Here is a 144179-nt window from a genome sequence, read left to right on the forward strand (position 1 = left end):
ATCTACATGAGGTAGTGGGTAACAGCAACAACCGCTTTGTTTGGTTCGCGGAGCTCTGCGCACATTCTTATTCCACCAGTTTTGCATCCTGTGACTACTATAGGTGAAACCCACGGTGATGCATCTATTCTCTTGATGACTTCAGCTTTCAGTGAGTGATCCAGTTCAGCTGAGACAGAAGCCCATACAGCAAAAGGCAGGCGTCTGAATTCTTGGCGTACTGGTTTCACAGTTGGGTCAGTTTTCACTTTATGCACAAGTAAGTGCACAACCAATGTCAGGAGTGGAGGTGAAGGAGGCAAGCACAGGAGTAGTCTGGTTTGGAACAGGTGAAGCAGTAGTCAACACAGGAGCAAGCAACTCAGTAGTTCTGGTGCTGCTGTCCAGATTACTGTTAATATTGAACACTAATGCAGTAATGAAAGAACAGGAGTCTCAAGTCTCTGGGCAGGAATTAACATATTTATTACACCGTAAAGAGAACAACAATACCAGAATTATACTGCAAAGTTTCACAGACTGACAGACCATAGTTTACAGCCCAAAAAAGAATTAAAAATAAGAAACAAAAAGGAAAAAAAAATCAACAAGAAACCACAGTTCTGACATAGTAGACTGGAAAGCTCTCTAGAGGACACTGACCCTAAGCGATGGAAAGACCACTTAGTGTCAGCCTACCACTAACCTGTGGTTTTCATGTCTCAATTAAGTATTGCACAACAACTTCAAATTATTTGAGCTCTTTTTTTCACAATAAATTTTTCTCAAGAGAACGGAAAAACCCTCCCACCCCTGAAGTTCAACTCATTCCCCCAGATTAATGCTACAGCCTTCGCTGTTCACTGTTGGCCCCCACATTTCCCCCCCAATGTTTCTTGATAAGTAGGAAATTTCAATAAGATTTCCCCCTATTGTGAAAAACAGGCATGCCTAAATTCATAGCCTTAATGTTTTTTTATTTTAGTGTTTCTTTTTTTTTTTTTTACAAGCTTTGCCTTTCTCTCCCAGCTGACAAGTCGACAAGCGCTTCGGCATGTCTTCACAACAGGAGAGAGGAGAAAAGGGCGAAGGGTGGAGGGGAAAGAGGGAGGAAAAAGAGCAAGAGAAACATGTCTTATCTGTGACCTTAGCTTGCATCATCGAAATAGGAAATCGACAACACTTTTCTTTAAAATTAGCACAATTTTTTAAATCTGTTCAAACAATTCAAACTCTTGATGTACTCTAGAAACGCCACAGGCATAAAGGAACATAACAAAAGTTTTTTTTTTCAGGTTTTTTTTCTCATTTCTATTCATTTATGTTTCATTTACTTATGAGGTCTGCATTGTTACCAAGTAGTGATATGGTTTTGCAGCTGTATGAGCTTCGACTTTGGGTTTTTTATTTTCCTGTTCTCTTGTGCCCATTTGGTTTCGACTAGACCAGTATCAGCGCCGCGACTGATGCTCTTATCGTGCTGTAAGAGGTAGAGTGAGACTTGTTTGCTACCGAGGAATTTGTAGCAAAACACACATAGAGGAGGGAAGAAAGAAAAAGAAAAAATAGAGCTTCTCAAAGAATCATTGAGTGATAATGTTTGTCTTCGTTTTTTTTCTAAACCCAGATTTCGCCCTGATAATAATGAACACATATGTCATTTGTTGTATACCTTTAAATACACTAGTGTTAAAACAGCTTGGCTGTTTCTTCACAGCTTCTGAGAAGTCGCTCGAAGGGTGTCAGACACCTTTTTGGATTGTTTAACCCTTTAAAGTCAAGAATGCAGGTGTGTGTTTTATTTAGACAAGAAGGGAGAGATGAGGAAGTACAGAGGGAGTGAACTGCCCCGAAACCTTTGCGGGCCTCCACTTGTTCCTTGAGGTCAGAATTTGTAACGCGCTTCTGTGTAGCACCAAGGTGTTTGGGGTGAAGAGCCTTTGTGTGTGTCAGGATAAGTGCTCTCTTACTGCGAATGAGAGGTTTGTTTGATTTGAAGGTTTACAAGAAAGCTGCGACTGATTATCCCAAATATGGCGTCATTTGATGAAAATAAATATGAAAGAAAAAAACAATAAACTGCAAATGGTGTTGGAGTGAAAGCCCAGTCTCACATTCATCTCTTGGAATCACAAACTTAACTGCTTAAAGCTGAAATGGGCACTTAATCTGACATTTGTGTAACGAGAAAATGCACAAACAAGATCAAAAGGTGTCTCAAAACCTCCGTCAAAAAAGTTGTCAGTGTTCATGTCACATTAGTTATTATTGCTCCAGTTAAAATGTAACACTGCTGTGAGTTCCATTATGTTCAGTTCACACCTTCTCATTTCACAATGCAAGATGAGTGCTGCTGATTTACAGAAAGGATTAAATAAAAAAACAACTTAATGTTCTGTCACACGTTGTGAACAAAAACCGGCAGAAATAAATAACCGAATGTTTGAGTGGACAAACCTCTTTTCAGAAATTGTTTAAAATCAGGATTTTGGTCCTTGGTGTCAGTCTTTGGCTGTTTTTGGTGTTTTTTATGTTTAACTCTTGTGTTAATACTGTGTGTTACCTGGTGCTTTGCAGTGTTAAAGCTGTCAATCGGAGTCTACACCTCTGCATTTGGAAAGTTAGTTTGTTAGAATATTTTTTTTTTCGTATTTTGTACTTTTTTTGTTTGCTTTTCATTTTTTTTCTAAAAAATAACAAATATTTAACAAACGTTCAGTAATGTGCATGCACTGTCTGTAACTATTCAAACAGAAAAAAAGACATTATGGCTGCTTTTCTTAGCATGTTGAGTAGAAAAAAAATAATAAATGAATTTGGTGATTTTACATTTTTCCATCTCCCCCCAAATCCAAAGAATGTAAAAACAGATAATGCTAATACTACATACAAAATGAATTGATGGATTATGGCTCTATATGGACAACACAAGTATGCTGAAAAGAAGCATGCCGAAATAACCTCTGTGACAGTGCAAATACATTTATGTATGTCCCTTGTACAAAACATTTAGGTTAGCATTCCGCGCAACATGCTAGTTCTCAGAAAAGATCTGGGTCGGACTCAAGTAGCAGCTCTGAGATATAGCTTGTGTCTTTTCTTGAGGACAAAGGGAAGTAAAACTTATAGAACTACAAAGAATCTACCACTTACACACAGAATAGAAAAGCAGCTTGGAAAAAGATAACACTTCTTTTTTTTTTATCTCTTTTTGCACCAGCTAGAGAGAGAGAGGGAGAGAGAGAGAGAGAGAGAGAGAGAGAGAGTTATGAAGGACTTTAGAGTTGTGACCGGTTGAAGTACTATGCATTGTCACAATTGTCCAACACATATACAATAAATAACCATCGGTGACACCACAGGACAGAAGTCTTAAACACCATGACATCTACAGAAAACGAATAAGAACATGAAGAAAGATGAAAATGTTTTTTTTTTTTTTTCAAAGTTGAGACACAGAGGGGAGTGTCTGGGGCGAGTCTCCACACTGTAGGTTTCCAGCTCTGGGCGGCTGCTGTCCGGGTGATCTGACAGTCTCGCCGGTGGGATGACGACTTTCGTGACCCACCAAGCATACATGTGCGAACCTTATTCAGTACAATCTCCACATGTGCAGCGGGCAAAGTTTTGCATCCTGTCCAAGAATTCCTTCTTTTACATCCTTCAGGGAGACGGATTTGTATTTCCCAGCCCACTGACCTGGATATTATTACAAGTGAGAGGGAAATAACATTGGTTGAACAGCTGGCTCCGCTTGCAATCTGCTGCACATCTGCCCGTTTCATGGCGGTCTGTGGGCCAGAGATCCAGTCCATCCCTCTCCCCTCTCCACGCAGGAAACTAGTTTATTCTTCCGTCTGTGTGTCTTTTCAGGGTATTTAGATCAATATCTTTCTTTACAATGAGTATTGATGACTTCAGTCGTTCTGCTAGCTAGTTATGTTCCCTTGGTATGTTGTTTGGTAAAATGTCTGAGGTCGACTAGTCTCGTGTCCCAGGTACAGGAAGGAAATAAGCAGTAATTCAAGGATGAAAAATTTAAAAAAAAAAAAAAACACTGAAAAAGGGGAGGTCAGATATACTTGTCTTGAATTCACGGCTATCTCTGATCAGTCTCTTCGTATTTACAGGAGAAAATAAGATAAGCTACAATGACAACAACATTAACAACAACAGGTACAACGACAAACAGACAACAAGAATAGCAAGTGTAACAATAAAAGGATGTCAATATTTAAATTCATTCATTCAAAACAAAGAATATCTTTGTGTTTCTTTAAAGTCATGGCAAGTCAATATGACCTGATTATGGACCTCCTCTTCCTCCTTCTATGACTACGCTGCAAGATAGACAGAAGCATTGCCATCTCTTCCTGCTAGCCACGTTATCTTAGCATCTTTGCAAGGCAATGTAGACAGTCGTGCTGTTTGTCGGGTTGAGGGCTTGCTGTTACACCCGGGAGGCTTTTTTTTTGGCCTCCGACCTCTGCGTGAGTCTCTTAGCGCTGTGTGCCATCCAGGGCGGAGGAGGACGGGGTGCTGGGGGTGGATGAGCGAGGGGTAGCAGCGGGCGGGGTAGCAGCCGGACTCCCGGTTCCGCTGCTCGGGGTGCAGGCGGAGGAGCTGATGGGGGCAGGGGTCTCTGAACCTGGGACGCTTCCCTGCTGCTGGCTGCTCTGCTGCTGCTGGGCCTGCAGGGTCTGACCGCAGACATGGTGGTGCTTCTCCCAGTCCTTATGCTGGCAGAAGGAGCCGCAGTAGCGCGCCGTGTTGCAGCCGCTGCACGTCTCGCTGGCTTTACGGCCACAGTTCCAGCAGCTCTGACACACAGATAGACACAAAGTCAGCTAATGCAAAGAAAAAAATCTCACTGCAGAGGAATTCACAATCAGATAGAAAATGATGCAACTGAGGTGATGAACTTCCGACTACTCAAACTTTAATTAGGAGCCTTGCTTATCTTATTTGACACAGAAAAATAATTACATGTCTGTGACCACAAGATGCCACATCAAACCCAGAACTTGCAAATACAATGTGAAGATAAGCAGCAGAAATCGGTGCAGCAGCCTGCACATCATGAAACAAGCCTCTGCTTTTACATTTAGCACTTAAGCTCAAAACAGACCACAGACAGATCAAAAACCCATCTCTTATTACACTTAGGGCCTCTTATATATCTTGGAAACCACAGGGAGAGCACGTCAGGGCGGCTGCATATCCACAGGAAACAGAAGAACAAAGTTATAAACAGCCTCTGAAAGTTCTCCTCTGGGGCGCTTGTGTCTCATAAACATCGCTGCTGCAATTAATGTCAGATGTGAGACATATTTCCCTCTCACTTAACTGATTAAATGACAAGGTCTCCGATGATGATTAGCAAATGAAAGCTCCTTTCCTTATTTCCTCATGGCTGAATTGGGAACACGCCTCTAAACATCCTAGCTATTCTGTTGGAAAAAAAAAAAGACGAAGGAGGAAAGCGGGTAATGACTGCTTGATTGTCCTTATTTTACTTTATTTTGCGCTCTCTCCCACTATCTCATGACGGGAAGATAGCTCAATTAAAGCTGCGAATAATCAGCAATATTTTTCTTTAAAGATAACGTACAATAATATGGTAATAAAATACAACAGAAGCTTCTTTGAAAAAGAGAATCCTATCATCTGTGTCATTTTTGAAGTCACTGGAACAGCTGGCATCAAAAGTATAGTCACAGTGGCAACAAAGAAAGATGCAATATCAAAACTACCAAATAAGAGACGACACAGACAGTTTGATTGCGTGTTTTGATAGATGGAGGACGTGTTGCTACCTCGCTGGAGTCCTCCTGCTGGTTGATGATGGACAGCGCATCCTCGGCCGCCTGACGCTTGGCCTCGGCTACCGTGCGCTCCATCTTGGCCCGCTCGCTGCTGATCATCTCGTGAGCCTTTCGCTCGGCCTCTGACACGGCTTTCTGCAGCTCTGACATGGCCTGCCGCTTCACCTCATTCACCGCCTCTTCTGGAAAGAGTGTGGACACAGAGGAAGTCAAGCCTCCCGCACCTGCAATGTAGGGCGCATTGTATCACCCTGCCGTTGACGCTTTGATTTCAATGAGAACAGTCATAAACAGTCATGCTTTTACTCTGGTTAGGACATCACATTTGTGTTCATAAAAATCTCTTACAACTGAGGCAAATTAGCAGTAAAAAACTGATTCACATTGTGATCATGTCTGACATAAAGTGGTGTTTCTCTATCGTGAAACCACGTTAGCTACAGTTTGTTAGGAACACATTTTGATATGCATTTGCAAAAGAACCCCACATTGTCTGAAAGTCTCATGTGACAATAATAGCATCCGAGATTGTGCAAATCAAAACAGTTTCATCTGCTAAATCATTAACACATCTAGAAGACATAAACTACAAATGTGACGCAACATCTGACAGAATTTAGAGTTCTGAAGATGGTGAGAATTATTTTGTACAGCTAAGAAAATGACTGTAGCTACTGAGCTGGTGTTTTATTCTGAAAAATGAACTAAACCTCAAATGTTGTTAATATAGAATATTTTCCCTCAAGACTCTACAGTTGTTTAGCTCATTAAACTATTCAGGCGTTCAGAAATTCATAATTAATCAGTTGTGTGTACATGCATCTATTACGAGAATCTTACATAAAGGACTGTGTCATGTTTAATCAGTTTTAATGCTCTAATAAGTCAGTATGTGAAGGTTTAACACAGAGAAATCCCATTTGAAGATGCACAAACAGAAAAAACTATATATTCTACTTTGAATCGGACAAAAATGTCCTCAAGACAGCAGCACGAGCCAATTAATCCCAGGTAATCACTCTCAAAATGTGCCTCTGAGCTGGAGCAACGTGTTATTTTATTCTTGTTTTGAGGAATGAATAACCTTTCTATGTGGGTGTTAAGCGGTGGAATTCCTACTGAACGTCAAAGCAAAAGGAGGGCTTTTTGTTTGCTCCCATCAAGCCTGTAACTTGACTAATTGTGTATGCAAATCAGGCAATTTATATTTAAATTATGCATTTCCATTGTGATCCCAGAGGCCCATGCAGTGCGGGGAAGTGGGAAACCGGTAGGACACCGTGCAAGGTGCTTGAATATTTATCACCAACTGTAAACATTTTGCCCATTTCAAACAGATGTATTCACGGCTGCACTCCATTGTGTTAATATCCTATTTTGCAATCCTCCTTGGGTCACATTTAAATCAGCCTCTCTTCAGCCAGAGCATAAGCGGCTGAAGTGAAAAGGATAACGGAAATACTGAGAAGAAGGCAGGTCGAATGGAAAATAGCAGGCCCCATTTATTCTACAGACAAAAGAAAAATACTGCTCTAGGCCCCATAAATATGCTTTACTTTACTTCATTTCCTTTGTACATATTACTCTTGTATTACAAATGTAAAATCTGTTTTCAATATCAGGACAGAATGCCTGCTTTTAAAAAGACAGCGAGACTTGCTTTCCATTGTGATTGAGCAAAATTTTTAAATCAGGGTGGTTTTGTCTTTAACCTACTGCGCTGCCCGAAGTCATGGAAATTGCCCCGGTGCCTTGTGATATATGCCTTGTGCATGGAATTGTGATTACACACCAAATGCCTTAGATGGAAGATCGATCAAAGCCGGTGAGGGGAAAGAGAGTACTGGAGAGCAGGCAGAGTCCCGATGGTGATACTCAATTCAATTTAAATGCATATTACTTGTTCTGAGTATCTCACACATCATGCTTGGTCAAGCAAGGGGACAATTTCTTTTCTCCGAGGGGTTTAAAAGACAGATATACTGTATCTCTGATGGTGAATACAAAGTGGATTCCTCTAGCACTGAACCCTCAGTGCAATTTTTTTTTTCAGGACAGTGATAATGGTGATTGCAGCTGCGCTCGCGAGTTTAAAGAATGCTGTTTGTGCATGCTAAAGTTGTTAAAACAATAAATTATTTTTAATACTTGGTCTTAACTGCAACTACAAATTTCCCACTACAATTTTGTTAAGTAGAATAGCTGCAATCGTCTGTCGTTATGGGGATAACAAGAGCGCCAAAAGCAAAAAGATCCCGAATCTTGCAGCTGACGTTTAACAGCAGAACCAGTGGACCAGCTGTAAAAGCTACTTATGCCCCTTATATGACTGCAGCAATAAAACCGTTGTAAGGCTGACATCACATTTGGAGAGTGGTGGTGAAACTCTTATTTTTTCACATCCCACTGTATCATGATTTGTAAGAGAGGCAGACTCAAACTACACTGGTGAATGAAGTTTAAAGGAGCACCTCTCATCCACTTCCAGCTGTGAGTTATCTTGGTGTAAAAGACCTCCCCCACTATGAAACCCACTACCTCATATTTCAGCTCATGATATTTTGACCACCTCTGAAATTTCAAGCCGTAGCTGATCTGAGTAGCTGTGACTTTTCATTCTAATTTACAAGGCCAACAGTACGTTTTTCCTTCCTGGTTCAATATTTCAGGAAACTAACTTTTACGTCCATTGCAAGTCGAAGCTGTTATTCATGCCATGAAAAGTCCTACAAACTGCAGAGAGATAAACACAAAGAGAGAGTGCTGCTCACCGGCTTTCTTCCAGATCTCTTCAGGAACGTAGCCGGACACTGGCCGGTGCAGCAGCTCTCTGTGGATTTCTGTGGGAGACACAAACACATAGCCATGGAAACCAAAGATCAACCAGCGTTTGGCAAGACATAGAGCAAAAGAAATGCTGAAGAAATCAGCACGAAGCTGAGCCTTTTTGGTTCCTACGATGTTTTCATCCAAAGAGTTGAGAAATAAAGATAAGCATCCATTTTTATCTTTTATTATTTTTGTCACATCTAGTAAACTAGAGAGATATAAAAGGGTTTAAGGAGACAGTACAGTCGAGCTATAGGTATAATTATGATAACTTAGAGTTACCATGTGATATAGAATAGTGTTATTATATACAAGCTAAGGGGTGTAGAAGCCCTTCAATAATAGCCCTAAAACTACCTTAAAAGAAATGGAGAAATAGCATCACTTTCATGTACTGTAGCATAAAAACCAACCAAGTAAGAAGATTTTATGTGCCTGAACCCCCAAACCTGTTGGCGGGTTTGAAGGTATGCTGTCCTTTAACAAAGTTACAGAAAGTATCACAGAGTATACAAATTGTGACATTTTCTCAAATTCACTTTATTCTACATGTCTCATTCAAAAATGAGCAAACTTCAGCAAAGAACAAAAAGTTCTGCTCTTCTTGGCACAACCGTGAAATCAGTCACATGGCATCAATTCAGAGAGTTTTCAGGTGAACTGCAGGCTGTGTTTACACGCCACATAGAGGAGACAAGTGTGAAAACAACTCAAAATTGTAAGTAGTAAAATATCTATAGGATGTAGAGTCACCATAGTTTTTAGTGTTGATAACAACTGTGGACATTTGGGAAAATGTTGTCCATGTTTATTCCATTATTTTTATTTTTTTGTAAAGTAAATAAAGAAATGTAATGTTTTCTTCTTCATGATTTGTGGCAGCATAACTGTTGAAGATTGCACAAAGATATTATTGAGTTCTCTCTACTGAAAAGTGAAAAATTGAATGTGAGAAAACAACAACAAACTGCTTGGAGTTCAAGGGGTTAAAGCTAATAGTTTTAGATCTGATTGCTTTATTAGTGATGTAAAAACTTCAGATTTAAAAGAGTTCAATAAGGGTCAGATTGCAAAGCAGTATACATCAGTTAAAACCCTAAACGTGTGGTAGGAGATAGACTGAGCAAACAGGTAGAGTAAATGTTTCAAACAATTAGATGCCACAGATGTTGTGTTGAATATATAAAGCCATTAAAAAAGAATAAAGTTAGCAGAAATTCCTCTGAGAACAGAAGACAAGTCGTCTTCAATTGTGAAAACCAGGTGTTACATACAAGCTAATAATACCTCTAATACATGTGTATGATTTCTCACCTGATGTTGCGTTCTCCTGTGCTGCGGGGCTCTGCTGCCTAGACTGCCCGCTAGCAGCTCCCTTCTTCAGCTCCTCAGCATCACTGTATCGTCGGATCCAGTAGTTGAGCTCCTCACGGTCGGCCTCCTGGCACCGCCGCAGTACCGTCAGCGAGCGCCTCGTTTTCTCCACCATGTCCATGATGCAGTTCAGCAGCTGGGAGCAACAAGGAGCAGACACAGCGCTGAGTTTACACATAGGCAGGACGGATGGGTTGATTTAAATTCAGCAAGGGTGTAGCTGTGACGGTGGGGATTCTAAATTAAAGCTAACATCTGCCGCGCTATTTTAGCAGGTCTTTATTGTATTCATCTGCGCGGTGGAGTGTGGGTGCGGAATAGAAGGTGTACAGCTCTGAAACACATTTGCACTGTTGAAATGTTGATTAGGTTGGTGAAGTTGCACCTCTCCCGGTGACGTGTTACTCTTAATAATATATTTGCATTCACATAATGTGACTGGTTGGATACATTTTCAGTGCATACTAACAAAAAGGAGGTGAAATAGCATCAGGAATGTGACACTAGATGTTTGGTGGTATCACTGGTTGGGGGCGGCTGTGCTCAGGTGGTAGAGTCGTCCAGTGATCCAAGGGTTGGCGGTTCAATTCCCGCTCTGTCCTAGCCATGTGCTGCTCTCACACTGGTATGTGAATGTTGGTGGATTGGCAGCCACGCTTCCGTCAGTCTACCCCAGGGCAGCTGTAGCTACAAATATAACTTACCACCACCAGAGTGAGAATGTGTGAGTGAATGAGTAAGTGCTATATAAATCTAATCCATTATTATTATTATTTCAAATAGTTTCAACCTGTGGGAAATTGCAGACAGCAGCTTTAAAGAGACTAAATTAACAAAATTAAGGGTAAACATGCAGTTGACAACTTGTATTTTCACTGTATGCTTGGAAACACATTTACATGCAAGCATGCACATACAAGTACAGAAAAACACTGACTGTTTCACTCGACATATTTGAAAACATTTTCTTGCAATATATCTTAGGAATATTTACAGCACAATGTGTTAGACAGCAATCTTAATATGAAATGATAACAATCTCTGTGACTTACAGAGACAGAAACTGTAGAGTAATAAAAAAATGTTATTACTTTTCTTACATGGTCAAGGTGCTTCCACTCCTCAGCCCATTCTCTGTCGGTCAGCCGGTGGTCGATCACTTCCTCCTGCCTGGTCCCCGTGTGCATACCTGTAAGACAGAAAGACAAACACACGGACGGACAGACAGATAGACAAATAAGTGGACAGATAGAGAGATAAACAAAGAGCAGGTCAGTATGACACCGCGGATCGATCGGTGTTCCATCACTCCGTTTTCATCTGTCTTTTATTTGGTCCCACTCACCCTCCATCCATTTTCTCTCTCCATATCTCTCTGCCACCCCGAGGGCAGGACTCAAATGACTGAGCTTCTAGTCCAGTAAACATCCATCACAGGGCGAGACATAGTAAATGTCTCTGCTATATTTAGAACAGAGCCAAAGTCGTCATTACGGCTTCATCAAGGCTCGGCCCGTGCAGAAAAATGTGTCTAATACACATTGTGCCTCTATGGAGCTCTCATACATCTCACAGCGCATAACTTATTTCAGACATCAGGCTCCAGCGGCCTCGGCTTCAGTCTCTGCTCTCTGAGGCAGCAGGATGGTTTTTGTGGTCAAAGAAACCTACCAGCAATGACTGATGATTCTTATTGTTCTAATTACTAATCTTGGTGGTATATAATGGATGTAACTGTATGAAAAATGTATTCAGTTTTCTCTTGGAGACACACACATGCTCGTGTACCCACAACATCCTCCCCACATCCTCACCGATGGGCCTGGCTCTCTCCCGGATCTCCCGATGGTTGGAGGCAGGGTGTCTGTAGGTGTCCCGGTAGTGATGGGCGATGGCCATGTCGTCTAGCCTGTAGTGCTGCGGGGGGAGAGGGCCCGGGTGAGGCAGGCCGTTGGGCTGGTAGGAGAGCCCATTGGACGGGCTGAAACGCTGGGCGGGGCTTATGGTGCAGGGCCGTTTGCTGGGGTGGACGTCGGGATGCAGGGAACCATCTCGCTCGAAGCCGTTCTCTTTGGTTCTGAGAGTGAGACGCAGACGTTTAGACAGTTTGTTCAGAAAAAAAAACCTTTACAAACCTTCAGCTGAATTTCTAATATTCACTTTGCTGCTTGAAAAGAAGAATAGTGAGTAATGAACACAATCTATTTTCTGTTAACCCTCGTGTTGTGCTCCAGGTCAAAATGTTTCTTAAGAACATTCACAAAAAAAATCAACCAAAATCCAGCGAAATTCGCTGGATTTTGGTTGATTTTTATGTGAATGCTCTTAAAGAAAATATTAGAAGTTTTACTGATATATATGTAAACATTTTAGATATTTTTAGGATTTTTTTTTGAAGATTTTCACTCATTTTTGGAAAATACAAGAATTTTCTTGCCACATTTGGGGGATTTTTTTAAATAAAAGTTTTAAAGGAAACTTTTAAGGAATTATTGGAATTTTCTTCCTGAAGGTCTTGCAAATTTTCAGAAATTTGGGGAACTTTTTTGCTGGATTCTTGGATTTTTTGAGACAAGGAAACGATATATTTTGGTGGCCGTAAATGAGGACAACAGGAGGGTTAAAGTTGATTAACAGTCTCATCTAGATAAATAAATAGAATCTATTTATCTCTATTTAACATAGAATTACTTTCTTTTTGCTCAAAATCGGAAACAAGTGACGTTGCACTAGTAGCATTTAGATAGTTGTTTGCTTCTTTGTTAAAATTTTTCAGTTTTTCCAAGTAAAACGAGATTTCAAGACAGTGAATGAAATTAAATAAAGTCTAGCTGCTGTTACCAGTCTATCTAGTACATATTGTACAACAAAAGACCTCTTGAGGCACAATGGATCAGAAGAAAAGGAAAGCAGAAGACAAAGGTACAAATCTCAGGTTGTTAATATCGCACCTAAAAATGAGTGACACAGAATTTGCTCGTTACAGTTTTGTCATATAAAAGTCAAAGTGGAATCATGAGCATAATGGCCACCTCATTGTGTTGTCCGACCTAATATAAAGACTGTTTTTCTTGGAATCATCTTGGAATTCCTTCTTTGAAATCATGTCCATTCATACACAACTGAAGCTCTCCCGACAAACATATCCATACTCACACTCTCACAAGTAGTTTCCAGGGGATCAGGTGGATTTTTGTTTCCCTGCTTCTGAAGATTAATGTGGCCAGGTGTGTTTTGTGTGCCTGTATGCTCATGTGCGTGTGTTCTCGGTTTTGTCAGTTCACAGTTAAAACTTGCCAACCTCCCCCACTATCCTCCGGTTTCCTCCCCCCCCCCTCTCTCTCTCCCTTCTTCTCTCCCATCTCTCTCTCCGATGAACAGATTGAACTTCTTAATGAGCTGTTTTTATGGGCTCCTAATGCTCATCCACAGCTCTCCATATGCTCTTTCCTTCCATCCGTCCATCTCCCCGTCTCCCTCGACTCATCCATCCACCTCCACCGCTCCCTCCACCCCACTCTTATCTCCCCAGCCTTGCTGCTGCAACAATGTTTATATCTACAGGCACTAGTGTATACAAATGCACACGCACGTTCACAGCCAGCCACGCGACGCGCTGATGTGGACACACAATTAAGCGATGCACGAACCAAAGCCCTGACATTTGTTTTGTCACACAAAAAATGAACATGTACTGAATGGCACAGCCTTCTGTTTGGACTTTGTCAAGATAAACACACACACATATACATGGTAACTATGCTAATGACACAGTGAATAAACACCATCTTATAATGAGAAATATTCGGATAGAAATTCCAGATAGATAATGAATGAGAAGTTTTTCTCTTCCACTGAGGAAGGACTCGTGTATTTCTGAAATTTCTGAAAAATATTTGATCAAATCTTAATAAAATGCATGTTTTGATTATTTATTCTTCGTTCTGCTCTACTTCAGTGTTCGACAAATTCAAAATTCATCCTAATTCATATGAAAAATGTAAAAAATCTTTAGTTTCTCAGGGGTTGCAATTTACATTTTAGTTTTTCAGAGTGGATGGATAAAAAGCAGTGAAACTGATGCAAATTGATCAATTATTAAGTGAATTTTGGTCAAAAGACAGACTCAGAGAAATAGTAACAGTGCGACTATGCTGTTTGCCACTGATAAAATTAATATTCCAAAAATACGCTGAATTATACAAAATTTACTGTGCAAGCCATTGTAGTATAGGTACCAGTAATTTTGCACTCTCAGCTGCTATATATGTAAATATTGGGTTTTGTTAGGGAACTTACAGTGTACACTACACACTACACAATATCTGTTCTTTCCCATGTATGATCTTTCTGCTGTGGTTTCTGCAGGCCGTGGTATTAATCAGATTGCACTGATAGGGCATCGCTGTCTGTAATTAAGGATTCCCATTCAAATTCCAATATTCTGACAGAGGCTCCAATAAGTGGGAATGCAGAGCAGAGGTAAGCAGAAAGCAGAGGTGCTTAGCCAGCCATATTGGTGCTGGAGCCTCATCTGTATGTGTTATCAGCCCATCTCCCCAGACACACACGCACACACACACACACACACACAGATGCACTCACATGAAGCACGCTCACACTTTCACACTGGATAGGGAATCATGCACACACACATTCACACAAAGAGACTGCATTTTCTCACTGAATACAGATGCCCACTTGCTTTTTTTTTTCTCTCTCCATATATTCCCTCTTACATTTACACACACACCTTTTCCCCCTAAGCTCGCTCCCTTATGCACCAGACGGCCTGCAAATATGCAGGTATTACAGAAAAAGTCTGCCTATCCCACTGTTGGGGGAAAAGAGAGGTGAGAATTATTAATGTCACATTCAGCATTTTTGTCCCTCAGCAAATATAAAATGTACATTTTCCTTTCCCCTGCCCGTATTAAAAAATTTCAGACCCCTGGGGACTTTATTTCAAAAGACAATGCATACATTGTGCTGGTAGCTCGGGCACAAACGCACAACAAAACACAGATGTTCACAAAGTTCTGCCCAGTGGAAGTTAGAAATGCTTAAGAATGTTTGTATTTCTGCATATCTACTAGTTGTTAGCCTCGGTTATTATTCCAATCACTAAAATCTCTCTGAAAAGGGACAGAAGTCTATGTTTTATTCATATTGCAGCTCTATCACCTGGATTTCTTTTAATTGGCCTGCAAACGAGCACGTACACACACCATTGGTCAGGATGGATTTTGTGCTTGTTTCTATTACTTCTGCTTTGTTAGGAGACTGTTGGAGAGCAGAATACAGGTTTGTACAGTGCTGTGTTTTCTTGAATGGAGCATCTCAGCGCTTGTCCATTTGAGCAAAGAACACTGAGTCATCATTGGACTGATGCTGAGAGACACACACACACAGACAAACACTCAATTAAGCACAAAATTCAGTGTAACTTCGGTATCCGACTCATGCGAAGTGGAAGGATTGACACACATTCACTGATCCATCCACAGTTTCTTTAAACTGTAATTTCTGTGTGTTTTTTGCTCACATTCTTACTCACTGTGAGCTCATTTTTCAAGTGCCAACCCAACTCTAACCCAAATTAAGATTCAGTAAACGCTAAAATTACAGGCTCCCACACCTCTATAGAAAAAGCACAGCATTGACTGGAAGTAGAGAGAACTCAAAATGCAGTATAACTAAAAAGCTGGATTCTTATAATATTTATTTTACTATAAAACTAACATATACACCAATTTTCCAAGTGTATCCAGATGCTACCAATACTGGAAATAAAAGGTGGCTCAAACATATAAATATAAATATTTTACCACCAACATTTTGATTTAGTTTCTATGATTGTTTCCTATCAGCTCTGTTCAAACACAGTTCAATCCAGTTATGTTGAAAAGTCCTTAAATTTAGTTAGATGCAGCTGAGACACCAAGGATTTCATTTTTGTGCCAAGAACTGTGGAATTATTTCATTTTTTTAGAATCTGGTTGCTGCAAATTGTTTATTTTGGGCTGATTTTTTTAAAAGGGACATGCGGATTTTGATGAAATATTACGATTTGAAGCTTAGATTTGATTAATTTCCCGAACAGAACTGGAAGTCCCACATGTTTGGTTCGATGACTGTCAGAAAGTTGAAGATCTGACAGTTTTCTCTGATTCTACAGTTACTGGTGTAATTTTGTTGATTTTTTTAAAATAACCATTTCCACCTCACCAACAGGTTTTGGGTTTCAGATTATTATGGCACATCTTCTATCTCTTTTCTATTTTTGCGATGTGTTTGTGAGTGTCTGGGTGTAGCCAGGTCTACTTTTCCATCCCTTCCTTTCCTCAGTTCTGGTCCATTAAGAGCAGGAGCCAGGAGCTGAGATGTCCAGCAGAGCACATCATCGGGCCCGGCGGCACACCGACAGACACTTCCCATACATACATTTACACATCACACTATTGCCTTGCATTGGCTCAGCTCTGTGGAATAACGTAAGGGCTCATGGGGATGCAGGCAGCCTCGAAGGGATTTATGCATGAGATCAAATAATATAGGAGGGGAAAAAAAGCCTCTTTAATGCGTGAAGACGGAAATTTAATCAATTCTGCATTGTGGCCGCCGTAAAGCTAAAATCACCAAGCACTGCTCTGATATTCTGATCCTCTCACCTGTCCGGCGTCCTTCTCTTGCCGTTCTCGTTGACGTCCAGCAGGAGCTCGGAGGAGTCCACCGGGGAGGTGGTGCTGGTGTCCAGGAGGAGCTGCTCGTGTTGGGCCAGGTACTGAGCCGGGTTCTGCTTGGCCAGTCTGGCACAGTGCAGCAGCTCCCTCTGAAGCAGCGGCAGGTTGGCCTAAAGGAAGAAACACAACTGAATGAAATCTGCACTGCAAGACTGAAAGTTGTCTGCTGGGTGCTGGCAAGAGAGATAAGAAGATGAATAATGCATTTGCCTTTCAAAAATGTTAAAAAATAGCAGTCAGTGCTCTTTCTAAGGGTTTCCGTTTTCAGTTGGTCAATAATCTGCCAGGTGTCTACACTGAAATGAAGTTTATCTTGAAGTGGAAACATCATATTTTTTACAAAAATGTACTCATGGCTTTGAGCAAACTATAAAAGGTTTTCAATGCTTTATGGTGTAACAAAAATGAATTCAGTCTAAAACTCACACAGAACACACACAGTCGTAATACATGAAACATTTCTATCCTCAAGAAGAACAGGGCCCACACATACAGATGTGACGTGATAATAAAAGACTTTCCATTCCAAAAACAGTGATTTGAGGTAACAAGAGACCCATCCCTTCCATGTCATCACACCCTTTTTTGCTCATTACTACTGAAGCACCGCTGCTTTCTGTGACCCAGACTGCATTAACACCCGTAAAGTTCCTCTATGACGCATACATTTTTAAGAAAAGAACAGCAGCTATTTTCAATCTCTTTGACATACTGTAACAAGGGGGTCTGCTTTCTTGTGTGGAGGTACAGGGCCATGCAGGTATGCGAGCGTCGACTTCAAAGACATCTGATGGGGTGTATTTTGAAGCAAGAAGATGAAAGTGTTGCGTCAGGCAGGCTCAGAATGAGAGTGGGGCCCATTTTGGCAACGTACATCACAGGAGCCTTTGGAGGGGCCATCTTTGTAAGTTTCAGGTCGGCTAATCTTTGTTTTGTCCTCAAAAACATAATCTCTCTCAAAGTCTCTTGTTGTTTTTTTCCCCCTTTTGTCCACTTTCATAATCGTCTCCGTGCTTATAGGCTTTTAGTCACTTCCTCAGTCTTTTTTCTCTCTTGTCCTACATTAGCGAACAAATTTGCTTCCACTTATTCTCATCGTTATAAATCGCAAACGAAAATAACACGGGATGCAGAACCCAACTAGGGCTTGTTTTGAGGTATTAATGTTATAATCATTTGAAAATCTCTCTCCAGTAATTGGCTGTACTAAAAGAAATGCCAAGCGCTGGCCTTCGCTTTACCTGCCCGAGTTAATGGTCCGTTAATAGTTTATGATCGTAATTACCCTCTGGAAAAAAAAAGAGAGAGAGAGCATAAAATAGATTGCTTTGACCTCGGTGAACTCATCTTATATTAATTAGAGGTCATCCTAATTGCCGGAGAGATGTGGGATGCATTAACAAAAAGTCTGAGTCAAGAAATGCCGACCACTGAAGAGACCGGATCATTTTTCATATGATAAAGTGTGGCGATCTGCTTTCGTGTAGTTACATTAACCAACATCTGCACTTGGGCAAAAAAAAAAAAGGGAAAATTTTTAAGTAGTGTTCAGCAGCCACAGCTAAAATCTGCCCGGGATGATTTATTGTTCAAATACTGGATTTGTCATTTTGTCAAACGGCGCCAAAAAACAATCCAGAATATGCCACGTTCAGGATATTCTGCACTTCATCAACGCTCTGTCTGTGTAATTCACTACTGGGGAGAACAGTGACTTAGTATTTGCATGTCTATATTGTCCTATTTTAATTATTTCCCATCACGACTCTCTCTCTGCCTGTCTCTCTTTCACAGCTAAATGTGTTTATTCCTCTGTCTCACAGTCGCACTCTCACTTAAGCATGACAAGTAAAACACTTGGCAGCAGAGACAAGAGCAAACTTTGAAAGAACAACTTCAACTTGAAAACAGAGAAAACATTGTTAGCATGTAAGTCTCATGTGGAGGGCGTCCTGCCAACACATCACGTCACAGGCATTGTGTGGTTTATGATTGCCTCCTTCCAGTAAAGAGTCCCAACCAATTTATGGTTTAGTATTAAGAAAAAGGGAAAATAAGTTGAGTGGGTTTGAAAAAAGGCGGGGTGGAGGGGTTGAACTCGGTATAACATTAGCGTAATGAAAAACCCCGAGCCCTGACGTGCATTGTTGCAGCTGTGCTTCGACGCACCTATAAAAGCTCCCCCGCACCTCCAACTGCTCTCTGCTACCATATGGTAGCTGGCATTAAAGGCCCCGCAGTGGGAAGACACTAAAATTAGACTGGGGAGAGAGAGAGGAGCAGAGAAGGAGCGATGGTGGGGGAGAAAAAAAAAAAGAGTTGCATCTTTGATTCCACAGCCATCCCAGTGATACACTAACCATCTGGCGAAGAGAGGAAAAGGGATTGGAGGATGGATGGATGGAGAACAGTAGATAAACAGAGAATTGAAAGGCAGGAGGACAGAGGGAGAACAAATGACAAGGTGAATGACGATAAAGAAGGAGGAAGAAAATGTAAGGATAAGGGAGCTGAGAGGGGAAGGAGAGGACACAGAGACTCTATTTGTACCATTAACAGCGACTAATGTTGATTCTAGTGGGACCAACTTCTGGTGCCCATAACCACGCCTAGACCTCGGTGGATAATATAGGCTTGTGAATGTCAGTTTACACATGCACACATCTGCAAATGCAGTCGTGCACAGTGTAAAGTGAGATGAATCTGACTGTGTGTGTGTGAGAGATACCAACAGACAGTCATAAAAGGGGAAAAGAAGAAGAGCTGAAAAGTGAGAACAAACAACAGCCTTTGCAGAGGTGTGTAATAGAAACAAATGAGCCCTGTGTTAAATGTTATGCCCGTCCCTGCTCTCCATCGTTCAGCACCGCACTGATATTGATCTCAGCTTCACCTCGACCCCATAACATGATCTGAACTGCTGCTGCACAGTTCATCCCTCAATATAAAGCCGAGCCTCATTCGTCATCTTTGACTGCCAAAGCATTTGCCATTTGCCACCCGTCTCACCTGCAGACATTCAGAATGCGCTCCTATCTGACACAAAAATGCACATAACTGGCTGCTGCTCCACTTGTAGCTACAAAACAATCCACCATCTTTCTTCATTTTTATCTGCCACACTGGAACAGAGACTGGAGGTTTGCTGTTGTGACTGAAACAAGGCGACCGGTGACAAATGGGCTGAGGCAAGGGCACGGCTAGATGCTGGCGAGAGAGACCCTTTTCTTTAGTAATACACCGTGCTAATGGCTGAAAATGTCAAAGACTTGCTTATAATGTAGCTTGTGGTGGGATGAAGAATCAATGACAAAACAAGCCGAAGAGAAAAATGGAGGAGGAGGCTGGAAAAGAGCACAAGAAAGGGGACGTTGTCCTCGGGGTAAAACCACACTCATTGTGTTCTGTTCCAGCACATGTTCAGCTTGTTTCTTTAAAAAAAATGTTTTCAGTTTAAATATTGCACAGAAAAAATAGAACTCAAAGTCTCTAGCTATGGGTGAGTAATATTAGATGGAAATGACTTATGCACTGTTTATTTTGGAGGGAAGAGAAGCAGACGGATTGAGCGCAAGCAGGAAAAAAGCTGATGATGTGACAGTATCTTGTTAACAGCAGAGAAACCAAGTGAGAACCAAGCGAGAGACAAGTTACGGAGAGATGCAGAAGAGCGATAAAGCTGCAGAGAGAGTCCAAAAATAGGGCAGAAAATGGGGATAAATATGAACATAAGCATGCACATCTGGATCCGGGTCGGCAAAATGCTTTCCAGATCAGACCAACAGGCAGCAGCAGCTCCTTTGTAGTAATCGTATATTCAAATATCTACCTTCAGAAAGGGGATGACAAAAGGTCGCAGAGGGAAGTTGGTGGCTTCTTGGAGCTTGGAGTGAAATTCTTCGATGGTTAGCGTGGAATTCTGGAGCGGAGAGAGGGAGACAGAAAGAAAACACATGAGTCCATGTGGAAGGCATTAAGTGATAATATTACTTATTGGAAGCTAAGCTATATCCTGGCCTGGAGTGAGTGTTTTGGGTTTTGTAATAGGAAGCATATGGGCAGGCCACAGTGAAAAGAGCCACAGAGAGGGAGAGAGAAAAAAAAACAGACACATCTACTTCAATTAACAAAACAAACGTGCACACAGGAGTCATCACAAAATACGCTGCATGAGGAAGAAATGCGCTATCTGAAAAGAAATGTTTTTGGAAAGTGACATTAGTGGCCTTTTTAAATTATCTGTTTATCTACGCACATTAGCACAGGTCTGCTTGTGAGTAAAAAACTGCAAAACAATGCCCCTTATCTACATTTTAGACATCTGTGACTTGAATAAAAATAGGTTAATTTATGAACAGCGCTGCCGAATTCATGCCAATCAAAACAATACGTATCTTGCAGTTTTGTTTTGGATGTTGTGAAGCCTCCTATACTGTCACAGGGGACGTATTTTTGCCTCTTAATTGGCTTTTCTTTGTTCCCATCACTTGGACATTCATTTGGATGTTCGCACCAAACCTCTCTTCTGTGTACGTGCGCATGCCATGCATCCTTATCAACACGGTACATAGGCCCATCACTGTGCTGCCATAATGCTCGGCTCCTGTGTTTCCTCTCCATCGGTGCCAACCCAGCAACTGTCTGCCTCTTTTCACACACCAGATAAGACCAAGGTGACCAGCGTGGGGTGGACAAGGCAAATATGGAGAGAATAAAAGAGAGGAGGGTTGTATATTTGTGTGTTTTCTGTAAGACTGCAAACCCAGATAAAGTCTATCTTTGGTTTTTCTGCAAGTAACATTAATGGCAGGCGAGGCAGCGGTGACGCTATTTTTAATTTTCAACATGAAATGCTCCCAAGATGCAGAGGAAGAGCGAAGAGATGCACATGGCAGAGGAATCTGCTATAGAACAGAAAAAAACAAACAAACAAGGAGGGGAAAAAAATCAAGCGAGACAGAGAACATAAAAAAAAAAAGGCAGCAGATATTATTTTTCCTCTCCACACTCTCAGTGTTATTTCCCAGACCTGAATTTTGTTACATTCAGTCTTACATCTGTTCGCCCAGATTGCGTAGGGGCTGTTCTTGACAGCTAGTGAAACCTCCCGAGTCTCCCTCTCTCCCTCTCCCCAGCACACAACTAGCTAATTAACGGTGTCACTCTTTTCAATAAGGCAGGGGAGGGACAGGGAGACAGCGAGCGAGAGAGGAAGACAGAGATATGGCGGGGAGGTGTGCGAGCCAAAAGGACACAGGAGAGGCATGTGCATATGCAGACGGTGAGAAAAATAAACATAGTGAAGCCAAAAGGAGGTTATGCTCTATGTGGCTAATTAAAAAAATTCCTCCCTCCATCTCCTCCGCCTCCTCCTCCTCCTCCTTTTCTGCACAACATTCAATCACTATTTCTGTATTCCCCTGCTCGTTAAGCTCAAATCTTCTCAGATCACGCAGACGTGTGGTAAATCTTCAGATTTGCACATGTATTTTAAAACCAAATGCTTCTCGGTGATGCAGCCTTGATATAACAGTGTCAGCTAAAATGGGAGAACACATCTGTCTTATCAAATCTCTGTTGGATAAATGAATTTTTATGCTTGCAGGCTTGATTTATATTTTGGAGCATCAGACATTTGGAGTGGAAGAAAACGCTTTTCCAAATGTTGCAACTTCACATTTCAAAAGCCTCAGCAGTGTCGATCTTTTCATCCACGCTGTTTATACATGGTATTAATAAATTCAGGAAAATTCTAAATTAGATGTTGAATATCATCCGCCGTTTTATTCCCCGTATTTGCCGGATCTTAATTTGGGTTAGAAGTGTGATTATGCTTCAATTTGTGCATCCTCTTAATGATGGAATCATCATTTGATTGCAATTACATCCACTTATTAGCTAAATAAATAAATATGGCTTTAATATGCGACTGGCTGAGTCATGGCAGGTTGTCAGACACCTGCACAACCTCAGTGATAACATCAGTTTGGTGTAAGGATAAAGACTCTGATCCTTATCACTGATTTTTATGCTATATTTTAGTTTAAATAAAAGTTGTCTGTATCTTTAATGTAACTGTTGGAAACTGATGATGGATGTGAATCTATACAGTTTGTATTATTGCACTTATTTCACATAAAAACTGAAAATATTCATTGTCATTATCAGCAATAAGTAATTTAAGCCCTCATGTCTAAAACAGCAGCACTGAAACTTTTCTGATTCGCTAAGTCTCTTCCATCTGCTCCTTCAGGAATTCTGAACAAATGCTAAGAATCATTCTCAAATATCCTCCTAACCGAGTTACTTTCGGGGCCCCTTGACCCCTGTACAGCTCATTTACACGGTAGCTACTCACCACCAGTCCCAGAACTAGTGTGCGGACTCGTTCGCCAATTTCAGGTGAGATGTCGTTCCCAAACTGCTGTAGGGTTGTGAGGAAGCGCTTGAGCTTGCTGAGCTGTCGGGCACCGCAGGCCGGCGGCAGCTGCTGGTTAGCCAGAGAGGATGAGGAGGATGAGCTGGGACCATTACTGTAGCCGTTTGGAGGAGATGGAGCTCCGTTAAGCGCTGTTGGGGAGTGGCTGCTGCCATTGGTTACTGTGTTAGACAAGGACATAGAGGATATGGTTCAGAGAAAGGAAAAATCTTTCAGAAATGCCGTTTTTAACATCATTTTCGTAAAGTAACATAACACAATGTGCTCTTGCTGTAAAGAAATCACCAAAAATAACCTACAATCCCTAAAAGTGTCTGTAACAAAACACCAAAAAAGCAACTAAGAGAGGTCAGCTTCATGGAGACCTGACCACTGATTAAAAATGATGTACATCCCCCCGAGAAACATTCACAATCCTCAACATTTGTTTCCAATCACCGCGGTTCGTTTGATCCTTTGCGGCATCCTCTCATAAAAAACATATTTCTAGATTCGGAGACATGCTGCCTCTCTCCACCTCCTTCCCTGCAGTCTAAACAAGCAGGGACAGTGTGACCCCCTGTCATGCCGGAGCACCGCAGCAGTGTGTGTCTATGTGCGTGTTGGGGGAGTCGGTGTACAAAGAGATACAAGGCGGCATAAAGCTCTCTCTCTAATGAGATTAGGTTTTGACTAGCGATCCACTCACTCCCCCTCTGGCCGCCGTCCAAAGCCGCCACTGTAAAGAGAGGAGAGAGACGAGATACTCAAACTGCATCTGGTAACAATTACGTCGGATGGAAATCAAAGCGTACTGCTTTGTTAAAACCTTCGGCATGCGTAATGAGAGAGCCGGGCCTTTCCTCCCTCGTTGCATGGAAGCCCTGACGTTAATTGTGGAGTGTGAGCGGCGTAGAGAGACAGACAGATACAAAGGGAGCAAGCAAATACCAGAAATGAAGAAGAAAGGGGAGAGTACGCGACTGAAAAAGAAGAAAATAATGCCTGTTCTGTTGTGGAGAACTCGCACCGCTAACACAGGCTTGAGTGCTCTGAGCATTCTGAACCGCGGGGCCTCTGATTCTTTGATTCTAGTGCTCTTCATGCAAGTGGTTAAGTGTGCACTTCTGAGTGAATACCAGGGTGTAATTTGCTCGTCACAAGCTATGTGCACGTCGTGGCGAAGCTCCAACAGTTTGTGAGTGGGGGCGTTAATGAACTTGTTGGGAGAGTTGTTGGGAATGACTGCAATTTGGAGAGGGCTCGGCGCAACTTGTTAGGGAGGGTTTGATGCTTCCCCGACCAACTTTCTTTCTTTTCTTTTTTGGTTTAATGGTTTGCATATTGTGACTCCTTTCCCATATGTGAGCTCATGTGTATCCGCTCTGAGTGTCTGTGCGTGTTGAGGTGAATCTATACTGATACACAGCGGACTTTGCCATTCACTTGAAATGATTCAGTCACCGTATTATGTGCAGCTTAGAGGTTTCTTTTCTCCCATTTAAAAGATGTACTTTTTACTCTCTACTATATTTTTTAGAACATGAGGCCTGGGATGCTTCTGACATAATAAAAAGCACTAAAAATGTGAATAAACTTTAAGTTGACATCCACAAAGAAGTTACTTAATGTTGATTGGTTATGTCAAGACCCAACATCACATCTGTTTAACAAAGTTAAAACAGATAATTATATTTTAAGTGTATTACATTATGTATTCATTTGTTCTTTAATTATTTACCACACATTAACTGTGCTGATATTCTTTCATTCACTTTAGAATATCGAGCCTTGATGAGATGAACAACAGGAGGCTGCTGCTGTGCTGTCATTAATAGGGAAGTAAGTGAGTTTAAATTTGTTCTTTTGCTTTCCAACACAGACCGAATGCTGCAGCAATTTAAAGGTGTTCAGTGGAAATAGCCTTGCTTCCTGACAAGAAAAGCATAACTGTGCTTTTCTTCTCCCTGCTTGATGTCTCCACCAGCTTTAGAAACTTGTAGAAGATCCTCCTTCCCTCCGGTGAAAATCAACTTTTATTTATCTTGTTAACATGCCCATATGGTGGGTTTTTATAAGATGAAAGACATTTTATGAGTGAAGAAGACAGTAAACTCCATGGCTGAAGCTGCAGCGGACAGATGACAGTCTCCAAAACAGGATTCAGACTTCTAGGCTTTCAAATGTAACCAACTAACACAAGGAACTGATCCTGTCTGCTTGCAGGGTGGAGCTCTCTGTGTCAATATTCCTCTTTAGGATCAGTTCATGGTTCGAAAGACACTTGCCATCAGGTAGCATCAAGAAGTTCTAGAGAGTATGAGCAGAGTTATAGGTGAGATGGAGTGCTTGAGCTGCAGCTAGTAGCCTCATTGATTTGTACATTTAAAAGATTGCAGTGGTGTACCAGCCCGATCTCACGAGGATTCGTGAAACTGTCACGTAAATTTTTGTTTCGGTTTCGTGCGCACCAACACGATTTCGTCATGTTTTTCGTGCCGCTCACCACGAAATGCGCACCAATGTATTTTAAACGGCGGACTTTTCGTGCCACTCAGAACGTATTTCAAACGAATGGGTATATTATATTTTTAATGTAAAACCGTGGCAAATCCAACGCTATATTTTGCATGACATCGTCCCTAACCAAAACCCTAACCATAACCCTAACCATAACCTAACCATAACCCTAACCATAACCTAACCATAACCTAACCATAACCTAACCATAACCCTAACCATAACCCGGTGGTACACTTACCAATTTGCATAGGAATTTAAAGAATGTCCGATGGCCGCAAACGCGATCACACAAGCAGTATACGCCGATGGACAGCTTAGATCGCCATGAATCCGCCGGTATAAACCACTTTCAGATGTGATTACCACAGCGGGTTTCGTTGTGAGCAACACGAAAAACATTTCATGGTGAGCGGCACGAAAAACATGACAAAATCGTGTTGGTGCGCACGAAACCGAAACAAAATTTACGTGACAGTTTCACGAATCCCCGTGAGACCGGGTTGGGTGTACAGTTACATCTGAATCATTTTACGCTAAGAAGGCACTATTTTCATTGTAAATAAAGAAAGTAAATATATGATTTGGATAGATGGAGGTGACTTTTTAGAGGTGGAATCAAATTACCATAGAGGGGATTTAAAATGTTCAGGTAATAAACCAAAAATCTGGCTTTACTCACATGTGGTGGGTGTGTAGGAGCTGTTACGAGGAGCTCCTTGTGTACTGGGTGGGGGTGGCATAGTAGGGGGGGTCAACCTGGACTGTGTCTTGACGTCCGCAGGTGAGTCGGGCATGGTGGAGCGCTTCCCAGTGCGATCTGAAGAAAGGCAAAGAAGGAAAGGAAGAGATTTTAACAACACAACAAGCTAAACACATGAAATTAGCAACAGCTTGGGGCAACAGCACTACCACACCAGCAGGATTTAATTTGATAGCAAAACTAGATCTGGAAGCAGACGGCATACCGCATCATATGCATGTGGCACTCGCCTCGTGTCGTGCCACACTGATGCAAATGCTCTGGCTGTCAAATGAGAGTGAGAGAGACGAGAGATTCACCGACAGACACCTGAGAGAGGAGTGTAAATCTGCAGCGAGTCCGGGTCTCATTCCACCACCATCTGTGCCATCCTGCAGCCCACTGTACACAACGGCGACACTGCATCCCCCCCAAGCTAATGACTGCAGTGCTCATTACACTGAAACAAATACACAAACTCTCTCTGCCTTAATGCTTGTATCTGTCGATGCTGTACGCACATCTGCTCAGGACAGGAACACAACCAAAGCGACATTAGACAAAACAGCATTCTAAGAAATTTCACGGGTAAAACTTCTTATCAAAAATAAAACACTTTCTCTCACGATATGCCTATTTGCACCTAATTCAGTTGCTTTGTGCCCAGCAGATAACTGACCACATCCAATGCGTGAGAACAACAGCAAGACATTATCAGTGTCTTGCAGTGGTGCGAGGGCCGAGGCCATTTTGAGCGAGAGGAGATACACAACCTCTCTGAGTATAAGCAGCAACAAGCCTATCACAGAGTCAACAGAGTGTTATCAAATGTGTCTGTTGTGAAAAGGAGATTATATTTAAAAAAAATGAAGACAGAGGGAGAAGGGTGGATGGAGAAGAGACAAAGGGAGAGAGAGAAAGGAAAGGAGGAGCTGCAAGAGAAACAAAAGTGCTATCAGTGGCATTTTCTGGAATCACGGAGTGGATGCTTCACTCAAACATGCTCTGCAATCAGGGCGGTGGGATACATGCTCCAAAAACAGGGTGGTCCTCATCTTACACGTCCCCCTTAAGACCACAGTGTGTGCAATTTCTGATCAATATGCATGCATTTACATAATAGTGAATTTCTCAACCAACTGTGTTTATTTGCAAATTTTCCATAATAGCGTTTGCATATTCAAGTACGAAGTAAACACTGCAAAAAATACACAGATGTTAGTGCTGGTCTGCTGGGATCCACGGTGCCACAGCGTTGAGTTTAGGTAAAAATGAAAGAGAAATACTGATGTGAGAGAGACAAGATAGTTTAAGCCTGTTAGCGAAGCCCGAGCCTCAATGCCTGGCTGCAGCCGAGGTGCACTGTGACTAAGTATTTTAGTCACACTAGCTTGGCTTTAGCAGGCAGGCAAGTGAGAGATGGAGATGTCATTGAAATTCTAAGCAGCGCACCACAGCTTCACTTCCGATTGAATGTTTTGGGCAGTTCTCTTTTATCCAAAGTGCTGAATGAAACAATCAAGACAGTAAGAAGAAGTAAAGAAGATATATACATATATATATATATATATATATATATATATATGTGTGTGTGTGTGTGTGTGTGTGTGTGTGTGTGCATATATATATATAAAGCAACCACACCTCCAAGTGTCATGGCCAGAAGCTTGTTTGGGAACAGTAATGATTAGCCTCTCTAGGCTTTGAAGGTTTACCATTCTGTGACATGCAAGGGAGTGAGGATTTATTTCTTTAAGCAGTTTTCAAAGAAACAGGCAAAAGTCTTTAAAAAATAAATAAATTAAGCAGCACCCAGAGGCTCCTTGTGTCCTACCACGCCGAAATAATTTAAACTAACTCACTGACTGCCATTCTTAGAGTTCCTGTTATCCATGCAAGACTGTCCATCTCAAGCAATGCTAGAGTCACTGGGAAAGGTTGAATTTATCTGTCCCACAACACACTGGCACTCACTGGGTTACTTCTAGGGTGATCTGGGAGATGCAGAAAACAACTGAGAACCAGAACAGTACCTTTAAGAATTACTGAGATATCAAATGTTCGTGTGTTACTCAGTTACACAGTTAAAAAAGAGTTTATGGATGTAAGTTTATTATTGTATCACACAGTTTTAGCTTGGCAAAGGTGGACTGGCGTGAAATGAAGAGGGGAAAAAAGGCGGGGATAAATTGCAGAGAGCAGTATGAATGGATGCAAGGTAGAGATTAGTGGAAAAAAGTGGAATGATTAGGAAAGCAGAGAACAGAGGAATGGAGGTGAAAGAAGAGCCAGAAGACTAACCAAACCTTTCTACTTGTGCTGCTTCACATTTGCTAACTTCTCTCTCTCTTTTTCTACATCTTTCCACCCACATATACAACCTTTTTCTCCATTCTGCCAACTTGGCCAGACTGAGAAAGGTTTACTACTCTAATTTCACCACAGAAAAAAAAAAAAAAAAAAGAAGTCTGGACTATTTATTTTATAAACTCAGGACATAGCAGAATGGCGAGTGGAAACATATAGTCTTACCTCTGGCTGCCAGCTATCATATCCTGTGTGCCTGCCTAAAATATGATCTATGAAAATACAAGGTCGTTAAAAAAGACGACCGGGTGACAGGCCCCACGGCAATTCATCATTCTCCAGTCAAACACAAAGACTTTACATGTATGCGCTTAACAAGCCTAAATTAAATAGAGTAGAGTCATCGTATCACACATGGTTGTGCTTATCCTGTTTCAATGGATCTTTCAGCTCATGCTTTCCATGGTTTTGTATATTGCTTTTTCTAATTGTGCGGTCATTTCTGGCCCTGTTCATTTGATCTTTCATTGTTACATAGAAGGGCATCGAATTAACTGCAAGCCATTGTATAATTACCTTCATTTTTATGACTAGATAGGAAAATGGACATCACCTCAATGCAATTTGATTTCATTTACTGACTGATACCACTTACAAAAAGCATAAAATATAGTAGTTTATTTTTTTTTTACAACAAAGACTGAAGCCTTTCTCTTTGAGGTTTTTACTCATTTAAAAGGCACAGAAAGCAATGTTTTTGGAAAATTATACAGTTTTTCAGAAATGCTTAAAAGGTACTTTTGAAGCTTAGTGTGAAATAAACATGAAGGGGGAGAAAAGCATAAAAAGTCTGGACTTGAAAATCCACCTTTATGGAAGTGTGGGCCCTGTGGCGGTATGAAAAGATGAGTCTGACTCCAGGTTGTAATTGGGGAATAACACCTGGGTCAGTGTTATGGCTGGATGGTAATCATCAGAAATCAAACCCTGAAAACATTCCAAACTTATCTGCTGTCCCTCGGGTCAAGAAGATGAAGGATAAAGAATGAATTTGTGTAAAATCTATGCACACGTACACACACCCACACACCAATGTGATTTATAAACAGCATCGTCTCTGTTTCTGATTTGATTGAGACCACTGCAAAGCACATAAGCAGAAGAAAAAAATCAATGGTTTCATACTAACCAACAAGGGCGGCATCTAACCATTCACTCTGCGATTACTATGCCACTTGAATCAATGGCAATTCTCTCCTCTACAAGGTACTTTACCCAGTTTTGGGGGAAATAAAAATACATCTTACAACTCAAGCACATTATAGAAAAACAAATCACAGCATTTGCCCGTGTGCGATCCATTTTCATGAGCAAATATGGCGTGTATATTTCAAAATAAAAGAAGCATATGTGCAGACAAACAATCAGACAAGCGCTCATTTTATTACAGCAATGGAGTAAGGTTGAACAACACGGAGCGCGTGCAACCTCATGCATTATTCAAGTTCTAAAAGCACTCTTAAACAACCTTGAAAAGTCAGACCTCTCCTCCACTCTAATACATCTGTTAAAAGTTAATTGCTGAACGCACATCTATTGTCCGTTTATTAGCCCTTTTACTGGACTGACAGTGTTGCAGCAGACCTGCGGCCGGCCGATGGTATTCCTGGACCGGACAGGTATTGATGTGCGGAGCTTTAATGGAAAGGGGTGATGAGTGCTTCGACTTTGCCTAACTCACTGTACGACTTCTCAGAAGTGCCGTTGTCCAGGAATTAATGGATCGAAGAGGATGAAAACAGTTGTTGAAGAGGCAGCAATTAGCTACGAAGGAACTGAAGAGTCTCTTCTATGTGTGTTAATTCACTCTGCGTAGGCTCAGGTGCCAAACCCATCGATCTGGCCTATAGATGACTGCGATTAATGTCTTACGACGGCCACTTCATGCGTGGTTTTATGTAAAGCTTCAAAAAAGGAGATGCTAGTGCAAAAATTTGTAGTACAAATGGTTTAAATGAGATTTAAACCCAGGAGAACACCAGGCCTGTAGTGGTGTCTCATTACACTCATATTGTTACCCAGCTATCTTACTGAATGTGTCGCAGGTAATTACACTGATATCTGACTGAATTATAAGCTCCCACAAGGACTGAGCATGTATTTGTCAGGATTACACTGATAGCACAAGTACGGCTACAATGTGTCATGAGAAATCTGTTGATGGACGCCTTCGGTTACCAATATTTTGATGCGGATTGCCACACAGTTCTAATAATCACAAGCATCAATCACTAAGTTTTAGACTCTACTGAGAATAAAACATAGGAATTTAAAAATGCAAGCCCTCCACATATCTTCCTTAACACGCTCACCAACCCTCCATGTTAAAATAACAAAGCAAAAGTCGACCCGCTCGGGTTTGTAACTTCTTTAATCGATCCTAGAAATGAGGCAGAACCCTGGACAACTACCTGCCACTCACAAGGATGTCTTCACACTTACATCACCCGTTTGCATCGTCCATGATTACGTGATCCTCAGTGTTTGGAAAATCTCTCCCTGTTGCTTTTCTTTTTTTTTCTCCCTTTCTTCGTCTTTCTCCCCCCTCTTCTCTCGCTCGTACCCTCTTTCAGCCGAGCTCAAAGAAAGGAGATTTTATCCCCCCGCTGACTTGTGATACATGCCTTTTCTAAGGTTACATGCAAGTTACATCACTCGCCTAAAACAAGGTTGTTGCAATGAACGATATCTAGAAGGAACGTGGTCGCTGAGAAACAGTTCAATATGTTACAGAGAGGACTTTGCTAACCCACAACTTAAGGCAAAAAAATGCAATGTTATATCAAAACCTTATACATTTCATCATCGCACACAAAGCTAGGAGGTCATTTCGTATTCAAATCACCTTGCGAAACGAGGACAACAGTGCCTAACCTTGATATTTTAGATTACTTATAGAGGCTACAATGACTTCAAAGTCTATCATCAGGAGATAGAGTCAAACAATCTCCATTACACACTTCATAAGCTGGAATTGCCTCTGTGTGCATACGTGCGCGCTTGCATATGTGTATGTGTGCTCCATGACTGTACCGTTAGAGACCCAGAAAATGATGTGATAACAGTGGTGGTAATATGCCACTCGAGAGTACTTCACACAGGCAAATCCCATTCTTCAAAACGACAATGGATTTCAATCACGCTGGGTGAATTTTTGAGAGTTGGCGGCTGTGACATAAACAATTTACGGTGCACTGGAGCCTGTGTGAGCGCAAGATTGTATTAGTCAGACATAAGATACCATCATTATGGAGTTAAATGGAGAAACGCATATAGACTGACCCACTTGTGCCTTGAACACATAGGAAAGCGAATAATATGAATGTGCATAATACTGCCACACTGATACGGAGGCGTCGAAGTGAAAGCCGTGAGGCGCTGAAGCCGCAGGAGGCCTGTGAATTGATCTCTAATGTCCACAACATGGCAAGACGGAGCCTCCAGGTGTGTTATGCCAACACACACACACACACACACACAGTGCACAATAATGTGTGAAAATAGGGAGCAGGGCACATAGGTAATGGAAGAGATGAAGCGATACTGCGATGGTGTGATAGTGGCTTGTGGTGATTTGCTGTGTGAGCTGGGTGCAGATGTGGAGAGAGGGAGCAGGAGGGAGATAACAACGGAGGGGAAGGAAAGGACAGATGTGTTAAAGAACACCGCTGAGGGACAGGTGGGACGATTGAGATTCAGACGGAGTGCGCAGAGAAACAAGAGAAATCTATCTGTATGCAAGAGCAGCAACACACACACATGGAAAGACACACACACACACGCGTACACACTCACAGCCAGATGGAGCAGTATGCAGAGCATGTCCCATCAAACTCCACCCGCTTGTCAAGAAGATGTATGGATGCAACGCCCTACCGCAAACCGCAAAAACACAAATGCATACACGGACACACTGCAAGGATGTGTGCACGCATTAGTAGAAAAACAACACAACTCCCTCTCTTTCTCGCTCTCTCACACACACAAATCTCATGGAGGAGAGTAGCACCACCATCAGTATATCAGTCTCTTCCTTTTTCTATTTCTGCTTCTTATTCTTGCTCCTCATCCTCTTTTCTTCCCCTTTCTTCGCCATTTTCGTCTTTTTCACATCGATCCCTCCCTCTTTGCTTCCAGTCTGAACTCATTCTCGCTTGCGATCACACGTTGTTCCTAAAAGTTCGCTGGTGGCTGCTGCTTTATCTCGTCTCCCGGCAACATCGGTGTAAATGATGCAGGGACTTTGGGCACAGCGCGGTTTTCATTTGCCAAAAAAAAAAAAAGATTTGCTATTCAAGAAATCAGCATATTAGCAAATTATTACATCTGCAAGTTTGTTCAGCTCTCAGCATAAATGAAACACTGAAGCTGGTTTCTCTGTTTTTCCTTCAAAATGTTGCTCTCATGTGTTTCCAACAACTTCTGCCAGTTATTTTTCAAATTAATCAGAGATGAGAATTAGATAGTTAGTAATTTAACATAGGAGGGGGGAAAAAAAACTTCTAACACCTAATGTTGTCCTGACTGGCCACCTGGTGGAGCAGTTTAGGAGTTTAATAGCATCCACTAATCTGAATGTCATTATTTATTTCCTCTTTCACCACCAAGTCTTAGTGTTGAAATATGCCACATGGGGGAATCTGGTTAACTGAAATATGGCTCACTAGGTGGGTTGCGGTCTCTTCTGCACAAAGGTTCCTGTGTTTGCTTGTAGTGGATTTTTTATAAACCTGAATTGCATTATATTCATTGTATTTTATCTTAACAGTGCAGTAATTTAGAATAAGCATTTAACCTTTGCCATTATACTAGATGATTCAAGTGTACTTCATTTATGACTACTTTGCCGTAACGCCACACCTACATAAACAGCAGACTGTAATATATGTTCTGGGTATAATAGTTAAAAGACTGGTGGTAGAATATAGCTTTGCAAACAGATCTGCTCCTGACACTCTTCTCCGTCTCCCACCATATCTGTATTTTTCTCTCAGTGTAACATAAGGAGATTTCTCAATTGCACACAAAGGTCTGAACACCATCTGTTCCATCACACAAACATTAACACACACATACGTGCGCATTCGCACACAAACAGCTCGAACACGTGAGCCAAACACACGCAAAACACCTCAGACGACGCACATGTTCACACGCTGGACAATAAAGCATATGTGGTCTATAACATTAGAAGCCGCTGTGCTTTTTTAGGAAATAGATTTATAGTAATGTCTGTTTTACCCATCTGTTGAAATAAAGCCTCTCTTGCAGAGAGAGAGGAAGCAAGTGTTAAGGAACAATAAAATTGATTCACAGTGCCCGTTATGCATCCTCTCGAATCAAACCTGCTCCTGCCACATCTTGTTGCCAGGCAAAAACTGAACTACGGGATCTTGTAAAAGAGAAGACAGAGAAATGGGAGGAAAAGAAAGGGTGACAGAAAATACCAATGCACAGACATGGCGCAGGAAGGGAAGAGGAGGGTCAGCGAGAGGTAAAGAAAACACGAGGTGCAGCATGACAAAGAATGAGGCAGAGAGATTTACCTTTGAATATGAATGCAGGAGGAACACAGCTGCAATACAGAGCATGGCACTGAGAGTTTAAAGGCATTCCTAATCTTCAGCTCTTCTGCCTTGTTTGGATTTTACATATAAAGAAAAATTAAAATATAAAGCTTCCATTCTCAGAAAACCAGAATACAGGAATTGTGATGTATAGAAGAAACTTTACAGCTCTGTTTAGTTGTTAGGCGATTTTATATCTGTAGTTAATTAATGTGTCCCAGAGTTGACAGCCTGTTATGAAGCAGCCTAAATGAATCCAAATTTAGATCTATAACACCGCTTATAGTTGTAGTGGGAGTGGAAATGTTGTTACCATCTGACATTTTTTCCACAGCAGGGCAAAAATATACAACTCTACCTCTATAAAAAGCACTGTTTATTTACATAAAACAAACTGATCTGTCATTTTCATTAACAACATGATGCTGAAACAATGATATAAACGTAGCTTTTGGGGGTTAAAGAGAATGCTATACGTCAGAGGCTTTTCTGAGTCGTGTTTTTGCCATTACATGGAAGCCGGCCTATTGAAAATTGCTTTCTGCACACAGTTTGGTTCATTTCTGATGCCATGCTGACACAGAGCAGAGTGAGTCCAAATGGGTCTGTGTGCTTTCCCAGGCGAGAGTCTACGCCAGCAGAGGACTCACACAAAACTGTCAACACACATCCTAAAGCTGATGACACATGGCTTCGCTTTCTTGAGCTTCACACACAATCAGAGGGTTACCTTTCCTGCCGTTTTGGCATCTGTTCTTATACTTGTGTGACTGAGGATGAATATTGTTGTGTTATATCTAAGACAAAACTGTATATTTTTGCATTTGTACGTCCATAAAGACAACATTTCTCTGCTGCCAGTGTCGCAGTAAGACGCTACACATGCATACACAAACCCTCTATGAACTGCTTGACCTTTATTTTGTAGCACAAGTGCAATTTAAAAGCACTGATTCAACCACTCGATCTCTGAACACAAACACATTGACACACGCTGATGCACACACATGCCCAAGTGGCAACTTGTATCTTTTTCCTTCTTATTTTCCCTCAAGCTAGACGGAACCCAATTTGTATCTGTGTGTGTCCATGCTAAAAGGAATCATATCCCTGTCCACAGGAGCAAAATCAATTTTCAACAGACAGTAAAGGCCCTCGTGTTTTACATGACAGTTATCTTTTACTGTGTGGAAAGAGACAGAGGCACGGAGCGAGAGGGAGGATGGATGAGGGGGTGGATGGATGGAGTGATATACAGTGAAGGCTGAGTGAGAGTGCAGTTATTGTGTGTAGGAAAACAGACAGGGATGAAAAGATGGAGGTTCGAAAACAGATGTGGAAAACAGAGTTCTAGAGAGAAGGAAAAAGGGGAGGTGAGGATGCCGAAGAAAGGGTCTGAAAACAAGAGATAACATTAAACGCCTATGAGAGACAGATGGGGAAATCAAATGCGAGAGGCAGAGGACGAGCAATGAAAAAAAGAGGGCAGAGGCTAACAGTAAGGGAGGGAGGGCTCCTGGGGGGAGGCAGGGGAGGGAACACACTCGTCTGCCTGGTGTTTTCAAAATATCACATGACGGCTGCCATGTGTTGGAAATTACTGCCGGTTAACTATCTTCCCCAAAACCGCTCCGAAAAATATGTCTGCAATTTATGAAATGTGTTCCAGGGCCCTGCTAAATAGAACCAGATTTGCAAAAGAGAGAGAGAAAAAAAGCGTTTGCCCCTCGCTGCCCCGTCTCTGAAAACTCCCTGTTCGTTTTTACGGTTCCTCACCACTCCTTGCTTTGCCCTGCAGGAGAAGATGTTTTAAAAGTGGGCCTGAGTCACATCTGGAGAACAGGGAGCCAGAGAGCGGTGGTTGGTGAGACCTCAGAGAAGGGCATTTCCAGGCTTACACTGGGTGCGTGACATGGTGACCGTGGTTTGCTAATGGCTAATGGCTAATGGCTGAGAGCAGATTCTGGCTGGAAGCGAAGGATGCAGAGAGATGGGTTCTGATCACATACAAACACACACATTTAGTACCACCATGGCCCATCCCAGGTCAGTGATGTCTCTTTGTTTATCTTTCATCCAACCACTTCCTCCTTTTCTCTTTCCTCTCATCATTTCACCTGTCTCACCTCCCTGCCATTGCATCCACTGACAAGAAGAAAGGAGCTGAGCAAGAATTTCACAACAAAGTTTAGACACACACTAACCTCTGAAACATCAGAGTCAACCAGAATGTTGCAATTACAGTGTTGCAAAAACAGTGATGCACACCTCTAACGGTATTTAATCTAGATATTGAAAACCTGCTCAAATCAATCAATGATGCTAAAAAGAGAGCAAAAATGAGGCTACAGAAATGGGATTTGTTGCTGAAATTCTGCATCCTTGAGACACCGCAATAAGTGTTTTATATGCATTGTTTTAAATATGAATGTTTGTTTTTTATGGACCAAGGACTACAGATGGAAATTAGCATGATGCTAAATCTGGTGCAGCCATCTTTTTAATGTAACTGCACGCTGTCCTTTTTCAAATAAACTTGACAGAAAGAAAGAAAGAAAGAATCTAAAGATTTCTCATTTTTCTCTAAAATAAGGCATTTTTGAGTCATTCTCATTGCAACAGGATGCTGTTAGTGGTTAGTTGCAATGAATTCATCTTGTGCCAGCATAAAATGTAGCAAAAATCGGAATATAAAATCAATCTGATCTCAAAATTCAGCTAAAGACATCAATTTTTTGTAGGCGAAATATACACAGCATATGTCGACTCTATGTACCCGGATATTGTAGAATATAGCAAGATAAGATAAGATAAATGCAATGCCTAATGGAAAGATACAAGTACAATACATAACTGAAAACAAAAATAAGGCAGCTAAACTACGACTAGAAAAAGAAAAGCAGAAAAGTTCTATATATTTACACTATCGTTCAAAAGTTTGGGGTCACTTAGAAATGTCCTTATTTACATTAATTTAATCAGACATACAGTCTAAGCATTGTTAATGTGGCAAATGAATATTCAAGCTGGAAACAGCTGATTTTTAACAGAATATCTCCATAGGGGTACAGAGGAACATTTCCAGCAGCCATCACTCCTGTGTTCTAATGCTACATTGTGTTAGCTAATGGTGTTGAAAGGCTAATTGATGATTAGAAAACCCTTGTGCAGTTATGTTAACACATGGATAAAAGTGTGAATCTTCATGGAAAACATGAAATTGCCTGGATGACCCCAAACTTTGAACTGTAGTGTATATATACCAGCAAATATTCTGAAATATTAAAGTAATGACAACGTTTTCAGTTTGCCTCATACTGTATATCCCATATGTAGCAGCACTCTTTCATTTTTATTAATAAATGCAGCAGCTGTGTATCTCTGACAATGCCTTCAATTATGTGAAACGTGTGGGTAGCGCCATCACATGTTGCAGTCTTTGTTCTGCAGGAGGCGCTTCAGATCACTGTCCTCCCCACATCCACCTCCCACTGTCCATCAAACAGCAGCAGCTTTTCAGGCAGCACAGCTCTGAACTCTGTCCCCCACACCCACTACTGATACTACTGATAGCATCATCACGACAGTCCTATTGTTTTGTTTTTCTGCAACACACACACACACACACACACACACACACACACACACAACACGACACAGACTCGGATACACAGCCTAACCGCTCTCCAGTGCTACAGATGGATGCCACCACTCTCTCTGGAGCGTTGCCAGCGCCAGCTAGTGAACAGCTTGCCTGGCACAGCGCTCTGCCTGTGTGTGTATGTGTGTGACGGTGTGTGTGTGTGTGTGTGCCTGCAGAAACAGTAGCGAAATAGCCTCGCACAGATGGGTGGCCAAATTCCCCACCTCCTCCTCCTCCTCCTCCGCCGCCACCCCTCCCTCCCCCTGCACACACACACAAGAACACAAACGTGCGCACGCTCTGACACACGCACACACATATGCTTCCGAATAAAGACACACATGCAGATGCAGACACACACACACACACACACAGACACAAGCACGGTGTCTTGGTTCTGCTAAAGTGTTCCCGACCTGGCACACACTGCCGCTTGCACAGCTGCTTCCTCAGAGGCACACACACAGCAGAGGATTGCAGCTACGCACACACGCACACACTCACTCATACATCTGTGCTTCTTTACACTTCCTGTTTATGGCATGCGAAATATAAAGTCCAACATCGACACCACCGACACGCCAGCATCACCAAAGCCCACACGCAGACCAGACATATGCATTCCTGAGCATCCGCCACACAGAGACACACGAGCGCCTCGCATTTGCACGGCCCTTTATCCTTGGTAGCTATTCAGCATTGTACGTTTCTGCTTGTTTTCTCCGCGACACGGAGTGAAAACATCAAGGCGTTGAGCTGGAAAGCCTCCAGTGCTGGCAACCTGCCAGCGGAGGCCTATAGATCAGCATGATCATAGCAGTGCGTTAAGACACATCACCGTGTAGTGATTTGACAATGAAATTAAGACATGAAAGCTCTTGCTGGAACAATACAGTCAACAGCATTAATTACAATGCAGCTGTGTACCGCTGAAACCATTTGAAATGCTCAAGGTGGGACGTGGACGGTGATGACAGGCAATCTGATGGTGACTTTGTGTTTTTTTTTTCTCATTGGCTGCAGCTGCACATTCCTGAGATTCTCATTCATTAAGGGTCAAAGGACGCTCTCTGAGGATCAAACCAAGACAGAGAAAGTTTACCAGCAGAGTAAGTCAGTAGCTAGACAGCCTGCCAGTCAGTCAATGAGCTTAGGCGGCTGGCAGCAGGTACTCTCGCCCCGGTACATAGGGGAAAGCATGGTGGCTGGCAGTGCCAACTGTGCGCTGGGTAACCGTGCCAACTCTGCCAGCCTTGCAGTGCCTGTTTGCCAGTGCCATCTGGGAAGAGCAGCTCTGCGCACATACAGTACCTCTCCTCAGCTCAGAGGGCACAGACACACACACACACATGCATGGATGCACACAAGAAAGCAAGGGCAGACACGCACTCCACATTTATGTAGCGTCCACAAATATGCATGGTATGAACACAGCGCACACACACACACACACACATGCACAGCCGGCCGCTGACAGCTCACCATCTGTGCGCTGCCTCTGACTTCTCCCTCTGCTTCGTTCTCTGCCCTTGTTTTTGCTTTCATAAACGCTCAGTCCCTTTCCTCCTTCCCTCACATTCTCTCATCTTATCGGATGAATTTCCAACGCCGCACATACCCCGAGTTATGTCACGACCACCTGTGCGTCGACACTTTACATGCATTTCTTACATCACAGCATATAAGATTAAGATGTATCATTGCCTGACGGCTCTTTTTTCAGGTTACCTGGAATTGAACACGGCAGAGAGTCCGCCGAGTGTCTCTAAACCCGTTTTCCTCGTTTTGCCTGGTTTCACCCTATCAGATGCACAGATGAGATGAGAGACCATGAGAGATGTCCTTAAGTGGTTTACTCATAGTGAAACATGTGTATGCAGGGAATATGGGTTTGGCCATTCACGCATGACACAAACCAATCCTGAATACATCCTAGAAATTCGATCACACGTAAGGAAAATACACAGCAAATGAAGTGAATGTGAGGCTTTGACAAGACAAGAAAAAAATATCCATCTCAGTCTTATTACACAGTGTTCCTCTTCAGGGGAGAATGGAAATGAGAACAAAAGAGTGCAAACCAATGCAGAGAAAGAAATGGAGTGACAAGAGCAGTTTAAATTTATAAAAGTGAAGAGGAGAGGAAATAAAAAGAAACGAGGAGGCGAGGAGAAGTGGGAAGGTAATATGAGTGCAGAACCGTGGAATTCACATCAAAGAAAAGCTAAAGCAGGTCACTGTCTTTACCAGAGTTTTTCCTTGGGTGAAGCTCTCTCTCATATGTTTCTCATTTGAACCCTCTGAACCACTGTTTGGAAATGAAGGCCAAGGAGAGACACGAGCTCTCTACATGGAGCTCATGTCCTTTGTTTTTATACATGACTATTACTCTGTGGGACCTCACATGTGTTTTAGGCAATTAGCTCATTAGCAGGACTGACAATATCACTTTGCAGATGCTGTTCCATTTGTCTTAATATTTTTATTTCTGTTCTACAGTTTAACAGCTTGAGTTCTGGCTATTCTCCTCCCTCCTGCACAGCACAACAGCTGTAATACTTTCAGTCACAAATCTCCTCTCCCTTTCTGTTCCATGTTCCATTTATTTCTTTCCCTCTCACTGGCCACCACTATCTGCAATAACTGATTGTTTCTCCCACCACCATCCCCCCTTTTCCTCCCCATTCACTCGCACTCACCCCCAACCTCCCTCCCTCCTTCCCTCCCTCCCTCTGGCAACTGCATAACACCATCAGAAAGATCTATGACTGAACACTATTCCACTCCTATTATTCTTCGTCCTCTCCGCAGCCTCTTTCTCCTTCACTCGCCTCCCTCCTCCTGGTCTTCCTGCCCTTCTCTTTACAACTTCCAACCATTTTCAACGCTCTTCCTCCCCTCTGTCCTTCTCTCCATCCAAACTCTCTCCCCCCAAAAGACACCACATGCTCTGGAAGAAGTCGCCTCATTACAAACAAGGAAAATCCATTTGGAGCAGCCGTCTGCTGCTTCTCCTCCGACCCCCTCTGAACTCTCTTGAGCAGAAATGGCCCACATCTCTCCTCTCCTCTCCCTCTTGGATTCCCCCTCTCTCTAATTATTTCTCTCGTTTTCTCTGTCTTATCTGCTTCCCGAGCCTCTCACTTTGCCGCCTCACTTTGTGCTACCTTCATGTTGCCCCTGTGTGTTCACACCGAAAAGGATTCAATTATCAATTCATGTTTCGAAATAAATGCAAAATAATGTCAATTTATCCTGTAGATTTTTAATTAAATTGGGATAAAAAAAAAAGTCGTCACACATATTAAACCAAAAGTTTCTTCTGTTATTTTCTTGGTGAGTTATTGATTCTGACAACCAGATTTATCACAGTGTGGACAACAGTCACCAAACAATTAGTCTGAAAGTCCATAAATATGAAACTGTATTCACAAATGTTTTGGCTACTGTAAAAACAGCGACATATTATAACCTCATACTGAACTTGTTAGTAATGATTGAGATGTCAATTTTTGATAAAACCTACTGGATTTCTATTTTAGGTTCTTGGAGGTATTGCATCTCTCAACCAAGAGGCTTTTTCAGTTCATGAAGGATTTCTGTGACCAGAACGACTGAGAATCTACACAGACTTTTGTTTTGTTTGCAGTTTTTTGTGTCTACCTGATGAATGCAAGTCCAATATTCAGTGTTTCTCTATAACTTTTGAGGAAAACGTCTGGCTCTTCAGCTGCTAAAAACTCCACTGTATTAACTGGACAGCTGATATCTTTCAGGTTTGGGTTGATAGTGTGCAGTCTATGAGATCTTTTTCACTGAAAGCAGCTGCCTCTTGCGGTTGGATATGCCACTAAACACAACAGCGAGACTGAATTAATACAACAAAGCTGCTGACTTTAAGTAATGCTGCTATGATTGGTCAACTGACACTGAAAATCTGTTAACATCCTTATTTAAAACTGAAAATGTTGTTCTAAAATGTACAATTCATTGCAACAAATTCTTTTCTTCTGTATCACCACGGAATTGAAGCCTCATGGTGTCAGATGCTTTACTTGGTTTAGTGTGAAAGAATCCAAAGACCCAAGGCTTGGAAAGCGTGGAAGTACTTCAAATGATCACAAAACAAATCCATGCTTTGTACACTGTGTAAAGTTTCGACAGCAAACCGCAGCAACAGAGCGCAACGCACGAACACCTGAAGAGAAAACACTCTGCTTAATGCTCCACCAGTGAAGGCAAAACCCCCATAAGTGTTGTCTATTTATTAGCAGGCAGAGCTTTTTAACATATTTTAACCTTGCAGTTGCTACATGCACTCATGGACCTAAATTAAAAGATCACTTCGATTTTTTAGAAACAAAATTAATTATTTAGATGAACCGATAGAAAAGTCAAAATGATGTCTGAAGAGAAGCTTAAAAGTTCTTCGGTGCTAATGAAGGCTATAGAGTTGGAAAGAATTTCCATATCACACATAGCAATTTAATCCATTGTTTCTATTAAAAATAATGATTACAGCAGCTTTATTGTTCAAATATTGCTCAGGCCTTTACTGGGTTTATTCATTTGGTACTTTCACTTTTGGCAGATATCAGTTGTTGCTGCTTGGCTGAAACAGGGCATTAATGTCAAACTAATATCCAAGAAGAAAATATCAATATTGTGTACAGCTAATGCATCCGGTACCTACAAGAAGCATTTACCATTTTTGTTTAGTGACCTCAAACGTATGGGGTGGCTCCATTCTGTTAAACTAATGGATGGATCGATTTTCAGCAGTGATTTTTTTTTGCAGATAGAAAATGAATCACTGCACCACTTCCTGTCATTTTCTCTGTTCTGCTCCTCATTCCTTCTCCCCACATCCTTCTTCTTCTTCTTCCCCTCCTTCCACCGTGGCTGCTATTTCTCTTTCCTCTCTCGCTCTGTCTCCTAAAAGCTCCTCGCTTCTTTTCAGCCCTCATTCCTCCCTCCAGTGCTCTCTCTCGCTCTCTCCTTCTGCTCTGCCATCATCACAACATCTGATTAACATATGTCTGGGCTTTCGCTCCCTGTCAGCTTGCAGGCATCTGCACACATGCAAACCCAGACGGGCCCGCACACACACATTCACACACGCTCATGCGCCATGTCTCAGGTTCGGGAGTGTGGAAGACACACACACACACAAAAAAAAAAGGCACCAAATTTCCCATGATCCTCCGTTAAAATGCATTTTGCCTCCCGTTCTGTGTGACTGTCTAGATGTGCCCACAACAGTGAGGATGAGAGACAAAGCATCTTAACATTATTGCAAGACAACAAGCCTCATGTTCCCCAGTGAGCTGCTTAAAATGTCAATAGTAGAGGGGAGAAAGAGGGAAAAAGAAACATAATAGGACAAAGAGAGAGAGGAGATAGAGACAGATGAGCAAGAGAATATATGTGTGTGTTGCTGATAAATAACAGCAATAGCTGCACCGCTCCCCCTGAGACTTGTGCCCCCTGAAATTACTCACATTCACATAAGCGTAGTCTCTTTAAGCTCATATTTCCTTTCATAAGCAGACACTGATAGGATGGATTTAGTTTATTCAATAAACAGTTGGAAGCTTAAACTTCATATCCCACTTTCCAGTTATTGTAATCAGAGATCTGTTATTGATTCTTTTGGACCGCAGTGCCAGGAAGCCCACCAGTACCAGCCCAGTGCCAGTCAAGCTATCAGCCAGTATAGTAGAGCTTATATTCTTTTACCTGATAAGGATGTATTGGCTCACAGCACCACTGAAACCATCTCATATGTGTGGAACCGTGGTGCTGCAGGATGCTGAAGCCTCTTTTCAGATCATTTGTTCTCACTCCTCTGTCCCAGATTGCCTGGAATCAGTCCCACTTTCACCATCTCATCCACAACAAAAACATGTAATAACAGCAACAGACGTAGGCAACCAAACAAATACTTTATGGAGAGGCCTGCCAAAACACATAATCCACCTGACAGTAACTAAAGCTTCTGCAAAAAACAAAAAGAAAAAAAAAAAGAAAAACAGCAGCCAAATAGTGATGATTGTTTGCATTGATCTACATTTTGTAATGCCTTTAATTTCACCGGTTTATATTAACTGCATTTCCTGCCATCTTTTGTCAAAAAACAAAACAAAACAGTGACAAACACATCGGAAGCACTGGCATTGCAAATACATTTACAACTGTATGGCATATGAGTCATGCTGAGTTAAATTACTCTCTCTCTCTCTGTGTGTGTGTCTGTGAATGAGCATCAAGGGCTTTACTTTATTCAAGAATTAAACAAGCCAACTTGTCAAAAAAAAAAGCTGCAACAGTGTGTGCTTTAAGTAAGGAGGAAAACACACATAGAGCTCAGTCAGTTTTGTTTTGTTTAGCATCCTCTTCTACCTCCTTACAACCCCCCCCCCCCCACACACACACACACACATAGGCTATTAAGGAGTCATTCTCAATACATGGGTTAATATATGTGCTCAGATTCAAATCAGACAAAAAAAATAGACGTCTTTCTTCGAACAGGCGCATTAACAAACTGAATGGTCGCACAATGCTGATGAAGAGAAACGTTTTGCTAAGGGGATTTCAATGGAGCATCAAGGCTGTTTTGTGTGGAACAGAGCCATCCTGTGCATGTGTGTGAGTGTGTGTGTGTGTGTGTGTGGGGGGAGTGTGGGGGGGTCTATAAGAAAGAATGGGAGTGACTTTTTTGTGGAAGACTTGGTAAACTCAATAGGGCTTTGGAGGGCCAACTCAATGATGAGTCAATGAGGTACACTTGAATAGCAGGGGTGATGGAGTGAGACACACACAAAACACACACACAAAATGCTCTTTCTCTCGCTCACACACACACACACACACACACACACACACACACACATTGTAGTCCCATGGGACATCCTCTGGCCACTTGACATGAGCGGATTTAATGGCACAGAAGGGAGCAAAGAACTAGCGATGTGCAGAAAGCAAAACGGTGCAAAGGTATGCAAATAGAAGGTTATGTTTGGACCGAAACCACATCACCACACACAACATGTCATGCCTCCATTCCACAATTCCCTCTTCTGTCTTGGTTGCACACTAACCCCTGTCTAAATGCCTTTCTGTGTGTGTGTGTGTGTGTGTGTGTGTGTGTGTGCAGCCTACAGAAAACACAGAATCTCACACAGTTTACACCCCAGTGGAGACCATTAGTGATTCTCTAGAAGACACACAGAGAAAACACACGCTAAAGGAGAGACACAGGCAAAGAGGCAATAGCGTAGAGAAGAGAGAGAGAGAGAGACAGAGAGGGGAGGCAGAATCAAGAGAAGAAGGATGAGAGAGATAGTCAGTGACAGACTGGCACACTGATATACAGACACACACAGATGGGAAGATAAATGAACAGTTATTCTGGCAGTAGTACATGATGCTGAGAGAAGGAGAAAGGGAACATCAGGGTAATACGTCAGCGCTCTTCCTCCCTGCGACTGACCAAAGATGGCCTCAGCTTTAGTGCAATCTGATGTAACTCGCCAGAAACTGTCTCCATGCTGCATATCAAACGTGGTCGTACACCCAGTCATCACACTGTAGAAGGAGGATTTGTGAAAAGTATCCAAAATGTTTTAAATGGGGGGGGAGAGTTGGTGTTATCTAACAAAACTCAAATCCATATGAATCTTGAATTCTATCAGCTAAGCTAGTGTCACTTCAAGCGGACAGAGGAGAAGAGAGGGAAGCTATAAGGCAGAAAAACGAAGGTCAAGGTGGGAAGATGGATGGAGAGAAGAAGAAGAAGGAGTTGATTGAAAGAGACGTGAAGGAGGAGGGGAGGGCAAAGAAGGTGACCAGCTTGTGTGGAAGTGCAGTGGGCCACAACAGGCGCTCCACTGGGCTGCACTCAACTGCACTCTGTCTCCTGGTTGCACATTACCTCTCAGAGTCGATGTGTGTATGTGTGTGTGTGTGCGCGATGGATGCATGTGAACAACAACTCCGGAGAAAGGGAGGTTACATATGGGCTTGGCCTTTGTGCGTGTGTGTGTGTGTGTGTGTGTTGATGGAAGTGAGAAAAAGGCGAGCGAACTGCAGAAAAGAGAGCAAGCGAAAGTGAGCGTAGTCGAAAAGGTGCAATCAGCAGAGAGAGAGGAAAAAAAAGCGAGCAAGAGACTCCCTGCGTGTGCGGCAGGTCCCCAGCCATCTGGACACTCTCCTCCCTCCCCCTCCTCCCCCGTCGTTCTCCTCCTCCCCCTCCCCCCTCCTCCCTTTTCCTCTCCTCTCTCCTCTGCCGACTGGTGTGCTATTCATGGCGGACCCATTTCACCTTTCAGTGTGTTACGCCCGCTCGCCACAATACATGCTAATGAGGTAGAACAAATGACTTTTTTACTGTGGGTGCATGCATGTGTGTGGGCCTCTGTGTGTGTGTGTGTGTGTGTGTGTGTCAGTGTGTGTATGAGTGTGTGTGTGGGTGGGTGGGTGGATGGGTTGCTAAATTCTCCCAATCTCAGCTGCTCGCTTCTTCCCAACCACTCGCTTAACTGTCGTAAGAGTTGTTAATGGCTATGCACAGGAACCATTTTTGTTTTCTCACCTGAAGGCGCAAAAAGAAGAAGACGAAAAAAAGCAGCAGATTACTGATCCAATGTCGCTGTGCAGGTGCTTGATTTTTTTTTTTTTTACAGCGATGAAAACTCACCAACATATCCAAGAATTCTTTTCACAAGGAGAGTCAAAGAAACTGCAATTTGAATTCACTTTCCACTGTGCCTCAAGGATGTACATGCAAACACAATAGGACCCCATTTCGTTCCTGCTCGGGCAACCTCAAGCAGCCCTATAAATCCTCACACACAGCCACCTTCTATTTATCCAGCACTGAGTGACTTGGCCCACTTCCAATCTGATCTGCCCGGCGATGATAAAGTGGAGAGGAGAAGGAGGAGAAGGAGAGAGCGCACATTTACAGCTCTCTGTAACAGATCACATGAGATGAATGGAGTGCTTAAGTTGTCGCAACAGTACACAAGACGCCACCAAACTGACATCGGCAGGAGAAGTGGTGACAGGGACGAAAAATAAAAAACAAGCGGGCAAGAAAAGGAAGTGCCACGGGTGCCGAAAGATTGAGGAGCGGCACAGAAGCTGGTAGAGAAGAGAGGTTTGAAAAGAACAGATGATAGCAAGAAAATGGAAAAAACGTGCTGCAGGACAGACAGGATGACAAACAGTTTGACAGGTCTTTCTTCATTTGCTATTTTCATCTCTCCAGATCAGTAGGTGGCGCTAACGATACATCTGTACACCTGCCAACTCCTCCCCCCCCTCCCCCCCCTCTTTCCATAGTGAATCATTGTGACAGCCTGGCTTGGCAGTCATAATTAACCGAGTGCACTAGCTAGTGTAGCACTCCCTGCAACACGCCGCGACGAGCCAAGCACAGAGTGGACTGCTCATACTGAGAGCTGCCACAAGGCATGATGGTTGTGGATGTGTGTGCGTGAGATGAATGTGTGTGTGTTTCTTCAAACCAGAGACCGTGTGCAATCATCTGAAGTATCCATGCATGTGGTAAATTGTGTGTTTTCATCAGATTGTCACCTCACTGACAAAGACAATAACGGCGAGAATGCTTAAGGTTACTGTCAAGGGTGCAGGAAATAGAAGGACTTTTTGAGCCTCCATTGAATATCATGGTCTTCACTGAGGCTGGAGGTTATTGCCTGATAGATAAAGAAGTCCCAAAATGGTCCTACAATGTACTTGTACTCATATCTGAGCGGTTTTAAGATGTTAGCGCTTTAATTTATTAAAAATGTTTCAACAGCAGCTTTATCTTTTCAATAATGTTAAAAATTTCCCAGCTGTATTTGTAAATGTGCCTGTTTCTGTCACTTTTCACTATGTGTCTCTCACCCACTAAATCCTGACCCAGAGGAAAGCACTCATTTCTCGCCTGCATTTCCTACATGTAAAACATAGATTTGTCCTGCAAGAGTTGTGGAACAAATTGTGTTATTAAGTTATTTTAAGACCCAAGGCATCCAATTAAACTACCCAATTCCCCTTATCAAAGCCACAGCTCTCCCAAAACGAGGGAAGCAACTGACTTGCATGTGACAGTTTCCACAAAAATAGCCCTAAAAATCAGTTTCACAGCCGTTACGCAGGACTAATGGACATGGTGCCACAGTTCCTTTAACTAGTACAGTAACAGGAACAGCCCGTTCCTGGCTCCCCTCCCGACCCCGGGGCCCAGGGCCCAACCCAACTCACCACACAATGGGCCGGCAGAATGAGAGGAACCACCGGCCATCCAGAGATAGCCCTGCTGGTCAGGAACCAGAAAGGGAACCAGAAGGAACCTGGAGGGGAAGAGGATGAGAGCCTAGAGGATGGGAACCCAGGCAGCTAGAGAGAGCAGGGTGGGGATGGCTGGCTGGTCGGGGTCAGGATGTGTGTGAATGGGACAGTGTTTGTGTCTGTGTGGAGCAGAGTATTGAGCTGCTCAGATAAATGTCTTGTTCCCATGAAAGAACATGCTCCAACTTGTGCACATGAGCACACAAACGCATTATAGACTCATTCACTAGTCCTCTGTCTCCGGGGCCAGGATGTTTTTGCTTGTTTTCAGGTAATTAAAGCTGGAACAGCGATCGTGGGATGGAAGGCGGATGGAGGATGGTTGATCAAGGGAGGAAACAGGATTGGAAGGTGGTCGAGGGACTAGTGGCCTTGGACCTGACCCCTCTGTCCTGGCTCTGCCCTGGGTAAGTGGACTGTCCTATCTGGCTTCCTCAGACGCTGCCTGGGGCATCAAACTGTGAGTTGATCCAGAGCGGCGGTGGTCTCTGATCTTAACGATGGGAGTTAAAAATGAAGACAAACTGGATGAAGTGAATTACGAAGTCAGATCACGGCCCTGGTCGTCCTGACCAGATCTGCTCCTGGCTCTATTTTGGGGGTTTCCAATGAAACACACATACAGTGCATATATGTGGTGCCTACTGTTTCCATGACAACAAGTGCAGCAGACATGCTCTCCCAACTGTCAAAGGACACACGCACACATGTGTGTGCACATATATGCACATGCAAATATACACTTGCAGTGCAAAGATAGGTGAGTGCCTAAGTGCTTTTTTTAAAGCATTTCTTGGGTGGCTGTCATTGCTGGAGTGACAGAGGAAAAAAAGCAGACAAAAGAATAAAGAGACAATGGCAGGCAGTAGAAAGGAAAGACAGAAAAAAGGCCGAGAGCACAGGGGACTGATTGGCTAACCATGACTGCTGAACTTCAAAAAATACACCTAGTACATTTTTGCACAGAATGATGACTCTGGATTTTGAAGAGGTGCAAGGAGGAGCACACTTTATTGCTAATAATGACTACAGATCCAGTAACTCTTTCAGTTTATACGTGATGGTTTTATTAAGACTGATCTGAATCAGTGAGTTGTCTGTTTTTTGTGAGTAACTTCTGTTCTTCACTGGCTGTGCCCTGAGCCAGACTCACCATGTGTCTGGCTGGTAAAAGGAAACACTGTCCTTGCCTCTTCCTCTATAACTGCTGTTGTCAGACATGAGAGAAAGAGATGCTATGCGAAATGAAAAGCACTCAGCAGCATTGGAATTGATGGTTTATAGTGGATGGATGGATGTCAGAGTGTGTGCGTGCACATGTATAGGTAGATATTTGTGCTTCTGAATCCATCTGAGCTTAAAATTGTTTCTATGCTATGCAAGGATCTAAAAAATATTCTTGATTTAATTTGTGGCGTGTGAATGAAAGCATACATTTCAAATGAGAAGAGGCAGTACATGTAAAATTGCTACCTTTACAGCACACATTCAGGGGCTGTTTTGTCTTTTGTTCCCTTAAAAAAAAACACAACTGTCTATCCTATCTTTATCATGAAATAAGGCAGCCTCACACTGGCAATCATCTGTAAAGCTCGAAGTTCTTTTAGTTGCAGGCTATGCCACATTTTACAAGCTCTCTTCCACATACCATCAATACAGCATTTTTCCCAACCTCGTAATCTCCCGTCGCACTATAATTTTCTATTACAGCAGAGCAGCTATGTATAGTAGTCCGTGGCTCGCATGTAGATGTGGTTAAGACTAGCTGTTTGAACTCCTTGACATGGACTAGTTAAATATAGGTTGACGGATTTCATATGTCATTTTTCCTAAAAATGCTGCAATGCTTTCTGCTCGCAGGCAGCGTAGCGTTACTGGCGGACTAAAAGAGGAGACAGACTCTCAAAAAAACACATTAGAGGTCTAGAAAGCCGAAGCCCGTATCCGAGCTCAGCAATTTGGAAAGTCGTAAATGTTATTTAACATGGTGCATACTGTTTTTCTGTCCGTCTGTCTTTCTGCCGTTGCCTCCCATCTCTCATGGCTGTTTGACTCTGCGGCTTCTGGCACCGGTCTCCAGCAGTTTAGAGGCACTCACAAATGTGTCCTACTAGCTTTTCTCTGTTTCCCACTTTCTCTGTTTTCAGGGTCTTGTTCTCCAGCTGGCACCGGCAAACACGCTGACATCAGAGCTACAAACACGCAGACCTCACTCGCTCCGTCGAATAATGTGGTTTTCAATCTAAAACACAACGATTCCACTTTGGATTACTTCCACTGGTGTAACTGAGCGCTGGTATCTCAAGTCTTACTGACTGTGCCCTCGAAAAACAGAAGCGTTTAGCCCACAGTGAACATCTAATGCTAAACTGCTCACATGATTGTTACTTGATATTCTTCATTTAAGACACTTTTGAGAATGTTCACATCTTTGTTCCAGCGGTGACTTTGCCACAGGCTGCACCTTATTTCCCCACATGATGGATATCTTATTTTCCCCGTCTCCTCTCCCCATGTCACCTTGCTACGCTTGTCACCATTCACCTTTCTCTCTCCCCAATCTCTGCTCCTGCTCCCCACCCCTTTTGTAATCACAATCTAATCCTTTGCAATCAATTCCCCATGAAGATACCACCCGCCCCCAACAACACACACACACACACACACACACACACACACATGCACACACATTCAATGCACCGAGCAAACAGAGGTCTACAAGACACAAAAGCAGCAAACACCAGGTTCAACAGTCTTCATTTCTGTTGGTAACACGACCGTCAACTTGCTCGTTCACTCGGGCTAAAACCACTTAAATTAACGCCACATTCAAACGTTTCAATTTGAAATACAGAGGAGCTCTATGGATACAGACAACAGGTAAAAGCTTGTTAGGGGGCTGCGCTGAATTAATAAAACAAATCGACTGCATTTAGCTACAAGTGTGACCCTATTTATATGGTAATGGTAAATAAATATGGGATCAGGATAAACACACACATGCAAGCGTGTGCGTGTCCTCCGCCCTCGATCAGCTGGTGACTCGGTTTTGTTATTGTCCTACCAGGCAAAAGCCCGGGGCAGTGCACGACTAATGCATTAGTCTCCTCAGCAGTTAGGGGCATCTGTCATGGGTGGGCACATGTTTTTGTGTGACTGCATCTTGTAGCCTTGGGCAAAGTGGCAAATCAAAAGAGTCTTGTTTTGTCTGAATACAGAGACAATAATTTTGAAGCAGATTGTTTCCAATTCTTTCTTTTTGTTTTACCACTAAGGCATGATGACGACTTCATTGTCTGACCTGACTTTTGTTGCATATGGCTGGAAATAACCACATTTTCAATCCTTCCACTTGCTATGGTCTTAAAGTGCATTTGAGGCTGTATTTTAGTGTTAATGCTCGCTTCATGAAATCTTGCGACACTGTGTTGTGTTACAGGAACAACACTGATTTAATAGAACATAATTGGCAGTAACAATGAGCTCAGCGTGCTTTTGTTAAGCGACTAAATGACAAAAAGTAGGACAAGGGTATGTGGCGGAACAAGAGTGTGTGTATGTTGTGTTCATGCATACAAGAAACAGCAGCGGAAATCAGAGAATTGTGACTTGTGTGCGAGTGTATCTGTCTGTTAATATGACATGCAATCTTTTCCTGCTCACCCCATCAAACACACACCAAGAACGCCGTACACCACCTTACATGGCACACTCAAAGCACGCTCGGCATGCCTTCATTTTAGATTGACAACTCTGCCATATGGTGCTGAGCTGCGTGTCTTTGCATATTCAACTACCCACTGTTTGTGAGCATGTGAGAGACCGGCTTGGCGTGTGCATTTGCAGATGTGTGTGTGTGTGTGTGCATATGATGCATCATTTGGGCCCATGTGTGAGACAGTTACATTTGCAAACATGAAGTTGCAGCTGCACAACAATACATGATCCTCTGCACAGCTGTGAATTATTATGTGGACAATTTAATGCTGCCAGAAAGGAAATAGCAAATTAAGATCTTAGTTTTGCCGAGCTGCTAAAGTGTGCAGCAAAAATGTTTGTGTGAGTGCGCTCTCCAAAAAGAATCCTACAAAGGGAAGTGGTGCGAAGTGCCTCAGATCCTGTCACCCCTAAATGGCAGCTTTATGCTCTTCACTCCTAAATGTGTAGTGGAGGTGCAGACAGAGACCCAGGGGTACTACTCAAATGTTTAAGGGGAAGGGGCTTTCCTCTCACTAAAGCATCCTCAAACTAACATCTAGGCAGTAATTTGTCCTCTCACAGGGAAGGTATAAAAACCAGAACCCCAAATTCTTTTCAGTTATGGAAAAAGTGAAGAGCGAACAAAAAAAGCCAAAATGCTTTATCTCCGCCTCTAACTGAAAGTTATTACATTTTCTGAATGGTATGACTTTCTAATGGCTAGCATATGTGAATATGTGTGCACAGAGAGAGAGCAGTAGTTGAGGTTAAGTTAATAGCACAAGCAGAGGGGGAACTGGGAACCCTTGGCTTATAAAGGATACTTGTTTCCCTGCCGCACCGAAAACCAGATGTTGATAAAGAGACGTAGGGGGAGGAGAGAAGACAGATGGGCAAGAAATTACCATCACTTGGGCCAAACATCTTGAAACATCTGCAAAAAAATTTCGGACCTTACAAGGGGAGATGGATTTATGCGCTCTCTCCCTTTTGGATTTTCATTGCTCCGTGAGAGCCCTTCTCTCTCCTCTGAGCTGCACCTACTCTCAGCGTTACCAGGGCTAGAGGGCTATACGCTGCAATCTGGAGCTGTTTAACTCTTGGGGGGGAAAAAAAGAAGAAAAAAAAAACATGGATTCTTCCTCAAATGGCTCTATTGCACAGTTGAAGACAAACACGACTGTGTGAGCCATAAAACTTGAGGGAATGCACGAGTCCGCAACCACGCAGACTTACGCGATATGAAACACTATAAATGTCTAGGTACACCGCTCTACAGACACATGTGAGGCCAAAAACATTATTCATGTCATATTTCTAAAAGAGGAGTTGGGTTACCATGGAGACCCGCCATCTACGCAACTATGAAATGCGCAACTGAGGATGGCGTGTCCATATGGTTAGAGTACAACAGAGTGGAAGAACAGATGCTTTGATTAAAGGGCTGTCAATCGCAAATCCATAAGAGCAGCTGGGGTCATGAATGTATATCAGATGACACTACAGGTACTGAGCAGACATGAAGATGTATGTAGAGATAGATAGATAGACAGCCAGACAGACAACCAGACAGACAGACAGACAAACAGATAGACAGATAGATAGATAGTCTCACACCTCATCTCCCCGTCCAGCTCAATTACAACACCTGTCTTTACTTAACCACCTTTTTCAGACAGAAATTCTGAGCTTTTTTGTTATCAATTTCAAGGAAAAAGGCACATTTGATGATTCAAAGCATAATCCCTCTTTTGTAGTTAGAAATGCCATCAAATATCAGCTTTGTTTAGATAAAATCCTCTCCAGTTTTGTTGCCGGTGAAGACTATGTGAGCAAACAAACGCTTTGCAGGGTGGCTGGTAATGATTGAGACTACTAAAGGCCAGATGGGAATAAGGGGGCACATGTGGAGGGAGAGGTACACTAGAAGCAGGGTACGCTGGAAGTTAAACAAAATGGGGCTTTTACTTGGCCCCATTTTGAGAAAATGGACCAGCTCCTTCCATTTCTTTATGTAACCCCCACTGTCCTCGCTGCCACTCTCCCTCTTTCTCTTGGAGCCAATTTCTAAAATGGCCCTTCCTCGAAATAATTGACACTCAGCGTTTATCATTCGAGGCACCTGCTGTCGGTTTGACAACAAGACAATCAGATGGAGCGAGCGACCGCATCCCTTTGTCCCGTCTCCCTGTTTGTCTGTGACACTAACTGACAACAGCTGGAAACCCTCTCTTCCTACAATACCCATCATGCAAGTCAAATTCAACCACAAAAGAAAAAGGGCCTCATTATTTTTTGGCAATGGCGGTGTGATTTTAACCAGCAAGGAGCAGAAACAGCGCTGTCTGCTGATGGCGGATAAAAGGCTGGAAGTCTTAAACCAGCTGTTGATGTGTCTGATCTGCAGACTGTATTTGACTGTGAATATTAAAGGAACACATGATGCGTGCTAGCTGTTTGCACCTACTCACACATACAGACATTGGCAATATGTGCATGGCCTGTCTCCGAGCACACACAGCCTCCCACATCCTCATCTCTGCCTCTCTCTCTCCGTCTTCTCCTCTCTCTAGATGTAATTGACTGAGCACGTCAATACTCGGAGGGAAAAAAACAGAGGGTCCACTGTCTGCATCTATTGATCCACACTTCTCTCTTTCTCTCTTTCTCCCTGTCTGCTGATCTTAATTACACTTCTTTTTACCAGGCTAGCCAGGGCTCCACTCCAGTGGCTGCCCTTTTCATAAAGTGTACTGTCCAAATCCATACGTCAAAATTAATGAGAGCGAACCGAGCTGTAAATCAAATATCCAAGCTGATAAGCCGGGGTGGTGATCGTAAATTGTGTCCTTTTTTGTTTAAAAGAAAATACAGCAAGAGAAGGATAAAAAGAGAATTATTTTCACATGTTCACGCAGGTCAACGGTAACAGTTTTTATGGAGGAAGCAACCTCTGCTGAGGTAATTAAAAGCGCTAAAGCGTGACGGGGCTGAGGTGAGGTTTCTCCCCACCTTCTCTTTCTTATCTGCTTCCTCTTTCTTTGTGTCTCTCTTTGTCAATTTGTCTAATTTTCTGCCTGTTTGTTTGTTTTAAGAGCTGTCTGCCTGTGCCCCACTCTCTCTCTCTCACACACAAGGACAAAAAAAAATAAGTCTTTTATGGTCAGATTTTATGGACTGGTAGCAAAGCACGCCGGTCTATTCTTCAGCAATTGTCCTCTCGTGAACTGAAGGAGAAGGGGAGGAAAAAAAGCCTCCTAATCGCACAGTTTCACAGCTCATACGTCCCATCAATCAAACCTGTCTGCGCTTTTGTATTCATGTGTGTGTGTGTGTGTGTGCGCGTGCACATTCAGAACGTCTCAAATCTCTGCGGAATCACAAAACAAAAGCTCACAGAGACAGCAGCGCAGTAAAAATCTCTTTCAAATGCACTTTTCCTTTTACCGCTCATTCCGGTGCTCACAAAAGACACACACAAACATGTGCAAACAGACACACTTTTGGCCCTGCCACCCCTGAATTCCTCTCCCTTCCTCTGTCTAATCTTTAAATGTAAATCGGGTGACAGGTGAATATTGAGGAGGTGAGCGATAAGGGGGTAACATCTTCACTCGGCCACATTATCGCCACTCCACATCACTGAGAAGCGCCTATTCAATATCATTACCTTTGGCTGAGTGCGAGGAAAAACACACTCTTGTATATGTGTGTGTGTGTGTGTGTCCTTTTGTACTCATTAGATTTACTGTATAGACACCTGCATGTGTGCTTACATCGCACACAGACACACACATACAATCACATCCAGTGGCTTATCTTTTGGAATAAGAAAAGGGGGCTTGTCAGGATGGCACATTGTATGTATGTGTGTGTTGTGTGTGTGTGTGTATGTGAGGGGAAGGCAATGTGCATTAGGGCGATTACAATATCAGCCGACTCCAGATGGAGGCAGGAAAATAAACAGTGGAAGAGAGAGAGAGAGAGAGAGAGAGAGAGAGAGAGAGAGAGCGAGTGAGGGGACAGACATCATGAGAAGGAGCCTAAGAGAGAGATTTCAGCGCGTGTGTGTGTGTGTGTGTGTGTGTGTGTGTGGCAGTCTGCCTGTGAGCGATACAGTTAGAGAAAGTAAAGTTAATTAGCAACTCAATCCCGCTCTATATACAGAGTGAGACTGAGTGAGCAGCCGACGCGAGACAGTGTGTGTCTTTATGTTGTCCCGCTCGCGTCTGCCAGCGTGCGATTTAGCCCGAGAACCCCAGAATGTGGTGGACGCAGCTAGTTTTCCACCTAAACATCAGAAAAACTACGTCTCCTGCTGCTTGTGCGTCTGTCTCCTCGGTAATGTTTCCGCCACAATTCAGAAAGGATGAGAAATAAAGTTGGTCACATTCAGGAAACAATCATTCTGATTTCTTCGTCTCCTAAGTGGCTTGAGCTGTAAAAACCTTCATGAACCCTGATTAATTGTCAGACGCTGCCCTGCTGGCCTCTTCTTCACTCGCCCTATAAGTCTCATGTTATCTGGAGTAAAAACACGAACAAGGCCAATAAAATCAGTTTGTCGTGCTCACTGTTGACTTTGACATTAAATAAGCCCCTGTAAAGGCCAACTCACAACTACAATAAAACAAAACCTCTTGCTTTTGTGAACACGCACACAAACACCACGTATAAAACACACTCGCAGCAACACACACACACACACACACCTACCTGCGAGTCCTTTTTATACCACTGCTGCTCTTTCATGGGTGATGAAATTCAATAAGCAGTGAAGAGAACTGCCCTCTCACTGATAACCATCAATAGACGTATCGATCTACAGTGGCATGTGTGTGGAAGCGTGCGCACAAACACACACACACACTGCGATTCCATCTATAATTCACTCGGGGACTTGGTAACAGACGGCTCTGAATAATCAGAACAGATCTATACATCTTGAAGCAGTGCATGGAACACTGGTTTTAGTATCCAGTTCAGCAGCTGACATTTGGCCTCAAACTACATTGCTTCAAACCCAACCTGCACTCAAGACGCTCTGCCATCTTTATCTGTGTACACATTTATGCAATTGAGCATTAGTATGTTGAAACAATGAGGAATATTATAGCAGTTCCAGGACTTATTCAAACTGCTGAATTATACAATGCACAAACAACCAAAACGTTATGAGAAGATGCATAATTTATGACATGGGCTGCAGCCACCACACAAACGAGCGGTGTTGTGTTCACTTTTGTGTGCTAAAAAGGGACAAAACCAAAAAGCACAAACAAAAGCACGCTAGCGACAACACAGGTGACGATGCTGAGCCACACAGGTCATCGTCAGGCTCCTGTTTATATGGGCTTCATGCATGTTAACTCTGTTGAGTCATCATCACTTATTCACCGTATAGCAAACCTGGAGTGCGTCCAAAACGTCTGTGTGTCACACTTAAAAGAAGTGCTTTGTAATTACATCACAGCACCGGAGCCTCAATGTGACTCTGTGCTAAAGGGGGGGGGGAAATCTGTGTTCGCTGCTGTTTTGTTTTGTCCTTCTGATACAAGAGTAATTCACTGTTTGTCTCTGTGATCTAAAAGCTTGCATTTGGACGCATTAGAAAGCAGTAGGAAAGCCATTAGCTGCGGTTAACATCAAAATGCGCTAAAGGATGAAAAAATGCAAATCATGGGTGTGTGTCATCTGCGCCGCACATTGCATGCGAGAGTCTTTTTTTTTTCAGCATCACTTGCTCAGACTGCTAACCAGGGGTGCGTATGAGTGTTTGTGCGAGTCTAGGCGAGAATAAAACGGTTGCCATCACTTTTGCAGCAAGGCCGTCCATGTGTGTGAGCAGCGGTCTGATGCGTTTGACCCTATAGCCTGAGAGCCGGTGGGGGAGGCGGGAGGGGAGGGGAAAACAGGTGTGAGGCAGGCTGGTGGCTGGGCAGATGGCCTCCTGGAAGTGCTAGCTGATGCTGCAGCAGAGCCCCTGGACCACAGAGAGTTTAGCAGCTATCCTCAATACAAGCCTGTTTATACAGCGCACACAACACACACACACATACACAATTGCACACAAACGCAGTGATAACCTGCAAACAGCACTTATCATTCGCTCTCCCCTCATCACCAGCTTTGTTTACCTTTCATTTACTCCTTCTCCCTCCCTGTCCCACCATCTCTGTCTCTCTCTCTCTTTATCTCTGTAAACACACACACTCCAGGTAATGGTCTTTTCAGTCAAGTCACCACTTTAATGGAAGTCCCAGTGGTAAAAGAACAGGGAGTGGGGTAAAAAACAACAACAGATGACACAATAAATGACAGCCAGGATAAGCAAGTGGCTTGGAACACTGCAGTAAATTATAATGATAATTGATAGGGAATGAAAAAATGAAAGAAAATAACCAGCAGGAATGCACCAGGACAGGACTTGGATTGAATGAAATTTTCACATTTTGCTGCATCCATCACCTTTTTATCAATTCAACTTCCTCACAGACAATTTCCACTTCTTGTCATCTATTTTTAACTCATCAAAGACTACCTCTGCAGGGCTTCAGGGAGAAGTTAACACTCTCTTGGATCCCTGCAAAGCTTTGCATGGCACCATTTGGCATGCGTAAAATTTTTTTTAAAAGCCCAAAACTCTGTGGTTTTCCAGGAGATATTTTCCTCCCTCTCTAATCTGAGCCGTGAGAACAGTCGGGCATCGACAGCAGGTTGTGCCATAGCAGCCTCCCTCCCTAAACCCGAATGTCTGCTGTTTTCCCAAACAGAGCAAAAAAAAAAGAAAGACTCCCACTGGAGTAAAATATAGCCCGAAGCCTTTAATTTCAACCGTACGCCAGTCCATTAAAAAAAAAAAAAATCTGTTTTCTGTTTTTTTCTTGCGCTTTTCGGTTATGTGATGATGACAAGGTCGCAGTGGGAGGAGATGGAAACTTCACACGGGTTTGAGAAGATGCGTTTGACAGTTGTGTCAGCGTTCCGGAGGATGTTTTCAAATGCAAACTCTGAAATGCAAAGTCCTCTCTGAAAAATGCTTTCCAGGACTCCCGAGCAGGAGATGAGAGCGAAGAGAAGGAGAAGGAGAAGGAGAAGGAGGAGGAGGAGAGGCAGCGGCGGCTCTCCACGAAAACAGAAGGATGGCAAAGTTATCCAGAATTGCAAACATCCACAACCACAATGTTTCGGAAAGAATTCCAGAATGCGTTTCCTAAAGGATACTGCTAAATATTTGGCACACATTTCAGCAATACAGGCAGAATTACGCAAATTAGCGTGTGCGTAATTCCGATTTTTGGAACCTAAACTCTCAACACTGCGTGAATCATTTCTGTTTACTAAGAGGTGGTGATACAAGTTTCACTTTAGCACAAAAGTGTGCATTTTCCAAGCTTTGCCACTTGATGCTGCTCCACTCGAATCAGACCAAACTTGACCCACGGATACAAGTTGCCTGTTGCCCGCTTGTACACAGCCCATCCTGGATACAAGCTCATGAGCTGAGATCTGCTGGTGCCAAAATAACAATCTGGACCAGCAAATTATGGGAATCTAATTACATCCATCAATTACGGGGTTTTCCAGACACAATAAAAGGAATATTTTAATTTTTTTGATTTATTTAGTAGCAGCAAAAAAAGCAAGAATCCAACATTCCCTGCTCACCCTGTCTCCCCATTAGTATTAATTATGTTTATTAAAACATCCACTATTACGCACAGCAGATGCATTGTTGGCTTGTGCCACAGATCTTCCATCACAGCTCATCCAGGACAATAAAAAATAGTATTCTTTCGACATTTATTCAAAAAATAATGCCAGTTTTTACACAAATGAACGCCGAATTTGCATTAAAGAGCCACACTCAATCTGATTAAAACGCATGAAACAAAGTACAAATAAGAAAATGTCAGTTTCTTAAATGGTTCAGCAGCTACTTGGTGATATTTTTTTCGTATTTTGGCGAACATATGTCCCTATCAGGGCACAACACACTCCACCGAGGCGTGACTGGAGAGAACATAAGCATTATATCAAGAGGGGAAAGAGGCCACTTACACTGAAAAGAGGCAGAAATTCCCACCATGCGTTACGTCGATGTGAGGAGGCAAAATAATTTCCAGTCCTTTTGACTCCGCGCAAGGTCCCCTCGATGATCCGCCTGTGTACGGGAAGACGAAAACTACAGAGTCCAGCCAGCTCTCAGGGGCTCTGGCGGTGTACTTCCAGCAGCTCAGAAATGTGGTTCAAACTCCGACAAAAAAAGAGAGGAAAAAAGGGGGCACCTCGCGGCTCGCAATAAGTGATCAGTCACTGGGGATATTCAGGGTGGGAGAGCCGGGAGTCTTGTAAAAAAAAGCGCAGAGGCAAAGAAGGAGGAGAGGCGAGAAAGAGATGCAGAGGGAGGATGCTGTACTGCGCAGGGCACCCGTCTGATTTCTCTCTCTTTTTTCTTCTTTTTTACCCGTCTTCGCACTTTTCTTCTAAAAATCCCTTAAGTTCCGGAAAGGAAAAAAACAGCTTTTTTTAAGTATGAGAAAAAAATCACGCACACACCCTCGGTCTCCTTGTATTGTGCTTCTTCTCCGTTGGCGTGGGGAAGAGGAGTAGCGGCGCTCTGCCTCCAGTCGGCGGTGCGCAGCAGAGCCAGGTGGCGATGGGCGGGACTGAAGCGCTGCTGAGGAGGAGGAGGACGAAGAGGAGGAGGAGGCGACTGGGCAGCAGCCAGCATCTGTGTGTCCTAAAACAGGTTGGAAAAAGCAGGGTCAGGTCAAGTCGAAGTGTTTTCTTTTGTACCACTGGCTCCTGAAGCTTTTCCACGTCAAGTAGCTCCGGGGGAGATCACCTCTAATGAAGCTCTCCTCAAAGGCGCAGGAGATTTTTTTTGTTTGTTTAAATATTAGTGGAGAATTAAAGGACTGGTGTGTGACTTTTCCAGTCCGTCTCCAATCAATATTTGGGTCAATATTTAAGTGTGGGACTTGTTGTAACATAGCTGGCAGGTATCATAGTTGACATTTTTGCTGTTTTCAGGCCTAAAATCAACATGGCCGCCTATAACCAAACACCACATGGCATTTTTACACAAAGATTCTTCTACATATTATATATACAATTGAGTAAAATTTAAAGTTATTTATAAAGATATTGTAGTAAACCTGTTGACATGCCATGAATCCACACTTGACTCAAACACTGCTTTATATTAAATAAGTCAGAAAGCCTTGGAGTCTTGTCGGTCTTTTCTTCAGGAGGAAATGACATCATGTGGAGCAGGTCATGTGATCTGGAATCAACACACTTCCTTGAGAGGTGTCTTTGTAACTTAGTTGAAAGTGATATCTCGGACACAGATACAATTTGCTATTTTCCATATAAAATTTGATATATTGCCAAAAAAAGAAATATCTGTCATGATTATGCCAACTTAATCAAAACAACACAGTCAAAACTATTTTAAATAAGCTCATTTTATTATTGTTTAGCTAATTAGAAGGTGGTTGTTATTAAATTCGGACGGTTATTTAGTTGATATCAAGTCATTTTTTATGAATAAGTGATTGTTTCCATAATAAATAATTATGGAATTTGCAAAGACATGACCATAATGAACATAAAACATTACTTTTAATAAAAATGATATATCCCATGAACTTTACATTTACACATTCACATGTAACGCAATTGTGTCAAAATTCTGTCATTAATGCAAATGTGCATTTTAAAGCTCAACCCGAGCCAAAATGAGGCTTCAGCTGTCGATCACCAAAGTCTTACAAGCTACAATTTTTGTTTTTCATTCTAAGATTGTTCTGACAAAGCTCTGCAAAGTTCCTTTTAGTGTGATTTTTTTGTACATCTCTGAATATTCTTCTTAAAGTCTTTAAAGTTCTGTAAAGACATTCTACAAATGTTCAAAATAAGTTCAAAATGTTGCATTGCCAATGTTCTTCTTTTGTTATCATCTAATATTGTGGGGACATTTCTGAAGACATTACCTCATCAATATCACCAAAACATCCCCAGAATATTGCAAGAAAATGAAATTTAACATTTCAGAAATAACATTCCACCATCTGAGGCTTCGACAACATCTTCAAAACATTTTTAAATGTTGGTCTAACTCAACTTAACAACCTCCTCCAAACATTGCCTGAGTCTTAGGTAACTTTTAACCTCATGAGGACATAACTATGCTTGAAACAGTCTTTGATCATTAGGTTAAAATGTAAAACATTAACACAACTTGTAGGTATGTATGTTAGCCAAAGTTCTGGCAACATTCCCTGCCAGCTGGGTTACAGGTTTTTCTCATGTTATTCCATATTTGTTACTATCTCTTTCCTGAATCTTTGCACAAAAACATGCACACAAAATGCTTTTCCTTTAACCTTTTTTAACTGTCACTGTATTTTGCATGTAAAACTAAATCAAACTTGAGAGCAAATGCCAGAAATCTGAGAGAAGAAATCCACAAAAGATGAAGTTTGACTGCAGTGGGAGAGTTATTGTATCGATAAAACCAAAATGGAGCTTAATGCAATAAAAACTGGATTTGCAAGTAAAACGAAAACATCTGATCTATGTGGACCAATGACAAGACTTTGACCTTCCTCAAAGTAATACACAAAATAAACATAAACACCATATTTGCATGGCGGCGTTGTTTTTGTTTATCTGGCCAGGTGCTCTTTTCACTGAGTCATCTTGTTGGAAACCCATCTCGACGGAAATTTAACGGCACCCTAAAATTCACATAAGCAGTAATGGCCATTAATTTGCATTTTCTTGTGCAGACTTTTGGGAAATTTGTTACTCATGTTTATTTATTTTATGTATTTTTTCCCTCGGGGACCCCCAGTGGTCCTTGGACTCTGCTTTGAGAACCACTTGCAGACACAGCAGCGGAGTGTCATGGATTGGAACCAGCCAGCTGAATGCTTGAGGAGCTGGTTGTGTGTGTGTGTGTGTGTGTGTGTGTGTGTGTGTGTGTGTGTGTGTGTGTGTGTGTGTGTGTGTGCAAAGACATGTCTGCACTTTACACACACTCACACTGCATCTCTATCTTTCCCTCAGCTGAAAAAGGCACAGGCAGGCTGGCCTGCAGTAACCTAAGGCAAACACTTTCCCCGGACCATCTGGAAATCATCTCGCCCGCAGAGCCAGTGAAAGCACAGAGCAGAAGCTACGTTTACAACTCGGTGATAACAACCGGTCCACTTGAACTGCATGGTTGAACAAGTCATGCACCATTGCCCGTTCATAACATCTCATAAAACATTCTATCGTATTTATTTCAGTTTTAATCCATGCTATAGCGCTCATACAGTGGTGCTTCTGGCTCCAACATTACGGTGGTGTTAGCAAAACTGACCAGATTTCACTCACCTGTAAGGCTTCTAATTCCATCCTACACACTGGTTACACTTGAAAAGCAATATTAATCGCTGTTTTTTATTGGCTTCATTACAACTAAAGCAACATTTACTACTTTGCCAGTCCTGTACTGTATGTAAAGCACTCGGTGAATTGTGAGCGTACCATCAACTCAGAGCTCATTGTTCCCTCAGCGCGATCTCTGTGGGGAAAAGATGATGCCATTAATAGCAACTGTTTGCAACAGTGCCATCGTGCATTTCTCTTCTCTTTCTCATCTTTCTCCCTCCCTCCTTCCCTCTCATCTCTCCCCTGTCATCTGGAGTGTTTCAGCGGTGGGTTACATTGTGTTCTCAAAGGCAGTATGGGTAGATACAGTCTCCAGCACTTGGACTCCACTTACATTTTCCTGTCTGGGTCCTTTTGTCTGTCTCTGACAAAAGGCAAAGGATGGGTGTTAGGATGTGCGAATGGATACACTGAGAGAAGGTGAGGAATGGAAAAGGAAGGGAGGAATACTGAATGATAAGATGAGGGGAGAAGATACTGATTCATGATGAAATGAAAGAAGAAGGGAAGTCTGCGGTGAGTTCATATCCGAGAGCAAACAAAAAAAGGTCGTCTGTGAATAAGACGCACAAAAGGTCGAAGAAGGTGCAGAAGTAATGTGCCCACTCGAAGTGAGCAAACCTAATGCGGTCAGAGAAATCACAAGGATGCCGTCACTCCTCGCCTGTTTGTGTCCTCCGGTTTGCTCCCGGAGAGCAAGTTCTCTCATGACAATCACAGCGAAACATCTTGACAGCCGGAGGCACAAGGATAGGCGTTGAGGAAACCTGCGAGGGGAAAAGAGAATAGGGCAATGATCCGTGTGTGTGTGTGTGTGTGTCCTGTGATAATGGTGTGTGAGAGCAGGAAACACACAGTGCCTGTTTTTGCTGCAGGGGTTCCTGGAAGTCAACCGCCCAGTGTGATCGGCGACATACGTACACACACACACACACACACACACACACACACACACACACACACAGGATACCTCGCCTCTGAAAGGGAAAAACATGCTGCGTCTGATACATGTGGACACAGACAAGCAGACTTCCTGCATTTTCCCACCTACTGGGCGGCCACCTGTAACACAGTTGCACACGCCCACAAACACTCACAAACACACACGCACGGTCATGTTATGTGCACGGGGACAAAGACAGAATGAGACAAATATAAGTTTAGCGTTGACAGTAAACAAGTGCCATTCAAATCCCTGTAATTACCTGGCATTTGATCAACATTGCCTGAGGCCAAGCAGCCTAGCATCAACATCATCAACGCCGCAGCCGACAAAAGCAAGAGGATAAGAGGAAGAGAAGCAATTAAAGTAAAGGAGCTTAGCCAGTGTTGTGTTTCTGACCTATTTGGAACATTTACATAAACAGGGTGAGGATGGGGGGGGGGGGGGGGGGGGGGGGGATGTGGAAGCTTAAAAGGTTGTATCTCAATTAAAGTCAATTACATGTACATCAAGAGTATTTACAGCAAGTGGTTGAGCAGGTAGGAGCGGTGGTAAAGGCTCTGCTCTTTGACGGAGCTCTCAAAGAACACAACGGCAACCAGGATTCTGCCTTTAATAAACACACAGGAAGCTTAGTTGAATCAATAACGTGAAAAACAGCACATAAGTCATGAGAGATGATTGGGCAGTACTTGCCACAAGCTTGTGAATTAGCCGATGATTGTGAAGCCTCTTGAAAAAAACTGATGCCAGTCGCAGAATATCATTATAACAAAAGAGTGACAAGTGCTCTGCCCGAGTTTCTGCTAAGCTCAGCTCAGTCCTGTTTAAATATTTGACACTTTGGAGCCAAGTTACTTTTGTATCATCAGCCACATCATACAATACTATTTAACACTATACTATAGTATACTATACTATACACTATGTACCGAGTAATTAAATGCAAAGTCTTTGTGTTTGCTGCAAAATAAATGTGTCTTTATTCTAACAATGCAGCTAAAGGGTTTTTTGTTATTGCTAGGTCTGTCTAAGACAAAGAGGGAATAGTATCCTATCAGTTGTGTTCATATTGGACACTTCTGCATCATAATATACACTGAACAAAAATATAAATGCAACCTGCAATTAATCTTCTTTTCTGAGTTAGAGAAAAACCTACAAGTCTCATTTCAATTGTTCTGGATAAAAATAAATAAATTTAGCCAATGGTGCACAAAAAGTTTTAAATCTGTTTAAATTGTGACAAACTCTCCACCACCGAGTTACTCCAAACCCTGGTCAGGTGGGGTTTAAAAGAGCAATGATTAGATAGAGTGACCAGCACAAAGACACTCCTTTTACTAGTAACTCTAAAAGACCACCTTTAATTTGCAGCTTCATACAAAATTTAGAATCTCACAAATGAAGAGAAAGATGAGAAATTGTACTAGAATGTACACAAGTCCACTATTGGTCATCTGAGAAATAGTTTCAGACATCATGGTACAACAGATCGTCCAACATTGTGCCCAACAACATGAACCTGTTCCTGAAAATGTCCCCCAACTTCACCGATCCCTTCAGGAGAGTGGGACAGCATTCAACGAGCAGCACCGACAGCGTTGTTAACTCTTTCTGTCACAGATGTGTGAGTCATTACTGCATTGTGATTTCTGGTCTATGACTGCACTCTCAATCTGCCCGTTGTCATTTCCAGTACAGCGTGTACTTGGTTGTTTCATGACTTCCATTCTGTTGTTGAGATGCCATCTGTTGGAACGACGAATACTTAGTCCCCTTTGTTAAAAAGAGTGGAGAGAAGTTATGAAAAGATTACATACTGTGCTAAATCACTAATTTGCCCATCATCCTTCCAACCATGGATTGGTAAATGAAAAACTCAAACAGTATTTGGAAGAAGCTACTTTTTAAGGAAAAACAACAGCTTTTGGAGTAGATACTGTGTGTATAGACACAGATGTCAATAGTAAAACTACAATATGAAGGAATAGAATGACAGTGTCTATGTTCAAGGCAAATTCAGGAAGTATTTCGCCCTATACACCAATTAGCCACAACATTAAAAGAACTGACACGCCATGATTATTTTGTTGCAGCGCTGAGAAACCTTGGGTTGTGCCGTTCATGTGGATGTTTCTTGTGCTTTTGCAGACCACACACATAGGCCAACGGCAATGACACTCCCTGACACCAACAGCGACAATGCTCCCTGCCACAGCACATGAACTGCTCAGGAATGTCTTGAGCAACACAATTAAGAGCATAAGGCATCAACTTGGCCTCCAACCTTGACAGATATTAATCCAATCTACAGAAGCCCTGCAACCCAGAGGACCCAAAAGATCTTTTGCCAAAGTCCCGGTGCCAAACACCGCAGGACTCCCCTGGAGCTCCTGTGTCCATGGCCTGAAGGGTCAGAGCTGTTTTGGCAGCATGAAGCAGACCTACAGTGTTAGACAAGTGGTTTTAATGTTGTGGTGGATCAGTATATGTAGCAAGGCAGAAGGTAGCCCAGGTTTATAGAACATAACCATGATCTTTACCTGACCTGAACCTTAAAAATAGTTGCCTTGGACAGACATTACAGAAGCTAAAAAGTGTACATGCAAGTATCAAATCAACTGAATCCACAGCAAGCAGAACTGTGAGTCAACTGTCTTGTTTTGGTGATAGAGTTAGAGCAAAACAACACATGCAAACAGACTCCAGTTTTGCATAAAGCATAATTCACACACAACACCAATTAGAGTGCATTTTGTAAATGCCATGTTTCCGGAAAAAAGGACATTCATTTGTGTTCTGAATAGCAGCATTGCTCTGCAGATTGAATTGTTGTAGAAAAACTCATTAAGAAGAGAAAATTGGGGCGCACCAGCAAGTAAATTCTTTCATGAGAGTCAAGTCCAAGGCAACAGGAACTTCTGCAGTTGTCCTCAAATGATTCAGCAGCGAGTGAATATTCGATGAATCTGAAAAACTAGCATTGACAGAGACAGGGAGTGTCAGTCTGTCAAGGGAAAAACCATGGCGTTTATTGAATGCCCTTGCAAGGTTAATTTGTTAGGAATGTACTCATTGAATGAGTCAGGGATTTTGATAACTGCTTCAAATTTAATATCTGAAATATTTGGAGATATTTTGTTTAAACTGTCATATTACTACCAAATGGCATGACACTTTCATTCCATCATCAACATGCCATGGAGGTTTAATGCACATACATGCAGTACTGAACTGAACTAAAACAGCCTTTCCTGTCACAAAATAATGAAATATTTCGATATGACATGACATACATATTATTCTAAAACTCACCAAGTATAAAAGTAGAAATCAAATTCAACCAATCAAACTAAGGCCTTCATTGACAGAGATGGGAATGAATTGAGGCAGAGAGGAACAGAGACAGAGCTGTATAATGGAATAGCAGCTGCAGTGCAGCATCTTATGCAGGTACAGTGTCTAGAAAGGGATCTTCCTCACTCACTGGGGTATTATGGAATTCAACCCACCTTCTGGCTCGCCGCAAAGGAGCAGAAACTAAGTGGGCAAAAACTGACAGCCTCACTTTCTTCCATGAGAATGTAAATGAGTGTTTCCAACTTCTACAGAAGACTGTCTAAACATCCTGACAGCATGCAAACATGTAAAGCAATAACTTTCAAATCACACAGCAGATAACGATGACTTACTATGTCATGGTAAATTACAGAACAAACTTCATGTCTAATGAGCAAACGGACAGGTTGCCATGCTAATGAATATGTTACATTTAAGTATAATGTTTTCTTTGAGGAAGTGCACAAAAAAATATGGAAAAATGTGGATATCCGTATCATATTGTCTCTGTGTCCATCAAATCTCAAAATGTCAGATACATACGTCTGTCACTGCTCTTCTGCTGGGGCCTGGAGGGTATCCCACAATCCTTTGAGGTGCTGTAGCTTTCCATGTGCATTTGATCCGAACACGTGAGAAGATTACATCTCCCCGCTTGTTTGCCACCACACCTCCTCTGCCCTCATTCATCTCCTCCTCTCCTCGTCACTTCCACTGTGTTCCCTCTGGTCGTGGAGAGAAAAAAGAAAATTTTGACAGCCAAGAAGAAGGGAAACGAGATGCAAGAACTGTTCTGTTGCTTTACTCGTCAGCCGGCCTGACAGAAAATCTGTTTTTTCGAAGGGAGCAGAACCTCGGAAAGTTGAGACCCGATTTTACACCGGGGATGATGGAGTGAATTAATTTGCCAAGACAGGACCGTGTTTTAACAACTGGAAGTGTACTCAGTCGATGAGACCTTTACAATACATCTCAGGAGGGTTTTCCACTTGCAAGGGGCAAACTAAAAAGCCAGATATACTTAGCATATCCATAGGATTTTATACGTGTTATAACTAAAAATATGCATTAACAGCTTATAGACATATACAGTCATAAATTCCCCAGAAGCTCCCAACATACTCCATCCGGCATGAAATAATTCACTTATAAAAAAAAGCAGTATAGGCATTTCCATTTCAGTGAAGGTTTTGCCCTTTGTAATTCTTACCCTCATAGCTTCTTTTCGACAGCTGTGCTAATCCCTTTGTTTTCTCCCAGTGGATGAATCATCCACGGAGTCGCTGGATGTTGGTGAAACAAGTGTACAGTGGAATTCAACTGATGGAACTCCTCTCCAGCACAGAAAGTAATTAGCCACCGAACACTGATCCATTGTCTTACAAACAGAAGTGTGTTCTTGACTTTTCACCGACTCGAGAGCACACTTCCACTGTTTACTCTTGCTGTGCAAGGCCACGTTTAATGCCCTCAGATGTACGAGTAATATAATGAAAAAACATTGCGTTCATCGTTAACATTAAACAAGATCATCAAAACAATAATAGGAAATAATTATGCTCTTAATTTTCACATATTTGTGTTTGGAGATAGCATGATGACTGCATTATTTATTGTTGTTATATTTGTGTTCAACATGCAGAGATAGAAAACAACATTTAAGAATAATACAGCAAGCAGCACGGCTAGAATCAGGTGGTGTATTAATCGTCACTGATGAAGAAAATGAGAGTGAGTTACTGTGAGTCACATATATCAATGACTGAATCATAGCCTGACACCTAAAATGCATTAAGATAGTACCTGTAGTAGTTTGTTCTCTTGTAACTCCTCATTATTTGTGATTCTTGATTCAAGATTTTTCTTAAATTGCTCAAGAATAATTAATTAATTATCTGTTGTTTTACGCAAATGAATGTGTACTGTAATATACCAAGTGTTACAATCAAACTACAATCCGCATCACTGCTGAAAAAAGAAGTCACTATACTGCATGTTACTGGCATTACTGTCCAACACTGCTGCTGTGTCTTTACTGCCTTCACTCTCAACAAATGGATGAGGCTTCAGTGTCTTGATTGCTGCTTACATCACACTATCTAACCAAATGTCATCTGACTCACAGGATGTAGATTGGAAAAATAAACCTACAGTGGGTTGTGCATTTCCTGTCTTTATCTGCTCACTTTCTGCTATTTGCATGTTGCCATTTTCAAAATCCTCTTCACTTTGGCAAGCAACAGGAATGCAACAATCTGAAAAATTCAAGATTTGCAGATGATTTGGATCAAACAGTAAGGTAGCCCTGCTAGTTTCAATTCGACGAATCTGCAATTTCAGCGACAGTTCTGGCCTCCCTGCATCCTAATGTTCCACCAAAATAGTTTCCTGTCATTATTTTGAAGGGACACCATTGCTGCATCATGGGTTAAGCTCCAATGTTTTTTTTTCCCCTCTCATAGCAAAATGACAATGACCATCCTGTTCTGCAAAATGGTCTGGCTATGCAAAACTAAACCAAGCAAGACTTGGTCAGTAGGAGTCTGTGACATTCATCAAACTTCATAGGAAGCCATCAACAAAAAATGCCTTAGTTCACATCACATATTGAATTTTCAGTGTTGCCGCTGCACATTAGAACAAGAGCAATCCGAGATTTCTGACCTCCGCCAAGGGAAGATGTGGATGGTAAAGTTGGAAAATCTAAATCCGGATCCGGAATCCAGATCCTTATCCGGATCAACACAAAATTTGAATGGAGTCTTCCTTGGGCCAAGATCCACCTCTGGTGAAAATTTCATGAAGATCCGACAAGTAGTTTCGGAGAAATCCTGTCCACAGACACGCACACAGACAGACAAATAAATAAACGGACCCGATCGCATAACCTCCTTGGCGGAGGTAATGAGATGTTTGCTTTGACTGAGAGCAGCAAAAAGTACAAGCAAGGAAAGGAAAGGGGAAAATATGTATGGCTGATAAAAAAAAAAGATGTAAAACGGTAAATGATTCGTGTAGCAAGAGGACATCAGTGAGGTGGAGTTAGTGGGACTGTGTGCACATAATAAATATTAGGACGGTGTAGTGAACAGCTATTGTTTAACCATGCCTGCATGCTTGTGGTTGTGAAACCCACAAATATCCGTGTTATAGCTGCCAAAGGTTGGCTGTGATTGGCGGCGACGCTCCTGGCCCCATCCATCATCATCACCCGCCGTGCTATACCTCACTTGCAGACCCCACTTCCCAACTTCCCCCAAATCATCAGCCAGATGGCCCTCTCCAATACTTGCTCGCTTTACACACCTGATATGAAGCTATCCGTCATCCGATAACGACCGAGCTTTGGCGGTCCCCCAGCTGGGGCCTCTGCTGCAGCACTGGGCACTGGCGGGTATCGGGGATGGGTGGTGGCGGAGGAGGTGCACAGCCTGACTGCCCCTCTGATGGATTAGTGCCAGGTAGTGCGGCTGGGGAGGGGCTGGGGGTGCTGAGCGGTGTCCCCTAATAGGATTCAGTCACCCAGTAGACCATGGAACAGGTGGAAGCAGGGAGAGGGACGGCGGCTGGAGAGAAAGGTGTGTGTGGTATATTGACGGCACCAAGGGGAAGCGTGCAGGACAACTCTTTATCTCCAAAGCTTGATCCTGTTTGGTGCCCAAACCTCACTCAGGGTAGTTTAAGGACATAAAATGGTTCTATTTTTTGGAATCACAGATGATAGACACTCCTGTCAATATGGCAAACAGATCAAAAAAATGCTTATGTGTTTCTCTGAAGGCCTATTCGATATTGTTTAATTTGAAGTAAGTTTTGGATAAAGATGACCCTTTGTATATCTGCATGAATGAAACAAATTGAATATAAATACAGACACAGCAGGGAGACAGGAAGTTTAGGGAAAAGGTGCATCACGGTATTTTGTACCTGATTTTTAATGATGACAACCATCCTAAAGCTGACATAGTAAAAAATATTTTACCTGCAGTGCAAATGAAGGCAAAATTACCTTTAGAATACCCAAATGATTGCCATGCACACGTCCATGAAATGTGTTCGGCTGTAAATAATGACTTTTTAAGCAGTTAGATACAATACTTTGCTTGTTAACAATATCTCGGTGTTAGGGTGATTGACAAGAGAAAAATGCCTTAATGGCTTATGTTGAGCCTAATGTAGCAGTGTTTCCGACTTTCCACATGCCAGTGCACAGCGAGGGAGACTGGCACACCAAATACAGTGTACACAAACACACACAGACACACACACTTTTATGCATTCACAGACATACATTTAGAGAGCTGCTGCTCACACACACACACACACACACACACACACACACACACACACACACACACACACACACAAAGACCGGCAGTTCTCATTAGTGAAGTCAGTGTGCCCTAGGCAGGCAGGGCCCCTGCAGCAGTCTTCGGGAGTCAGAGGAGCCATTTGTCAGTGGAAAACAATTAGCGGGGAATGATCCGTTCCATTGGTTTTAATGAGTACAGCCGGGTCACTCTGCTCACAGCAGCAACACGCAAAGGTCATCAAAGGCTGAGAGCAACGCACGCCCAAGTCACATTCATACGCTGACACAGAAACACACACATGGCCCACACACACACACACCTTGATTCATTTTCACCTTTTTGTGCTGCTTCCGATGTGCAATATGCGCACTTAGAGACACACAGTCACACACTGAGACACTCTGCCACCTCACACCACACCTATCTGTTTCTCATCCTTTTCAAGCAATCAATCTTCCTCCACATCATCGCAGGCATCGAAAAGTCACTGCAGTAAGTGGAGCCTTGTATTATATTTGGAAGGTATTGTGTGTATATGACCTTGCTCTGTGCCTACGGCATAATGACATATGTAATGAGTACACCTTGTTAGTGCAGATGTACAGCACTAGTAGCACACAGAAGAGCCATATATCGTTATTTTACATTTCAAAGGAGAATAATAGCACATAGAGAAGCACCTCGGTAATGGGAATGCATGAATGCTGATTGCCCAAATGCCAATGAAACGGGATACACGACACTCTGATCTCGGGATAAAGGTTATAGTTCGCTTTGTATAACGTTGTGTTTCCTGTTCTCATGCTATTTGAAACACAATACAGCCACAGAAGGGCAATAAAACAAGAGATTTTTTCAGTATTGAAAGATGTTAGTGGCCTTATTTCTCTAATTAATTTAATTAACGGTACTGAAATTCAGTTTAAAAAAAATAGCCCAGTGTAAAACTAATGAGCTCTAATCTGTTTATCCTCAGGTCAAGTATGATTGACCAAAAGACTGCCTCCATATTTAGGTCAGTTACTTGACCCGAAGCACATTAATCAAAAGAGACAGACGACTTGCATCAATTCATGGAATGAGGCACGGATGTAGGCAAACAACAGTCCTGATGTTGGACAGTTTAATACCAGCCTCTTCCATCATGTTGCTATTTTAATTCACTAAATGTAATTGACATAAACTTCACATACAGTATAAGGCAGGACACACAGAAAAGTAAATTTCTGCATATTGTTCATGTAGCTGTGGAAGTGAATGTAGGTCATAAATTAACAAGCTTTGTTTAGTACAAAGACTGTATTCATTTTACATGAAGTACATTATTCAGCACTGAGCTCACTCATTAAAGGTCCCGTATTATAGCCCTTTACAACAAGTCAATGTAAGTCTCACAAGGCGACAGAAGATGCATTTCAAATCTCAGCCCAAAATACTGCACACATCATTAATTCCTTTAAATTTCAGCACTGTTCCAAATGGGCTGTTTCACCGTCTGTAGGTTTAAATAAAACTGAGCTGCTGCTGCCCACAATCCTTTCAGGAAGAGAGCCGCAAGCAAACCTCTGTCTGTGTCTGGTCTATGCTCAGTCGAGACGAGTCAAACCTGAGCAGATTCAATCACGAGTGTTTGCTGCACGATGCATTGCAGCAGATTTCTGTCCAACTTGATCCCGATTTACTCTGACATCATGCAAACATCGGCAACGACGACAATGTGAGATCAAGACGGCCGAGAATTTTGGTGCCAGACACTACAGTTGCTCTCTGGTGACTGCTTGGCCCCAGGGCATGATGGGAAATGCCAGGCTGATTGGTCTAAGATGCCGGTTCAGCAATATGGCGATCAACTGTAACTTTTATTTTAGTTGATTTACAGAGATTTTAGGTGAATTTGTCAGATTTTGGCGGTTTATTCTGCATGTGTGGTTAATGGTGATATTAATCAGTCAGAAAGGCTGAACAGATTCATAGTACACATCATAAAATGCATACTAATATAAACTTCTAGCCCGTTGTATAATACCACTTGGTTGATTTAATTCTTGAGTTATTTAGCACCACCAAAATCTCTGGTAAGTGGGATGTGATGCTGTTAAAATGACATTTGTACAGATGGATCAGTAACACACGCTATTGTCCTGTATTTCTTTCTACTGTATTGACTATTTATCATTGTTTAAGGTGCTTTATTTATGTAGTTTGAGAGGAACATGTTTGGTCACCTGGTTTATGTACAGTGGAAAACTGATGTGATCCTGATTTACCTGAGAATTTATGTAAAATGGAAGTTGAACCATGAAAAGAGATCACATGTCACCTGTATAGCAATTTAAAATGCTGTCCTGTCACAATTTAAACTACTGAAGACCGTATACAAGCACATTTATGTGCCGGAGAACATTTAAATAAATCAGTCTGTTTCTGTCAGTTCCTGCACAGAGTGAAGGCTGCTGTAAACCGTCTTTCTTGACTACGGTCGCCGGTTCTTGCCTGCTTTTCAAGCGAGATGCAGTTTATCTTGAACAGGCTTTCTGTGGAGCTTATCCTGTTGTGACATCACAACAGGCTGCAAACATGAACAGGTAGTTCAGAGACGCACTTTCTGACGTGTGGAGAAAGGAAAGAAACGAGGGGACGGTCTCTTCTCGTGTTGTGTGGGTTTCTCCACACACCGGGGACACATAACTATGTTCAAAAACTATTTAAAAAATGGATTTCGCAGAATATGGCTCCTTTAAGCTGAGACTAATTGCTCTGAGGCGCTGACCTCCAGCTCTGCCCACACAAGACATCATAAATCTGCTGCATTTCTGCTCCTCTTTATCTCTGGCTTAAGACAAAACACATTTTTCTTTCTGCCTTTTCTAATAAACCAATGTGTGTCAGCCTTTTTTTTTCATTTTAATAGATGTTATTGAGTGTCTCCATCTCCTCTGCCCTCAACAACATAAACCAACCACAGTTTGCTCTGTAATGGCACTTCAAACACACTGACAAAATGCAAAGTGCTGGAGAGGTGAGGACTCTCACCGTCGGGATGTCATAGCTTTGGTCTGAGGGGAATGAGAGCGGTGAACTAACAGAAATGGAGACCACCACTGGAAACACACCAGGACTCACAGGAAAGGGCTGTCCAACAATATCACCACTTCACTGCCTTTAATGGGTACATTAAGTGAGCAACGGCCATTTAGCAAAGAGCCCACCTGGTGGAACTGCAGCCCCACCGTACCCCCCCCCCCCCCCCCCCATCCCCCACTATGAAACCAGTGGAAAAGACCTCATAATGCTTTGTGAACACTGTGACAAGTAAAATGGGTCGGTGGTGGGAGTTGGTGTGTTTAAAATGCGAATACCCAGCCCCACATACACTCCATAGTGCTTTCTATAAAACTGGATAGTTCTCTTTAATGTAGTAAATTTAAATGTCTCATCCTTGGTTAAACATTCGGCAGAGTGTGGCGATTTCATCAAGAAGCAAATCCTCACAATCATTTATAGATTTAAGAAAATGCGTGTAAGAAAAATGTATTAATTTAACGATGTAGACGGATTTCCTGTTCACACTTGCTTCTATTTCACACAGCTCACTGCAACTTCTCATGGAGTGGCATCTACCAAACTCAGAATTAGTCAGCACAGTAATCCCTGATCACATTCTCGTGCTTGTGTTTTTGCAGTGAAGTGCAGATGAACAGATTTTTTAAGGGAGGTTTTGTTTTTGTTTTTTTAGCTAAAGCAGTTCTGCTTTTGGACAGTTTAGTCCAGTGGTAGCCACAGTAGCTGAATAGTGGCATTTTCCAGGAGGGTGCACGCTTCTTTCTGGCTTCTCTGATTGTAAATTCCAGAAAGACATTCTACTTGTTTCTTTATGGTGACAAAGCCAAGGCAAGTGAAGTAACTGTACGAGTACGAGTTTCTCTCTTCCATTCTAAGATCTCTTGGGACTGCTTTCAACCCCTGTATCAAACATATGCTGTTGTTTTCATGCTCTGGTTTTGCTTTTAAATGATGATATCCAGGAATGGCACAAAAAAAAAGGTAATTTCTCATCATCAGCGGCCTCAAGTGCATGTTCATTTGCAGATGTATTGTTTCAGAATATTTCATTATTCAGTAATACTGAGCTAAACCTGCCATCACATTTGCAACATCATTATATTAACGTAACAATAAAACAGATAATTTGTATAAAGACTACTAAGTGCACGAGATCAAACTAGAAATTAGAATATTACCCTCTACAATCTTCAACTAGCATTTTGTTATTGGAAAAAAAATAATTATTACATACCCTGACTAACATTATGCCAATTTAGATAAAAACATACATTTTTTTCTGTGATATTTGACGTACTGATGTTAAGGAGAACAAATAAAGGAAATTAGTTTGAGGAATACCAGTGAGCTGAGTGCTTAGTTGAAAAGAAAAGAAAAAAGGAATTATATGGGCTGTGGTACAGTCTAGAATGATGAGAAATATGCATTTGAAGTTTAAAAATGAGTGAATACTTGGTAACATGGGAACAGGGAAGTGAAAGCAAAAATAAGAAATTTTAAATTCTACTGAGATAGTTCCTATATAATATATAGGAAGTATCTCAGTAGGATTTAAAAGGACGGTTCGGCGGGCTGGATTCGGCCCACGGGCTGCCAGTTGATGATCACTGCTATATATGTTGTTAATATTGGTTTTTTTTTGGTTTTTTTTACAGTAAATTCAGATATGGTTTATAATGGTAAATAAATAAACACATATTTTGTGCATAACTTGCTGTAACAACATGGCAGAAAAAGGCTGGGAACCACTCAGTTGAATGACGGTAAAAGTGGCACAACTGAGACAATTTTAATTGGTTGCATCCAAGCCCGCAGATGTGTTTAAATTGGCATAAAAAATTAATACTTCTTGTGTTTGATGCAGCAGAGTTGCTAAAGCAGTCTGCATCGATCTCTAAATTGGAATGTAAGTGACTCTGACTGTACCTGTTGTCCACAACTGTGTGCAAAGCTTCTCCTTCAGTTAATTAAATCTCCGCAGACATTCGAAGGAAGCAAGACCATCGACTGCGTTTAGCTTTATTAAATCACATGCGAAAAACACCAGGCTGCAAAACCCCATTCAGCACTGCGGCAGGGCTGCATTCAAATGTTAATTCACTTACTGATTCTGTCATTTTTTTGGTTGTGGATATTGTATCTACTGCTTGTTATGAATATGCATCAAGAGATTCGTTATCAGTATTGATATATTCTTAGGATATTTCCAGTTGGCTAATGTCCTACACCAGAAACCACGCATCAAACCTTTTGCAATCATTCTCCTGTCATTCACCGTACTGATGAATGAAGCACAAAATCTTTAACAAAAATTACTGATGTGACAGATTGAAAACAATACAGGAGAGATCCATTGTTTCTGCTGAAAAGACTAGACACAGAAGTGTGTTACAGTCCAATGTTTGCATCCATCTAGTCAGCAGATGTTCTCCATGTTCTTCATGCAACTTCTTTCTCCATGTTCTGAACAGGTGGCTTACATGAATAGTCTTTAAATGCCATGACCGGGAAACGCAAGTGTAAGGTAAGTGTTGAAGTGACTTGGAGCGCTTCTTCAATGAAGACGCGTTGCTGTATGTCTCTCCCTCTTTCACCCTTGCTCGTTCTCTACTTTCTCGCTCACGCACACATAAGCTCGCAAAGTGCATCTGCAAATGGAAGGATGTGTCACAGCAATGGGAACAATGTAATTAGAAGTGTGAGAGAGGTGGAAAGTGCTTTATGGTGATAATGTGGCACAGTAATTAAGGGGAAATATCATGACCCTAGTGCCCACGGCATTTTTAAAAGAGTCATTTAAGTCCAAGATTACACAGTGATTGTCAAATCAATGGAGGCGAGTGAGAGAGAAAGAATGTGGAAAATGAACCTGCCTTGATGGGGTGCATCGGTGATGAGAGAGACAGGCTCAGTATGCGTGTACGCGTTTGCATGTGTGCGTGCAAATGGACTTGCAGATGTGTGTTTTTGCAAATACATGGATTTCTGTCCTTGCTTGTAATTTCTCCACATTTCATTGCAATTATCAGGACCATCCGATCTCCAGCACGACTGCGGAAGGCTTGTTTTACCAGAAGAAGGAATATTTCATATTAATACACTTCCTGCAGCGTTGAAGTAGATTGGTTGGGTTTACAATCATTTAAATTGGTATGTTGGCGCATGCATCGCATAAAATGTAAACGCAGTATGTGGTATACTGTATGCGTGTTCTGTTGTGTTCTGGGACTCACTAATATTTTGACACTGTCAAACTGCAGTTGCAGAACAACCGCGACTAGGGAATTTGACAAAGGGGAGAGGGGAAAAGAGTTAGACAAAGGGAACAAGGGAAAATAGAAGAGAGAGATCTTGGTAATGACAAGCACTTCACAGTCAGATTCGACCTCCCTCCACCCACGCACCCCGATGAGATAATTCCTTCTCCAAATTGCAATCAAAGCTCAGAAAAACACTTGAGGAGCAGGAGCCCTTTCAACCATTAACTCGCCAGGTCCTGGGGTGCTGCTTTTTAAATATTACATTTCTTTGAATATGTTTTCTGCATATTGTTTTTTTGCCCCTCTTAATTATTAATCCTATTTCTCTTTGTCTTCGGCTCACCATTAGCACTGTTTTCGGAATTATTAATATTCAGGCTGAGTAACTGCATCGACAAAAGAATATTAAAAAGTTGATGCACTTAATCACCTTTTCTTTTTCTTTTTTTTTTCAATCCTGGCATGACCCCGCTCAAATGTATTAGACAAAGAATCTAGGCAGCCAGTGGGGCTTTTACTTCTGATTATTGCCTCGCACGTAGAAATGTGACACGGAAAAACAACAAATGATGTGTGCTCATTAGACCAAATACAAACCCAGACAGCCAGTGTCATTAGGGACACATTAGGAGTCACTGCTGTCATACACACCGAAAAGGCCATAAATACTTTTATATCCTGCTTTCAATTTAATAGCATATAGCAAGAGTCAACATCACATAACTGATAGCTCATTCTTTCACCATCCTGGATACCTATTTCTCCTGACCGTGTTGGTGCTGATGAGGAGCATCATAAAATAAAACCAGCACAGTCTGTCCAGAGGACTGAGACTGGATTGGGGGCGTTGGAGTGAAAATGCAGCATGTGGGTGGAGGCTGATGTAATATTTTCACGGATTGTTTGGTAAAATGTGAACAACAGGTCAGCGGTCTGAAATCACCGCATAAATAAACAATATTCCTTCAGGAGAACCCATTTCGATGTACTTGCGACCTGCCCGTAGATCCCCACACGCAGGACTTCAAAGATCTTGGATGGCAGAGAAAAGAAAGCTCAGTCCTCTGCTGCAGATTCGGTGTCAAGTGGCTCTATTTGTCATAATTATGTGGTTGTAAAGGGAAAGTCTAGAAAAGGTCTAATCAATCTGATTTAATTAAGTGCAGTCAGTCATTTGAAATGAGCAGAATAGAATTAATAAGCACATTGTAAATTTGCATTTAAACCCATGTAATTATACCAATTCAGTGGCCTCACAAGCACACTCTTTTTTTTTCAAAAGAGCAGAAAAGAGACAGAAACAGTTTCTGCTTTTTTTTTGGATTCTGAATCAATATGCAGTGAGGGGAAGTGCCCTAAATAGTAAAGCTGCCACGTGTAGTTTATTCTATAAAACCAAGAACATGCCTGCTGCTGCAGTGAAGCTGATGGGCGTGATAGGTGTTAAGTTTTCCGACTAAATGAGGATGCTTTGATGCAAAGCGACAAAATTACGAGCTTTTGAGTCGTTACCTTTGATCAGACATCGTGATTTAATGAGATAATTTAATCATTTCCAGGTTCAAATCAAACTAAATCCTTCGCAAAAAGAAGAGAATAAAAAAATTCTTCTCACCAATAAGGAGCTCTAATGTGGGAGTACGGAGGAAGGAAAGAGGTCTCGACTTCCAAGTCTGCCAAGCATTAGTAAGCAGAGGAGACACTGGATCATTACTGGCCTGTGAAACTCAGTTGGTTTGGAGAATAAAGGCTGGTTAGGTGAAAAGGAAATAGAACAATCTGTTACGGGATAGATGGAAGGCTGAATGGAGAACTTACCTACTGGCTTATTGACTGACTGATTGACAAGGTGACCGACAAGGTGACTGTTTATGTGTTGGGTCTCGCATGGGTGACTCTTCTGAGATGCACTGAAGCATTTCCTCCAGAGAGAGCTCCCTTTGCTTTCCCTTTGACCTGATTTCATCAGAATATGCCTTGCAGGAAATATCTAGAAACTCTCCGCCATGAAAGACACACCACAGATTTACAGTGCTGTAAAATAATACCCAAACAGCTCCGCGTTTCAACCTAATTCTTCCACTGTTTAAACAATCCTGCTTTTCAAATCTATAACCGATGCTGCCATTTCCTCACAGTACAACTTTGCCTCTGCTGCTAATTTTTGAAACCCATCTCTCATGCATATTTCTGAACTGTGCAAAGCATGTCAAACATAATTCTACATGCTGTGAAGAGAAATAATGGCACACAAATAAACATCAGAGCCTTGCTGACGGAGCTTACCTGCCATGGAAACAGCTGAAATTAACCACCTCCCACAATCCTTTGTTCTATTTATGTTTCAAATTCCGCTTGCGAAAATCTACCTCTCCCACTGAAAACCATATGGGCATGATGCAGGCCCAAGCTCTAAACAAATATTACTTTCTGTCAGAGGCAGCGCCGCACATCTGTCTTTTAACTAGGAACAGCTGAAAAAGGTAGTCTTTTTTTAAACACAAAGTGTGTACTTGTGTTCGTGTGTGTGAATGCATATGACAGAGACAGAGAGATTCATTATTGAAAAAGAGAAGGAGTGACTGTGTTGTTGAAAAGATGCCTACGAGGATTTACTGTATCTCACACATCTATGTTTTTTTGCTTTCTCCTTGATATCAGAATGCCGCGTCGTGCTCCCGAGATTTCCCAAGCGGCATCAAGTCATTTCCAAGCGGCTTCCTCCGTCTTGCCGCTAATCAACAAAGTTAATTTGTTTCCCCATTTAGTTTTATGAATCCTCAAGCTACCACACTTGGGTTTCCACCGTTCCACAATATATTTCTCCAGCTAAATGGCAAAAGCTCTCTTCATTTATCAGATCCACACAGCCGGCTTATTACAAGAGTCCTCTTATCTGTCATATTTCCTTCCAGTAGCGCTGCAGTGGTTACAAATGGGACTTAGTCTATCTGGCTTGGAGCTGATGAGGGGGGAAATGAAATTATTGCGATTAGATCTGACCCATATGCTGGAGTGCTTGGAAGTGTGTGTTGGTGTGTGTGCCGTGTTGGCAGAGGTAGTGCTATTTTGTTGTGTTTGTGTGTCGGTACAGTGTGGTGGCTGACAGTGGCTAGCAGCAAGATTAAGGCATTAGGCAGCGCTTGCACCACTGAAGGTGGGTGATAATAAGAAGTGGATCTTTTTCAATTGGTAATATCAGGCGATTTTCAGCATTTGAATTGATCTTCTTCACTTCTTTCATCTTGCTTTAATTCTCTTTCCCTGGCTGTCTCATTCATTTTTTTCCCCTTTAACACACACATGCACAGAAACACACACTCCCCCTTTCTTTCTTCCTCTATCTTGCTCTTTTTGTGAATAATTGAACAGCTAACCCCAGCCAAGGTTTAGCGCTATCATCTAGCGTGTCGTCTGACTGCCAATCAGTTGACTCATCTACTCTTGTGGAGAAAACAAACAAGAGGGCACCGATGCAAGCCAACAGGCAGCACTCCAAATCCTGAACCAACAGAATGAATAGTGGGCTGTTATCTGTAGCAATCCAACCACAATGAGAGGAATGAATGGATTCAGTAGATGTAAGGAACAGATTCAGCTTTTTCTTAGACGTGAACAATTCAAGCGAGATCTCCCTCGTCTGTCTTCAGGTTTAAGAAAAACTGCTTTGAATTAAAACCCTTTGATCTGAAGCTAAAAGTCTGGATTCTAGTACACCAGTAGTTGTGTTGGACATAATGCTTCAAGACTGAGCTTCTAATTTGACCTTTAATCAAGTATAAAGTCATATTTAAATGGCATCATATTCCAATGTACAGTATTCCAAGTACACCTGTCTGACCCCTTTACTCCCTGCACAACTGCCCTGATGAATAAAGAAATATATATTCTATATGGTAAAGCAGGGACTCCAGAGGATAAGTGCTTTTGCCCCAGTTTGAGGACACTGCAGTGAAAAGAAACAGATCAAGACTGGCAGCAGCTCATGTGAATACAGCACTTCATTTAGTAGTAAAATAGTTCAAAACAAAAGGATGAACTGTGATCCGATTTATAATTATATGGATGAGCTTGTTAAAAAAAACAAAAACAAAAAACTACATTTACCTGAAAGAATCTAACAATGGATCAAATATCAAATGAAAATATATGTAGCAAGGATCAAGACTGAACAATTGAAGGTTAAAAAAGCGGATAATGACTTCATTTGTGCTTTATAATGTCATATTTTAAAGGAACAGATTACCCAAAAGGTGCTACAAACCATTGCCTTAGTTCAATTCTCATTCAGAGAAGGTTCTGCAGAACTCTACCTATGTTTTTAACAAGAAAGTTTCTTTTAGTTCATAGAATGTTCTTTTTAAGGGCAGGATGAAGTTCTATAAATGTTTTTTTTTTTTCAAATGCTGCATTTAGAATGTCCTTCCTTTCTTATTATACATGACAGAAGAACATTGTCAACAGCAACATCCCCGAGACATCCTTAGAACATCGTAGGCAAAATTTAGAGAGCCCATTTATGAAATCATTCTGTCTTCAGAGGCCTCAACAACATCCTGAAGATATAGATTTTTTGTTTTTTGATTGCTGGTTGGAGAATGTTCTTCTGTGCTATCATGTAACATCATCTGACAACATCCTTCAAACATCCTCTGAACGTTAAAATGTTATGTTTTAATTAACTTTTAACCTCACAGGAACATTATTTAAAATGATAAATATCTCTATAGCGTTCTTTGAGCAATAGATCTTTTTTTCCTTAAAACCTTATTAGAAGTTGTAGATCATGGTAGCCAGTGTTGTGAAAATGTTTCCTGCTTGATGTCGCAGGAAAATCTGAGGAAACCGATTATTGTAGGGATCATTTAGAGAGAGAAAAACCAAACTGACTGAATGAGTCAGCAGGAGAGGATTGCTGTTAAAAGGGCTCCACAATAAATTTCATTGCATTGGAAACACTTTACAAAGCTCTGTTCTTCATTAAGGGTTGACAATTTAAAACAAAAAAAGTAGCATGAAACAAAAGACTTCATTGGTGACCATCCATGAATCGGCTAACATGCTCATCACAACGTTACAGCTTTTTCTGCTGGTACATGCTGCTTTCCTTGTATTACGCATGGCGATTGATTTCTGCCCCTATAACTTCCATTAGCTCTACCTGCTCTCTCCTTGTGGGCTAGAGGTGGGATACACAACACAAAGAGATGCAAAGATCTTGCATGCTCACAATTACACCTACAGCTAATTTAGAACCACCAATTAACCTAAAGTGCATGTCTTTGGAGTGTGGGAGGCAGCCGGACCACCCACAGAAACCCCACAGGGAGAACGCGCAAACTCACCCACCAGCAGGTTATTCCTCAGCTGATTCTCCGACCAAAGAAAGGCCCAATGTATGCAAAGCTATGTATTCTCTGAGGAGTCTCCATACAGCAGTTTACACCGTCCCCGTACAGACACACGTCTCTGCCGACCCTCTAACATCTTCACCCACATGCAGCTTCACGTCACAACATTCTCCTTCCTTCATCTCTCAGCCTCCACCGCCTGCTTTCAGGAAAGATCAAGGTGCTGCGGCACCACGAGCCGTCATCGTAAGCAGCCCTCTCCATACTTAACGTGGTCCGATCAATAACGATTGGCCGGGAGGATGCGAGGAGGAATGATAAGCGACAGGCCCACGGGAGACACACACACCCACCCACACACATGAATGAGTATCATTTTTTATCCTCCATGTCAATGTGTTGTTCTCTACTTAATATTTCAAAGCCCTACATATAAATGAATGTGTCGTGACCATTTATGACCCACAACACACACACTGAGGGAGAAACAGACAGAGAGAGAGGAGTTTCTGAGCTGCACATTTAATATACACTGAAGCAGAAAGCTACTGAGTCATCAGTGCAGTTGTGAATTTTTCAGAATTTCCTGACATTTTTAGATTTAAATGGAATAACTGTGAAAATAAAAGACACATTAATCAGTGACAATAGCTGTTTCAGCCCCAATTCTCCTCCATAAGTAAAAATTGGATTCCTGTGCCTGGTTGTTCCCATATTTTATTTCTCTCTAATGGTCTTAATGCAAGTGGTTCAATGCTGCCATTCCCCGCTCATTTCATTAGCATCAAGTCCTTGGACAAGGATAGCCAAGGTCTCTCAAATGCAGCTTGTTTCTTTAATAATGGGCTACAAGGCATGTAAGTAGTGAACAGAGGAAACATTAATATTTGAAACCATTTTGAAAACCATTAGTCTTGTCCTGTGCTTGTGTGTGTGCGTGTGTGTTTTATTCTGACCGACAAGTAGAAGGAGGTTGGTGACTGTTAAGTGAATAAAATGCAGCACAGAGTTATTGGACCAAAATCATTGATGCACTGGGAGCGCACAGTGCCTTTTGATCTTTTTGTTCGTCTGTATGTCAGTCTGACCTGGAGCTTTACGCAGATATGATGCTTTTATTTTTATTTCTGGTTTCAAAATCATAGACAGCCCCGTCTCCATGAATGTATGTGATTTTGTCTCTAAAAATATAGGTTTGCTGTCTGTAAAATGTGTGATTCTTCTGTGTGCATATGCGCACGGCAGAACCGATTACCATTTCTTGGCCTCTAAGTGAGCACATCTGCAGCGAGGGTTTAACATCTGGATCTCACATTTTCTCCCACCACTGCTGCTCCCACTGAAAACGAGTGCACAGGAGAGAAAATAAGGGAAGGGGGGCAAGAGAGGAGGAAGTTCAACTCAAGCAAAGAGATAACATGTATTCGTTTTAAGACCATTTTCGACCCTCAAACCTGCTTTTCTATGTTTTCATTTACACTTCGCTGTGCAATGTTGCATGCAGTCCATCTGCTATGAGAAACTATTCATTTTCTGTTATCATAACCTCGAAATTTGTATGTGCAAATTGGGGCAAACGTGCATGGCCAGATTTTTGTGTCCACTGTTTAATAAACACATAGAACGCATGCACACAGAAACACTAGCACATACAGTCCAGTCTAGATGGCATCTTTTCAGCTGGGCTGACTTACTGGTCACAGAGTCAAGCTCTCTGCGCTCTGGGACAGACAGTTGGTCACAGAGCCCATCCAAGACCCATTTAGCTCTTTCACCCAAAACAGATGTCAGAACACCAGCTTTAGACACACACACACACACACACACACACACATTCGGCACACACTCGTTCGGCCTAGCTACACGAGATACATGTGGGATATTTGATTTTGATGTATTTCTTTTTAGCGTAAAGCCTTCATATGATCGATTTAAAAGACACATTTGAATACCACTGTCGAGATACTTTAATAGCACTGCAGGAGTAATTTATATTTTTGTATTTTATTTTCTCTGTGATTCAAACTCTTATTTCAGGACTTATGGAGTAAAAATCTTCCCGCTCTTCTGCTATTTGTTGCTATTTCCTAAGCTCTAGGAAATGATAATAAAAAGTCATGACATTTGGAATAATGACATAAGTAAAGTTTAACTTAACTTTAAATCAGTTTTGGGGGAAAAAAAACTCTGAAGGGCATGAGGTTTCTCTATCCTTTTCTCTCCCCTGTTTCTAGCTCCCTTCCTTTGATCACGATACAAGTATATGCACTTTAAAAGCTCCCCAGGCCTTCTCTCCCCTTCCCTTCTCCTTCTCCTTTCACCCCCCTCCCCCCTCGTCTATTTCTCTCTTGCCACCATCCATTAGATGACAAGGGACCAGTTCAGAGTCCGTATCAAAGCCCGTCTGTCTTCCTCTGCCTTCCAGTCATCCTCTGGAGTCGGTATACGTCCATCCATGACCGCCCCAGTGTGTGCCGTTCCCGGGCCCCTTGACTTAGGAGGGTTTTCTGGGACTGCGACCGCCTCGAGGTGGTTTGATAGAGCATGATCCCACTCCATGCTGGTCAGTTTCATTATTAGGCTGCTAATGGCAAAAACTTGGCAATGATGTGGAGAAGGAGACTGCTTCATAAGTTTGTGTTTTACTGTGATGACCACCGTTATCTCCCATCACCTTTATAACACAGCCATATACAGCCAGTGAGCCTATCTAACACCCAACACTTGTGGTATCAACTGGCATTCCTGCAGAGGATTTAATATGTGTGCACGCGACTGCATTCATGTGTGAGCATAGGTGTGTGCTTACGTACGCATCTGCAATGTCAACAGCTTTCTTATTTATGTGGCTCTCTGGACCGTGAGTTAACATTAAAATGGATTGGATTGTGTATCAGTTTTGACAAATCTCCTCAAATGGGAGAAAGCAGCTGTGAGTCTATGAGGCAGAAAAAGCCCAGAATGGCAATGGTTTCCACGTGGGAGTAGACACACATACCCACCCTCCACACACACACACACACACACACATACCCACCCATCCATACACACACACACACACACACACACACACACACACACACACACACACACACACACACACACACACACACACACACACACACACACAGACACACGGATACAAGCACACTCGCTATACATGCAAATCTGGAAGCTTTCCTACTGTATTTATTCTTGTCATGCACCTAATATCCAACCACCTATCACTACAGAATCACAAAATCTATCATGGAGAATGTCAGGGTTTTTCCACACCTCCTGGTTCGATAGCTGGGGGTTGTCATTAACTGGACAGAGAGATGTTTATCACTGTGAAGTCTTGTTGTCATTTTGTCATTTAGGGCGAGAAAAAAAAGTTACTTGCCTGTAGTCACACAAACTATATACACATACTCACTTTTGCTTTGGCTTTAAAATGTCAAATATTTCCCTGCAACCCCAGTCTGAGCTTCTTTCACAGCAGCATGTGCAATATAGAAATTACAGGATGGAGTCTTCCTTCTCATGCACACTGACACTTTGTCTCTCATAGCTGCAAACCAGGTTTTACAGTCTGGTGTGACCATCACAGTACTCCCTGTCGTCTTCCCTGAGCTCAGCCACAAATCATTCATTTTATAAAATATTAATTAGATGCGTCTATTAGTGCTTCCAGGCCTGTTGAAATATACTTGATGGATTTGCACTTTCGCACAACTGTTCCAGTGAAAAGTACCCATGATGCCCCCGCCTTTCTTTGCTCTTTTCCCCCTGCCTCCGTATCCTTTCTGTGACCCTCCTCCAGCTGTTTAAAGTGCAGTTCCATCTGAGTAAAGGGATGAAGAAAGGAGGCGTGGAGGCCTTCCACTGCCACGCTCATTCGAATAATCGCTCTCCCCTACACCAAATGTCTTCACCTGAAGCCTCAACTCTTATCCAAGGAGCAAACAAAGACTTGAAGTGCATTAGCAACAATAGTTTGACATACCCAAGTACCTAAATGATGGATTCTTACAGATACTCGGAGTCTTTCTAAGATAGAATAAATGGCCATCTGTGAACATATATAATGACTTTTTAGACTTTTCTTTCATGTTCATCCTGTTATTTCTATGTGCTCTTTACCTTTCATGTCACATTCAGATCTTACCATTGACTCTGACAAAATCACTGCTACCCTCATGCTTACACAACATGAACTCATGGCCTCTGTCAGCATGGGGAGAAACGCCAAAAGAAGACAGATGTCTGCTTTTGTGGAAATGACACAGAACAGTTACTTTCTCCTCATACCTTTTCCCTTTTAAGGTTGCGGTGGCTAGAAGTAGCTCAGCTACATATAAATTCAGTCGGCTCCACCTCCATTCTCGGTCCAGCTCTCAGTCCGGGGTTCCTTGCAAGTTGCTTATTGATGACAAGACCATTCCTTGTTGGCTTGCAAGTGGTGGATGGAGTGAGTGTAATTGATCATAGGCATCTGTGGCAAGAATAAGTTAGCTTGCCAGAGAAGCTGTAAAAGAGGCAGAAAACCATGAGTGGAGACTCACCTAAACATAAATCCTAGTTGCTATCCGTCTCCAAACCTCGACTTAAAATGAACAGCTTCCCCACTGAATCAATGCACGACTTAAAAGGGAGGCTTTTTTTTGTCACTCTTAATGTGATGAATAGTTTTAGCAACCTTACCATGAACTCCTTGTAGAAATTACTGCACAGTGAAGGTGTACAGCAAAGTGAGAAAAAGTTCAGCTACTCCAAGTTGAAAACTCACCGGAGGAACAAGGCACGAATTCAACCACACATTACCTCACTCGCATACTGCACGACTGCAAGAGATCCTAGATAAGCATGCAGCCGGTTATGAAGCACAATGTCTCGACATCATGGCAAAATCAAACACAGCGCCCTTTTGAGTTGCCAGAGCGATCGCAGTGGCTCGGAGATGTGGGAGTTACTTGTCAAATCAGACAGGTAGATAGGATGCTGACAGGCAGCAAGGTAAAGACGCAGGGGAGCGTAGACCAGCAATTAGTGCAGATTGATTTAGGTTGAGGAGCCACCCACGTCCGTCTTGGCAGGAGCAAAGTCAGGGCGAGCAGCTGTGAGAAGCACCAGGTTAATTAGCGGTGTGTGGATCTGTTCAAAATGTGTGCGCTGTGTGCTAATACAACTCTCCTCTCCCTTGTGGAGTGTGTATGACCAGATGTGAGCTAAATCACATACATTACTAATGCCACCCCCCATCAGACCAAACCTCCCTTTGGTTCACATACATAAAAAAAAAAAAAAAAAAACTCTCACAGACACACAGAGAAATTAGCATCATTGGCAAACAGCTGGCTCCATCATGCTCTACCATTGGCTGATTAGAGGGACTCCATGCCAGCAATGGCCAGAGACAGAACTGAGACACAAACACACCGACCCTATAATCACAGACGTGTGCAAGAATGTGTGTGTGTTCTGACTCTCCTTTCTCCCTGAAATGCCTGACTTCTCATCCTTGGCAATTAAAAGGTACCAATTGTGGTTGTCATTAATCAGCATGTCTGCATGGCAGTCTCCAATTCATAACTGTCAAATGCAATGGGCAGAAAGTAATAGGTCACCAATTAGACACAGGAAGCCTTGTAAGGCTTTGGAGACAGTGGGTTTAAACAGAGCACATACTGAGTCGCATAGAGACACGCACACACACAACCCAACAGACACGAACACACTCAGAGGCAAACAGACACTCACACTGCGCCGAGAAGCCACACACCTTCCATTTCTCCCCCAGCGAGAGGTTTGACAGGACCTGGGGTGAGGAAAAGGGGAGAGAGGGGAGGAGGCAGGAGAGGAGGGTTGGAGAGTGGTGAGAAGATGAGAGAGCGAGTTTTTTTTTTCAAGTCTTTTAACAACTAAAATGAAACAAGATGTTTTCCCTCAACGGCCCAAACTCTGTTTCAGTAAAAGGTGGGAAGCAGCTGTTGAACTGCAGCCCCATAAGAAGAGAAGCCACAATAGAAAGTTTGACATTTTTCTGAAACTCAAAAAAAATAATGGAAACATTCTTGGCCCAGACAAAAACAGGCACATATTGACATCCTCAGTCAAATGAATGTCAAGGGTCACAGACTCAGGAACAGAAAAAAAACAAGAAGTTTTGGATTTGAAATCTGCTGCAAACTATATTGCAATAAATGTGACTATGTAGAGTCGACATGCTTTGCTTTTGTATCACAAGCAAAAACCATGTAGTAAGGCATGTCGAACACACACATACAGTACAACACACTCTCCCACATATGACTTAAATTCAGCATGTGGAGCGGAGAGCTGAATGATATAATTGCCACCAGATGTAACAGCCTGTTGAGCAGCAAGTTCTGGTTTCTAAATAAACAGGCTTTTATGACTCATAGACTCATAGTGGTGACGGAGCTCCGGTTTCCCCTGTTGAAACACAAATAAATAATCAAGAGCACCCCCTCAACGTTCCACCATTACCGTTTTGTTCTTGGCGAGCTGTCACGGGGGAGTGTATGGTTCATATTAGCCTTAAAGAGAAGAGTGAAATGTTTGTCCTTTTTTTTCAGCGTGCGTTTGTGTATTGCTTTCTTTTTCTGGCATTATCTCAGAGACATGCAAACACACATCAAACACGCCTGCACACATCAATAGGTTGCACTTCAACCTCAGCAACAGAAGGTTTCTGCTGTAGTTTGCTTTTTCTCACACTGTTTCCTTTGCAGATGCGAAACGCCTGTCTGCCATTCCTGTTCAAAAACAATAGATTTTGTTGTTATAGGAGAATTCCTGGATGCTGCGTAAGTTGCCAAGCAATGCATTTGATCCTAAGCAAACAGTACACACATGAAAATGCAATAAAAAAATTCAAATGTGCATACCAATGCAAAGATCAAACTCATGTCTGTCTGCTCGCTTTGTACGTAGAGCTAGCAGGTGTTTAGCTTAGCACAAAGCCTGCAAAAAGCCCCAACTATGAGCTTAGCAGCAAGCTCTTTAAAGGTAAGTTAGATCTCATTGTTGGATCCATAAAACATGTTAAAATGACATGTTGTAGTTTTATGATGATTGTCAATGAACCATTTGAAACGCTAGGAAGCCAAAGGCTGCCATTTTCCACAATGCCAAACTACTATATTCCTTTAAGTTGCCGCCCCACTTGGCCGCTATAAGTCGCTCATAATTAGTCTTTTATTGCAGTTCAAAGCACCTCATGGTTTGTCACCTGCTCACAAATTAATGGGGGACCTCTTTGGTCATGTCAAGCTATAAGAAAAGAAAGTAATGGTATGCACATGTCCACGTCCATGTTTCCTCTATAGGCAAAGACAGTAATGGCTGCTGTAATTTCAGCTCTTGGGCCACCTGCAAGCCAACTAAGTGTTATTACTTAGTGCATGAAGAATAGTAGTGCCACCATTAGCGCTGTTTCTTGTGGCTTTGTATGTCTTTGTTTAAATATCACGTCTGTAAAATGTATACATGAAATCGTCCTTTCCCATTTACAGTAACACAACTGCTCGCCGTTTTATTGGCTTACGGTTACAATGTTCGTACTGTTAAGCAAACACCAAAACCCTCCATTTCCCCCACCCCTCTCATCACATATACAATTATCCACTCAGTGCGCTGAGCCCAGTGTCAAACCCGCAGTGCTCAGGACGTCACGCTCACATTAGTCTGTGTGTGTTAGCAGTCAGTCCTTTTGGTGTCCAGAATGAATGCCGGAGACTTTTCTCTCTCCACGTGCCAGCGGGTTGAATTTTAGTAAATGACGGCCAAATTATAGAGATTCTGCAGAAAAGCAGACAGGTTAATAGCCTGTGCAGAAGACAGGAAAGCATGTGTAAGAGGAAAGTACGCGTGCAAAGATCGATATGCGAGTGAAAGAGTAAAGAAACGTATGATAGATGTGTACGCAGAAGACGAAACTGCATAAAAGAATACATAGCGTTTTTCATTGTTTAACACAAAAGAAAAAAAAAAGGAAACTGCTCATTTACTGTGTCCCTTGATCTTGCTAATTGTAAGAGGTTAGCATGCATTAAACTGATGAGGTGTGTGGGGGGCCCATTTACCATTTGTGCCCCTATGCATCTTAATGAGAAGATAAATTCTAATGAAGCACTGACAGAAACATAGAAAATGGAAATGTGAAAGTAGTACTAGTAAGATCGGATTCTCTGGGAGTGTGCATACATTTATGCATAAATTTGAATATTTGTGAGCACATATATGCAGGAAAGGTTTCACTAACTCATCTATAATGTGATCCTTGTGGCCAAACAATCTTTTTATAACTGTATTTTTACATCAAAGGTGGATGAAATGCACATTCTTTCATCCAGTCCTCTAGTTGGCCACTCTACGGCTCCACAGCCAAATATCCAACTATTTGTCATGCTTATGTATAAAAGTGTTAAAAAATACTATTTCATTCCTTGCATGAGAATAGATGCAAAAAAATCTCCTTCAACCTTGCCATTTTACTATTCTTCAAATGTGAGTGAAAACTACACAGAAAGAAGAAATCTCCTATAGACTGGGTAGAAATTAATAGTTTTCTATGTTTTCCTCAAGAAGACACACAAACACATCTTTTCTGTGACAACAAAGGGCTGCATCATTATCGGTATTGACAGAATCCCCCCCAAAAATAACGACAGTTATATCTATTTTCTATGCATTGGGTGCAATCCACAACACCGCGGCAGCATTTTCTATGCATGGGTAGCAGCCAGGAAGCAATCTTTACTGGTATTGTCGATGCATGGTACTCAAAGGAGAGAAAATTGTTCAGAGTGAGTTGAGACTAAAAAGACAACATTTTGGCTTGGTGTTGAAAATAAGTCTGGAATCCAAGCAACTGCAGGAGAAAGAAACAAAAATGATGAGAGAGAGAGAGACATTATATTTCTTAGATTTTTGAGTCACTGCTGTGACCCAGTAAGGCAAATAAAATCTTAAAAAAAAAAGTTGGATCTATGTACTTTCTTGCATTATTATTTCCATGCTAACAGGGACGATGTATCCTTTGCAGTGGCTACCCTGTTTTCCACCTTCAGGTCTGCTCAGCTTGCAAATTGCTTCATTTTAGCCTTTTGACTATAAAATGAAACATCTCAAATGAATTGCCTCTTCATGAAAAAAAAGCCAAAAAAGAAGAAGCTTGGTTTTGATTCTGATGCATGCAATCACATTAAGAGCGCACTACTTTCCACCTGTTCAGTTCCTATTCAAGCTGGTCGATTTGGCAAATTTCAAAAGCCTGTTGATTTCAGCCTCAGCAACATTTCTCCAAAAAGACTGCCACTTATCTATCAAGCAAAACGTGAAATGTGGCATTTAAAAAATAAATAAATAAAACATTCAAAAAGATCCACATGCTCAGACAGAAATCACGCTTGTATCAGGGAACCAGCCACAGGTGTTAAAGAAAACGAACAAGGACATGAGGTAAAAAAAAGAGAAAGAAAAGGAGTGGAGCTCAGTTTTCCTCAGATCAAATGAAGGAACGTAGCTGCACAGTGTGTGTGTGTCAAGGCAATCTTTTCAATTTGATTGTGCTTTGCAGAAAATCTGTTTTTTCAGAGGTTGTAAACTATGAAAGGATGTGAATCACAAATGATGCAGTTGCTGAGATGACTGCCCATTTCATTTTGAAAAATGCCAAAAAATAACAAGATGCACAACTCGAAATTGCTTTGTTAACATTAATTTGTTACTACAGTCAAAAAGGGATGAAATCTGTTAACACACAAATCCACAACACAATTTCAGCTTGTTGTTTCTGTCATCAAAAATGGAGTCAGCAGTTCTGATCCAATTCACTTTTTAGCAAATTCACTGAATATCCGCTCACAGTCTGCCAGCTGTTTGCTCTGCGTGTAAAAAAAATATCTGATGTTCATTCACAGGCCGAGCTCTTTTGGCTAATAACACTGGGAATCTGTTTCTATTGTGAAATAACAGCAAATAGGACTGTGGCTTTTCATGGTGCAACACGAGGAGCAGTCAGAGGATCTACGAAGATTCATTCTCCTGGTACCAAGTCTGTATAAACTTGTACCAACATTAGATGAACAGTGGTTGGGACCTTTCATCATAACTGTATAGCCAGTGGTTTCAGCCCTGTTCTAAATGGGCTGTTATGTTTGTAGCCTTAAATGCAGCTGAGGCGCTGCTGTCCACACCCACTTCAGGAAGAAGACTCTCTCTGTGATTGATAGCTTGGAGCAGAAACAGTTGACTGCTGGCAGACTTTCTACTGCCTTTAAGTTTCTCTCTGAGTGATCATTTGATGTAATTACAGAGGAATTCACAGCCATTGTTTTAACTCATGCGTACGGTGAGACTGGCAGACAATGTTGCTGTTACAAAACTCAGTATGACAGCAGCTCTGAAGTGACTGCTGGTTAACGTGTAGTTTTAATGGGCTGCGTTTCATTCACTGTTTCACACTGGTTCCAATGTCTGACAACAGAAACAACAAAATATCTAAATGAGAACCATATTGGGAATAAAGCTGTATGGAAGCAAACGGATGTAAAGATCTGACAATGGCTGAGTTCAGGTTGCACTAAAACAAAACAGATGAGATGATATCCCATCCGTCTTAAAGTTTTTACCATCTCTGACTGTCTCTCGGCACAACAGTTACCACAGAGCCCTGACCTGGATGCAAATAATCAAAGGTAATGGTATTATTAGCCACATTAGCAACACAACGTGCTAACTGTCAGGATTTTCCTATTGTTATGGAGACATTGCCATCCACAATAACAGCAATCTACTGGATCTTCCATTCCTCATGCTGGGAGTCCATGAAGACTTGTGAGTTCACTCTTGCAGTCAACAGCAGAACATTTGGTGTGACTTGTGTTTGCTTAGCAGAAGTAGCACTACAAAATTAATAAACCCTCTGCACCGTGAGACAGCAGCTCATTTTGAATAGCGTTAACATGGCTGACAACATTATTTATTGATTTTTCGCACAAACTATGAGGCTCCTGACAAACACAGTCCACACACTAAAGTTCAAGGGAAGGCAAAGTGGAAGGAATGGGTGCTCAAACCAGTTTGTCCTACAGTGAGTGCTGCAGTTCCTACTTATAATTCGTACCTGTGCAACCATTGTGTCTGTGCTAGCTCCTGCATGATTACTTTTACCTCCCTCTTTCTTCATCACTGGTTATTTCCCCACCTTTACAGCTTTTTACCCTCCTGTCCTCCCCTCCTGTGATACACAAATAGTACAACAGCTGGAAGTGGAATGCTTCATCCAGGCTTGGCGAGCCACCAACTTTCTCTCTCTGCTATTTTAAGCTCCTGCCTCCTTTTCTCCCTGGTTCTCTCTCAATTTAGTAGAAAGCATAACAGACAGTGACAGATGTTGAATCCCCGCTTTACTCCTTATCCCTCTCTCGTACTGTATGACTCTCTCCTTTCCCCGTGTTCTGCTTTATTGGTGAAAATTTGTGCAACAGCCATTGACACAGATGTTGAATGTTGTTTGCAGGACCCAGTTCTCGCTCTTCCTTTCACTCTCTCTCCCTCTCTCAGTCTGCACCTGTGCAGAATCGGTGCCAAGCTCCTGTTGAGTCTTAATGGGAGGTCCAAACATTCCCCGAGCTTACCTCATGAAAGCAAATCTCCCATTATTATACACTGTATTATGGGCTGGGGCGGCCCCGTTTGGAAAATCACCAGGAACTAAATGATGCGAGAGGTCACGTGAACGAAATAGCTTGTAAATACTGACTTGTCTGTGTGCAATCATACAAACACACACAGACGTACACTACCAGTCCAAAGGTTTAGAACATCCCAATTTGTCCAGTTTTTTTGTTAGAAATGATGCATGTTAATGTCTCATTGTACTCTGAAATTAAATCATAGAGCAAATAAACAAATGAAGTTAACATAAATCTATTTAGAATCCAAAATATATTCATCAAAGCAGCTACCTTTGGCAGATTTAACAGCTGAACACACTTGTGGCATTCTTTACACAATGGAAATCAAACATTTTTCCGAAAATTCTTCCCAACTAATCTGCACCAGAGCAGGCCATGTTGCACATAACAAATTGATGCATATAGAAGCACCACCTGCTGACCATTCTCTTGGAAAATGGCATCACAATTAGAAAATCCATTGGCGCTCAGTGCATGGATAAAGACGGGGTCTATTAGGATGGCAAGAGTTTCTAGAAAAATTCCGAAGCCATTCCTAAGCCCTGTACCTTATATGATTTTCAAGCAAGCCTACTTACTGCTTTGAATGACATTTTTAGATTTGTTTTTTACTTGGTCCAAAGGCTGTTTAACAGCACCAGGGTTGCAGCGAAAGAATAAGGTTAAATTGTCTTACATGCTATAAAAATACATCTAAGCAACACATTAATTTAATGGCATACACATTGTGATTACTGTCAGGTCTGCTTGTGCCTTATATGGGCCAGTGATATTGATAAGCCTGTTAACCGACGCTTTCACACAGACTGCAATTTTTCAGCTTTAATTCCTGTTTTGGCTGCAGTTGCTGTGTTGCTTTTAGCCCATATTATATTTTGAAATTTCTCATATTTTTGTAGGGTTGTACTTTGTTCTGTTTGTAAGAAATATGCAGCTTTAGACCCATCTCTTTTTGCAACTGGTCCTTTGGTGCCCTTTTGAAAACCCTGGTTGGATTCTTGGAGTTGTGAACAACTATTGTGTGACTGCTTAATGTGAGCTTAACACAAATTTTGATGACGATGCCAGTTTTTGGCTGTCTATCATTTCTTCAACCTCTCCTCCTACAAATTACATTCATATACATCTAACCAGGTGCGCATCAGACTACACATAACCATAGGAAAAGGGAATACAATGCTGTTGTCTAAAGGGAATATTGTGCTGCAAGGTCATATATTTCACTGGAAGAAAACATGTTGTCATTGAACATGATATAATACACTGATACGGTCATTATGTATGCATTTGTGACATGTCATTTAGCGTTTTCCCCATTGTGTCAATAAAAAGACCAGTTTGGTTTTTCGAAAACATATTTGCTGTTGCAGTATATTTGGATATAATGCAAGTTAGGAGACAGATTTCGTTAATCACAATTAAAAGAGTGACTTATTTAATCTGTTTGTTAAAGTTTAACATTCCCCACGACCCAATCATTTTGTCTATTTCAAGCTTTTCTCTAAACACTCGAAACACATCTGAAAGCAAACTACAAACACATCCACCAGCACAGGCAAATGAGTTTCAGGTGTTCAACAGAAGGATCTTTTAAAGGCACTGATGCACAGCTGTGCCTGTTGTAGTCGGCAGAAATCAGGTTTTGCCCTTCGTTCTGTTTTTACCAGCGATTTATCCGTTTTCTTTGTAAGGCTTTAAAAAGAAGCAATCATGACATTTCTAAGCGTGGCATTTTTATCACTGATGGACGGCATGATTCGCATTCACTGCAAAAACACGACCGAAACTACACTGTAATTAAAAACAGAAGCGTCTTCACAGAGTCCCCAGAGTTCCAAGAAAAGTGGGAACTTAAAATTGTACGGCAGGAAAAAAATATCTTGATGGAATGAGGTCAATAGAATATAGTGACAAGTTATTATTGGGTGGAAACTTATTCCCTCAAATAAATGGATCTTTATATCTAATAACTTGTTTGTAAAATCTTGGTCCAGCTTAAAGTCCCTAAAAAATTTGCGTTTTTCTCTATTACATTAAAAATCTATGACTAAATAAGCAGCAATCACACTAAAAGTTGAAAACATCCCGAGTTGTGAAGAGTTTACTGCAAAATTCAGCTTATTTACTTCATCAGGACTGCATGGGTATGGATTGATCACACTGAATTCTATAACTCGGTGAGAACAGACAAAAAGGGAAACATGAATACAGAAATAATTTGCATGTTTATATAGAACCCCATTATTTCCCACAGGAGATGCTCATGATCTGAAACAGTTTAATCCTATTTGTAAGTTCTGATTTCTACCCTTTTCCCCAAAAATTATATGTTCCTGTACAACAAATCTGCATTCATGATTTAATTTTTAAATATTTTTTTTTTCTACGGTAGTGACATAGTAGAAAATATGCCCACTTTCAAACTTCCACAAAGTTTGCATCAGCAGGGGATGGAGCAATGGTGGAAGTCAGACACAGAACTTTCACTCAGGAGATTGAGGTTTGTGTTTTTTAGGTTTTGTTTTCACTCTCTCCATATTCTCTTGCTGTTTGGCTAGGCACCAAAACTACTTGCTTTACAACAAAAAAAATCATGCTTTCAGTTAAAATGGACCATTTTACACCATGTCAGAAGCTTCTACTGGGCAAATAGCCAAGATATGTTGATTAGAAACATGATTTTTTTGAACGACACACCTCCCATTTACATGTTTTCAGTCTTTTGTTGCCTTAAAACAATCATGCATGACACAAACTTCACTGTAAGTGCATTTATAGAGGCACAACCTCCTCTCGTGGTTTTTAACTGCAGTGTTTGTCCTTCATATTTCTTTGTATGTTGCACAGATACAGATATTCTCCATGCATCCACACAGGTAGTGGCAGAAGCTCGAAAGTGAAGGAAAAGGCAGGAGATGTGGTACATGTTGAGGATGAAAATGAGCAAAAAAATGTGTATCCCGGGGAAGAGGAGATCAGGTGAAAGAGAGAAGGGAGGAAAGAACGGAGAGGAGTGAGAGCTGAAAATGAGTGTGAAACAGATCGGAGGCTGTGAGCAGAAGCAGCAGATGGACTGGGGAGCAGCAGAGCGAGGCGGAGGAACACAGCCTTTGTTCTCCCTGATGTCTGCCTGCCTGTTTTTTGTTGTTGTTTTTTTTTCCTGGTCTGTCTGCATGTCTTCCTACCTTTCTGTCTCCCTGCCTGTCGGTTTGTTTGGAAATGTTTTAACGCTCACCAATATGCTTCTGCTGTCCTCATGTCTCCGCTTTCCTTTTCTCTCAGCTATTCAAACTTACCAACTTCTCTCCTTGGTACTGCACATCCTCCTGTTTCACTTCACATCTCTCCCACATGAATATTCCTTCTTTCTCTTTTCTACCAGTTCCACTCATCTCCTTTTCACTCCTGTCCTCGCATTATCTCTACATCGTCCTCCCTCCATTCTCTCTGTCTTTGACCTCCAAACTACCTTTTGTAATTTTGCCCTAGTGTTCCTTTCTCTGCAGTCCCACTATCATCTATCCTCCCATACCAGCACTTACACTCCCCAGAGAACTTGCAGACCAACCAATCTCTCTCACGTTTCCTCTGTTTCCTCTCTGCTTTTCTCTTAGTTTCTTTTCCCTCTGCCTGAAACACAGATGTTATAGCACATGCCATTACACCTACACACCATTACTCCTAATATCTCACTGGGGTGAGAGTATGCACATGGCAGAGCTCATCTCTGACAACTCTTCACAAATGATAACACACGCATGCCCACACACACACAAGAGTGTTACACTGAGATAGAACCTCATTTATTCATGTTGCCTTGGCCTTGATGTTTTCAAAATCTTTTAATTTCAGATATCTTAATGTTTGATATATCTAAAAAAAAATCAACCATGTAGCAGCCAGTATTACTGTAATATTTTGTTTGGGCTGTTTATTGATTTTTCAGCACTCACACTTCAAATTTTATATTTGAAGTATTGTATGTGTGTATGTATGTATGATTCTCTCTGAGGTACCCTCCAAAGATCATCCCAGCTCTTCTCTCAGCGGGTAGTTCAGTGCCATGCTGGGAACAAAGGATTAGGAGAAGAGTGTGTGTTGTGTCTGTTTGTTTGTGTGTGTGTGACTGCACACATAACCCTATATCCTCGGGGCTGACTGCTGCCTAGCCTCCATTCTCTCACTATCCATCTCTTGCCGTGTGTGCACGTGAGTGTGTGCACACGCGTGCGCACCGATGCTATCATCATATTAACATAGATGACAATCTGGCGCGAAGGAGCTGATCAAAGATAAATTTCCCTCCCTGGCTCGCCTCCCGTTAATTACGCCATCTGTGTAGGAACGTAGCGTCCTGAGCGTGGGGGAGGCCGATCCGTCAAAATGCTGCCGCTCTCCAGCGCAGACAGGAATCCACCAGAGACGGATCGCCTCCAACCCGCAGATAGGTTACGCACACATGGCCGCGAGGGCACACACACTCAGTGCTCGATGTACCTGTGTGCTGCTGCCACAGTTTTAGTGCTGCAAAACACTCAAACAGTGATACATGTATATAAACACAACCCTTTGCTCACCTCTCACCACCAATCACACACATTTCAGCACCTCTCATATTGCATTTAACTCAGATCTCTATGACAAGTTGCCATTTGACCATGCAGTGACACACAGCTTTCAGAGAGTATAAGTCTTTCGGTGGCATTTTGTTGAAGCCAGTTAAGCAGCATCAAAGAAAACTCAGGCATAGTTATAGGGTTGTTATATGGCTATAGCAAACGCATGTTTAAAAATCTTATTCATGTACAACTAATTCACAATAGCAAATGTATTTTACAAGAGGAAGTAACACATATTGCATATTTTACCAACATAAAGACTTCTATCATCTGCGGAGAGTTGTTCCTGCAAGGCATAAGCTACTCCACATGCTCAGGAACTTAGCATGTATTGTAAAGAATTGCAAATTTTCATTGCCTTTTCAACATATACAACGCTACACCATGTTTATACAGAAACAGCAAGTTAGCAAAGTCAGATGCTCTGTTTGTGTCTACACAGGAGGCATTCAGACACAATACTGAGCTTCAGATCCGGTGCTATGTTGGCATCCAGTGGTATGACCTCCCTGCCATAGTTTTGCTGGGGATACTGTCTCGCTCTCAGTTGTTGGGGTAGCATTAGCGTCCACTAATGCGCTCAGTCTCACTTAACATTCTAAAAGCCGAATGTGACGGTTCTATCAATTCAACACATAAGAAAATTTCTTCTTGTCTATCAGTCATATTACCAGAGTGATATTACTGATCAAACAGTCCCAGACATTGTAGGTTTTGTCAAAAAACCTAAGTTTAAAGTCAAGAGGTTGTGATAAGAAGCTCAACAGAACTGTGTCTGAGCATGCCAAGAACTCAAAGAACCTAATCTCCTGAGCATTTCTTGTAGCATGAGATGGTATGCACAGACTTTTTCAACATTTAAGCCCCAAGATCTTTTCAAAACTCTAATTGTAGCCTCTAACAGCATGTGGTCTCCAGCTGGAATTACGAGTCTGCGAAGACACATGTAAACTTCTCTGCAAACCTTTTCAAAGAAGGGTCTGATGTGTGCAGATATTAACACATCCATTTATATTTCTGTGCAATAAACTCCATGTGTGGATGCCTATATGCAGCCTGGGAAGTCTTTCAGGCTTCAAATGTGGTGTGTTGTTCTTCCCACTATTTCACCGGACCTACTCACTATGACTTCTGAGCCCGGTTTCACTCCAAATCATCACATACAGTATCTTTGTCAGGACATCTTGGTGCCACATTTGAATGTATTGGTTATCCTTTAGTGTAATTTTTACATGTACAAGGTAGTCTAAAAGATGTACACGAATTCTTGAACATCAGACATGGATGCCATGTGTCTGTAGCCAAATGTTGCAACTTTTCAGGAAAATTTGCCTTGTAACATGAAAACACTGTGAAACGGTATAGTTTAACTCAAAGCTAAACATAAGTAAGGTGCCTACATTTAACCAAACAGTGTATGAAAAAGAAGACAGGAAACAAACAGCAACTCCTCTGAGTCACGGCACCACCTCTAACTTCAACATCTTTCTAAGGCCCCTTTAAACTGGAAAAACTGAGATACAGTTATTGGCACTGAAAACTGACACAGGAGTTGCCATCACCATAAGAAAACCGTGTGCATATTGTCAAAGACACCAGTGGCTCTGACAAGCAATATTTGATTTTCTTTGAATGACAACGGCTTTGACTGGATAATATGTTGCCAATGCAAGCAATTCAGGCATATTTGACAAATTAGTCCAGAGACATCTTAATAGAAGATACAGTCAGGATCATTTCAGAGGACGGACAGCTACACCTGTATTCTTCATTGCATTCATTTGTATTCAGTATGAGAGTAATCTTATCAGTGACTAACAAGATAATTGTATTAGTGCCTACATGAGGGTAACATAGACCACCATTCCCAATTGGTTGGTTACTAAGTGCTTTAATTGACAGATATCCATCTGGTGAAAACTTAAAAAATCCCCACACATAGGGTTGTCATTACAATTTACTATCAAACGATGATCTAAGAAGCACAGATAAAAGACAGAAAAGTGGTGGAAACTGACAATTTTTTAGGTTTTCTGACATCAGCACAAATATCCCTGTGGCAGCGGGAGCTCCCTTCCTCCAGAGGAACGGTGAAAGCCAGAGATGCCCCCATGCCCCATCCTTGTGCCAGATGTGTGGGGTAAGCTTTACGAGGTGGCACTCAGCACAAAGTGCCACACAGCGGAGAGGCACACGCCATTAATCTCCTTCCTCTGGGATGCTGCTATGCTTTAAGAGTCCTCCATCGCCCCCTGTGCGCCACCCTTCTACCCCCACAGCCTCCACTCTCGCATCATTCCATCAATCCTTCCATCTGTTACTCTGTAAACCAAAGACCTTGCTATTCCGCTGCACTTTTCTAAAGATTGTCTCAAGCTTCAATACATGCATAGGTTTTCACTCGCTTCAACACCATCCATCCATGCATCTATGCATCCATCCATCCATCCATCCATCCGTACTTAATCTAATTTCGATGCGACCCCCTTGGAATCTCTCATGTCGTCCTCCTCCCCTCCTCCAGTTCTCCCACCAGTCAAATGAAGCAGTCACAGCTGCGCAGCCATTTCACGGAGGGGGTGGGAGGTGGGGAGGCAGCACTGATCACACCATTGCGATTATTGACTACATTAAGCAAAGATGGGGGAGCTGGGAGGGGGGAAGGCTGGTTGTAACATTGACCACAGTGTTGTATGATCAATACACACTTTGAGGGAGAGAGGGAGATAAAAGACTTAAAATTTAACACACCAGTAGTTTCTTCTGGGTTTTGTACAAAAGACAAATAAACAAACCTGAAGCTCATTCAGCAAATATAAGACAATATACAGTTTTGACAGACATATGAGTAAACTTGTGTCATTTTCATATGTATTTTTCTCATTTTAACGTCCCTGCACTTCCTTTCATTTGAAACTGAGCGCTTCCTTTGAATCCAGAGGTCAGACAAACCAAATCAGCCACAGCTATCAAGGCAAAACAAACACAAACAACCAGTTTTGCTTCAGAGACGACTTCTAAAGGAATGTTTACATCTTCACTGAGTAATTAATTACTACATCCACCACACACTGGTGTCCTTGGAGACGCTATTGGACAACCGAAGTTTTGGAGTACGTGCAGGGGCCTTAGAAGATGAGCAAGAAACACTGATGTGCACTCCACACTCTGTGAAGCATTTGATCCACACAAGAATCAAGGTCATCATTAAAATTTCAAAGACTTCAAAGCGATATAGTATTAAGTGAGGCTTAAATTGACCATTAAGAGAAAAATTTAGTTCGGCATCTTAAAAATTCCCTTTCATCCCTCGAATCATTTTCATTTGATAAATCTATTGAGGGGAGGTTTTGTGGGGGAAAGCTATGAAGCAAATAAAACCAGAGTGCTCTGGGAAGCCAGAGTACATCAGGAATGTAAGTTTTGTTCAGTGATGTGTTTTCAAAGTGAATGAACTTTGACTCTTCATTTTTTAATGTTTCTTTCAGTTTGGAATCTTAGCATCATTTTGCAGTTCTTTTCATATTGTATTATATATTAATGGTAACTGAAACTTGATCCTGTTACCACAAAACATGTTACCTTAAGTCTCTGTGTGTTTGTAACTTTTGAGTCCTGGTGCATTTGTGTGTCTGTGTTCGCTCCTACTTGTAGCATTTGTGTTTATGATTATGCTGCACTTTCAGGTCCCAGACCCAACTGATGAGCGCCAGGCTCTCCCAGGATCCTCCTGGAGCTTTCCCAGATGGCTTGCAGAACTCCTACCAGTCTCTGGACTGGCAGCGCTGCCAGGCCCGCGCTCGCTTGCAGGGCACACAGACTGGGGACTTGGCACATCACTCTCTCCCAGGACAAAGGAGCAACTTTTGGAGGTCATCTGAGTGTTCTTGGACCAGCTGTACTTTTACCAAACTAAAAATTCTGCTCTGTTCTTAGTATGACTTTTCAGGTCAGGGAAAAGAGAAAAAGTTAGTTTGGAGCTGCAGTAGCAATGCACTGAAAATGAAACAGCAGAGTAGATACTTTATAAAGTATGTATTATGTTGTAAAATCTACAAGGAACTGCTCTCTCCACATTTGTTACCGACAACCAAGCTGCTTATTTTGGGATTCTTACAAGTGTACAGTCAAAGTTTGTGGAAACACCAATAATGGGAAATTGAAATACTAAGAGCCAAAGAGAAGGATGAAATGTTTCATTCCCTATATTTGTCATTCAGATAACAATTATACAGTAATATAAAATAAAAATAGGGGAATTCCCTGTTTAGGCTATTCTTGACTACAAGTCTGTGTTCCAAGATTTGGGATTGATTAATAAATCAGCGACTTGTGCTCTTGGATGTCCTGATAACTGCAGTTCCTCAAATGGCCCCTTGAAGCTGGCCCCAACAGTGAATCAATCCCCACAGGCCCTAATGTTAAAACGCACAATTTTTACGGCAGAAGTAAACGTGTACATTCTGGTGCAAAAAAATGGTTTTGGACTCTACAGTTAATTTCCCTGTTTGGCATTTGTACAGGGTTGAATGTTTTTTATATAACTCAATTGTTTAAATTGAATTAAGACTTAAAATTATGCATAACTAAGGGCATAAACATGTTGGTGCCATCATAGGACATTCTTGGCCGAGAGATTTTTGCATGACCTGCATCAGCTCAACTCAAGCTCCACCTTCCAGCTTGTTTCTAAATTAGCTGGAAGCTAAGAGGAGTCAGGCAATGCCACGATGGTGCGAAGCTTCAAAAAACAAAAAATATTTAAGAAAGCTATGGGTTCCTCCATTTTTATATACAGTCTATGATTAGTAACTGTCACATGACTGAATGTAAACAGCATGTTGTGATACCAAGGTGACATTCAGTTTTCACCCGTCTTGACTCCTGAATTTACATTAACCCGTCACACAGTTCCAAGCCATGCTGTCTTTAGGAACTTTTTCAGTGGAGATTTTTTTTTTAATAGAACTCCAAATGTGGTGTCAGGAGAAAATGAGGAGAGATGAAGATAGGGAGCAGAATTAAATGATACGGAAATTAGAGTAGGCGTAAATGACTCGGCGAGGGTGAAGGACGGAATAAATTGGATTGGACTGATTCTGAAGCCAGCAGATAAAATCCAGCAGGGATAAAAGAGGTCCATCTATGCAGTCACATGGAACAAAATGCGCATGTGTATGTGTGTGTATATGCACACGCGGGTATATAGCTGTGCACGCACACAACCCAAATCCATCCATTTGTTCATTATTTGTAATTTCTCCTCACTTGCAGCCTTTCTGTTTCTCACACAAACACACACGTGCACACAAGAATGCCTCAACATCTTGGCTTGGTGGTGACCTTGCTGTGTTGGACTGCTTTCCTGTTGTTGTTTGTCTATGAGAAGGTTTCGGGTGAAGGTTTGGAAGCTGTGCATGCAATGATATCTATGTGTGTGTATGCGCGCGTACGTGTGTGTGTGTGTGTGTCTGGCAGCAGTGAGGTTACATGGGGATGTTGCCAGAAGTGTTGCAATGATTAAAAACATTCCTGCATGGTGCCATCTATTGGAACCAGGCTGCCCTACAATTTCCTCCAACTGGAAAGGTTGAGTGTCAAGACAAGAACTGTGCCAGTTGCACCTGTTAGAGCCTCAATCCGCCACTTGCCTTTGTGTGTGTGTGTGCCTCTGTGTGTGTGTGTCCCTCTCTACAGAAGCAGTGTTTATCCCCAAGGCACGACATGCCAAAAAACTGAGTGGTTGGTTTAGGGAATACCAAAAACCAAAGAAAAAAAAAGAGAGAAAGAAAAGAAAAAGAAGAAATGGCAAGAAAAAAGAGAATGAAAGAGTGCCACAGAGAGGTCCAGATCAAGAAGCCCAATGGAAGAGCATCCTGGGACACACTCAAAGGAAAGCCCAGAGGGGGGTAGACATAGAGAGAGTTGGGGGGAAGACTATGAGAAAGGGGGGGGGTAATCCTTTTTCCCCAGAGAACCTATAGACCTCATGGCCACAGACAAAGGGAATGGCTCTCATCCATGCAGCCAACATGGCTGTTCTATCAACTGTTGATAGGAGAAAAAGTGATAAAGAGAGCGTGCTCTGCGCCGTTCATGTGCCAGATGTGTGGGGTGTGTTTTACAAGGTGGTGGTTGGCACAGAGAGTCAGATCAGGAGTGGGTGAAATCTGAGCACAGCGGTACAGCCCCTGTCATAGTAAAGTGTCCTTGAGGGCGACTTTAAATTTCTACCAGGTCCAAGGGTGCTGTTAATGTAGCTGAGTTTGACCCCCCCGGTGTCCCTGTGGTGAGGGGACGAATGTCGGACAGATAAACTTTCACATTTAAAGCCACAGATGCAGTACGTCGCAGTTTTCGGAGCCACCAGTGAACAACATGTCGACGCTGTAACTGAGATCTGACTGCAGACCCAAGTTGGATTCAAGGGGTTTAACCGTCTCACGTGGTGTGTTAAAGTCATTGCTGTAGAAAAAATGTGTTTTCAGAGACAACACAGAGAGCGTAATTTGTGAAAATGACATGAGATTTTCAGCACGGCGGCTTGTGAATTGATGGCATATCAGGCTCCAAGAAATATTTGTGTTCTTCTCTATTTGGGTCTTTTACAGTCGACCACGTTTTAGCCTGCGTGGGTCAGATTACGCTCATGTTCATTCAGTCCAGGTCCTTCATTCCTGCACAAAATGCATTTATGAGCCTGAGGTTCAGGTGGGTTTTCCTCTGGTTCATTTTGGCTTGTGTCCAAAAAGTCTGACATATAAAGACCTCAAGACTGTACTGTAACAGTATGCATCAGCTATGTATTGTCTTTATTCTATTTATTCCTGAGTCATTATGCCAAAACCTCTTTGTATAAAATATAGAATTATATGAAAATAGATATTTGATATGATGGAGAATAATGGAAATATACAATACATGATCCACACCAGCAAACCTTCATATGAACCCTTGTTGAAAAGTTGGCATGAAGTCAAAGTCGGATGACCTCTGTGCCTCCTGTTAAAAGCTACAAGTTCCATAACTTACCCCTAGGTACTGAGACCTCCAGAGCGAAGCGAGAGCGGTGCCTGGTGAGTTGCTTTAATTACTTCTCTCCCTCCCTTGCTGCTAATACCTTTATTTTATTAGGCCTGATCTGATTCATATGCATAGAGCAGACATAATTTTGATTTGAAATTCTTTCTTATCTGCGGTGGCTGGGACTACCCCTGCATGACTGCATCCAAAATCAATTACCTTGCTTGGTCTCCTGGCGAGCATTTGGCAAGGAACAGAGTGGCACAGTGTGCAGGCTCCCTCGCAAACTTTTAACCTTAAAGACAATGTTGTTTTTCTCTTTGAAGGACATCTCTGATACTGGGGTGATGTGGTGTTTTATGGATGAGGAGATTGTCGTATCACTTCAGAACATCCCCTCATTCAAATCACTCACTGTGAAAGCTGGTTAGAAGCAGTGATTTTGTCATGTCAGTCAGGTTGGAACAGAGACAACGAGCGAATGCAAAACCTGACTTCTAAAGCCCCAACTTACTATCCCTCCTCATGACTCCACAAAAGAACTGCAGGGTAGAAAAGCTGCCTCCTTTCCACACAAAACTCCAACCTCTGTCTTACAGCCGAGCTCGTCATACAGCATCTCGCCATCATATTTACATAAGGATAACACCTGTGTTAAACAAACATCCCTAAAGATGTTTGGCTATTCATTTGCAGCAACTTCTCGTTATGGATCCATTATGGAAAGCGCCCAATGCACCGGGGTGTAATGACACAGGCAATGCTCGCTGTAAAACAGTGGCATATGGCTAAACTACACAACATTAAACATTTTGGAGACTGTGCCTCCCTGGTGCCTAAATAGCACAGCGCTTTGGCAAATAAACCATTACGCAGTGTGAATGACTTATGGACTCGCATGCCAAGCTGGGCTTCTTAACCATGTTTTACTGAGACAAACAAAGCAGCACATGCAAAGAGAGCAATCTGCATTATAACCTTAGTAAAAATACACGCCTGCCACATGTGAGCAAACTCAACATAAAAAATTTAAAACAATATATAATTACAGCAAATACACATGTTCGCATTTACATATATCATGCATTTACAGATGTGCGGTGAATGCAAATGTGGACCGTTTGTTTTGTTTTTTATTGGACACAGTGGCAAAAGGCTGAATAAACTAACAGCATCATCAGATGTTTTACCATCCCAGCAGGGATACATATAATCCACCCAGCAGGGCCTGTCGTCGCCTGGGAGTCTTCTCTCATTTGGCAGTTAGACAAGTAATTCTTTAAAGATGTGCACAAGAAACACTCTCAAAAATGAAACTCAGATGCCAAGACCAGCTCAGGTAGCTCCTTATAATGTGGCAGCTCCGCTCTGAGCTCCTCCTTGATGTCTAAACCTCCTACTCTGTCCCAACGTGTTTCTTTTTGGTCATTACCTAAAGCTTGTGACCACTTCAGAGCACTTCACTGGAAAAAAATCGAACGTTACACCTTCCGCGTCAGCATTTTCTTTACCATGACAGCCTGTTAAAAGAGCCCTCGAACTCCACCAGCGTGCCGTTGATGGAGCCAACTTACACTCGGTCAGATATTTTACCCTGTTGCAATGTCATTTTTGACCCACTGAGAACAATTTGCCTTTGGCTTCAGCTCCATGACCAAGGCTTTAGACTGCATTACAGCTGCTTAACTATTTGCTGCAAACTACCGTCAGTCGATTCTGCAGGCCAGAATCTGATAGTGTCATCTGTGAAACATCATATGGAAGTCACCAATCTGGGCGCTGTGGAAAAAAACAGAAAGTCTTGTGAACCATCAAGCTGCTTCAGTAGCCAAAAATATGTAACATGAGGCTTTCTAACGTATACATAAACATACTTGTGCGATGACACACAGGCACAGACTGCAGGCAATCATCAGCTGGCATCGCAACTGCACATTTTGCTGTGAGCTTAAGTGGCCTCACAGCCTGCTTCTGCTTCTGCATCTTCTTCTCTGTGCCAGCCATGCAAACCCCCTCAGTCATGCAATTCCAGCCATTTCTGTGTGATTGATGTCAGTGCTTAGCTGGGCGACAGAGGTCACAGTGCCTGGGAGATTGTTTTAGCCCTACCTGCTCCTCTTTTCCACTTCCATCTCTTTTCTGTTTCTCTCTCTTTCTCTGTCTCTCCCCCTCTCTCTCTCTCTCCCCACCTGGAGTGTCATGAACCCTCTCCACACTCCACCACCTAATTATATCCTGGACGTGTAAATGTATTCATATTCATGAAGGCACAGATGCTAAATTAACTGTGGCAGGGACACGTCGCACTGTGCCGACTGCACAATCTGCTTCCTCCACTTATAGAAAGGAGGGAGGGAGGGAGGGAGGAAAGGGGGGTTTTGTAGCTGGAGGAGAGAACACCGAGGGGAGAGAGAGTTAAACAAAGAAGGGAAGAAGAGGAGGAAAAGAGACAGAGGTAAAAAAATAAATAAACATAGCAGGAAGAGAGAGAAGAGGGTATGGGGCAATGCGTGCAGAGAATAACAAAGGAGTAAAAAGGAGGTAGCCATAGTTGGTTCGGCAGCATCAGGAGGTCACATACCAGACCTCAGCAGCGCCTTGGGTCACCTGACATGGCACCATCACCGATCCCGCCCAGCGCTCCCGGCAAGCGCCTGCCATCCTGGACTGAGCGTGCTCAGGTGGTCACATGGGCCTCGGTGGCGATGACTGACAAATCAAAAAGCCAGAGTGCATAAAAACTTGGAGCCGGTGGCGGCAGAGCGGCGCGCGGGGAACGCAGGGGCAGATGGAGGGAGGTGCAACGGTGCGCAGCGAACAGATGGCCGTTCCAAACTTGATATATGAAATTAATAACGTTTCTCAAATAGAATTCAGAAACAGGAATACATTACCTGAATTTTAATAACTGATTTTCTCTCTCGTTTTTTTCTTTCCCCGAGCAGAGGGTGTAGAGAGGAGCATTTGCATGTCAATAAGAGATATGAGGGGGTAAACAAATAAGCAATGTGTCTAATTCTAATGGCCGATTTTTTTTGTCTCCTTATAGAAAAACAGACAATGGAATGTAAATGATGGTAAATGTATTGTTCAGAAGAAATTATTCCTAAACATGGTTGCTGGAATCGTATGCACCTGAAAACCTTATGAATCCAACTGCAGCATTACTTTATATAGCTTCTACTATTTATAGTGAAAATAAATGAATGTTAGAACACTAACAATAGCCTGAATATTATAGTAGCCTTTTCCTCTACTGCTTGAAAGATGGAAAAAGAAAATCCTTGAACCTAATGTTGGCTCACTGACTCTGACATCTGTAGTTGAAGTCTATCATTCAAGTAGTTTCAGAAAAGACTTTTTGTGAGCGCTTTGGCTCCCTCAACAAAGAGTGTTAGTCACTGTTGCATGGATTTGCTCCTAGCAAAAACAGAGCCATGCATATTCAAAGACCCACAGTATTATGAAGTACACTTTTCTGACACAGTAGTTATTCAGGGGCAGAGCCTATTCAGTTACATATAATAGTTTTTTTCCCCCCTCGTCAATGCTGAGCTCAATAAGACTGTGATGAAAGGAAAATCACAACGGAACTGAATCGGTGAAGTCACCATAGAGTCATTTTGCAGAATCTATTGGAGCAAAAATATTTCTGGGGGTATTTCTGGATGTGAACTGAAGAGATATTGTCCAAAAAGCTGTGTGTGTGTGTGTGTAAAAAAATCTTTAAAATCTAGGATTTAAATCAGTCATCTATTGATTTTTAATAACCCAGCCTTGCTTGCTATTAAATTGGGGTCATATCAGCACATAAAGGGTAGGTGGGACAACAGCAGGGAAGCTTTTTGGAAGTGGATGTGATAGATAAACTACATACATCCATTATGAGGAAAAAGCAGTTTTTCATTTTTCGTTGTGCTTTTGAAAATAATCACTTTTCATTCAGCTGATATAGGAGCATATTAATCCTAATGGAGGATTAAAATGAGAGAAAATGTGAATTCTACCTTACATTTGTCAGTTTTGGGATTTTGAGAATATAGTGGCATATAAAACATTTCTGTATCTTTTTACCTCTGTTTATGTCGAAAGAAATGCAGGTATTATTGCTGGCAGTAACTTCCACCTCACGTTGCATACAGCCGCTGATTTTGAACTGAACACCTTGGGATAAATGCACACAACGATAAAATACTACACTTTTTGTTGAGCGTTACAGGAGAAAATCTATAGTGCTTCTTTAATACTGTATGAAGATGGAGATGCTTCCTGAGAACATCATAGCGAGAACAAGATTTAAAGATTTAGATGTGAAGATGTGTACGTGTCCTGTCCTTTGTAGTTACCACAAAACGTGGTGCAGTGGTATCTACTTGAATGATGTCAGGTCAAATTTCTGTTTTATTATTATTAACTATTTACTTCCAAGCCAGGAGTGAATAGCAGAATAATGGCCGGATAAGACTTTTAGAGCTTTGCAGATTGTTTCAGCTGTTTGAAATCAGGCCAGAAGCGCAGTCAGAGCAAGTAATAGGTGTCGAGTGAAGAAAAATGGCTTTTTAAATGTTTGTTAGCAGAACTGTATATTTTCATAACCTCAAAATGACGCTAGCGTGTCTGGGGAATTGTGGGGCCCTGAATACAGCATTTGTTTAAGTCTAGATGGGCTTGATGCCACATTCATGCCCAAACCGGCTCTCTTTTCTCTGTCTGCTAAATAATCTGCAAGCAGGAAACTACGGCTCAAGGATAAAAAATGAATAGCATATGGTTTCGAGCTGCATCAGTCTGCCTCATCTCCACTTTGCTGGTGAGCTGCATTAATGTACCGAAGCGTGTGATGGCAGAGATGACTCAAGCAAACACATGACAAAGAGTTCTCCAAACATCTGAGCCGCCACCTGACGTTCTGCACCTTTCTTTGTAAATTCATGCTATTTATTTGTCTCACTAATTTAACTATTCACTAAAAGGCATATTGGATTTTTTTTTTGTTTTTTTACATTTTGGGGCCATTTGAGAGGAAGTGAGCAATGTTGATGGTAAAACTTTGACAAACTGCCGAAACTGATGAATATGCAGCATAAATCTGGTGACAGTGATACTGTACCCCTGCAATATGTAGTGGGAGTGGTAGCATGAGAAACTTGGAACTGGTTCAGGCACACAGTCTGTTCACCTTCATGGGTAGAATGACAGATGGCCCGGGTAGCTTTCTGCAGTAGAGCATAGCAGAGCAAAGCTACCATGTCATGAAGAAGAAGTTTACACGTGTAGGAGTTTTGACAAGCTCTGGTCTACGGCAATCTGTGCTTGCACAGAACTTTACACCTGTGCACACATTCACATGCAGCCATTCGCTGAAAAATCTCAATAAAAACGGTTTGTTTTCCTTCCCAAAACCAAATCGCAAACACAAAATCACTTACCATCGCAGGCGTCATTAACAGTGGTTGTGGGGCAAGTCAAGGTACATCTCAATCCATGGGGGTATGCGTTTCCTCCAAAAAACAGAAGGTAGAAGTTGGCGAGGCATTGTGCACATGGAGAGTGTTACTTACTGGTTATTGTGGTGGTCATACTGTGTCCCGTATGGCAGTGTATAAACGAACAGCATGCAAACACCTTCTGTCCAAACATCTGCGACAGGCACATTTTTAGGCTGCCTTCCAAAAACTAAAAAAAGACGGAGGCAGAAGAGGAAAAAAAAAAAAATCACTGTAGCTGCTTGGATAAACTTGCCTGCTCTCATTTTGTTGGCTTATTACTTGCTTGTTTTGTCTTCCTCGTCATTTCGGCTTCTCTGCCATTCCTGAATGAGACACAATGCAACTTTTCATTTGCTTTGAGTTTTCAAGGATATTTTGCAGACAGAACTGTTGATAAAAAGAAAAAAAAACATCTAGCAACTCTTGACTTTGCATTGTCTCACTGGGAAACAGAAAGGCTTTGAAAAACAAGTTCTAAAAAACAAGCCTTCGATTTGTGAAGGCTTTAGTGAATACAATTAATTAACTGCTAGAATATATACCTCATAAAAATGGTTAAACTTGTTCTCTTAAAACCACTTGAAGTTAGTCTGCCATCAGTAATACAAGCAGGATTCAAATAGCAAGGTTGTGGGGCATTGTCTCAGTATACATCTAATTTTGTAGTTTCAGTAATTACTTTGATTGATTTGATTCATGTTGAAAAAAAGGTTTTTTAAGTTTTCTATTTTTTTAAGTAACTGTCAATCATGAATTCAGTCTGCTATGTCATGGATCAGTCTGTGGGAGAACCTGCATCTTTTAAGTTATATTTCAGATGCATTTGTTTTGAGTGTGTGCTAACACGTGCTAGCGGTCAGCTGCACTGTGGTTCCCATGAACAGAGATGTCATTGTCACTGTAACAAAAGCAGGAAGCTGTAAGAATCAAATGGAAACTAAGTGTGCCGGGGAAAATTCTCAACATCAGCAAATTTAAAGAGCCTTTTTTCCCTGTAGTGTGGTATGGACTGATACTACTTCTGCCATATGATAGATTGTAGTTCAAACAAGATGATGGAACAGCACTGAGACCAACTATAAAGCAGGAACATGGGATTAAAGGTACATTATTTGTCTGAATGCAAAAGCTTAAAGGTTCCATATTGTGCCCTTTTTCAGCAAATTCACTTAAGTCTCACAAGTCCAGAGAAGATGTTTTTAAGCTCAAAATACTACAAAGCAGTACTGGATAACCCTTGCTTTTAGTCCTGTTCTAAATGGCCTGATTCAGAGTCTGTAGCTTTAAATGCAGCTGAGCTGCTGCTGTCCATGCCTCCTTCAGGAAGAAGACTCTCTCTGCAACTGTGATGGACATAATGGAGCAAACACAGTTGACAGCATGGCATACATGACTGAATGTATGCTTCTAACTTTCTCTGTAAGCAATGATTTCACATTAACTAATGGCCATTTTCTAAAACTTGAGTGAGTCTGTCATCAACGTTGTGGTTACAAAATCACTTTTTAGTAATTCAGAGCTAACTCTTGAAAATGGCTCCGTAGTGACCTCAGGTTAATCGGCTGTGTTTCAGTCACTGTTTCATTCTTCTTCTCTTGTCTGACACCAGAAAGAGAAAAATATGAACAGCTTAATTAGGAGTTCGACTACATTAAATTCCACTATATTTGAGAAGCAAACAGATTTAAACACCAACAGAATTTAGGTCGCACTGAAGTACAACAGATGACATTAAAACACACCCACTTCTAGTTTCAAATCAGTCCCAAAGTTTCCACAATCTCTGAATGTCCCCCAGCTTTACAGCCTCCACAGAACTCTGACCTGCATATTATCAAAGCTAAAGGTAACAGTAGTCATGACAGGAACATAACCTGCCAACATTAAGAAATTTTCAATGGTTGTGGCGACATTGACAGAAAAAGTGAAAATAATTCACTAGAGCTTCAGTTCCTCAGATGCTGGGGGAGCATGAAGACTTTTGTGTTCACTCTTGCATTGGCTAATGGTAGTTACCTTAAATCTTTTGTATAATGTGGAGCAAACACAACTTTGTTTTATAACGATTTGAATAAAAAAAATTCCATCTCGTGGTGACCTGTGCCACAATCAAGTGGCTGGAGACTACAATGCTATATATACAGCGTTATCTCTTCTTTAATTTTAAAATGGAATAAATATTCAAAATACCTCCACTATCATAGAATCTATCATAGATCAGCTAGACTTTAAGCAATAATTTGTGATTATTTCAGTAAATTAGACATAACATTTGGGTTGAAGCCTTTTTTTCTATACCAACTTCCTCTGTAGTATTGTGACGGCTATAATATTACTATATTTTATACATTGTCTAGCCACAGAACCTATCCTAGCAAAGATGGTTTTCATCTACAAGTTACATGACTTGGCCAACGCTGTGTACACAAGTGCTTGGCACGACCATACATAGCTGGGCAAGGAGGCGCCTGTTATAAAAATACACAAGTGGAAGCTCGGCTGCAGAGACTCTGCTGCTCCTTCTCAAGGCATCACGTCATGCATTCCTTCTGTTTTCACTCTTTTTCCAACGTTTTTTGCCGCCAAAGGTTTGCCCCCTGAACACGACTTATAAAAGACATCCAGTGTCAGCCAATTATTTTGGACTTTGATGGTCATAAATCAAGGCTGACCAATAAAAATGAAGACAGCCAAGTATAATGTTCGTGTGTGACTCCAACTGGATTGTAAATGAAGCCAGATGGGCTGGGAGAGTGCCACTGAACAGAGCTGGATCCCATCACTAAATGACTGTGTGTGTTTTCCCCTCGTGCACAAATTACGGCATCACCTCATTCAGCGGCATAAATCAAAGCCCAAGCTGTGATATGCGCAGGGCATCTCTCCATCTCATTACTAAAATAAATTCTCTGGCAGCCTTGGATGTGTGAGCCCCGTTTGAATGGTTGATATTACTACAATCTGTACTTTTGTAGCTGCTTTTATTTTGGAGCAAATCTGAAGCCATTCATGTGATTTCAAGCAAGCTGAGACACGCTTGGAGATGAAACAGACACTGGGAGTGTTACCTCATAGAGGACGTCTGGACACTTACTGAGGAGGACTGACGTGTTTGGATGTGGGAGAGTGGAAAGACGAAGAGAGGAGGGTAGGAAGGCAGGAGAGGAGTCAGGTAGAAAGCAGATCCAGCTTATAAAAAGCACAATAGGCAGATTTGGACAATGACAAGGAAAAGGGACAGGAGTGACAGATGATACAAAGTATGCGGGCAAACAGACATGCAGGCGGACAGTGATGGAGTTATTTGGAAGCATTCGGAGGCAGACTTACTGAGCTCTATATTTTCCAGACACAATGATGACCTTCATTCATCTGCCTTGACTTCCATTGTAGAGCGAAGAAACAGACCCCTTCAGAGAATCTGGATTTCTCATTCAGCGATAAGACAGGTTTAACAAAGAATGGTTTCTATGCGATCACCGCTTCATCGCTCAAAAATTTACAAGGGTATGTTATAATATTTTTGCACCTCCATGCTCCAGCTCAAAGAAAATGCGACAAATCTCACAGTTCTGTGTGGGTTTGCGGTATACGAAAGAAGTTTTACATATGGTATTCATGAATTTCCAAGGTCAGGGAGGCTTGGCCAAGCTAAACAAGATTCCCCACTTCACGGGGCTAGACTACTTCATCAGCCAGTAATGAAACAACACGAGGGCTGAAAGATCGTCTTTTCTTCAGAGAATGATTCATGGCAGCAGTGAGTAGCCTGGCCTGTTATGCTTTCTGCATTATGCTTTCTGAAGGGGAAATACTCGGAGACTGGCACCTGATAAAAGGAAGGTTTCGGTCGATATTTTGGTCAATGCTCGAGGCCCATGAAAGATGTAGTGGCGAGCTTCTGCAAAGTTGCTGACAACATTGGTCAGCTGTCAGTCAGAGCCGGCGAAAACAGATCTATAACATTATGCAGTCAGTAGGATGGTGAGCGAGTGGCTTTTGCTGCCGCAGGCAACTTTCTCTACATCTCCGTCTCGCTTTGCTCAGATGTACTTTCTTTCCTGTAGCAACTGATTAGCGAATATAGAGTTGATTGGTTAGAACCTGAGCTTTAACAAATGTGAACAGTAATTCAATTAGTTAGTCCAATTTGAAACCATTGTATGATGCTAAAATATTTGTTAGATAAGGCCAAGTAGGTGCAGCTTAGATTTCTTTTCATTAAAGAAAAGATCCATTCTGACATTACGTAATCTGAAAAACTCCAGTTTCTAAAGTAAAAACGAGTGTTAAGTAGCAGAGATGTCAGTTGATATGCAGATGTCACCCATGCAGCATTGTCCTTATCAGAGTCCAGACCAACCTTTTCTCTTCTATGTAGGCCTGTCTGCATGATGCTGTGTGAGTAACTTCCTTGCAGCCCACAACTATGAGCTATACCAGGCGTATTCTCTGCCACAATACACACATCATCTGTTACAAACTCCAGGAATTGTCAAGGTAGGCAACAGCAGGCGTCAAGCTGCAGACAAGTCATACATCTTCTGTGTTTCGCTTGGAGGAAGTGGTGGGGGCAAGGGACAGAATCTGTGCTTCTATGTTGGTGTTACTGTGAATATGCATGTTTTTCTCCACATCTGAATGCGTGTCTGGCCGCGTGCATGGATGGATGTCTGTGTGTGTGTGTGTGTGTGTGTGTGTGTGTGTGTGTGTGTGTGTGTGTGTGTGTGTGTGTGTGTGTGTGTGTGTGCCGACAGTCATCCCCATGTTTCAAACAAAAGAGCATTGGTTCATGTGGGAAAACAAGGGCTTAAAGAGGAGAGGACCTGGATCTTATCATTCAGTGGTTTAACACTAGCCAGACCGCTGCTCGCCAACTCCAGGCAGCGACGTGATGGAGAGCAGGCAGGCTGTGCTGCTTCACAGCTCGAATGGGCCATGATACGGGAGGAATGCTCCTCGTGCACGGCCAGGATAAGTAGTGAAGGAATGAAAGCTTGTGACGGTGTGTTTGTTTCACATGAGAAGTCCTTTTTAGAGATTCTGTGCTTGTACACAATTTGAACAATGGGATACTTCATTAATGTAGGAAACTCATTTGCCAGCCATCTGTTGCATCGGCGTGTATGACAGGCTGTATAGGACACAAAACATTGGAAAATAAAGAAAACCTGGCGCACACACTATAATGGTGTGTGAAAGTGAGTTATAGTGGGAACAGCTTATTCTGCCAGCTGTTGTGAGGTTTTAAAGACAGAAACCTTCTCACTTTATAATAGGAAATTCTGTCAGAAATTGTACATTTATGGTAGATAACTGTCTTTATGATGGATATACATTTTTTTTGTTAACATTACACTTTATTCTGTTGTTTTCTGGCTGTGCTAGGATGTTTAGAGTAGATTTTTAAAGAAATCTAATAAGCACACTGCAAAAACTCAAAATCTTACCAAGTGTATTTGTCTTATTTTTAGTCTAAATGTCTCATCCCACTTGATTTAAGACAAATTCACTTAACAAGTGACATTTTAGCAAGATGGAGGGACTTGTTTTGAGATAATGCATCTTAAATGATCTTGTTTTGAGTTGAATTTTACAAGAAAACTCGAAATAAGTTTAACCCTCGTGTTGTCCTGTGGGTTAAATGGACCCGTTTTAAAGTTTGAAAATGTAGAAAAATAATATTTTCACAGTGAAACTTCTGATGTCCACATTTTTTAACATTTTTGGGAAATCTTTGAAAATTTCTTGGTGAAAAAAAAAAGGTTAATAATGTTTCTTTAAGAACATTCAGAAAAAATCAACCAAAATCCAGCGAATTCGCTGTTCATGAACATTTTTTTCAAATGTTCTTAAAAAAATATTTGAAGTTTTACTGATATGTGTGTAGTCACTTTAGATATCTTTAGGATTTTTGGGGGGAAATTTTCACTCATTTTTTAAATAATATTTACAAGAATTTTCTTGTCAAATCTGGGGATTTTTTAAACTAAAACTTTTAAGGGAAACTTTTAAAGAATTATTGGAATTTTCTTCCTGAAAGTTTTGCAAATTTTCAGAAATTTGGGGATTTTTTTTTTCTGAATTTTGGGATTTTTTTCAGACAAGGAAACAATATTTTTGATGCCTGTAAATGAGGACAACAGGAGGGTTAACACATCTCAAATTAGGAGGTTACATGAAAGCGAAAATCTATTTTTGAGTAAAAAACTGCTTTTTTCCAGCATGTCTGGCTTATTTTAAGACACCTAAGCTTGACAATCCTGGTAAAATATAGCTTAAAATACATTTGCCCAGATAATTTTAAGATCTCAATGTTCTAAATATCATATCTTATTTCAAGAAATCTTACCAAGCCATTTTCACTCGTTCTATTGACAGATTTTTTTTGCTTATTTGAAAGGCAAAAGAAGCAAGTTTTTTTTTCTTGTTTTGAGAGGGGCATTTTTTTCAAGTGCAGAACTACAGAGGAATGTGTAATTTTATAAACTGTACTCTGCTGTGTGCGTGATTCCACTGCCACAGCTCCACATAAGGAACCAGCCATCGTTTTATGAAGTGCAGCATGTTGTGTCTACACTGTATATCTCTCTGTGCTGGGGAATAATATCTGCACTGGAAGCTTGGAGCTTCTCTGTAACCCTGAGAATAAAGTTCACAGCTGCACACACCTTATCTGGGGGGTCAGGCCAGGAGATGCTACCAGAAAAGTTAAACATGTACATACAGACTCCCACACAGACACAATAACTCTGCTGCCGACAGTGTTTCTGACTTTCAGCCATGACAGTCTGACCACCCGTTGACTCCCATTTGCCCTGCTGGTACCTTGACTCTCAGGTTACTTTCCTCCTCCTGTTTCCCTTTTTGTCATGCTCTGTCTCTCTTGGTTTCCTATTCACTTCCACACAGACATGTGGACACATTTAGTACTCGTGGACATATCATATGCTGAATAAAGGAAAGAGACATATGAGTCACTGTGTTCATTTTGAGCATGTCAACTTAAAGATAATCCATCATTAGTCACCCCATAAAACAGCAAACTGAAGATTTTCCACCATCTTTTATGGCTAAGTTCATGACAACACTCTCCTTCTTATGATTAGACATTATTTTCCATTTGATTTTCCCATATTTAATATAATTCTGTCTATTTGTGTTTCCAAGGGATCACTTCAGCTATTCCAAACTAGTTCTCTCTGTTAAAATAAAACCTGCAATGAGAATCTGTCTTTTGCGATGATAAGCCGACATTCAGCATCAGTCTGCGCTGGAGAAGACTCGAGATGGTAACTTCCTGCATGCCAAGAGGAATAAAAACACTTGGGGGATCTTTTACACTCACAAAATGTTTGCAAGTCCAACACAGTGTCCCTGAAGTTGTATTTCACACAATAAAATGCGGTTTTGCAGTTGCAGTTTTCCTTGGGTAACCCAGTTTTATTTTAACAGCTTGTTCTCAAATAAGATACATCCATCCCCTGAGATCTCACACACAAACACACACAGTTGTGCACTCCTATTCACAAGTGGGGAAAGAGCACTCGAGTATTGCACTGAAGTGGTGTTATCTGAATGAAATGTACACTGTTTACACATATATTATCACCAGAGTCAAGGAAAATGGCCTCTGATAAAAGTTTTAAACATAAAGGAATAAAAACAGAGATCACTACGTAAGATAAATGAAAAACTATGTCAAATGCCAAATTTTAACATGCGAATTACATTGAAATGCTCTGGTCTGTGGAGAACCATGAACATTTATTAACTCAGTAATTACTTCATCCAATAAATATTTGTTATGTTCTAAATTTTCTTACCAAAACAGTTTGATTCAGGAGTGAGAACAGTTTAATTATATGTGATTAAACATTAAATAATCGAAATAGTGATGATTTCTAAAATGGCCAGCATTTTTTTTGGAGACTTATATGAAAGATACCCACTGAAGCAGTATATTTCTAAGTTACCTACCTAATGTAATAAAACAGAAAGCTAGTAATGCGAATCATTAGGACTTTGTCAGATGGCATGGCGCCCGCTGCTTGTCATGGATATATTTTAATTTCTAGAGTGAGAGACTACAGATAACTAATCTTCACAAACAGAGTTTCAATGCAACAAAACATGTAAGAAAATGTATGAAAATTTTAATTTAAAGATACCATAACAAGAGTAATTGGCTATTAGTCGATTTCAATCGCTGCTTATTCAACAACATTGGAGACTGAAAACTTTTTGAGAGTGTATAGAATAAAAAATCAAGAGTAAAGGTTTGCATTCTGATTTAGGAAAGAAGGAAACATAGAATACAGGTACCCACTTACTCATCTTGAGGGGATGTAAATCTCTTTGATTACATTATTGTGACTCCCTCTTCCTTTTGAGGACACAAAAAAAAGCAAGTCCCCATAACACAAGTCATTTAATTTTAGAGTTTGAGGTTAACGTAGTGGCATTAGTGTTGGGTTAAGCCTACAGGAAAGGAATGTTAATCAGCATAATGTCCTCTGAAGTGATGGAAACCCAACCGTGTGTTTATATACAGTTGGTGTATCTGCATGTGTGTATTTACTCAGTCAAGCAGGCTTGAATCCAGCCGCCCCTCCTATGATCCTCTGTCTCCACTCCTTATCAACAGCACTTTGTCGTCCCTGCCTCCCTGTCAGTGCTGTGTGTCTGCACCACCTCTCTGCCTGATAGCCAGCAGACGCCTAAATACACCTGCACTCTGTCACACTGCAGCTGCTTTCCTACGCTCACAAATGAAGCACGACCAAAGCATAGTCATGTGCATTTTGGTCAGTTTTGAATAGATTCCCAAAGAATTTCTCAAGAAGAGATCTGATGTTTTGCTGTATTTAATTTGTTAATATTTTAATTGTAGAAATACACCTTATAGTTCATATTTACAATCTGTGCACAGAAATAAGCAGTCAGGGATGTTGTAAATCCAAACCAAAATCTTCATTTTTTTTCCCCAAAAAGTACATACAATCAACTAAATGAATCAAGACGCAAACATATCCAGTCATCAGCTAAGAGTACTTCCACAAATGTCAGCATACTGCAGCAACAAATTGGACAATTAGGCATAGCTGCATGCCTCTCTGTTCTAGTTGATATTCGATTGTGATGAGCAAAACGGGAAAGCGATTATGCTGAATTTGCATGCGATACTTTCAAAGCTCAAGCTGTTTTTCTTCATTCGGAGTTCAAACAAGTAAGAGATGAAAATTTGTTTGACAACTACCGCTGTAAATTTGTGTGTAAACTGTAATGATGTCTTTTAAAGCTCTAAGATAATCCACAGAATATTCATCCTTTTTCCTGTTTGCCATTAAACACAGAGAGATGAAAGACCTGCTGCGTTGGGCTGTAAGCTTCCCAAATCCATCCCACTCCACTGCTCTACCTTACTCCGAGAAACCGAATGTTTATCGCATCGCTTCTCATATTTCCTTCACTATGCCCACCGCTCTTATCCATTCCAACACTCCTCTCTCTGATACGCTGCATTGTATATCTTTTCTCGTCATCCCTTCATCCCTCTAGTGCTTCACTTTTCAGCTCCAGACTGTCTGGTTTTCATCAAGTGAGCCTACTGGCACCGTATTGACGCCCACCAGGCGTGCTACAAGTTGGGAGTGTGATAACCTGCCCCGAGGCTGCCCTTTCCCCCCCAACCAAACACCCCCTGTCCTTTTGCCAGTGAAAAAACAAAGTAGAAATGTTAAATATTTAACGCTACAGTTTTACAGCATAAACATTTTTTGTGTGTTTTAAGCTAAATTCTGAAGGATGCAGGGTAGCAGCTCTCCCTTAAATCAGAGGACTTGAGGTCAAGAACAGCAGGCTCAGATGTCCTTGGGATAGAAATGCGACTCCTACCAGCTGTGTCCTACAGAAGGTGCTGTGTCATAGCAGGGGAATGACAGAGTACGATGGAAATAATTAGTGAAGTGGCACAGGATAAGGAAAAGTTCTTCAATTCAAGATAGCACCTGTGATACAAAGCCTGGATTAGAGCTTCTGATAATCACAACAGACAGTCTAATTTGCAGGCAGCACACCATTATAGAGGTGGCGGCATTAAAGTGTTGCGTGTGTCTGCATGTGTGATAAACAATAACTAACCCTCAGGCAGGGTCAGGTGTGTGCTGGAATGAAATTAAGGTCTACTGAAATTGCTTTAAACTTGCCACAGGCTGCTGTCTGACGTCGCATAAACAACGACAGCGGCGATATGTATTTCTGTTTGAAAAAAAACATTCCTCTTTGTGCTTCTCTCCGCTGTCATTGAGTTCTGCAGCAGTGATGAAGAAACCTCAAGGAGCCACTGACAACATAATACACCCAAAACACTTTCCACAACCCAGCTTCTCTTTAAAATCAATCATGCGCCTCAAATCACTCTCTCATGCTTTCCCCATCAACCTCGCGTCCAACTATTTGTCATTCTCTCATGCAAGAGCCCTCCGCCGTATAACGCCGCACACAAATCTGAATAGAAAGACAGGGGAGCGTACACAGGAGACTTTGTCTGTGTGAGAACTTTAACAGAGTCGGTGGAACAATAACGCGATGTCCAGGACGCTGCTCTATGCCCTCTACACCTTCACCACAAAACAGAAAAAGGGAGTGAGCAACGGTAAGTGGTTGAAGACGTGTGTGGTGAGATGTGAGAGGAGCATGCATCTGTGTGTGGGTGGAGGAGAAAAACTAATATAAAGTGTGTTTTGTGTTGGGAAAAATGATTGTTTACATTTTTTTTTCTTACGATCCGCACGCACATTTCTGAGTGTGTTTGTGTTTGTCTGAATGCTGCAACGTATGTGTTTGTGTCTGCCCACGCACAACATGCTCGTGTGTGTGTGTGTGTGTGTGTGTGTGTGTGTGTGTGTGTGTGTGTGTCCTACACTGTGTGGGCTCTGCACCAGCTGTGTGGGCCATGTGGAGGAGGATGTATCAGGGGGTCAGGAGCTGGCAGCTGGCAGGGAGGGAGGGAGTCCAGCGCTGTGTCTGGAGGCCCAGGCATTAGGAGCTGCTTTAACACACCGCTCAGTTGTGTGTCTGCGAGATTCAGGAGGGAGTTTGGGGGGGGGGACATGAGGATGCAAGTGTTGTGTCTATTAAATCAGATAAGCGCGTTAGCACATTAACGGCAATGAAAACACACACCGCCGCCTCATAAGAGTCCCTCTCTGTTGACAGAGCCGGTGCACACACTCCACATCCACACGCCGTGTTGAGTTTGTGACTGAGCAGTCATTAACACCTTCACTGGGTGTCTGGTTTTCCTCTGACACCACTGATGGTTTTGACCTCTGGAGTGGAGGGGTCACGCTCGAGTCACACGTGTTGTTTCCAGGGACAACGTAACATCACCGCAACTCGTCTCTCAGAGGCTACAGCAGACAAACGCTTCTCTGTTTGATATCTGACAGCAAACACAGACATATTTTAATGTGACAGCTGTGAAGTTTGCAAAAATGTATTCTTTGATTTTCTGATTTAGATTGTTTAATGAAAGGTATACTGGAGGTTCTTCCAATTTTTTCTTAGTCCATCATCTCTGTTGGTTATGATAAAGTTTAATTCATTAGTCTTGAGATCACTGTGGCATCGCCAGAGCAGAGGATCTCGCAGGTTTAGCTACATTAAATGACTATTTGTAAGCACAATTGGATATTAGTGTGCCTAAAATATCTGCAATAATATATTAGTCTGCTAAAAAAAACAGTGTGTATACAAGTAAAGCAAGCAAAAACCAAGAAAAATTTTGCCAATGTGAAATGCAAAAACAAAACTGCAGTTCCTAAAATGGCCACTTGAGGCTGGCTCAAAAAGCGAAATAATCCCTAGAGACCTTCATGTTAAAATGCCCAACTTTACAGCAGACATAAACATGTTTACAGCCTATTACAAAAGCTGTTTTGGTCTCTGGAGCTATTTTTTTTTGTTCATGAAAACTTTCCCAGGAGTGAATTTCTAGTTAACTCACTAGATAACGGCATAATTTGTGTGTGGTTGCTTTAAGTGACAATCCACTCTACCACTCTATACCACACAGTGGCAAGTTGTAATATTGGTGTCATTCAGCCAAACATGTTCGAATTAGAAGTTCAAAATGGCAAAGAATAGTAATACAGAAGATCCCACCCTGAAAACTGACAGGATTGATTCCTTTGATGTGTTTTGAATGAAATCCTTGAATCTGAATTTTTGACACCATTGGTTCACTGCAGTGTACAGAAGGGTGGAGATGCACAACTATGGCACTGACAGCCTTTTTTGCTTGTGATATGCCTTTCAGTGGAAATCTTTAACGACCTGAAGCTCTCTGAAAGAAAAAAGGAGCTAAAATTATATTTGTGACTTTGTATTGTGTATCTAACAACATATGCAGAGACCAATCTGTCGGATTTCTGCTAAATTAAATACAAAAATGTAAAGGAGGTTTCTAGTTTCCCACTTGGAGCACAAGAGTTACAGCCAATAGTCAACAGTAATAGTATATTACTATTACAATAAAACAGCTATACAACATTATCATCCACATTAACTGCAAGCCCTAAGTGTTATCCAATATTCTGTATTTTTAAAACCTCACAAACCAAAGGCTACTCCTATCAAACCACCCCTAATCATTACTGTCAGTGACTCCCTGAGGTGGATGTAATGTGTCTTGCTCCCTGATAAAGCTTCTGTGTGCTGGCAGGTCTAGAAATATGCTGCAACATCTGTGAAGCTACTTGGGGTCCCAGCATTTCACTGTGCTCCCAGCTAAAGCAAACAAGGGGAAACATATTGGGAAGGAATTAAGGGCAGATTTGAGACAGGCTGTATTGTTAAGCCTTCAACAGTGACATGTCTGTTTCAGTCAGTGTCTACAGACGGACTGACCTGGCAACCGCTTTATGGACCTGGCAAACTCAGCCAAGATTTGCGAGGTACTGATTTGCAAGGTCTGGAGGTTTAAAACATCTATAAGGAAGTGAACTTTTTCAAGGAAACTTCTCAAGATACATATGTATGAAGAGGGCAAAAAAGGGGACTGAATTTAAAAACTGTGGTCAGATCAGACTTAACTTGCACTTTGCCTTAATCTTTGCCACCACATCAAGTCATATAACTACAGGACCATCACCACCACCACCAGTCCTCTCTCTCTGAAAAACAAAACAAAAACACAAGCAGACCAGCAGACAGACGGACACCCGCTCATTTGTTCATTTGCGAGCTGAAAAACCGAACAGACGCCGGCTTCTCCTTTCGGCGCCGTGCCGGCCGTGGTGGCAGTAGTGGTGGTGGTTGGCGGCAGCACGCTCATCATTCCACAAAACCCCAGCCAGATGTCCCAGAGCCTGGGAGGCAGGTGGGCCGAGGCCCCCCCTCTGCTGCACCGCGATGATGCTGGCAGCTCTTCAGACCTGCTGGGTATAACCTTTAATTCACATGCTTTTCCTGGCACGGTGGGCCGAGGGGCAACCATCTGCCCGGCCTGTTGTGGTACAGAGAGAGAGACGGGCGAGAGACTGAGAGGAAGCGAGAGGCAGAGATAGAGAGAGTGGAAGAGTGTCTGTTTGTGAGAGAGGTGGGGGAGACATGAATGAATGAGCTGCCACCTCGCAGGATATCGCTCTGGTGGTCCATCAGTGTGGTGGAAGACCCCGACCCTTGTGGCGTACCACGGATGCACACATTCACAGGTGAAGGCAGATAGGAAGAGCAGATTCCCAAAATGATCAAATGTGTCATCAAGATCACACATAGTGACACAGAAGATAAGATGTTGCACACTGTATTGCAATTATGTATGTGAATGTGAAATATTACATGAAAACAAAACGTGACACGATACTGAAGCTGAACTGTACAAACTATTGCAAAAAGCAATATTGCAAATGATACTGACATTATTCTTCAGATCTAAATGTCTAATATTTCAGGTGTCATTCCTGTAGAAAGGGAAGGAGTTACACAGTTTAATGGCCACTTGTAAAGAAGAACTTCCTGTGGCATTATGATAAAGGTAAGCCTGTTCAGCCTGATTAAACTCATATAGAGAATATAACAATGCTATGAAAAAATGAAGAGGCATCAGTCAGAAAAAAGCAAGTACTGTTGATATTGTGCAGATTCTTTCCTATGTAGAAATTCAGACACTACCCAGATTCTACCGAGTGTGGAACGTGATATTGCAAAAGATTATTCCATATGCATGAAAATACAGATATTGCACATGTTCTTGTACATGTAAAAAGAAACTAGTATTGTACAGAGACTTTGTAAATGCACAAAACACAAGTTTGAATGCTTTGGTGTTGCACAATAGTGAAACATTTATATGTGAGTCTATAACACTCACTTTACTACATTTTATAACACTGTATTGCATCAACACCCTGTAAAGTGAACATACAGATGCTCACCAGATGCAAGGATTTCCACTTGATTCAAATGCAACATAGCCTATTTACAGTATCCTCTGTCATCTGTTAGCTAACAGAATTTTATTGCTTCTCCTATCGTGGAGGAAGGGCAGCGCTGTTCGGTTCTGAACAGATGCCATTAATAATCCCCAGCATAATGAAACACAGCTGATTCCTAAGTCGTGATGCAGTCAACAAACATGGCAACCAGTCACCCCGGAGGTGAACGGGAAAATTGGGCTACTTGAGCAGTAAACACTGGGAAAAAAATCATATTACAATGTTGGGAAATTATTGCCAGACTGAATTAACTGATAAGATCTAGGGAAGAGTGGAGAAACAATTTGAAATGTCTTATCTGGTGTTTGTGGGGTAAATCTGAAAGAACTGCTTTTGCACTGCGCTGCCATTTTTATGTTTTTAGATGATGGGCGGAGATTTCATTTTCAGGGGGGGTGAAAAGATAATGGGCCATTTTACAATATTAATAAAGTCATTCATGAAAGCAAAAGCGTTTTGCGTCACATAACGTTATGACTTACAGATGTGTGATATATTGGCTTTTTGAGGTAATAAAATAGATCAGCACGACAAAAGTATACATCAACTGTAATAACCGCTGCAATTGTCTTAAAAGGAGCTTAGATTATGAATTTACAGCATCTGAAGAATAAAATCATCAAACACTGCCAACACATCCTCTCACTAATTAATAATAGAAACATTCATAACAAAAATATTATCCCAAGAAGATAATACAACTGGTTGTTGAAAGATGACTCACAAATTGCAAACATGATCGCGCATTTCAATTCAGCATTTTAGCGCATTTGTCTTTGTACTGTTGTCCATGTCTGAGTCTGATCTTGCACTAAACAATCTTGCCCCATCCCTACTTTTCTCAGCTTCAGAGGAAATGGGAGATAAAATGTGACTGTGTCAGAAGAGCAGAGAGAAAGAGGAGGGAAAAGGGAATAAAAACTAGAAGAAGTCTCTTCATTTAATTCCTTTGAATTGAATGAAAGAAAAGAATGATAAAGAGAAAGGGAGGGAGTCAGACGGCGAGAGGAGGAGAAGATAGATGACAAGCAATATGCTGCACATGTGAATGATAATGAAAAGAAAGAAAATGCCAGAAATAGAAAAAGAGGAAGAAGTAAAGAAAATGGAGAGAAGAGTGAGGAGGAGAGGGGTGCTGCAGAGAGGCAGCCACAGGCCTGCTGTGTGGTGCATGGCGGAGACTCATCATTCAGCTAATTATGATCAGGCTTTTCCCTGCAGGCACAGCAGCGCTGGAAATGGAAAGTCTTTGTTCTCACACACCCCAATGGAAGCGATGGGGCATGGCGCCATGCAGATGAGATGTGTGTACGCACACATATACACACATACAGACGCACACACACAAACAAGCATGCGGCCTCATTAACACTACATGCACGCCAATGCCTACTCCCACACCTACATTCTTGTGTACAAAGCTAAACACACACACACGAGCAATCACCATTCACAACACACTTCTCTCTTAATGCATGCTGCCAGACATTTATGCATTCCCTCTCACACGCACACACACCTCTTCCTCTCGCCCTCACTCATAATCATGCAGTGCTACACAAACAAGCACACACACACACACACACACAGGAAACCGTACACAAACACTATCCGATTCAGCTTTTCATTAGGAATGCACTGGAACATTATGATGATACTATCAATTAAGTTTGCACCTACTGAGCCAAGTTATCCATCTCTATTAGAGAACACAAGCCTGTTTTAGAAAGACCAGTGGGGTATTCAATTACAAAAGTAAAGAAAACACAAGATTTATAGCCAACAAGGAGTGAAGAGAGTCTAAAAAAGTTAATTCTGGCTTTTCACAAATTACCGGGCCCTTTTTTTTGCGATCTTTGGAGCGATCAGGACACATGCACGTACACAATATTCATAGGCAGTCCTGTGAGGTCAAATATCAAACCAAATTATCCGTAATGACAACAACTACCTGTCAGAACCACGCTGTGAAGATCATGGCCACTGAACAGCACTTATTAATTGAAATTTATGGGTATTTCAAATGCTTAATTATTTAAAAAAAGGGGGGAAATGATTGCTTTATTAATAAATAAAGCAAAAGAGAAACCTGCCAAGCAGTGAGCGTTGGACTGAATGCATAAGCACCCTCTTCAAGTCCGGTATTTTATGACGAGTGAGAAAGTCTAATCAAATCGCGGGGCAAGAAGGTTCAAACCATTTCTGAGTGCAGGAAATTGGTATATTGTTAAAATATCTGATTGATTTGAACACAGCAGACTTCGGGAAGTCAGGTAATATACTTGATATGTGATATTATACTTTATATGTGATGTGGGGAATAATATATGTTTGTAGTTCAGACAACACTTAAGCTTGATATATGCTCTATACAGCAGTGCACTGATTGAAATACATGAAGAAAAAATAAACACGGGGACATAGAAGTAGCGTCTTGGCGATGTAATTGCAGTGCTACACAAAAACACTAGCGCCCTGGTGTGTTGTATAAGCACAGTATTATAATAATAATAATAATACATCTGCATAATGATATGTATCAAGCCTTAGACACTTATAGAGAAGGAGCTCGCAACTAAAGCAGCAGGTGAAAACCAAATGTAAAAATATCTCGCAATATGTAAAACTGAGACCATTCTAAGTGGAAAAAATGTCCACAGATTACAACAGATGGTAGATTAGAATTCTAGTGGTTCCTGTTGCAATAATAAGACACAGAAAGCAGGAAATAGCTGCATAAAACAAAGGTTGAAGCTGCCTTGGATGGCTGTCTTGTAAAGCATGTAAAATAGTTGATAGCTTCCTTTTATCCCTCCTGTTGTCCTCATTTACGGGCACCAAAAAATATTGTTTCCTTGTCTGAAAAATATCCAAAAATTCAGCAAAAAAAATTCCCCAAATTTCTGAAAATTTGCACAAAAAAATCAGTAAGAAAATTCAAATAATTCCTGAAAAGTTTCCTTTAAAATTTTTATTTAAAAAAAAAAAAACTAATTTGGAAAGAAAATTCCAGTAAATATTTTTCAAAAACTAGCAAAAATCTTCCAAAACAATCCTAAAAATACCTAAAATGATCAGTAAAACTTGTAATATTTTCTTTGAGAACATTCACCAAAATATCAATGATTTTTATGCAAATGTTCTTAAGAAACATTTTAAACATTTCTTTTTTTCCCACAAAAAATGCTCAAAGATTTTCCAAAAATGTTGAACATGTGGACATCAGAAGTTTCACTGTAATTTTCAAACTTTAAAACGGGTCAATTTTGAGCTCTTAACACAAGAGTTAATTTGTGCATGGTGGAGAAATCTCAGCGAATTGTTTACTTTGCTTGGGCAATGATGACTGGCAGGATGGGAAGAGCCCCTTCAGATTCACACCTGTAGTTTCAGAGAGTTTGTGTCAACTGTTGCATAAAACACCAGGCGAGGGGAATTATTTGGCTTCACCTGTTAGCACTGAATGTAGAAAATGGAATGAGAAGATTAAAGTTTGGCTATGAGGAAAAGAAACACAGCTGTTTATTTTTTCTAGTACTTTATGAATCCCGTGGCATTGATCATGTGCAGTAAACAGTCCACAGATCACGCAGCAGCGCTGGTTGATGAGGTGGATCAAAACAGCAGAAACTGCCGTGAAGCAGAGACTGAACAGATAAACTAGTTTAAATGCCTTTCAGCTCGCTTGATGGTTCAATGCACATAACCAAGTGAGTTTATAGGAAACAAAACATAATATGAATTGAAACAGAGGTGTATTTTCCCTCTGAATGGTTAATTTGATGCAAGCATCCATTACTAATTACAATAAAATAATAAGTGATGGCAATTTATTGGTGGCATTCCACTACTTTTACGAGTGAAAATGCATTTTCTTTTCGTACAAATATCTCTAGAAGATCTATGTTGAGTCTGAGAAAACTGAAACAGATTTAATTCCAAAATTAAACAAGATGATTGCTGGTATACAATCCTCTTGCAAGAGTGCTATTGTTATGGTTGTGGCAAGTCGGTCAGCTGAGTCAACTTTTCTCAGGATTGTGATGTAATCAAGCGCAGAGCAGGTGATACTTATGGTTGCACACACTGTATCTACCTTTTGCAACCATCCAGGCCTCCACAGCTGCTCAGCGTATCACCCCAAAAAACACTTCTGCACTTACACTGAAACAGTGTTCTTTCGAATGACAAGTGCATTTCTACTGCTCAGGAAAACGCTGTAATATTTTACACCGCTGCACGTTAAGTATCTTGTGCCTGTAAGTGGAAAAATGAAGAGGTCAGAGTAAAAAAAAAAAGTGTAATGATGGACTGAGCCTCTACAGCCACTTTGCCTCCATATTGCTGATGAAGCAATGTGCATCACAAATCATCCAAAGGAAAAGGATGAATGTGGGAAACACTGGAATAATATCGGCCAGGGCAGAGGGAAATAGCTGAGGAGGGGGGACGGGATTGAAGTGTGGAGAGCAATAAGTAGGTCTCCTCTTTTTAAATAAACAGCATGTTACTGAAATTATCTTAAAGAGAAAAGGAAGACAGAATACTGAGTGAAGTCTCATTGTGCTGCGTTGTGTAGTATCATACTTTCACATTCATACAGTGAAATGATTTATGATTGGCATAATTTCCTTTGTGAGGGGGAAAAAAACCTTGGAAAGCTGAATAAAGAAAGGATCCACACAACATTAATATCTGAAATAAATAAATAAATTCCTAAAAAATCTGTTTCAAATCATTGTTGGCCGGGAAAAGGTGATGAATGTTTTCAGATAGTGATTTCATGCTAACAAAATGCTTTATTTATAGAGTTTCACTGTCTGAAACTGCATACAGCCATGCACCACTGTTAGATAAAGCCAAAAAAGAAAAACTGCATAAACATGTACTGTTGTGCTTTCATGCAGAGCATTGTTCCTGGACATGTTTTTTCATGAAGTCTAGCATTGCAGCCCCCCCGCCTGGCAGCCGGAGAAGATCTCTTGGCATGGCTCTGCACCACTCTCCGTCTCCCCTCTCTTGTTTACAGCACAAACACATCTGCCTTTCACGCATAAGTGGCTCCTCGGAGTTGTGCAATGGTAAACGATATCCCCACGCTCCCAGATAGAGGTGTGTACCACCGAATTATGTCCCCAAAGCTGAGAGGAGTTGGCAAAAACACACAGGTTGTTTTAATGAGCTGCTTATCATTGCATAGGTGCCTAATGTGTGTGTGTGTGTGTGTGTGTGCGTGCCCAAGAGACATACAGGCGCACAAACAAGAGACTTTTAGTGTACACACTGTAGATTGCATTTTTTAAACTATATTCGACCAGCATCTTTTAATAATTGATGATTTTTTGAAAGCTGTTGTCAGAATCAGCAATAAATTTAGAAACAACGCCAATTTTAGTAAATTAAACGTAAAACACATTTGGATAGATGGACAGACAGATAGTTTCAGTTACTTACAAAATGAGTGAGCAAACATAACGCTGCCTGTAACATTTATGAAATCTCTCTGTGCCCAGACTCTCATTAGAGCTGAATCAATATGCCACAGAACGGGACACCTCCGAGAGGAATCTTGATGGAAGAAATTATGTGCCATTACCAGGTAAATGCATTTTGCGCAATCATTATGTGCCGGACGTGGTTATGAGCCATACAGGCTTATTAATTCACTGCCACTCCGCTTGCTGATGAGCAAGTGATGATGTTTTAAGTGCTGTTCTGCAGGGAGGTGATGGAACACTAATGCAGTACTGTATATACAGCAGTAGGAAGCATAAATAAAACATATAGCCAGAGTTTAAAAAGGACTAACCTGATGATTAGAAGAACACCAAGTGCTGCTATCCTGCTGTTTCTACTTAACTAAAAGATGCTGCCGTTACGAGGAACAGATAATCAGTCTCTGCAATGAACCAGGCTGTTTGTTAGTCCAAATCCTTGTGTCCCTGTAATAAGTTCTAAAATTCTTTATAACCTACATGGGAAATTTTGCAATTATACTTAAATAAAAGAAGTAATTAATTAAAGTTTTTTAAAGTACAGTCTCTTTCAGCTCAGTGTATGTGTGGATCTATGGATTATGGTACCTTTGAACTGGCTCCTTCCATTGTAGAGTTGAGCTCATGAGCCATCAGTAACTTAGAGACACATTACGCTGGACAATAAGCCACAGAAAAAGAAATATCCAAAAATAAGCCTCTCTATAGTTGTATTATGCAGAATGATTAGTTCACTTGTCAGTTTGTACCAGTCCAGATGTAGATACCTGTGCAGGTAAAATGCATGTTTCAGGCCGCTACTTTCTGTGTTACTTTCCATCAGCATTCAGCATTTAAAATGATTAATGCAAAAATCAGCCGAGTTTAAAAAACCTGAACAAGTCTTCTTCCGTTTGCCTGAATATATGTTGTATGCACACGCTCTTGTTTCCACAAATCTCCATAACATAAGTAGCAAGTGCAAAGTTTGCACAATCTAAAGGGCACAAATATAGGAGAAAAGTCAACCCTCTTACAGCAAAATGTGACTCCAAGCTAAAACCTTACTCCGCTGTGCAACTCGCTTTACTCACTTTACCCTCATGCACCAGCATGTCTTGATTGTAAAACAGAACATGCAGTTCAGATGGCAAGATCTAATAATAGTAGAAAAGTCTTTTTCTCATTTGACAGGCATGTTGATATTCCATACACCATCCCACTTTCTGTAGCTACTCACCTGCACAGTAGCCACAAATGTATTGTTGATCAAGCTGCTCACAGTCTGCATGCACTTTAAATTTATGAACTTAAACGCACTGAATTATCTTCCCACTCGAAGCATCAAGTGCAATTTTCTAAACACATTAAATTCTTCAGCTCATTGTGGCTTCAACAATGTCATGAAATCGAGGCAGCGATTCACGGAGGAACAATAACAACTCCATATGCTTCTGAGAAACAATCCCAGGTGTAAACTGGGCTTGAATCGACGGATTCAAACAAACGGAGCAAACAGTGTCACTGTGCAGCAGCTATTCTAAGTCTGTGACTCAGTCTGCACACAACAACAACGGCTGAAGCAAAGAGCAGCACTCTCAAATTATATACTTCTCCAGTTTGCCAGAACACTGGCATGCTGGGAAAGCTGTCATTGTGGGGGACTGTAGGGTTTGTGGTTATGATGGTCAGAGCAGACACAAACAATGTTTCTTTACCCGTCTTTTCCCTCTCAGTCTCTCTCTCTTTCACTTCCTCCACAAAGTGCCTGGCAGAGACAGTCCGGCGGTGGACGTCCAAACTGTAAGGCAACTCCCCAGCAACCCTACTAACCAGATAGACAGTTAAGTAGCCGACATCGGAGTGAACCAGCCAGTCAGCCAGCCAGTGCAGCCGAGCATCTCCTCCATGCTGCCAGCTCTCCGTTTCCTCCCAGTAGCTACAATGTGGGATTGTTTACAGCTCTTTTTATAGTCCAGTGAATAAGCCCTTATTTTCTCCCAATCTACCCCTGCTGGGAGAGCCAGCCCAGACAGTGGGAAGTAGCCCTGGGAAGTCGTAATTATATTTGGCAACGTGTGCGGAGCCACACACACTCTCGCAAAGCAGACACACGAAAACACACGCATACACAAAGAGGGAAAGAAAAGTGTTTAAACGTCATCGCATGTGCTTTCGTAAAGACCACCTGCAAAAAACGAAGGGGGTGCTAGCAGCTACACACTGAGAGCTCATCTGCGGCTACACATGTGGAACACAGCGCACAATGCCATTCCTGCCCTCACACAAAAGTGGGCATCCATAAAGGGCCTGAGACTCACCTCCCTGTCTCTGCCTGAAACACATGTTTAACAAGCACTCTGGCTCATTTGGCTTGAGGGGACAGCGAAAGATCACGCGATGCATGACGGCTGCTTACTGCCTGATTTGGCTTGTTGCCTTTGCGGAAACCAAAATGACTCCCACAATGAAATATCAGCAATTAAATTATCAAAAAAGCCCTGGCTCTGTGAAGCTTTATGCATGCTTCAATCTTTTTTTTTTTTTTAGAATATTCAGTCCAATGAATTATCTTGTACAGTCATATATGCTATGATTATTAGTTATTTCAGCAAGAACATAAACGCAGGAACAAACTAGCCCTCTAATCACTTATTTATTATACAGTATAAGCTTGCTTGTTTTGATTTGTAAACTGATTTGTAAGGAGTACTCTGAGTGTCACAATCTCAAATGAGGATCACAGCCAAATAATGGGAACAGTAGGCAAAATCGTTTTGCTTTTTCCTCCAGCAGCAGTTCCAGGGGTCCTCCTAAGAGCTTTTTGTGTGAACATGTGTGAATCCGCCACAATCCAATCCTTTTCACAAATGCAATTCAGCCTTTCAGAGTAACAGCGTTAAATGAGATGAATAGGCCATCAATTGCGCCGCAGAAAATTTGCAACGGTGGCCAGTAACAGTAACAGCTCCAGCTGAAAATTGTACCGAACTGCACCTGGGTGAAAATGGTTTATATTCTCCGTCTCACCTTCCCATAGTTTGCACTTGTATTTTTTAACAAAGAGGCTATAGTTAATGTTAAAGCATAGTAGATAAAACGCTAAAGAAACAAACTCAGAGAATCTTTTCATATTCAGCCGATGCTTTCACAACACAATTGCTATGGGCGGAGGATGAATTGGATCATAGCTGTGCAAAGAAACTATTGGAGCGCCGCAGGAATCCTTTATTTATCAGTGTGGGGTTCTCAGATTTTGTTATCAATGAAGCGTCTTCCTCTCAAATGTGAGTTAACATGGACAACACAATTTAGCTGATCTGCCAATAATTGGTTAAAACGGACATTTTTAAGCGTAACATAAAACAGTAGGTCTCAGCCTCTCACATTAGCGCTATAGCGGACTGGAAATAGCACTTGTGCAGTTTTTCAGAGCATACTGAAAGCATAAATTTCTTTGCGATGAACGTTTACCTCTTCAAAAGTCATATTATATAAAATAGACGGCTGCACAATGCATTCGTTTCACTGCCCATTATACTATGTATAATTGTGTTTGTGATAAATAAAGGTCTTGAATCTTGAATCTTATTAAAATGTCGCCACTCCACTTTAAATGGTGCTGAACTGGCTGAACCAGTCCAAACACACATGCAATGGCAATGAAGCCTAGCACCTGCTAATTGCCACTGCTGAGATCAACAAAGACCCGAGCTAATTGGTATCTAATCTATCGACTGATTAATGCCTGATTTCAGTATGATGTAGTTGGATTACACATGACATTTTTAGTATTTATATTGTTTTCTTTAAAATGAGTACAGTGATGTTTGAAAGCAGCACTGGGACTATTTTACGGTTCAACAGCTATATGGATTATGTATAAACTGTATAAAAATGTAAAATACCTATATGTAGATATTTAAAAGGCAATGTGATTAAACTAGAAAAACAGAAGAACAAATTATGTGCTACAAAGCACAGTTAGTGCACTGTGACACTACAGAAACGGCAGGAACTGAAAAAGTGTAAAACCCGCAAATTAGCAGTGCATGCTAATTACAATAGTCCTCCATATGTTGTGATATCAGTAGCTGCTTCCGGTTTTGCATATCATTATCATGGGATTGTAACAGAAAAGCATTAACAGGCAAAAGTATGAAACAGACAAAAGAAGAAATTGACACAATTAAAAGTGAAAGTCATGTTGAAGCGGAGTGAAACGGTCACACGAAGAGGTTCTAGTTTGCTGTGTTTACATGGAAACCGGCCAAAAGCGAAGACAGTGAAAGGGCAAACAAAAAGAGAAGAGGCTCCTAAAGGTGAGACAGATGAGTGAGTGGGGAGGGACGGGGTGCGTGGGAGACGGGGGAGGATGGTGGGGGTGCTGGATGAGCTCACCCCAGGCTCATGGGTGAGTCAGGGGGCAAGTATGCAGGGGATGCTCCCTGATTCACCCTGGTACTGGGTTGTGTCGAGGTCTGGGATCCGTCTGTACACTATCTGCGGTGGAAGGAGGAGATGCTGGGTCAGGGATGAGGTGTGTGTTGTTGTGTATGTTACGGGCAGTTTTAGAGTCAGGACTGAAAGATGTGGGTGTGGGGGAGGCTGGGGAGAAGAAGGAATATGGAAGTAATGGTATATACGAATATATATGTTGTTTACATGCAGCATTGTTAGAGGGAGGCTGGAAAGAAGAACTCTGCAAAACAATGCTGCACTATGAAGTCACAGGAGGCTGAAATACATGCACATGCTCCCACACACGGAGTAAGACAACTAGCTGGCACCTGTAAATGATTTGCAGAGACCTTCTCACCTTTTATTTCTCTCTGGTCAAGGTGCTGGAATGATGAGGCCAAGGTGAGCGGGGCCATTCTGTGACATGCACTAAAGCTGAGCCGGTAGGAGTTCAGTCTGGACTAGATTTCGCATTAAAGTTTAAGAAAACACTGTTTGCTGGTGTGACCATGAGCACAGTGATTTATCAAACTCTGTTTATTTTTAGGGAAGTGAAGCTAAGCGGTGGCAATGAAACTGAGCTGTTTGGAGGGAAACATTTTTGATGACTTCAGCCTGTTAACCTGCAATGAATACTTTTGGAACATTTTCTTACAGCCAAATGTTGTAAATGGTTCAAAAAAGTTACTGTAAAAGCTTTGGTAGCAAAAAAGAAAAGTTTGATAATATATTTATATATTCACAACCACAAAATATGTCTTTATTAGCACTAAACTTGCAAATGAAGTGAGGAGTTCATGCGTTTTCAGTCTGTTATTATACATTTCTACACTTGTTCGAATGAAATTGTCTACGCACATCAAGGAATAAAATGACAAGAAATTGCGCACGTTCTCTTTCATTTCCTTTTTTTGAGCTGACATGCTCCATTTTATTTTATTCTTTTATCCCGTTTGGATATTGTTCAACTTCACGTAAAAAAATAATGAATCTCACTACAATAAACCAACAAAAATTGTCAAACAAACAACTATTTTTAATTCAAGGAGCTGTCAAAAACACTTTTTTCCCTTTTCATTGACACTCATTGTTTGTCAGCTGGAATTGATTTTCAAGGTTTTAGAGGGTGATGACAATTAAAAAAAGAGAGATCTATTTATTATGTCTGTTCAAGGAAGTTTCACGTCTTATCCCAGATAATTTTCATACACACATTTAAATACCGGCAGTCACTGGCTGAGGCAAAAGAAAAAAAACAGTCTGACAATGAAGCCAAATGTTATTTGCAGCAGACTGTAACTTTCCTCAGAGGCTTTCAAAAACAAATAATTATTAACAGATTTGGAAAGAACTAATATTTATATACAGCACATTATTTGTCCTTAACAGAATGTCATATTGGGATTCAGGGACGTTCTCGGTCTTTTGTGGGCTTGTTATGAAATCCAGCTGCCATAGTCTGGGTGAAGATAATTAAAATGAGCAAAGTATTTGGGAACTGACCAAACTGGGAGGGAGGGAGGCTTGTTGTTGTTTGCGCATTATAACTGCTGAGGAAGAAAAACACCCAAACATGCAGGATGAGATTGTGTATGTGAGTGGGAATGTAATAATTCAATAATAATTGCGTGGTGGGAGACGAGCTGAAGCTGTGTAGGGTCAGAGAGAGAGCGTGACGACGAACACAGGATCACTGCAGCAAATTTTACAGCAAAATACTGGCAGCTATGCTAACCAGTATTCAATTGTATTATCAGAGTCTTTCTACCATAATATATATATATATATATAGCCCTATAAGGTGCAGTCAATTCCAGCCATTTTCAGTACAAAAAAATCGCTAATATTCTATTTGAGAATAAAAAATATGACGAGAAATACAGGGAATATTGGACGTGCATCGTGAGGTGCATTTCCTTGAAAACGACCTATTCGTGGATTATATATCGACTTCAAGACATGTTTTGGACAAAATATTTTACTGGCTTGTGTCGTCTGGATGTCCAAGGTTGGATTATGGCTGTTTTTTGTGGAATATTTTCATCTGTGTGTAATAATGAACCCGCAAATGTGAGTCGCGCTGTGTACGTTGAAGCCGTGTACAGAGAACGGATGGATGGATATTCGTTGTTTGTCAGACAAATGTGTTTATATTACCCGCTGTGGTAATCACATCTGAAAGTGGTTTATACCGGCGGATTCATGAGAATCTAAGCTTTCCATCGGTGTATAGTGTTTGTATAACCGCGTTTGCAGCTTCAGACATTTAAGGAAATGCTTATGCAGATCTCAAAGTGTTCTGTGGGCGGAACACTGAAGCTTAACGGGTTAAACAGGTGATCACCTTAAAATGTGGCATATTTAAACAAAATTGCTTAATAATCGATCACAGTATTTTACAACAGACGTGAGCTTTACTGTTGCTACACTTCCAAGTGATGTACTATATCTACTGACAATAACTATACATTTTCTTCTTTGAAAGTGAACAAAACTACTTTTAACTGCAAGCATATACTTGCTTAATAATCCAGACTTAAGATCCAATTCCAAAATCTAACAACTGCTGTCTTGTGTACTACCAGATGCTTGCTAGGATTATACCAAGTCAGGATAAATTAAACCGAGCTCACAAATTCACAACTTCATTTGGAACTATTCAGTATGATGCTACCATCGCTTCTGTTGGTTTCAAGAGGGAGGATAAATGATGATTGAATGTCAGCAGCTCACTCCATTACACCAAAAATGAAAATACTGCATTCACACCATGAGTTTTTACAGTAGTCTGTCATCAACAGTCATTCTTGTTTCCAAAATAGTAGTTTCTTACTGAATTAAGCTGCACTGTGGAATAACAGAACACTACTCTTAGGATTTGGCTGTATTTTTTACAGTAATTTATTACAGTGCCACTAGCGTTTGTGTGGAAAATGAGAAGGCCACAGGTGTGTAATCTCTGATCTCATCATTAAAAACAGGTCTGTTACAGATCAGTGCCATCCATGCAGACGCTCACATAGTTCCCTCTGATGTGCATTACATTTAATGACACAATGCCTCTGTGGTGGAAGAGATGTCCTTCAGAAAGGTATTAGGCCTGTCTAAATGTCACTTTAGTCTCTATTAGCCATATTGTGTGTGTGTGTGTGTGTGTGTGTGTGTGTGTGTGTGTGTGTGTGTGTGTGTGTGTGTGTGTGTGTGTGTGTGTGTGTGTGTGTGTGTGTGTGTGTGTGTGTGTGTGTGTGTGTTTTAGAGGAGGATATTTAGAAGTCAAATGCAAATATCATCGGACGTTTTTTTTCTTCCCTCCTTTGAAATGTGGACACCTGTGCAAACTGCCATGTCACTCGATGTGCCGCTGTGTGTGCAGACGGGCCGGACAGCCGCCTGTCAGGCCATGTTGATTCTCCGATAACTTCAAGCTTTATATCCGCAGTGACTTGGAGACATATCCTGACGACATAAGCAGCTTTGTAGGGTTTAACTCCACCGGGGCTCTGAGTGTACCCCCGGCAATATCTCAGAAGTTGAAGGACGACAATAAAGTCTTAAGCTATAATAATAATTTTGCTCAACTGAAGATGGTTTGATGTTTTTCTTTGCTGAGGCAGTTTGGACACGGAAAGCCATAAATCATAATAACAAGACAGCACAATGTGCAATGCATTCACCGGCAGTTCTCTGCAAATAATAAATCCACGAGAGCGCGAAACGATTCGAAGTTTTATTTTAAGGTGGCAGAGTCGCATTCATCAAGACTGAAGTCAGATTTTTGTTTTATTCACATTACTTCAACTGCTAGAATCCATGCTCATTCCCCCCATGTTTTCTAAATGTTTCTAACTGTACATTCATGAAGATAATCTATAAAGGCCTCCGGGCTTTGGCTCACGTTGAAACATTTTTACTGAATGCAGGTTGAGTGAAAACTCTGTGTTTTGAATGATATCTAATCTCATAACTTCATTTTAAAGTACAAATAATTACAATTGAAATGGCGTAAGGCATTTTAACCAGCAATAGTTCCTTGTTTTGTAATAAGGGTGCATCCAGAGAAAAAAAAAACAGTTTCTTTTCTGTTATCTATAGGGGGATATACTTGATAAATCACTGTGTGTGGCAAACTAGAGTCCAATGCACAAAATGTTTCCAAACTTTTGATGATTTTTGTTAAAAAAAAGGGGGGGGGGGGGGCTGGAACTAACTATCATGGAACCTGATTTGATGATTAAGCACAAAGTATGATTCTGTGACAAGGGAGCACTAAAGTTACTAATGTAGGTACCACAGTCCAGTGTAATCCGTCCAGTAGCTGTTGAGATATTTCAGTCTGAACCACAAATGTCAAACTCATAGGAGTGAAGACCACCAAAGTCAGTAGAAGATACCCATTAAAGCCTTTGAGTACTTATTATTCCTCCAAAAATTGCAGTTCGGACAGAATTTTTCAAATACTTCTTTAATTTTTTTTAAATATAGGATTGTAAACAGATACTTAAATGGTGATATTTAAATGGGACATAAAAAGTGAAGTTGTAAAACCAATGATTGTGTCTGTTTTTACAGTTTCTGGGTGATACATTTTTGTCATTTTGGCGATTTATTATAGGAATACATTCCTTTCTGACAGCAAGGGTGCCAGTAGAATAAATCCCTTTAAGCCTTTAAACATTCATCATCCTGCCAAAAGTTTGTGAAATCTTTCAGACTGACCAAATGGCCTACACCGCTCCTATCCATGACGCCACAAATGAAGCATCTGCACAATTATACTGATCTACTCAAAACAAACATTTACAAAAAACATTATAATGTGTATGCAGCTGTAAAGTCAAGCAGATGGCAAATCCAGCATTTGGCTTACATGAAAACATATTTGAACACTGACCGTTGCCCTTTGACAGAGGGTTTTCTGGTCCAAGACATCTAGAATGGCAGAGGTACAGGGAAAGAAAAAAAGAAAAAAGAAATGAAACAAGAGAGAAGTCCTTGCTGAATGGCACTCTTTCTTCCTCTAATGTTCCTCTGACTGAATGATATCTGCCCTGACCTCTAGTGACCCCTGGCTCAAGAGAACAAGAAAGAGAGAGACTGGACAGTGGTGTGCTAATAGAGAATGCAGTGTGGGATAAAGAGCGAGAAGAAAGGGGGAAAGAAAGAACATGTGTGTGGGTGCCCGGTCGCCTTTTTGGCCCTAGGTTATGAATCCTGTGACTGTGACTCTTCAAACCAAAGACAGGGCACCACTATGGCCTTTGAAAAACAATGACAATCCCTCCACTACCTTGAACACGTCCCAAGGAGTTGCTCTTTGTTTCTGTCAAAATGCTCCCTCAGGAGGCTATGAGAGCATTTCTTTAGAGTGGTGAGTCAAATGATGAGCAGGTAGATGGACCTTTCCACACAATCACAACCCAAGATTGACCAACACTCCAACAAAGACACAACCACATGACTGCTGCATACCGCTCACTCGGTCCCTCGAATGGCGAGACGAGGCTGCGTTCTGGCTCGTTACCCCTGTGTCATGCCGTATCTGTTCGGGTTTGTTTCACCCACAGAGGGAACAAGTGAACAAGATGGAGAGGTGAGCAGAAAGATTGATAGTGGCTATATTCTTGGGCCATGTATCATCTTTCATTGCTCCAGTTGCCAAAACACCGTGATGCTGCTGCAGCCCATTAAAATGCCAGCGCTAATGATGTAGGTTACGGCGCTAATGTAGCTAATGTGTTGCTCCTGTGGGGTTTGGTATCCTGCCCGGGTCAACCCCATGACAGTGAAATGGCAGCATGGAAGAATGGCTAATTGTTCATCGTCTGCTAGCTTTAGAGAAAAGACAAAAACACGTATTAAATTGAAGTTGAATTCAATTTCAGTGCAACTGGCAGTTTATTTTAAGCTGCCCCTAATCAATATTTTTAGATCAAAAATGGATGAAAAGACGCAAAATATGAAAGGAGTCACTCACAATGATGAAGTGAAGGATCATTTTGACCTAAGTGCCACTCTCCTCACCTCTACAGAGCTTTATAGCATATTTTTCATTTCATTGTTTTTACTTTACAGCATGAAACTTTAGAGTTTGGTTCAGTCTCACTGCCTTCAACTGAAGTCATTTTAGGCAGCATTAGGGCAGCTGTTTTCACTTACAAAGCTCTGAAACACAAACAGTAAGACCTGCACAAATCAGCAGAGAGATTAAAAAAAATAGTGTTTAGTGGCTGAATATTGTTTCTTAAGGAGCTTGTACAGACCAAAGCAGAGCTAAAGGGAGAGTGAAAATGATTTTAATGTTCTAAACGGCAAGAGGTTTTTGGGTGTTGTTCGCTGTTGTGAGATTTTCATTTATTTTTCACTGCAACAGAAAGTCCTGCATCTCCATGGAAACAGCACAAATAACAAAATACGATATTAAGCTTAGATTTTATAGTTTCTATTGATGGAACGACACACCACAGATTAGTTGAAAATCCAAAGATTCTTTTTGGTTTTTCCAGTTTATGTCTGAAGGAATAACATTAAAATAAAATTGTGAAAATAACTGCAAATATTTGTGAAATAATCCTTTTAAGCTAATCTAAATGCAGCAAAACTATATAATTTTCTGGTAAAGCATTGTAAAACAAACAATTACTCGCGTTTGTAAAAATACAGATTTTTGATTATTACCTCCACCAGGAGGTTATGTAATCACCGGAGTTTGTTTGTCTGTGTGTGTGTGTGTGTGTGTGTGTGTGTGTGTGTGTGTGTGTGTGTGTGTGTGTGTGTGTGTGTGTGTGTGTGTGTGTGTGTGTGTGTGTGTGTGTGTGTGTGTGTGTGTGTCTGTTAACAGCATAACTCAAAAAGTCATGGACGGATTTTCACCAAATTTTTACAGGATGTCCAGAAGAGCAAGAGTAAAAATCGATTAGATTTTGGAGGTGATCCGAATCATCGTCTGGATCCAGGAATTTTTTGAAGGTCGAAGGACAATTGAGAGATGGCCGCCAGGCCATCTCTCAATTGGACAGAGATTGGACACACACAGACGGACAGACAGACAAACGGCATGGCGGAGGTCTGCGCTCTCCGAGTGCTTTTCTAGTTACCTCTGCCAGGAGGTTATGT

At 41.6% G+C, this 144179-nt stretch overlaps 1 protein-coding gene across 5 annotated transcripts; it reads right to left on the reverse strand.

Moving 5' to 3' along the window:
- Nucleotides 1-440: 440 nt before the first annotated feature.
- On the reverse strand, nucleotides 441-68516 carry runx1t1 (RUNX1 partner transcriptional co-repressor 1). 5 transcript variants are annotated; one of them, XM_051955450.1, is made up of 11 exons: nucleotides 68348-68516; nucleotides 26371-26508; nucleotides 23109-23350; nucleotides 20580-20669; nucleotides 16679-16860; nucleotides 11822-12084; nucleotides 11099-11196; nucleotides 9948-10143; nucleotides 8576-8644; nucleotides 5796-5986; nucleotides 441-4799 (listed from the first exon to the last, which is right to left on the reverse strand). In XM_051955450.1, the coding sequence occupies exons 1-11, from the start codon at nucleotides 68421-68423 to the stop codon at nucleotides 4479-4481; spliced, it is 1866 nt and encodes a 621-aa protein (XP_051811410.1). In that variant the 5' UTR covers nucleotides 68424-68516; the 3' UTR covers nucleotides 441-4478. The 5 variants fall into 5 exon arrangements, with proteins under 5 accessions (XP_051811410.1, XP_051811408.1, XP_051811411.1 ...); XM_051955448.1 differs by having other exon boundaries at nucleotides 5796-6028; XM_051955451.1 differs by having other exon boundaries at nucleotides 11108-11196; nucleotides 68348-68515.
- Nucleotides 68517-144179: the final 75663 nt, after the last annotated feature.

Source organism: Acanthochromis polyacanthus, chromosome 11 (assembly GCF_021347895.1).
Source record: "Acanthochromis polyacanthus isolate Apoly-LR-REF ecotype Palm Island chromosome 11, KAUST_Apoly_ChrSc, whole genome shotgun sequence".
In the NCBI taxonomy this organism is placed as follows: Eukaryota; Metazoa; Chordata; class Actinopteri; family Pomacentridae; genus Acanthochromis; species Acanthochromis polyacanthus.

Coding starts and splice junctions, on each gene's coding strand:
- runx1t1 (XM_051955448.1), bottom strand. CDS start 68,423: ATGCACATGGAAAGCTACAGCACCTCAAAGGATTGTGGGATACCCTCC. Junction 10,144..11,098: donor ACCTTGACCATGTAAGAAAA/GTAATAACATTT, acceptor TGTTGCTCCCAG/CTGCTGAACTGCATCATGGA. Junction 4,800..5,795: donor AGCAGGAGGACTCCAGCGAG/GTAGCAACACGT, acceptor TCTGTGTGTCAG/AGCTGCTGGAACTGTGGCCG.